This window comes from Eulemur rufifrons, chromosome 29 (assembly GCF_041146395.1).
Source record: "Eulemur rufifrons isolate Redbay chromosome 29, OSU_ERuf_1, whole genome shotgun sequence".
Lineage (NCBI taxonomy): Eukaryota > Metazoa > Chordata > Mammalia > Primates > Lemuridae > Eulemur > Eulemur rufifrons.
The window spans coordinates 90082755-90223682 of NC_091011.1; the positions used below are offsets into that span (position 1 = coordinate 90082755).

Sequence of the window (140928 nt, forward strand, 5' to 3'; positions counted from 1 at the left end):
GTGGCTCCCGGGATGTCGGGACCACATGCAGAAGATGCTCCACGTCCACAACCACTGAAGCCACCTTTGAAAATCAAGTTCTACGTCCTGCTTGCTTAGTATTCCAGACACATGGAGCAGCCGTGTTCTTTAGGTTTCTGCCTTTGAAATCTGCTTCAAAAGAAGCTGCAATGGTATGAACTGGTTGACAGCAATTTATTCCATATCCCAATACAGCTTCCTCTTGCCTTATTTGTATTCTTGCAATAGAGATACAGTCAAGATTCTTTTTCTATATTAAAAAAATACAAGGCTTAAAATTATCTGATCTGTTTAATGAGCTAGAACTGACCTAACTTCCTAGTCTGACTCAGCAACAATTGTTTTTTTTCCTGAAGAAACTTGTCTATAACCTTCAGTCTTCTGGATCTGAATCCCAAAGAGATCCTCATCAAACATTGAAAGTACACTCTGCGTACTTTAAGATCTTCAACCATTGCTTTTTAATGAATATCTTTTTCCTTAGTACAATTTCAAAAAAAAAAAAAAACCAGTAGTGACAATCCACAGGCTGCATCTCCATTTTATTCTTTTCTTTCTGCTGCTTCTCGAGGACAGAAGCTGAGTGGCTTTAACATGCACGTTTCATAATTGCTTTTGCTCTTTTCTGGGTCTCCTGGAGGGAGGCCAGCCTCATGTTTTCATTAAGATGCTTGCTAAGGCGATGCAAGCCGGCCCTATTGCAGCCACATGTGGCCGTGTGACTTGTGTTGTGGGTCATCAAAGCAAATGCCTTGCCATTCTTCATCTTCTAGAATGTTCCATAGTATCTGCAAGTGCCTCTTTTCTATCTTGTTTGGCTGTCTTTCAGAAAAAAAAAAAATTCATTGAGATGTTTCCAAAATATTTATTATTCCTTCTCCACGCTGATTTGTCTAGTTGTAAGCTTGAGAAGATACAGTGCTTATTGTTTCTTCTTTGTACAGATTACAGAATCCATCCATGTTCTGACTGAAAGAAAGAGATTATTTTAAAGAATAGCTTCTGGGCGAATGGTAAAATATCCTTTGTTGTTTAAAATTTTACTGCTGGCATTTTCTGTTCCTGGTAGCAGTATTCCTAGGGCCGCTGTGGCTCTGGGCAAAATCTGGTGTGTCAAGTCTGTCTGCGAAAATGAAGCCATTGAGAGTTTGGGGGATGCACCTACGACACGAATCACTTCAGGGTGTTTGTTAAACAGCCCTAGGTAATGGTGTCTGTGCTATAGAATTTAAGAGCTGTGCGTGCTTTTTATTTCATCATCTCTCTGTTCTCCTCTGAAGCATTTATTCCATTTGTGACTGATCCTAGTGGCATTTGAGACAGTGTTTGCAAAGAACCTCTGCTGAAGAGCAGTTTGCCATATGGAAACGCTTCTTACTTGTCTCCATAGGCTGTCGATTGAACTCTCTATTTCTCAAATAAGGATATAGAAGTACGAAAGGAAACTTTCAGGAGCTAGTTGGCAGAAGCCCGCTAGACCGCAGCCCATACGTTTGTAGAAATGGCATCTCTCTGTGATAAGTCCACGGATGGGGTTAACACTGAAGGCTACACCTTCCAGCACAGCCTGCATTACCAGAAAGAAAATATGATTTTTGTATTTATCACAGTTAAATATAGTTTCATTGTACGATTTCAGTTTCATTGTGGTTTTCTTTTTTTTTTTTTTTTTTTTTTTGAGACAGAGTCTCACTGTGTTGCTCGGGCTAGAGTGAGTGCCATGGCGTCAGCCTAGCTCACAGCAACCTCAAACTCCTGAGCTCAAGCGATCCTCCTGTCTCAGCCTCCCGAGTAGCTGGGACTACAGGCATGCACCACCATGCCCGGCTAATTTTTTCTATATATATCTTTAGCTGTCCATATAATTTCTTTCTATTTTTAGTAGAGATGGGGTCTCGCTCTTGCTCAGGCTGGTCTCGAACTCCTGAGCTCAAACGATCCGCCCACCTTGGCCTCCCAGAGTGCTAGGATTACAGGCGTGAGCCACCGCGCCCGGCCCATTGTGGTTTTCAATACCACTGTGGATCACAAGGCCACATGTATCCAGGAGAAAACAGGTTGCAACTTCTCTTCCTTCCAATTGGCTTTTTTTTTTTTTCTCTCTCTCTCTCTGTTCTATGTCTTTTGAGCAATCCAGGTAACATGCGTCTTATTTTTCTTCTCAACGGAAATAAAGGATTATACTGCTCTCGTCCACACAGTTCATGGACTTGTGAGACACAGGCATGAGGAGAGAGGGAGCGCCACCTGCCTCTAGGTCAACAGGCAAAGGAGACGCTGAGCTTGTTGGTCTTCACTGCGACACTGGAGGTGGCCGCTGCCCCAGTCCATTTGCTCGCGAGCGTGGTGCTGTGTCTTCTGAGGGCTCAGGAAGGTTTATACAAGAGGTAGCTTATTATGTGGTTACGAGAAATCATTTTGAAGGCACGAGCCCTCAACATTTTGGTTTATTTTACCACGCAGTCATTAAATACAGTTTTAAAGAAAATTTTAATTAGCGATTTAGTTGAAAAGATAATACATATGCAAGATTTCTAAAACTCGGAAATGATAGTGAAAGTGCATCTCCCTTACGCTGGGTTCCAGTCCTCTTGTTCTGCCTTTTTTCACAGGTTTTTGGATGTTCTTCCATAAATATCCTTCCATATATATGTATATGCAAATTCTTCTCAACAAATGGCAGCTTACTTTACACTGCTCTACACTCTACTACTTTCACTTGGAAATTATTTTCATATCAATACATAAACAGTTGCCCATATTCCTTTTTAAGGATGTGCCGTAACTTTTTAACCATCTTCCTGTTGGTGGACAGTTTGTAGCCTTTTCCCATGTAAACGATTCGCAGTTAATGCCCTTGTTCAAACATCTGTGCAAACTGATGCCAACAGACAGTACCTGGAGGACAAATTCTTAGACGTGAAGCTGCTGGATAGATACTGCCCAGTTGTCCTCCCGAGAAACTATGCCAGTTTGAATGCTAAGCACCGTGTCTATCAGAGGACCTATTCCCTGTGCCTTCTCCGAGGCAGTATGTTATCAGTGTAATAGGTAAAAACCGTGTCATCGTCAACTGGGGCTGCTGTACCAAAGTATAATTAGACCAGGTGGCTTATAAACAATAGAAGTTTACTTCTCGCAGTTGTGGAGGCTGGAAGTCTGAGCTCAGGGTGCCAACATGGTCATGTCCCGGGGAGTTTGAAACCCTCTTCTGGGTTTCAGACTGCTCTCTTCCCATTGTATCCTCACAGGGCAGAAAGAGGATGAAAAGCCCTTTGAGATCTCTTGTATGAGGGCACTAATCCCATTCGTGGGGCCTCTACCCTCATGACCTAATTAATTACCTCCCAAAGGCCCCGCCTCCTGGTACATCATCTTAGGGGTTAGGATTTCAACATATGAATCGAGGGGAGACACAAACATTCAGTCTGTAACAAATGGCTTGTCACTGTTGTCTTAATACGCCTTCCTTTAAATGTAAGCAAACGAGAAGCATTTTTTCCTGTGTTTAATCCACACGTTTATTCTTCTATAAGCCGTGGGAAAACACGTGCCCCTTGGGGGAGGAGAGTCTTTGTTCACAAAGTGTCTGCCAGACCTGTGTGTGTCTGTCCCCTCCGTACGCTGCCTCGTTTGTCACACAGAATCTCGTGCCCAGGTTCCTTTGCATGTATTCTCCTACCTTCCCTCCCGTCACACCCCACAACTATCTTTCTGTGCCCCTCTTTCTTCACTGCCTCTCTAAGGTTTCCAGAACGTCCAGGTCCAACCAGGGTCGGCTGTTGTTGGGGGGTAGAATCCGTGCGTCCATAAGGGTGGAGCAGCTTCTTACCTGCCTGCCTGTAATGGGACTTTCTAACTTCCAACACAGGTGGCTGCTGGAGGCAGGGAGGAGAGTAAATGAAGAGAAAGAACTGGAATAACTCCTTCCAGAGAGGGTAAGATTGACCTGGAACTACGGTGTGCCCCGCCTCTAGGCGGGAGAGCCGTGAGAAATGAACACACAGAGGTGGGGTCGCACAGGGAGCAGGGCAGAGCCGCCTGGCACGTGGCCCTCCAAGATGGTCAGATTTGCACAGACTCAGGAGGGGCCATAAGCCACCCGCTGGCTTCTGTCCCATGGTTGGTGTTGGGGCAGTTTGAGAGCTGTAGGAGGGGACAGGGGATCAGGTTTTGGGGCCTGGGCTGTATGTGAAGGAATGCACTTTCCTCCCACCTCCCTCTCCGGTCCTGTGTGTCTCCAGGAAGCACGCTAGGCTGTACACCCCCAGTCTTGCGCAAGCGGCAGCCCCACCCGGGAGCAGGGTGGAGGCTGGGGCCATGGTGGGTGCCCTGAAGATGCCCCATGGCTACTGAGGGGGCTGCCCGGCCAGGGAGCAGAGCGGCGGGCATGGTGTGCAGCCTGGGGGTCCTGCTCCTGGTGTCTTCAGTTCTAGCCCTGGAAGGTAAGAGAGAGGGGAGACAGGTGAACCCCTGCCTGCCAGTAGAGACCCAGCGCCGGCGGGAAGTGGGAAAGATTCAGAAAAGGAAGAAAAGAGTGAAGACATCAAAAGAGGGAAGGGCACAGGGAGGACAACCAGGCCCTGTGTCAGGTGTGTCAGAGGAGGGGTCCTGGCGGATGCTGTGCTGCTGCTGGCAGAGTGAGTGGACAGGGAGGGAAGTCCCTCTGTTCCCACTAGGACTGGAACGGGGGCCAGCACGCTGGCTGGAGGCTTGGCCACTGTGCGCCCCTCTTGTCTCTGGGCAGAGGTATTGCTGGACACCACGGGAGAGACATCTGAGATTGGCTGGCTCACCTACCCGCCAGGAGGGGTGAGTGTCACTCTCTAATTCTGAGCCCCCATTCCCTGGAGAGTGGAACTCAGGAAGGAAACCCTGGGCAGAGATGGGTGGGGTAAGACCCCCCCCCCCGCCAGCTCTAGAGGAGCAGGGTTTCAGGGTCTCCTCTCCCTGCTTTGCTTGTTATTAGTTTTAAGTCTCAGTAGAAGAGCTATGTCCCCATGTCCCCTCCCTGTCCCCTCTCCTCCCCTACTCCCCACCCAAGCCCTGAGCCCCCAGTGCTCCCCTGGCCCTCCCTGCAGTGGGACGAGGTGAGCGTTCTGGACGACCAGCGACGCCTGACTCGGACCTTCGAGGCTTGCCACGTGGCAGGGGCCCCTCCAGGCACCGGGCAGGACAATTGGCTGCAGACCCACTTCGTGGAGCGGCGAGGGGCCCAGAGGGTGCACATCCGACTGCACTTCTCCGTGCGGGCGTGCTCCAGCCTGGGCGTGAGCGGGGGCACCTGCCGGGAGACCTTCACCCTTTACTACCGCCAGGCTGAGGAGCCCGACAGCCCTGGCAGCGTGCCAGCCTGGCACCTCAAACGCTGGACCAAGGTGGACACAATTGCAGCTGATGAGAGCTTCCCCCCTTCATCCTCCTCCTCCTCCTCCTCCTTGGCGTGGGCTGTGGGACCCCACGGGGCTGGGCAGCGGGCCGGGCTGCAGCTGAACGTCAAAGAGAGGAGCTTCGGGCCTCTCACCCAGCGTGGTTTCTACGTGGCCTTCCAGGACACAGGGGCCTGCCTGGCCCTCGTCGCAGTGAGGCTCTTCTCCTACACCTGCCCCTCCGTGCTCCGGGCCTTTGCCTCCTTTCCAGAGACGCAGGCCAGCGGGGCCGGGGGGGCCTCCCTGGTGGCAGCCGTGGGCACCTGTGTGGCTCACGCAGAGCCAGAGGAGGATGGAGTGGGGGGCCAGGCGGGGGGCAGCCCCCCCAGGCTGCACTGCAATGGGGAGGGCAAGTGGATGGTGGCCGTCGGGGGCTGCCGCTGCCAGCCTGGACACCAGCCTGCGCGAGGGGACAAGGCCTGCCAAGGTGAGAGCCCACTGCCCTGCACTTGCCCACGACCCCACACTGCCCTCCTGCCCCCTACTTCTGGCTCCTCTCCTGAACACCCCAAAAGGTCTTGTCCCCAAAAGGTCAGGAATAAGCCATCATAGAAAAGGACCTCTGTTTTCCCCGATTTTATTTCCTAAAGTACTCAAATTTACTGTCACTCACTCATCTGAAATTTCAGGAACCATCTGGAGCCTCTCAGAGCAATTGCTGAGGGGCCCAGGGCTCTGGGTCTGAGAAATGATGGAGATCAAAGGTGTTAGACTCCCCAGTTGCCTGGGGCTGGGGTCTTTTGTCCTCATTCACGGGTCAGTGGGGGAGGGGACCACCAGCTGAGCAGAACGAGACTGCTAGGCCTCCCCCTCCCCCACAGAGGGAGGTTATGCAACAAGCCAGAGACACCCACCTCTGCCGCTGGGCCTGCCTTAGCCCCCCGCACCTCCCTTTCTCCTTCAGTAGAAATGCGGCTCTGGCCCAGCAAACGCAGAAGGAATCTCTGCGAGGGGAGAGTGAGTGGGGTGAGGTCTGGGAAAGAAGAGAGAACCAGCGCTGGTGGGGAGAAGGTGGTGAGGCCACCTGTGTGCAGGTGTTCTGGGCACTCAGGGCGGGTGGGTGGGCTGAGCGTGACACCCACTGTCCTCTCTGACTCCTCAGCCTGTCCCCGGGGGCTCTACAAGCCCCATCCTGGAGATGCCCCCTGCTCACCCTGCCCGGCCCGAAGCCACGCTGCCACCCCCGCGGCGCCCGTTTGCCCCTGCCTCCAGGGCTTCTACCGCGCCAGTTCCGACCCACCAGAGGCCCCCTGCACTGGTGAGTCCCTCACCCAGCCCGGTGAGGAGAAGAGACTGGGAGGGCGACCACAGTACGGAGCCTGTGGGCGACACTATGGGGACTTTGCATTTGGAGTGACTTCTCTTTCTCCTGTTTTCTTGGTGTCCTCCTCACCCTGCCCCCCACTCCCCTTCCTGGTCCTCCTCCTGTCTTTCTCCTCTCCCACCTGCCCCCACTGCTCCCGCTCTGCCCCCGTGCTCGTCTGTCTCCTCCCCTCTGGGCCACCCCCGCTCTCCTACCTCCTTCCTTCCTCAACCCCCACACACCATGACTCCCACCTTCTTGGCCTTTCTGTGGCCGCACCCCCCGGCCCCCCAAGGCCCTCCTTCGGCTCCCCGGGAGCTGTGGTTCGAGGTGCAAGGCTCAGCGCTCATGCTGCACTGGCGCCTGCCTCAGGAGCTGGGGGGTCGAGGGGACCTGCTCTTCAACGTCGTGTGCAAGGAGTGCGGAGGCCAGCAGGAGCCGGGCAGCAGCGGGAGCACGTGTCGCCGCTGCAGGGATGAGGTCCACTTTGACCCCCGCCAGAGGGGCCTTACTGAGAGCCGAGTGTTAGTGGGGGGGCTCCGAGCACATGTGCCCTACATCCTGGAGGTGCAGGCTGTCAACGGGGTGTCTGAGCTCAGCCCGGACCCTCCCCAGGCTGCAGCCATCAATGTCAGCACCAACCATGAAGGTGAGCCCTTCCTCAGCCTTCAGGGTGCCCTGCCTGGGCTCCCTAGCACCCCTGCCCCTCTCCCGCCGTGCAGCCCGCCTGCTGGAGCTCCATCCAGTCCACTCCACCCCCTGATGCTCCTGCTCCCAGGAATTCCCATCCCCCTAATGACCCTCCCCACTCCAGTCCCCTCCGCAGTGCCCGTGGTGCACCAGGTGAGCCGGGCATCCAACAGCATCACAGTGTCCTGGCCGCAGCCCGACCAGGCCAACGGCAACATCCTGGACTATCAGCTCCGCTACTATGACCAGGTGGGCAGCAGTGGGGCACCGCGACGGGGCTGGCGGCAGCTCCCAGTCCTCAGGGTGGGGGCTGGAGGTCAGCGGGGCCAAGGACAGGTGCAGGGGGCCTGCAGGGGGAGTGAGCCTGAGAGCCCAATGTCCAGGGAGGGTGGCTGGGCACGCGGGGGTCAGCAGGGGTGAAGGGGTGGGCAGGGAGTGAGTGGCTGTCACCCCCAGGCAGAAGACGAGTCCCACTCCTTCACCCTGACCAGTGAGACCAACACTGCCACCGTGACGCAGCTAAGCCCCGGCCACATCTATGGCTTCCAGGTGCGGGCAAGGACCGCTGCTGGCCACGGCCCCTACGGGGGCAAGGTCTACTTCCAGACGCTGCCTCAAGGTGAAGGAGCCTGGGTGGCCCAGTTTGCAGGGGGAGGCCCAACGGGGTAGGGAGGGCAGGCCTGGGGACTGTCCCAACCTTGCACCCTGACACAGTGTCCTCCAGACCGGAGGTTCTGTGGGAGAGGAAGGTGTTTGTGGCCAAGCTGACCTTAGGGGCTGCCTGTGTAGGGGTAGGGGGAATTGTGAGGTATGTGTAGGGTGGGGGATTGTGAGGTATGTGTGGGGTGGGAAGTTGTGAGGTGTGTGTGTGTAGGGTGGGAGGTTGGGGGTTGTGTAGGGTGGGGGTTGTGGGTGTATTGTGTGTTGTGTGTGTTGTGTGGGTGTGGAGGGTTGTGTGTATGTATGTGAGGGGCATTCAGGGTGTGTAGTGGGTGGCTGGGTGGGTGGTTGGGCACGTGGGCAGGTGCATGGGGAGGCCTAGCCCACCCGTGACCCCAGCGCTGGTCCCCCAGGTGAGCTGTCCTCCCAGCTTCCAGAGAGACTCTCCTTGGTGATCGGTTCCGTCCTGGGGGCCTTGGCCTTCCTCCTGCTGGCAGCCATCACCGTGCTGGCCGTGGTCTTCCAGCGGTGAGCCCCACCCTGCCCAGCGCGTTCACTCCTCCAGGCGCGACCCCAAGTCCTGCCAAGTCCTGGCAGCCCCGGCCACCAGCGCCCCTCCCACCACCCAGCCCTGCCCTGGGCCCCACGCAGGGGTGGGAAGGAGAGGCCCGGCATCCCCTCCCTCCACGGAAGGGTGGGGAGGGCAGGGGTGGAAATGGGAGTGTCATTCCAGGCCCCTGTTTGCCCCTCAGGAAGCGGCGTGGGACGGGCTACACGGAGCAACTGCAGCAGTACAGCAGCCCAGGTGGGGTCGGGGGAGCTCAGGGGGCACCGGGGGCTCGGGCTGGGTGCAGGCAGGGCTGGGTGTCCCAAGGTCAGGGGGAGCTACTTATGCCGTTTTCCAGAAGTGAGAGGGCATGTCTGGGGTATGGGGGCAGCACTCGTTGCACCACACCCCATAATATCCCCCACACCCCTACAGGGCTCGGGGTGAAGTATTACATCGACCCCTCCACTTACGAGGACCCCTGCCAGGCCATCCGGGAACTTGCCCGGGAGGTCGATCCTGCATATATCAAGATTGAGGAGGTCATTGGGACAGGTACTGCAGGGGCTGGGGGGTGAGGATGGGAGGGCTGGGCTCCCTCGTGGGCCCCCCTTGGCCAGAGTCCCGTCTAAATACGTCAGGGCACTGTGAGCCTGTGGTCCTTCCTCGGCCCCCAACCTGCACCTGTCCTCCCAGGCTCTTTTGGAGAAGTGCGCCGGGGCCGCCTGCAGCCCCGGGGACGGCGGGAGCAGGCTGTGGCCATCCAGGCCTTGTGGGCCGGGGGTGCCGAGAGCCTGCAGATGACCTTCCTGGGCCGGGCGGCGGTGCTGGGCCAGTTTCAGCACCCCAACGTCCTGCGGCTGGAGGGCGTGGTCACCAAGAGCCGACCCCTCATGGTGCTGACGGAGCTCATGGAGCTCGGCCCCCTGGACAGCTTCCTCAGGGTCAGTCCAGCTTGGGCAAAGGAGGAGGGTCCTTGGGTGCAGGAAACCTGGGGTTCTCTGCTCTTCCAGGAGATGGGGCCCTGTCTTTGTTCCTCCCACCCCACCTCCCATGGTGTCATCCTTCCTTCCCAGGCCATTTCTGATTCCTGCGTCTGCACCCCCTGCCCTCTCATGCCGATGTCTGCTGTGCAGGGTCAAGGTCCCATCCCCGCCCTCACTGACCTCTGCCCCTTGCCCCTCAGCAGCGGGAGGGCCATTTCAGCAGCCTGCAGCTGGTGGCCATGCAGCGGGGAGTGGCCGCCGCCATGCAGTACCTGTCCAGCTTTGCCTTCGTGCACCGTGCGCTCTCTGCCCACAGCGTGCTGGTGAACAGCCACCTAGTGTGCAAGGTGGCCCGTCTTGGCCACAGTCCTCAGGTGAGAGCACAGCCCTGGGGCTTGGCACCCTTCAGCAGGTGCAGGAGGGTGAGCCGGCATCTAGGGTGGGCACCTCAGGTGGGATATCACAGTGTCTTAAGGGAGGCTCCCTGCTGTGGTGGGGAGGTAGAAGCCTGGTGAGGTGGGTATTGAGGGATTTCAAGGACCAAGGCAATGGAAGGGGACTGGGGAGGGCAGGAGACCCGCAAGAATCTAGAACCATCTCCTGCCCTTCCCCCAGTATGGAGGTTGCACAGGCTCCAGAGTCAGCGCAGCCAGTGCAAATCCTGACCACTCCACTCTGAGTTCTGTGACCTTGGACAAGCTCTTGTTCTCTGAGACTCAGCCTCTGCATCTGGAGAACCGAGATAATATCATCCGCCCTACAGGGTTGTTACGAGGATTAAACGAGATGCGTGGCGTAGAGCCCTAGACACACATCTGAGCACATAGTAGTTGCTCAATCAATATGACTGTTGCTACGATTATTACTACTGTTGCTTTCGGCTTCACTCCTCAGGGCCCAGGTTGTTTGCTGCGCTGGGCGGCCCCGGAGGTCATCGCACACGGAAAGCATACAACAGCCAGTGACGTCTGGAGCTTTGGCATCGTCATGTGGGAAGTGATGAGTTATGGAGAACGGCCCTACTGGGACATGAGCGAGCAGGAGGTGAGCGCTGGCCTAGCCACTGCTGATTCCCCACCCCCGATCCCTCCCAGGCTGGAACATTCCAGGACTTCCATTCCTAATCCATTCAAGTTCTAAGATCTCATGTCTCTTGGACTCCATATCTTTAAGTTCCTTCCTGGCTCCAACCTCATGCTCTACTGGATTCCAGCCTATCCCCTTACCTCATCACATGCTCCCCTTCACTAGCCATAACTTTCCATTCTCACATTGTTCCTCTGACCCCCAGGTACTAAATGCAATAGAGCAGGAGTTCCGGTTGCCCCCACCTCCAGGCTGTCCTCCTGGACTACATCTGCTTATGTTGGACACTTGGCAAAAGGATCGTGCCCGGCGGCCTCACTTTGACCAGCTGGTGGCTGCATTTGACAAGATGATTCGCAAGCCAGACACCCTGCAGGCTGGCGGGGACCTTGGGGACAGGTCTGGAGCTTGGGGCTGGAGCCTGGGAAAGCCAGGGAGGGTAGATGCAAACCAAAAAGCAAACTGAGGAGAGGGGGCTGAGACGAAGAGGAGATCTTGACCCACTTGCCCCTCCCCCCTTAGGCCTTCCCAGGCCCTTCTGAACCCCGTGGCCCTGGACTTTCCCTGTCTGGACTCCCCCCAGGCCTGGCTTTCGGCCATTGGACTGGAATGCTACCAGGACAACTTCTCCAAGTTTGGCCTCTGTACCTTCAGTGACGTGGCTCAGCTCAGCCTGGAGTAAGCAGGGAGGGGGTGGGGCGAGTGCTCTGGGCCCCAGGCCAGGGGTCTTGTGGGGCATCGTGGAGACGCTGGCCCACGTTTGACCCCCTCCCTCCCCACCAGAGACCTGCCTGCCCTGGGAGTCACCCTGGCCGGCCACCAGAAGAAGCTGCTGCACAACATCCAGCTCCTTCAGCAGCACCTGCGGCAGCCGGGCTCAGTGGAGGTCTGAGGCCCGGGCAGGAAGCTGTGGACTGACACTGTCCCAACCCTGCCCTGGACACAGGCCGAGAAGGGACATGGCAGACGTGAGCCAGGCTCCCTCTCGGTCTCCGTGAGAGATGCCCACAGCAAACCCAGCTGTCCGACCAATGCTGCATCTCCAGCCCTCCGCCCCTCCACCCGCCTCCCCACATTAAAGGGAAAGAAGGGAATTGGCCGGTTTGGGTGTGGTGAGGCCTAAGTCTGCAGGGAAGGGCGGGGAGGCCTTGCAGAAGGAGCTGAGGGGCAGGGCGGGCAGGTGGCAGGCAGAGATGCAGAAGGGGAGCGGCAGGGAGCAGGAAACGACTTTATTATTGGAAGGTGGAAGGTGGAAGGTGGCAAGGTGGCAAGACTCTACCCTGCCGCACCCCACCCCGCCAGTCTCCCCGCGCTACACACCTTGCCACAAGCCCCGTGCCTGCCCTGCACCTGTCTGGAGCAACCTGGGAAGGGCCCTTTCCCTTCCCACTTATGACACTGGGTTGGACACGGGGTGCCCTGAGAGGGCCAGCCTGTCCTCAAGTGCTCTGACATGCAGTGGTGCTGTCAGAAGTGGGTGCTGAAGTGGGTGCTGAACGGGCAGTCACAGGCCCCTTGCACAGCGGGGTGTGGCGCACCCCTGGGCCGGCTCTGTCTGCCCTGGAGCTGGAGGGGTGGTGCGCACCTGGAGTAGCTGTTCCTGACAGGACACACATGCATCCCCTGGCGCTCTGGCGACTCTCCCTTCCCCCGTGGTTCCGGGAGAATAGACCTCTAGGTGGTTTTGGTTTGGTTTTGATGCTCCCAGAAAAATGAGAGCAACTTCCAGGAGGCCAAGCGGAGCCGGCCCTCAGATCTGGTATTCCCAGCCCTCCCAGTCCTCCAGGCCCCTGCTGATCAGCCCCCGCAGGTCCTTCCTCAGGGTCCCCTGCCGAAGCCTTTCCCAGTTGGCGCTGCTGCGGGAGGTACTTCGAGACACCGAGGGTGTAGGAAGGGACAGGTGGGAGCTGGAGGGGCAGCCCAGCTCTAGTTTTTCCACCGAGCCTTTGTCCAAGGCCTCGGAGTCCAGGTTGTGGAAGGCCTGGGCGTAGCGTAGGATCCGCTGCCGGTTCACGTCCTGCCTGTCTTCCACCCTGCAGAGTGCGGAGGACTTGAGAGGCAGCTGGGAATGCGAGAGCACCTCCAAGACTGAGGCTTGTCTATCTCCCGGCCCCACCACTGGTGGCCTTTTCCATTCTCTGTGGCCGGTGTGGGTGCTGGGGCCACCGACCCTTGGCAGCCAGGCCTCAGGAAGCAGCAGCTCTGGTCCTCCAGCTCCGGGGACACTGTGAGGGGTCCAAGCTCCTAACGGGGCCCTGTCCTCACCAGCTCGGTCAGCAGGCATGGGGCCCCTGGGAGCAGGAGGTGGTCCAAGCTGAGGGACACCATGCAGACAACACTGCTCAGGGGACACCCAGCCCCATGACACTCACCGCAGGAACCAGCGGTCCCCCAGGCCATACTCGCGCCCGCAGATCCCAGAGCGCGGCCACAGGCAGCGAGGCAGCTTCCGCTCCAGCATCACCGTGGTGGCCACGACCTGCGTGGGGGGGACAGAGGGGAAGTCAGATACGAGGCTGGACACAGACTGAGAGATGAGAGCTGTAGACTGAGAAGAAGGCGGGGGATGGAGGGGCGGCAGCTTAGCAACAGGAAACTCTGGAGCTCCTGGTTTCCCAGGGATGAGGAACAACCCCCTGATCTGGAAGGTGCTGTGAGCGTTGCCAATCTTCTCCTGTGGGAGAGAGTTGAAGGGACTTGTGCCCCACAATTCTTCACCCAGTGACCTGACATCCATGGCAAAGCCTGGCAGGTGCAGGAGGGTGTGCAGGTGGGAGGTGGGGGGATGCAGGAGGGTGTACAGGTGGGATGTGGGGGGATGCAGGCAGGATGCAGAAGGGATACAGGTGGGGTGCAGGAGGGTGTACAGGTGGGATGTGGGGGGATGCAGGCAGGATGCAGAAGGGATACAGGTGGGGTGCAGGAGGGTGTGCAGGTGGGAGGTGGGGGGATGCAGGCAGGATGCAGAAGGGATACAGGTGAGATGCAGGAGGCAGAGAGACCTGTTCCAAAGAGAACAGGGGCCAGAGCAAAGGAAATAAAAAGGAGTCTTAAGGGCTCCGGGATATTTTGTCCCTACAGACATAAAGTCCTCTTATAAACATCCCACTTAGCATGTTAATATATATTCATGGAGAAAATATTTTCCCATTTAGTTAGCTTGGGTTTTCCACTCCATTTTATACACAGCACAATTAAATGCCTTTCAGTTTGGGGGATTTCCATTTTTATTTTGCTGAAATTAATTTTTTGAGATAAATTCTTTTCTAAGTATACAATTTTTAATGAGGATTTGATTCATCTAATGGTTTTCTGTCTCCATCACAATGATCTGACTGAGGATACCCTTAGCTGCAATAGGAAGTTTTTTTGTGGCATTATTTTTAACATGTCCAATTTTTCTGGGTCAAATTTTGCCGACTTAAATATTGCCAAGAAGACTTGATACTGCTGTATATTAGGGAACAGAATTTACTGGATGTGGTTTTTAGCCACTGTTAGCTTTATTTCTTGTTGATTATTTCAGAGAAGACTGAGGTTTTAATTGTGGAGGAAACTGTGAGGAGTTCTTTCCAGCTATCCTAGTATCACTCGGTTGTATTGCTAATCCGATTCTTCTGTACACCTTGCGTGATTTTATATACTGTGCAACGACTGTGCAAACATACATCGGGTTCTAAATATCCTGCCTGTATCTGAGCCTGACCGCTCCTTGGCAGGAAGGGCCTGGCTTGCACTAACCCCCAGCCCCAGGGGCTCACCTGGGCCCTCCAGAGCTCGTCCCGCTCATGGGCCACCCGCCAGTGTGTGTCTCCCATCATGGCGATGAGGAGGTTGAGCATGAGCAGCGTGGCGATGATGGCGAAGGCAGCATAGGTGACACTGTACATGATGGGCAGATCCACGCTGTAGTTGGCAGGGCCATCGATGATGGTGAGGAACAGCTCAAAGGTGCTGAACAGAGCCATGGGGTAATCGTAGAAGTGGCCCAGCTCTTCGGGGTCCTGGGTCTGGAAGATGACATAGAAGGCTGCTCCACCCAAGGGGGTGAGGGTTACCTTGGCAACCATATGGGTGACTTGCCCACACCCAGCTCACTGCTGCCCATGTTGGTCCTGTGCCCTCATCTCTGGTATCACCACTGCAGCCGCCCAGTGCTCCACACTTTGGGTTTTATGGTTCACATTCCCGATCTCGAGAGCCACCGCTGCCTAATGCTCCCCATTTTCTCTCACCTCTGGGGCATGTCCCATCTGCAGACATCGTACGGCCTCCTCCAATCTCTGCCTCCTCTCCCTTCCCCAAGTTCGGCCAGAGGCATCTGTGCTCTCTAGGTCCCTCAACCTCTCCCTCCCGCGGCCCCCGTCCTGGACAGATGATTTACCTGAAGCAAAGCCCAGGATGACCACAGCCATCAGCCAGCAGAACCGCATCAGGTCACCAAAGATCATCTGGGGGGAGGAGGCAGAGAACATCTCCACATGTTCCCTGAGCAACTGCCCCCTCCGACCTCCAGTGAGTCTAACGTAGACAGGGGCGGCAAACTATGGCCCTCGGACCAACCCCACCTGGCCTGATTTGGTGTGGTCCTTGGACTAAGAATGGATTTGACATTTTCAAAGAATTGTTAAAAAAGAAGAAGATGATGAACAAGACCGTGTGCAGCTTGCAAAACCTAGAATGCCTACAATTTGGCCCTTTACAAAACTGTTTGCTGACCCCCTGCTCTGGGACCTTTGTCCAGGAAACTTGGGGGGAGGCACTGACCTTCTGGATCATGATGGTGAAGGGGCCCAGCATCTGGAATCCTCGGGCAAAGTACATGACATTGCACCAGCCCAGCACCAGGGCCAGGGACATGGGCACCACCTCCCCGTTGGTGTTGGTGAGCCGCATCACCATGGTCACCAGTACCATGAAGGCGTAGGTGATGCTGGGGGAGGGCAGAGGGGGTGATGAGAGAAGGTCTGGATGATCCGGGGGACCCGATGGCAAGAGTGGAACTGGATAGCACCCGCACACTCAGAGTCAGTCCTCACACGCTCAACACACAGGGTCACGCATGCACCGCTGGAGGGGCACCTCTGGAGCTGAGGTTCCTCAGAGGTCAGGGTTCCAGGAAGTGGAGCTGGAGCCCTGGTGAGGGAGGGGCTGGGGCTGGGAGAAGGAGACTCACATGAGGACATGAAATGGCCCCCCAAGGATGGTATGTCCAAAGAAGCGAGTGACCCCCATCCTGAGGATGTCTGGAATCTGGAGAGAAGTCAGGGAGACGCAAAGGGCGCTTGTAGACCAGAGCTTGAGCCGGATCCAGAGGCAGACAGTCTCACCCCGGGTCCCAGCCACACCTCACCTCCACCAGCAGGATGACCAGAGCCCCGATGACGGTCACCAGCTCCCCCACCAGCCGCATGTGATCCCTGGAGGTCACATAGGCTTCCTGAGGGAGGGGAAGGATGGTCAAAGCATGCAGGGCTCCCAGCATCCGCCCTGCACATGCCCGGTTCCTGTGGCCACAGCCCATCGGAGCCTTTGCAACCTGTTAGGTTCAGCTGTTCTCAAAGGCTCCTCTTAGAGTAGGAGCATATGTGTGTGCTGTGGGTACTCTGAGTCCATACCCAGGTATTTGACATCAGGGTGAGGGGAGAAACGTGGGTACGAGGACAGGGAAGCAATACCCGTCTGAGAAAGAGCAGAGAGCCGAGCCCTGCCCATCCGCTACTCCCAGGGTGTCACCTGAAGCAGCTTCTGCTCCAGCAGGGTGTTGTCCCGGGAGCTGGTGCGGTTGGTGGTCCGGGGCTTGAGCGGGCGGTAGGCGCAGCACATGGTGAAGCAGACGATGTAGAGCAGGTAGACAGCCCCCAGCATGCAGAAGTACGGCCGCCCGTACCGCCGCCACTTGAGGCTCACCAGCTCCTTCACCGGGGTCTGGTCCAGGATCTGGCGAGCCTGGGGGAGGAGGGAGAGCGGGAGGCTCAGAGGCCTCCAGGGCTCCACCCATGCGTGTGTGCGAGGCCACAACAACCCCTACCCTTACCTCCCGCTTCTTGGTGGTGACAATGAGTTCCAGCAGGGACTGATCGTCCCCTGAGGAGTCGATCTCTGTGAGGTCGTAGAGGGTGGAGGTCAGCGGCCCGTATGTCCACTGGATGTGCTTCCGCTTCTGCATCAGGTGCTGGAACATCTGACAAGGGGGGGAGGTCAGGAGCGGCCAGCAAAGCGGACAGTCCCAGAGCGAGGGAGGGAGGCAAGCCCAGAGGACAGCACCCCAGGAGGGGTTGGGTGCACTTCCCTTCTCCCGTTTGGGGCAGAAGAATCCATGGTCATGCTGACGCCCTGACTCCCTCCCCCAGGCCTCCCTCCAGAGCTTGGGGAAGGGAGGTGGGGTAGACCTGAGGGCTTGGGAAAGGGAGGTGACCGGCTGGAGGGCAGCTGCCCTGGGGCGGAGAGGGCAGGTGGGCCTGGGCATCACAGGCAATCCCAGCATGGGTCCTAGATCTATAAGCCCCCCACGCCTCAGGGGAGAAAGGGAACAGGGGACAAGGGAGATGGGGGTTGAGAAGGACATCCCAATCTGAGTAGGGAATGGGCCCTCACTGTCAGGGGTGCGTGTTCACGTCTGTTTGCTCCTGGGGCCAGCAGGGTAGGGTGAGGGTCACCAGAAAGACACCGCAGACATGGGGGCGTCCCTCACCACGGTGTTGCCCTCCACTCCGGCCAGCTTGAAGGGGGTGAGCCCCTGGTGGTTGGGCACAGCCTCCAGGGGCTGCAGGTGGTCTCCACGGCCATCGTAGGACAGCAGCAGGTTGTACATCTGGCAGGCAAAGGTTTTGTTGGGCTGGAGGATGAGGATGTGCAACACTGTGTTTCCTGGGGGAGGACGTGACAGGGTGTCACGGGGCCACTGGCCTAGAGTCCCTGATGTCCCCATCCACACCTGGGGTGGGCCTGGGGGCTGTCCCAGCCCCTCCTCTCACCCCCTGGCAGCAGCCAGCTCCCCTCCCCACCCCAGCTCTTACCCAGGGAGTCCTGGGCCCGGATGTCGGCTCCATGCTCAATGAGCAGCCGCACGATCTCCTCGCTGCCCACACAGGCGGCAAAGGACAAAGGGTGCTCCCCTGGGGACACAGAGGGATCCGTGGCAGGAGAGCACAGCACAGCAGTATGGGATGGGCTGTGTCCCCCAAGTGCCTGCCTCCTCCTCCCCCACACCTCAGCCCAGGTCTTGGGGACATGTGTCTGGCAGAACCAGAGGAAGGGCTGTGGGGAATTGGCCTCTGGCCTAATCGAGCCCTGGAAGGGCTGCCCTTCCCGGCTCCTGGGCAGACAGAGCCGAGGGCAGGGCCCCCATCTGTCCTTGCCCACCTCTCTGCCTCCTATCCTCCCAGCCCGCCCTGCTCTCACCGAAGTAGATGAGGTTCCGGGGACTGCGGTGGAAGGCGGCACCCGTAGCTCTGGCAGAGACGCTGGCCCCGTGGGCCAGCAGGGCTTGCACCAGGTTCACGTTCTGGTTCACGACAGCGATGTGCAGTGCAGTCTGACCTGGCCCAGAGGCAGTTGTCAGTCACGGGACTGTCCCCAGGATCCTGCAGCCGTCCCTCCCATGACCACCCATGGTCTTCCACTCTGGAGGGGCAGCCTGGAATTTAGGGCAGGAGCCCTGGGGTGCTCAGGGTTCCTAGGGGACTCAGTGGCTCCCTGTCTCATTCCCTGCTCCAGGCCCCTGACATTTCAGGGTCAGGCGTCCCTATGATGTGCCATCAGGATTGACGAGGAGGATGGGAGACAGGGAAGGGAATAAAGACCAGGGAGGTGCAGATCGCCTCTTTGGCTTCCCCAAAGTATCCAGCACAGAGGCTGATGAATTGTCTAGCGGGCCACTCCTGCTGTCCACGGCAGACCCCTGGGCCCCTCACCCTCATAGAGTTCTGACGTCATGGGCTCAAAGACCAGCTCGGGGGCAGCCTCCATCAGCAGGATGGCGGCCTCCAGGTTGTCATAGAGGGCTGCCACGTGCAGCGCCGTCTCCCCCATGGCTCCTGTCATTTACAGAGAGAAGGATCACACGGGATGGGGAATGGGGATCATGCAGAGTCAGGTGCTCACAGCACAAAGTCCCAGGCTCTCCTGGGCAGCCCTGGCATGGGGCTGGCCCAGGACGTTGGTGCCGGGGGCCCTGCTCCCTACCTCTCTGGTGCACCTCACAGGCCTTATATTTGAGCAGCTTGTTCAGAGCCTGAACGTCATTCTCTTTGGCAGCTAGAAGGAAAGGAGACTCCCAGATCCTACAAGGGAAAGGGGTAGAGAAGGCAGCAGTGGTGAGCATGCCCAGTTGTGGAGCGGGGGCCCTGGCTTGGCTGCATTCTACACGGATGTGTGTACCCGGCAGTGAATCCCAAGGTCCTCGATCAAGGCAGTCCGGCCCACAAAGTGCAAAGGCTGCCCGATGCCTTTTCTCCTGACGGTCAGTTAACACAAACCTACTTTTTGCCCATTTAGCTTGTGCGGGACTGTTTCCTATTCCCTGGGGTGCTGGGACCACAATGTATGGTGTGTGGATGAATTCTCTGTGCATTCCAGGCAAGGAGAAGAATTTTACTTAAACACATATTCACCTCCTGACAGATTGACCCCTGGAGTGGCCCTGTTTTAGCCCCACCAGGTGCCCTGAGATTGCCCTGTGGGATATGCCTTGTTTGGCGTAGACCAGGGGTGCAGGGAGGTCCTCTCTGCTATTTGTGGAGGAAGTTGACGTGCAGAGGCCAGGGGGTGTCCTCCCGCAGCCTGTGCTCTGCCAACCCAACCTCAGCAAAACTCTCAATCTTGGCACTTTTGTCTCTGCAGTAGCATCTCCAGGGCTCAACCCGACAGCAACAGTGGCCCATGAGAACAAGCCTGGCTCCAGGCTTCCCTTTTTCCCGGGCGCTCATTCAATCATTCATTCACTGATTCTCTCTCTCTCTCTCTCTCTCTTTCTCTCTCCCCCCTCTCACTTTTTCATCTCCTCAGTCTTCCTTCACAAAGTGGACCCCAGAGCATCAGCATCACATGGGCTCTTAGAAGAAATGTGTAAACTCCCAGGCCCACCCTTTGACCTACTAAACCAAAATCTGCATTTTAAGAAGATTCCCCAGCTGATTCTTGTGCGTGTTAATGTTTGAGAAGCACTGCTCGAGTATTTGAGTGTGGTCCCTGCATATGAAAACCTGTGGCCATACATCAGAGGTGGATCTCCATGTCAGACAGCCCGCGTTAAAGTTTGGGAAGCGATGTTCTCCATCATTCCCAGACCAGCTATCTATAGGGCCTCGGGTACCACTTCATTTTGCCTGTTAGCACCTATGGAGACATAAACTGTGGCCAATAATGATAGAGACAGAGAAACAAGAGGATTCACTTACTGAATTTCACATGGACCTGCATAAATATTCCCATTCTGCCCTCTGACCCTTCTCGGGTTTACCCCATTTTGGATTCATGGATCCTTTTTTTGGTTCTGGTCCCTAAGTTAGATTATTGTCTCTCCTGACTTATTTTCCACTTCTCACTTATTTTAGGCAAAATCATTCTCTGACTCTGCAGACCATGTCTCTAGTCTTATTCCTACAATGAACCAAAAACCTTTTTTAAACTCAAAACTTACCCCAACTAAGACACATGGGTCACCTTGGTTCCATTTTCTCTCTCGGCCTGGAGCCATTTGGCCTTTCTATGGGAGTGAATGAATTAACCCGATTTACCCATAGATGCCCAATTATGTGACCTACAAAAAGACACAGACAGGAGCTCACATCCTGAAGTTCCGGCAGTGACAAGAGGCGCCCACACATCTCCCAGCTCTCCCCTGCATGTCACACAGGCAGCCACCAGACCCTGTCAACTCAGCATCTAAAGCTCTCTCTCCATCCAGTCCCCACCTCCTTGCTCCTACTAACCTTCACCAATTCGTGTCCTCACTCTCCAGCCCAAGATTAGCAAAATCTCCTAACCAGTTTCCCGGCACCCTGTCTACCCCCAATCCATCCTTCTAGATGCTGCCGAGATAATCTTTCTAAGTGGCAAATGCAATCGCAGCTTACAAAAGTCTGATGGGGCCCTAAACGCCCAAGGAGAAGGAACACAGAGGCCCTTACAGTCTTTGTGCAATGACTTTTCCACCCTCTGCTCCTCCCGCCCACTCCTTACACCTGGCATTTTGGTCAGCACCGCGGAGCACACTCTTCTCCCTATGCCTGTACCCACAGGGTCCTCCCTCCGAGAAGCCAGCTCCCCCAGCCCATGCATTGTTCTTTGTACCCAGGGATACGCCTGGCTAGAGCAGGTGCTCACTGACACCATCTGTGGAAGGAAGGAATCGGCAGCAATGCCAAGGGGTGGTTTGGCATCACTGCCCTCCCTCCTATCTCCATCAGCCACCCCCAAAGCCAACCTGCAGCAAACACATAATCGAAGTGAAAAGCAGAGTGCTTGGTGTGCAAATACAGCTGCAAAACAAGCTTTCTACACCCCTTCGCCACCACCCCCCCAACAATTTGCCCACACTTCTCCGCAGATATCCTGGAGCCAGCACTGGAACGGGGGAAACAAAGACAGCTTCCCCCCCACACCACACACACACCCTCTCCAGGAAGTTCTTCGCTCTCCCCTCTGGCCTTACTTCTATTTTGGCATCTTTCACTGTGTGCGGTAATCAGTCCCTGTCTCTTCCTCCACACGGAGGGCAGAGGCCAGCCGCTTACTCACCTCTGTACGTCTTCCCTGCCCTCCTCCCATTAGCCTCCAGTTTTGTGCCCCATTTTGACCACCTGTATAGAAAGTTAATGGAAAATCTGGAAACAAATCCAAGGGGAGTGCCTTATCCGAGTCCAGAGTATTTGGAGCTCCCTGCCCTCTAAGAGATGAGTGGTGGTGTAGTCAATAGTAGGCCCAAAGAGTTCCCCTTAGTCCCTGTACAGCTCTGAAGCCCATAAATGTCCCCCATAAGTCCCCATTCTCTCTATATAGTCCTTTTCTAGCCTCTGCTGACACCTTAGTGGGCCTGGGGAGGATGAGAAGCTATCTTCAGATCTAGGGTTGACAGATTTACCAAATAAAAGTACAGATGCTCAGTTAAACTTGAATTGTAGACACAGAACTATTTTTTAGTGTAACTAAAGTATGTCCCATGCAATATTTGGACATCTTTATACTAACAACTTATTATTTATCCAAAATTCAGTTGAACTGGGTGTCCTGTATTTCATCTGGCAACCTGGTCAGACCACACCCTGGGTGAAGAATTAGCTTATGACCCAACCCAGCAAGGTTTGTAGAGAACTGGCCTCCTCTGGTTGCAAACTCCAGAATCCAGCACCAAGCAGGGCAGGTGGGTGTGTGGTTGGGTTCCCAGGATTTGAGGCAGAGCCATTACTTGCAGTAACATTGGACAGCCACAAGGGGACAGCAGAGAAAGCCCCAGCTCGCATTCTTGGCAGCGAGGCAGACTCCAAAACACCTGGCCATCCTTGGGCCCCACACAGCGGGTGTGCAGAGCAGACTTAGTCCAAGATTCTTGTGCTTGGGGCACAGGGACTTCCTGGACGGCCCACCATCAGAGTTTAGATCACAGCCAGGGAGAAACGGGCAGGGACTCTGCTAAACACCCTGCACAGGGCAGCCCCCACCCCCACCCCGCCACAAACAGTTATCCTCCCCAAAATGTCAATGGTGCCAAGGAGGAGAAACACTGATTCAGAGGCGCAATTATTCACAATCCATTTTAGAAACAATATTTTTCACGCTAAAAAGACTTAGAAATTCCTGATACATAAAAAATGCTTTCTTACGGATCATTAAGTACTCAAGTAAAGGAGAAACAAAAGGTGAAGCCTTTTAAACTCCCACTGATTAAGAAGCAAAAAGAAATTATAGAGCAAATCTGAAATTATAATAATATGAAAGGCATTTTCAGGTTCTTGTATGCTTTGTGTTACTGGGCAATTAATTATAAAATTGAACAGTAAGTTCAATATTAGACTGGTAGAAAACCAACTGTCGGGTTCCTATGATAGCACAAAAACTATCATACTTTTTTGTTGAGCAAACAAATCAATAATCTGCCCCTTAGAGCCACCTCTGGGCCATCAAGTGGGGATCCCCGCCTTCCTCTCTCCCTGTCGCCCTCTGCTCCACACCCCTGCTGCTCCCCGTCCTCCTGGACGTGAACACCATGTGTGGGTAAGTCAGGTTTTGTTTTTAGTTGCTGAGAAACAAGGCAGGATCAAGACAGTCTTGAGAAAAGTTCAGATCAGAATTTTAGAGCTAGGACGTCCTCCGAAATCAAGTCTCGTCTGTTCATATATCAGATGGAGAAAGAAGCCTGGAGTCCTGAAGTGACTTGTCCAAGCAAGTCACAGGCAGAGCCGGACGAGTGCCCATTTTGTCACTTCTCTGTCTCTATTCTCTGTGTTTGTTAGGGTTGGAGGAAGGAGAGGGCACAGGGGACTGTGGGACATGCATGGGGCTCACTGGTTTCTCCACAGACACCCTCTCAGACTGCGAGTGTACCCTCGGGGCAGGGCGGGGATGGCACAACCCCTGCTTGCAGACGCATCCTGGGTGGGTACATTTCTGTTGGGAGAGTGTTCACAGCTCTCTAACTCCTGACTTTTCCGTGTCAAAGCAGCATCTCACTTATTAGCACTTTTGCTCTTTACGACCTTTGAACGTGGGCTGAGTAGTGCTCCCACGTTTCAGAAAAGGAAACTGAGGCAGCATGAACAAATTATTGCCAGAAGATCACACAGAGTTAAAGGCAGACTACTTGGCCAAGAATCTAGCCCCAGGCTCTTACCACTAAATTATGTGGTTCTTCTAGTTTTATGGCTCCTCCTGCTGCTTCTTGGGGGGTGGGGGGCAGGTCCCAGCACCAGCCACAGATGGAGGAAAGAGCAGTCATGTGTGGGGAGGAGGCATACACCTGGCGCTTGTGAGCCACCTCCCTCCAGCGCAGGTTCCTGGCAGTGGGATAAAGAAGGCAAAGCCCTGGGGAAAGTGGCTATTTAGAGACTTGGGAGCCAGGTCGCCTTCCTAACCGCCGGGGCTCCTTTTATGCACGTAAGTAGACATGTGTGTATGTGTTTGCCGAGACAGGCGTGCGCAATATGCTGGAGAGTCCCTGGGCTAACTTTTCGCAGACGCTTCAGTTCACATACATTCACACGGGTCTCCATCTGACCACAGGAAACCCTGCGGCGTGCACTGCCCGCCCTCCACACCCTTGTGGGGAGACCAAGCCCCAGCCTGGCGGGAGGCAGCCTCTGTCACGCTGCCCAGCACACCCACAGCAGCCACTGGCACCCCGGCTTCCTCCTCTCTGCTCCCAGAACACGTGCTTAGACCCTCCGTGCGACATTCACCAAGCTCACCTTAACCCAAGCCTTTGCCGATTGGTAAATTTTGCTTATTGGAACATGAGCTTCTTGAGAGCAGGGAATGTGTCATATTTATTTTCTGCAAACCTGGTGCAGCCTTATGCTTAATAAATGTTTAATGCCTTTAATATCAGAAAATGAGAAAATCTAAGCCCACGGGAGAGAGATGATCTGGAGAAATGGGAGAAAGCTGAGAGCTCAGCTTAGATCCTGACAATGTGGATTTCAGGAGAGGCGGCTGCATGGTAAGACCCAAGAAAAGTCTACCAGAGACAGAGGCGTGTTGGGTTCCTAACCATCCTGGAGAAACCTTAAAGCCTTCCCTTCTCACTGGGCCATCCTCTTCCTCGGGGAAACCTGCCTGACTCCACTCCAAATCCCTGAGTCCCCCTTGCTTTGGGACTGCAGGAGATAAGGCAGGTGGTGGCAGCAGCTAGTACAGGCCGGTTCTCAGTCCCTCACCTGCTCCTCACTCCCATCGGCCCCCTCCTCTGTCCCTACTGTTCCTGCTTCCACGGCCATCCCGTGTTTAACTAGCTGCCTGCATGTCTCCGCTTTGTCTGGCTGACTGCACAGACTAGGGAACTCCTGGCCAGGCAGTTTCAGTGTCCTTCTGGGAAGTGCCAACCCAGTGGAGAGTCAATACACCCGATACTCCGGGCACCAGGTGTCCAAGAAGAAGAGGGCCAAGAAACTGTGGAAGCAGATGGGGAGATCAGGGAATGAGGGGAATCCCCGCAAATGGTGGCATCCGGCCCTCCTAGCCCAAGGCTACAGAGGAGGCTCCTCCCCAGATGGTCTTAAGAAGTTGCTGGGCAGACAAGATGCATGGAAGTAGCCCATCCTCACCCGGGCTGCACCTCCTGCCAGGGCCTCCGCTCTGTCCTCCCCTGACATCAGCACACAAGACACCCTCAGTATCGCTCCCATCCCCTGGGCCTGTCTGTGCTCTGTGCCTGGCTCCCCCAGCCCCGGGGTCCTAAGAGTGGGAGAAAGATGAGCGGAGCCAGTGACACTTGTTTTCTAACAACAATGCCGTTCTGTTGCCCCTAACGTCACCAGCCAAACATGTGCCCCAGTCCCCGCTCTCCCAGGTGGGTGGCTGGTGTGAGAGACAGGAAGCCACAGCTCACAGAAGGAGCACATCCCAGCCCCAGTCCTTGAACAAAAGAAAACACAAGGGCCCCAGGCAGCCTCCTGGTCAGCAGGAGGCAGGCCTCTGTTTTTGGAGATGGAGAAAAACTCTAAGACACAAAAACCTCAGGCTTTCCTCTAGGAAGAGACGTAGCATCTGCCTCCTCGGGGGCCCAGGGACAGCCCCTGCTCGCAGGACTTGCTTCTAGCATGCCACCAACTGGGCGGAAAAAGTCCAGTAGAGACCTTGAGGAAGAGACTACGCATAGGGTGGCACCAGGCTCTCCGGATTTCCCCTCCGCTCCTGCTCCTGACCCTAACGTGCCATGGTGGAGGAAGTGCCAACGAGTTTAGGGAAGTTTGGGGGTGCTGGGAGCAGCAAGTGAGATCTCCTTTGGGCTCGAACTCTAGGGCCTCTCAAGTCCCCCAACCTGAAGGAGAGAGTGGGTAACAGTGGCCCTAAGCACATCTGGTATTTTGGCAGGTCACCAGCGCCCCTGCCCCCCAGAGAGCTTTCCTGGTCTTTCTTCCTAGGCACCCCATGCCTGGCTACAGCAGGGCCTTCCCCGATGTCTGATAAGATAAATGCATAGAAATGGTAACTATTTTCCCCTTTTGTCTTATTTTGTGGTTACTAGTGTCTGCAGTTCTCTCTCCTTTCATTCATTCATTCCCACACGTATATACGGTGTGTTTCTGCCAGAGAGACTCTTCCAGAGGCCGGGAGTAGAGACAGAGACGTATGAGGCATTGTCCTGGCCTGCCTGCACCTCCTGGGTGCAGGGACCGCGATGCCAGACCCCTGCAAGGCCCAGCGAGGTGCTCACAAGAGGCTGGACTGAATTGGATGGGAGCGATAGTGAGCACCTGTGTCCATCCAGCCCCCTCCTCCCCAACCTGGCATCCTGGGCCCCTAGCACTCTTGAGACAAAACGCTGCCAAGGAGCCAGTCCAGGCCTGGGAGCAGGGTTTGTGCAGCCAAACAAAGAGGTGGTAAACAAAGACCACGGAGGTGCTAGGGGTGAGGGGTGGCACTGCGGCCTGGGGAAGGGGCAGACGGAGACAGGCTTACCTCTTCTGCTGCAGCAGGTTCTGCTCATCTCGGCTCTGAGCCCAGGACTCCTGTCTCTGGAACCATCTGCAGAACTTGCTCCACAGGCAGAGAATTAGCCCCTTCTCCTTGGGCAGTGGCAACCCCATGGGGTGTAGGGCCGGTTCCTTGGGGGGCTGAGGCTGAGGCCAGACCCTGACTGGACTTAGCCTCCAGGCCACGTTGGTCCCCCCAAGGGCCGGCCCGTCCTCTCTCTGCAGAGGTCCCGTTTCCTAGTTTCCTACCTCCGGGGTGAGCCCCCCGGGGAGTCTCCCTGTGGCCGTGGCCGTGGAGGCCCCAGCCAGTCTGGAGAGGACTCCGAGTTTGTTACACTTGGCAGAGCCAACCCGGACTGTGGAGCTGCAGCTGGGAGTGAGCAGGAGCTCAGACACTCCCTCCCTCCTCCCAAATTACCTGAGATTTAAAGAGACAGGCCTCAGACCTGCCTACCATGGGGGCTTGCGTCAACCCCAATTCTTTCTCCACCCAGGTCTTGCTTGCTGCCCCCAGGCCAAGTCACAGCAGGGCAGGGGAAGCCTTGGAAGAGACTGGCCGGGCCTGCCCTGGACTTTGGGTGACCTCTGGAAAGGCCTGGACAGGTCAGGCCAGCCTGAGAGACTCCAGGCATCCAGGGCGGAGGGGAGGAGTTGGGCCCGCCCATTCCCAGGACGGAGGGGCCCAGGAGTGTGCCCCAGTCCTCACATTGCCTTCTCCGCCACCTCCTTCCCCTCCAATGTCTGCGGTCCCCCTCCTTGTGTCCTGGAGACTTGGATTTTCTTGACTCTTCCAGGTTAATCCCTTGCCTGGCCCAGAAGAGGCATAGAGAGGAAGGATTCTTCATTCTCCCAAAGTCCCCTTGCAGCCCCTCACCCACTTTGAGTCAGCAAACTTTTTCTGCAAAGGGCCAGAAAGTGCATGTAAATATTTCAGGCCTTCCAAGTCACACAGTCCCTGATGTACACCTTTCTTTGTTACTGCTGTTTGTTTGTTTGTTTGTTTGTTTTTTTAACAACCCTTTAAAGATGTAAAATGCACTCTTAGCTCTCCAGCCAGGACACAAAATCTAGCTGTGTGCAGATCCCTTCCCTGAGCTCAGGAGACCCTCCACAATGCCACGTACGTGGGGTGGGTGCCAGAGAAAACACAGGACACCCAGTCACACTTGCATTTTGGGTAAACAGCAAAGAATTTTCTAGTATAAATATGTCCCAAATTGTGCCAGTATTTTATCTGTCAGCCTTCCAGTGGAGACAACGTTTATTCACCTGCCATGGTGTGCTGGACCATTGAACTCCGTTTCCCCATAAACACACAGCAAACCAGCGAGACGGGTACTGGCAGCAAAGTACATCTCCCAAAGTCATAGAAGTGGCAGAGGTGAGATTCAAGCCTGCCTCGCCTCCAAGCCCACCTTCTTTCTCCTACCACACTCTGTCACTCCTGCCTGCGCGGAGCTCCAGAGAGGCCAAGTGACTTGCACGTCATACCGTCACACGGAGGAGTGACGCCATACGGCACAAGCCCATCCTCGTCCCACAACATAGAAATTGTGGAAGCCATCCTAAAAGTCATGTAGCTCAACTTTCCCACTGGAAAGAAGCAGAGGCTGGGTTTATCCGTGTCCCACCGCCAGCCAGGGCTGAGCGGCCGGGGCGCGGTGCGGCGTGTGCAGTCCCAGGTGTGGGGTCACTTCTTAGCTTCGGAGTCAGTTTTCCCCTGTCTGTGAGTCAGAGCTGGGAGGTCCAAAGAGGGGAGTGTGTGAGTGAGTGTGGTGCGTGCACACAGCATGTGTGTGGTGTGTCGTGCGAGTGGTGAGTATAGTATGTAGGTGTTACGTGTGTGAGTGCATTTGTGGTGTTTGTGTAATGTGATGGTATGTGTCATATGGGCGTGTTACATATAAGTGTATGGTATGTGGTGTGTGTGTTGTACTGTGTTCTATATATGTATGTTGTGTGTGGTGTGTGATATGTTTGTGTGTTTATGGTGTGTGTAGGTGGTATGTATAATGTGTGTGTGCAGTATGGTATGTGTATATTTGGTGTACATGATGTATGTGTATGCATGTATGTTGTGTGGTGTGCCATATGTGTTGTGCGTATATATGACATATGTGGTATGTGTATGTTGTATACGGTGTGTGTATGGTATGTTATGTGGGCCTGTGATTGTATGTGTGATTTGGCATGTGTGTTGTACATGTGTTATGTGTATGTCTGTAGGGTGTGTGTGGCATGTGATGTGTGTTGTATGTTAGTGGTGCATATGTGTGGGGTGTGTGTGCTATGTGTTGTATGCGTGGTGTGGGGGGGTGTGCACATACCAGCGTGCGTGTAGGGAGGGGATGCCAGCTGAGGGGCAGGGGCGGAAGGGCCACCTTCAAAGGGAAAGCTGCCTGTGCTCCCGCTGCTGGGCCCAGGCCAGGCCGTGCAGCCCTGAGCAAACAGAGCCGTCTGATTAGCGCCGTCCCCACCCGCCAGGTCAGCGGGTTCGGACTGGGTGGGGGGATGGCGCTAAGATGCAAACCTTGAACCCAGGACCTTTGTGCCCATTAGCCAGTGCTTGTCTGCTGGCTGACCCACCCACCTGTGCTCTACCCAGCTCCAGGTAAGACCCCAGGTTAGTCCCTGGTGGGGGAGGGGACAACGCATAGCGTGTTTGTCCCGCTGGAGAGGGAGGCTGCAGAGGACAGGATGGGCGGACGAAGTCATTTTCCAAGTTTCTTAACCTCCTTCGGCTTCCTCCAGCTGGCGTTGCCTTTGCAGTCAGCCCACAGGTGGAAATTTGAGAACAGGCTCAAAGAAGTTGCAGGGATAGGAGGGGAGGGGAGTTTTGGGGATACAAGCTCTGGCAGCAATGCTCCCTCAGTCCCCACGCCCAGCCTCGTGTGCTTGGTCACCAGGGAGGGTGGGCCACGGGGTGGGCGGCCCCCCAGGGACTCATAACGGCACCCCCATTCACTCCCAGGCTCACACTGCAAACTACTAGTATTCCCTGTCCCTTCCCAGAGCGCTGGTTCCCCAGGGACAGGAAGGATGGTCTGGCCCTCCTCCTCCCTTGGAATGGCACATCCGCCTCCCCACTCCCAGGCCTGTGCCACCCCCCTGGTGGGTAACTCCTGACAGGACACGGGAGCAGTCGGTTCTGTGACCCCAAGTCAGGGAGAGTTGGGGATGAGGGGAGTGAGAGGAGATTAGAACTCATGGGAGGGAGGTCTCGGGGCCGGCTTCATCTTGTGAGACCTGCCATCACACCCTCTCCAGCCCGCCTGGCCAGGCTCCAAATTCAAGGAGGCTTTTGTGACGCTGAGCAAGTCACCGTTGTCCCTCTCAGTGGTCTCATCCATCATGATGAGTGAGTGGACTGACGTCTACTCTGCCCTGACCTCCTGGTGGTTCCAGCCGAGCCCCGGGGAGAAGAGAAGGGGTCCCGCCTCGTGAGAGGGAGGACAGATGCATATCGTGTCGAGCTGCTCAGGATGGGTGGTTCTAACCAGATCTTCATGCCTTGGGCTGAGCCTCAAACTCTAAGTAAAAATTAGGTCCTCAGGATGCACTGAGGGCCCCAGAGTAGGACTGGCCCCCTCCAGGCCCTGCACAGTGGGGGCTGGAGGCGGTTGGAAAGGTATGTGTGTACAGATGTCAGTCCCCGCAGCACAGGGTCACAGTCCTGCTTGGGGGCATAGCAGCTGTTGGACGCTGGTGTCAGCATTTGGGGCATGGTTTCTCGACCCGGGCACTACTGATGATATTTTGGAACAAATAATTCTTTTCTGTGGGGGCTGTCCTAGCAATTGCAGAATGTTTAGTAGCATCCAAGCCTCCACTCACTAGGTGACAGTAGCATGTCCCTCCCCTCAGTCGTGACAACCAAAAATGTCTTTAGACATTGCCCAATGTCCCTTGAGTGGCAAAATCATCCTTAATTGAGAACCACTGATTTAGACCAAAAAAGAGCACTCGTGTGCGTGTGTGTGTGTGTGTGCGTACATATACATTTTTTTCTAGTATTGTCTCTTTTTTTGTTTGTCCTATGTCTTTCTATGTTTCCCTCAGTTTTTCCTCTGTTACTGCCTCTGTCACTGTGCAATTGTATCTCTGCTCTCTGTCTCTGTGCTGTAGCATGTGTGTGTGCGCGCATGTGTTGTGTGTGTGGTATTTGATGTGTGTGTGCTATATATTCATATAGCGTATTGTATAGTATGTGTGCTGTGTGTGTGGCGGTATGTGTGAGTATGTTTGTGTGTGGCATGTGTGGAGTGCACGAGTGTGTTGTGTTTGTACGTGTGTGTGCCTGTGTCTATGACTGAGTGGTCTCTCTATGGCCCCCTGGACTCCCTCTGTCCTGTTCCTCTTGCTCTCTGCCTGCAGCCAGCCGGCTCTGCTCCCTGTCCTGGCGGACTGACGGTGTCTCCTCCGCCCTCTGTCATAAGCAGGGCTGGTGGGGCGGGCCCAGGTGCTCCGAGGATGGAGCCAGCACGGGGCGGTGAGGTCAGCACTGCTCACGCAGCTTGGACTTCGCTCCAGTCACTGGGTTCTTGAGCCCTGGGTGCCAACTCATACCGCCTGCAAAGGAGCCGGTGACAGCGCGGACACACCAAGGGCACCTCCCGGGCTGGGGAGGACGGACGGGGCACTGCTGAGAGGTCTGACTGGGAGCCCCCTGAATTGGGTGAATTGGGCCGGAATGCTGGCTCTGTCATTCCCCAGGTGGCCCTCAGTGCTGACACCCTGGGAGGTTCTTCTCAACTCAAACATCCCGTGATTCTGAAGAAATACGAGTCACCTTTCAAGTGTATGCAAAGTCACTTCAGCTTTCCTAGGTCAAGAGGTCTAATTTGTTGCAGAACTCTCACGTACTTTTCCCCAAAATGTGATTTTAGTCCCTAGCCCCCGTTCTCATCCCCGTTGGCAGTCGCAGAGCCATCCCTTTGCCCCAAGCCCTCATTTCCTATCACCTCGCAGTCACCAAGCCCCCGTAAGCCCCACCCCCTGGGTGCGTTGTACATGGAACTTCAGACTCCACGTGCTTCCTTGGCAAAGCCTGGGGAGGGGCCCCCAGGAAGGCAGTAGAAGGACTGAGTTGGTGACGGGGCACAGGGAGGCACCGCGCAGCCAGCTCACCTGCTCAGATGTGCATGTGCAGGTGAGTTGACATAAATTTACGCATGGTGTATTTTATGTCAACACGAATCAATACATTATAGCAATGTTTTGGAACAATTGTGTGTATGTGTCTGTTTTCTGGCATTCTCCCAGCAGTATGTAGATTTCAAAATCCACAGGCATTGAGTCCTCCTGGCCCCCCACCCCTGTGCAGAATGTGATGTAGGGCACATATGGACATGTGCAGGGGAGCACCCTCCCCTCCTCTTGTCCATTGCCATCCCCTGCCACCTGCCTCTGCAGGGGGAGGCTGGTCCCACCTGGAGAGGGCTCACGTAGTTTGTGGCCCTCCCTCACCCTCTCCATGAGTTTGAGCACCGTGTTTCCTGAGTCCCCCATCAGGAGATGCCAGGGGAGGGGCTGAGCGCTGGTCGTGGGAGAATGGCTGCTGTCCCTCCTGGGTTTGTGAGGGGGTGCCCCGCAGAGCTCTGACTTGCCCCACCCAGCCCCGGCGTGGGCCCCCTGGAGATCTGGCACATGTCAAAGTCCACAGCCTTCCCCTGCACCAAGCCTTGGGTCCTGCTGGCCATGTGCCCAGGCCTCTTTCTCTGCCCCTCTAGGTCTCTGTTCCTCACCAGACCCTGGGGTCTTCTCCCTCTCCAGGCTGCTGGCCAGTCCTCTCCACCCTGCTGCATCTGGCCCCATCTCTTCTCTTGCAGGCACCAAAGTTAACCAGAAAGAGAGCCTGCAGCCCCCCCCCCCAAGGAGCTTTACAAGTGAGCTGAAGGTGCCCTGAGGTGGGCTGGCTGTCTGGGGAGGTGAAACAGAGACGTAATCGATTTGTAGTTAGGACAGCTGCATTTTAACCCCAATTCCTCCAGAAATCACTTGGTTGACCTTGGCCACGTCACTGATGTTTTAGTTTCTTCATCTGCAAAAGTAAGGACTCTGCATCTTAAGTTCCCTGTTCCTTTCTCCACCCTCTGCTCCCCAGGCAGCCCCCTCAGCTTCCAGGTACAGGAGGGATGGTGCTCGAACCTCCATCACGGCAGGAAGGGCTCGTCGCTCTGCGGCTGCGTCTGGCTGGCTGAGTCTCTGACCCACCGTGGCAGGTGCTCCGCAGCGAGGAGCGAGAAGGCAGGCAGGGCAGGGGACACGGCCTCTGATCATCCTCTGGCCAAGTGGCCGGTTCTGTGGTCCAACGCCCTGGGCAAACCTCCCCAAAGATGGGGACTCCCAGAGCTCTGGAAAGCCACAGACTGGGGAGGGGACACAGCGTGTGGTCCCTCTGACAAGGTGGGACTGGGCTGGCTCCCCACTCCAGGGCACTGTCCCCAGACACCGGGTTCCATGGCACCGGCTGTCTTTACTCTGCAAAGACCTGTTTGCTGACTCTAAGCCAGGGGTGTGGAAGGGGGACGTGAGACCACCAAGCCCAGAGTACACAGCACTGGTTGGGGCTCAGGAGACAGGACCCAGCCATTAACCCAGATCCCATCACGGTTGTTAAAACTCCAAACCCAAAGCAAAACCCTTGTCCCAAAGCCCATATTCAGTCTGCTAACCAGGGCCTTCGAGCTGCAGCCCTGCAGGACAGCGTTTGATTCCAGTCTTCCCCCAGTTTGTCCCCACCCGCATTTCTTAGTCTTCTCTCCCCAGCCCAACAAACTCAGTGAGAGGGTAACAGGTGACAAGAACTCCTTTGAATTCTATTTATTTAAGGCAAGCACTCACCCAAACACCCCACCACCTCAATCAAAAAAACCAAGCAAATGGCCAGACTTGTTTAAGAGTAGGGATAACTGTTCGGTGTGTGCAGACGGGCCCAAGCCATGAGAAGGGGAGACGCTGGGAGCAAGCCAGCGTGCTTCTGCCTGGAGGTGCGGGGCTGAGTCCAGGGCTGAGAGACCCGGGAGGAAGGCAGGAGCAGAACAGAAGAGGAGGAAATGCCTGAGAGTCTAGGGGCTGAAAGGGAGCCCCAGTGAGTCAGGGTACAAACTTCCCCCAGCCCCAGCTGCGGCTCGTGGCCTCACCCTCTGATGCAGTCCGGGGAGGAGGTCACCCGGCCTCCCCCTGGACCGAGAGGCCGCGCCAAGCCAGGGCACGAGGGATTGAGCAGATCCTGCGGCAGATACCTGAGCAGGGTGCGGTGGGAGGCCGAGAGGAGGGCGGAGAGGCAGGAGCCCAGGGGGCCAGGAGGTGGTGTTCCCGCTGGGTACAAGGGAGGGACCGAAGCCAAACAGTACGTTCTCCACATGGCTGTTGGGCAATTCTGGACCTACCTAGGCACCAAGAGCATGAGGTCCCTAGTCAGCCACCACAAGAACAGGAATTAGGAAATTTTTAAAAAAGGATTTTAGCTATCGTACAATTTCCCCACCCCCCCTGCCCCCACCACACATGATTCCTGGAACACGGGGCATGGTTCCCTCCTGAGGGGCCCTGTGCACTCAGGACTGGGGTTGTTGGAATGTGCCACCTGGATTTGTTTGAGCCTGTGTGCACTGGAACCTGCACAGGGCGGTTGGGGGGGTTCATTTGCTGGAGTATGCAACGATCTCCTGATAGGGGTCTGTTCACCTAATCATCCCTGTTATCACAGAGCTGCATGCTGTGTCCTGGGGCAGTTTTCCTGCTGTGGCTCCCACTTGCCCTCCTTTACTCTGTCCTCCTCCTCCTCCTCCTCCTCCTCCTCCTCCTCATCTTCCTCCTCTTGGCTTTGCTGAGGTTCCCAACTCTAGCAGCTGACTCTGGAATGCCTGAGGGACCTGTGGGTCCCCCAGCTGGGAAGTCTGGAGCCATTTCACAGTCAGGGCTGCAACCCAACATTGTTGCATGCAGACCAGGTGCAGAAGGACACGTCACAGCACAGGGCTGCCTAGGAGCCAACACTGAGGGTGCCAGGGTGTGATTCTGTGGCCGAGCTTGTGTGCCCATCACTGAGAGTGGCTGATGGAACATGTTAAAACACACTTATCGTCAGAGCTATGCAAGTGCCAGTGAATTTAGAGTCTCAGAGGCGTCGCTTAGTTCCATTCCCGGTGTTCATTCTTGTTCCAGATCGTAGAGAGGGCAGCCTCACCTACCTATGTCTGGATCTGTCCGTTGTCCATACAGACGAGAGAGCCATCGTGGAGACAGGTCTCTCCAGGAGCCCAGAAGTCCTGAGTCATTGTCCTGCTCTGCACTGATGAGATCTGTGACCTCAATTAGACAATCTCTCTGAAAATCAGCTTCCTTGTCTGTAAAATGGGGACACCTCATACTTGTTTACTTTATGGGGTTGTTGGGATTTGAGGAGATAATGGATGTGAAAATATTTTACACACTATAAAGTATCACATGAATATAAGTCATTTTGTATCCTTTTGCTGGGGTGGGAGAATTGGAAATTGAACACATCTAGGAACTAGCTTTCTGGCAGCGGCATTAGCTCAGGGGCTCTGAATCTTACAGTGGAAGCGCAGGCCCTGGGGCCAGATAAACCTGGGTTCAAAGGTAGGCTCTGCTAATTACTGGTTGATTATCTTGGGCAAAGGAGTCCACCTCTCTGAGCCTCAGTTTCCTTGTCCACAAAGTGAGCACATCAATAGTCACTGGACCTTAGGCAAGGAACTCACCCTCTCTGGGCCCTGCTTGCCGTCTGCAAAACGAGGGTAAGGACAGCTAACTTGCAGGCTCCCGAGAATTAGATGCGACAGGTGTGCAAGGCACCTGGCTCATCGTAAATGTGCAGCACTAGCTGTTCTCATTGCTCGTTCTTCTCTCCTGTGGCTGTCTGTCTGTCTTGGAGCCCCTTCAGTGAGCAGCCTGCCCTCTGGTGAGCAAACCCTCCCCCGCCTGCCACCCATGGTACTGGAGCTGGTCCAATCTGAGACCGTGACCACCTGCACAGGGTACATTTCTGTTTCATCCACTCCGTGGACCTCACCCCATCCCTGCTGAAGAGATTGTTTACATTGAGCTCCCTCATACAATGTCAGCTTGTTGAACTGCTCCAGTTCGGGTTCCTGGACTCCAGCTCATCCGTCAAAGCCCAATCAAATGTCCTATGTGCTCTTTTCTCCCCTCTGCACCCCAGCCCACCCAGCCAGAGCTGGTCCCTGCTCCTCTGTTCCCCCACATGCCTCTCCTCATGCCCTGAGTGTAAAGAATTATGCTGCTTTACGTGTCCTGTTACTTACCTGTTTATCCCCACTTGGAGATCTCAAAGGAAGAGGCTAAATCACAGCACATTCTCCTTCCCCCGCTGGAGTACCTGGCGTAGAGTGTATGTTGAACAGCGCTTTGTGAGGAATGAGCCAGGCCAAGGGAATTGTGCACTATTTATTAGGTGTATTTCCTTACCTAGGCCCCAGGGGCAAAGGTGGGACAGTGCACAAGAGAGGGGCCCAGAAGGTGACGGGGAACAGGGAAGGTGGCAGGGAGGTATGTGTGTGCCCAGGGGCCGGGGATGTTTTTCAGTCCGCAGCCCACGCACAAAGAAAGAGCGCGTGAAAGACTAATTCACCTGAAGAAGGCGGGACGGGAGCAGCAGCTGGGATGGGGGGAGGGCGTGGTGTGCGTGGCAAAGGCTCCTGTGTCCCCAGCCGTTCCCCCCTGCCTTTCCTGAGCCCCCCATCCTGGCTGGCCTTGGACCCAGAGGGAGGGAGCGATCGCTGACCTGAGTCCTAGAGGGGCTGGCACGGAGACCATGGGGCCTGGGACCTGCCTCCTTCTTCCCCACCAGGTTCGCCAGGGTCACCCAGGGAGGAGGAGAGTGAGGAGGGGAAGAGACAGAGACTTCGCCTGGGTAAAGAAGGAACCATTGGTCCCACCCTCTCTTTGCTGCTGCCCTCTCTGGATGTGGTTCGTGTGGGGAGAGGAGAGGGAAAGTGAGGGCCTGTGGGATGAAGGGTGGGTGTCTGAGAGTCCCCGGAAGAAGGAACTAGCCACCCACTGGGGGGCTCACCCTCTCTGACTCAGGGGCACAAGGGAGGCTCTCAGGACTGGGCGAGGGTCACCTCCGTGGAGCCACGGCCTTGGATACACCTGTCTCTCTCCCCTTCTTTCTCATCCCTGAGCTAGAAGGCAGGACCCGGACAGGGCTGAGGAAAACCAGAGGGAGCAAGAATATCAGAGAAGGGAACGGGGACAGGCCAAGACAGTGCGATGACTCTTACGCCAGTAAAACTTCAGTAGCCCGAGTGCATCCACAGGCACGGCGCTGTTTCATTGTCACCACCGTGTCAGGTAGACAAGTCAGAATTTATCATCACTGCCACCTGATGTGCCAGTTTCCTCGCCAATACCACGGCAGAGCTGGGGCCTGAAAATGGGTTTTCACCTGCACACGTCAGCCCCAAGGGGCCTGGCTCTCCAGGGCTGTGCTCACGTGGATGAGAGGGGAGGCAGAGGCTGAGTTGGCCTCAGGTTAGCCCCGAGCCTAAGAGAGCCACGGGCCAAAGGAGGCCACAGTGGTGGTTGGGGTGGGTGCTAGAGAGGATGTGTCTTGGTGGCACATTGCGCCAGCCCCTCAGTCGGCACCATAGCTCTATCAGGACGGAGATGGGGGAGCAGCCCGTGCAGAAAGAGCGAGGAGAGAAAGCGCTGCTGCTAAGAGGTCAGTGTTTTAAGAGTCACTAAGGGGAACCCCTGTCACAAATACCTGCCCGGTACAGGCAAGTGCTGACTGCCAACGGACACACTCAGGCCCTCCAGCTGCAGCCGGCCTTGCACAAGACCCTGCTCCCTCAGGCCCAGCTGGCCGTAATTGCCACCACCTCCACCCTGGGGACAACAAAGAGGTACAAGCAAAACAAAGAAGGTGTGTCCAGCCCTTCCCCAGGTGGCTCCTGCCAGGCTGCCCTCCCGGGCAGAGAGAGGTGAGCCACACTTGCCCAACCTCTGCCCGCCGAGCGCGTGACCCCGCTCAGGTGACCTGGTTGAAGTGTCTCTCTTCTTGCATGTTTCTCATCTTTAAGAGACAAGCGAGCCTGGCTCGGAAGTGAACGATCCTTGACCCTCACATTGCGGTGTCTCCTCAGCTCTTCCCTGAGTGGTCTCAGGTGTGCCCAGGGGCCTCCTGGACGCCACAGTTGGCCCTTCTCTCTCCAGCCCCGCTCTGTGCTCTTGCGAGGCCTGTCCTGCCTGGGGGACGCGCTAAGGCAGCCCTTCCTTCACTCGCACTGTCCCTCCTTCTCTTCTCCGCCAGCGCCCGGACCCAGACGTTATCTGGCATTTCTTCAGGCAGCACAGCGGGAGGGACGCTGACCTCTGGCCCTCCTGCCGCTGGCAGGGCCGATCCTCAGGTGCAATTCCCCTGTTCTTCCCAGAACCCAGCACCCTGTCGGGAAAACACTATGCAAACATCTGGGGAGGGCACATGATTTTAAAGTCCTGCATGCCTGTGAGGACAAAATTTCCTCATCCCGTTCTTGCCTCCGGCCCCAGAGGCAAGCAGGGGCAGGAGTTTTTTGCATTCTCTGTTCTGAAGCAATCGTGGAGCCGGCGACAGGCGGGAAGGATGGGACGCCGCCACCGGCAGGTGCCTGAAGGACTGAGAGGCAGCGGGTGTTTCTCTCACCCCGTTCTCTGCCCTGTCCCTGGAGAGGAGCCGGGCAGCTGCCTGGCAGGAGAACAGCTGCCACCTAATGCTTCAGCACACGGTCACCTCCCACACCTGCCCTGCCGGCAGCGATGATGCCCCTGCCTGCTCCCTCTTCCCTTTCCCCTGGGCTGTGGAGGTGACACGGAATCTTGGAGCTTGCCTTATTTCTCTCACGGAGGGTACCACATGCCAGCGGGTTCAGTGGGCTGTGTCCCAGAGCTTTGCCGTGGAGGTTCTCTCCCCTTTCCTCTTCCTCCTCTCATCCCTTATCTTCCTCCTCTTCCTCCTCCTCCCTCCCTCCCTCCCTCTCTCTCTCTCTCACACACACACACATAGACACACAGAAGTATATTCAAGATGAACGATTTCCCAAAAATCACATTTGCGTTGGTTTTTATTCTTTCCAAAGTGTTTCCACTCACGTTATGTACTTATCTTTCATTACTACAACCTCACTCAAAAGGTGGGTATTTTTTTTTTTACCACCTTTCAGAGGTAGAAAAAAATTGAAGTATGTTTGGCCAGTAGGAGACCTTAAAATAAAAATGGGTCAATCATTCATAGATTCAGTTAGTGAGTATTTATTTCACAATACGTCGCACCAGGACTTCCGCCAGGTCCTGGGAATGCAGTGATGCATAAGAGGGATACCACCTTTTCGGGGCCCACAGCCAGTTAAACAGTCAGTGCAGTAAAGTGCAGGGCATGTGATGGAAAGAAACTGCAGGGGGGCTGGAAACGCAGAGCAAGTGGTCTCTGACCTGGCCTAGGGCTGCGGGATCCCCCCTCCCCTGGCGCACGCACACACGCACACCTGAAAATGTATGATTTTAAAGCTGAGACCAATAGAATGAATGACAAGTTACAAAGATGAAAGAAGAAATGGGTGCAGAGGAGTAGAAAGGTCCAGAAACTGTGAAGGCCAAGAGGATGGAGAATAGAGTACTATCCAGGAACTAAAAATAATTCATCTTGGTGAAATAGAGTGAAGAAGGAGAGAGGGGTGAGGGATGTCTGGAGAGGTCATGGGGTCAGCGAGGAGCGGGGGGAGGCTTCCCAAGGACCAGAGTTGGAGGCAGGAGCTGCATCTTACAAAGATCCTGTTGGCCACAGTGTGGACAGTGGGTTGTAGGAGACCAAGACTACGTGCAAAGGGCAGAGAGAACGTGTGGTCAGGGACCTACTCCTACAGTGCAGGAGGCGGGCGAGAGTGGCCCAGTTTAGAAGAATGGCAATAGGGTTTGCAGAGACAGTGACAAATGGAAGATTTTTAAAAAATGTTATATTGATATGGACAGTCTTTTAAATATGTTAAGTGACAAAAGCAAGAGCTGTTTCTCTAATCTACTATGTTATTACATGTGTTTTTAAGAGAAACATACATATGCTTGGATATGCCTAGAGTATTTCAAGAAGCGTCAATAATAAAGTTTGATTAATGAACGTCCCTGGGGAGGACACCCGAGGGGCTGGGGCAGAGGTAGGAAACTTTCTTGTATATCTTGTGTGCTCTTTGAATTTTATACCACGTGATGTGTTAGCTAATCAAAATTATTTCTTAAAGGAGACGTTTGGGGACTAGAAGATTCACAAGACTTGAGATTTGCTGGATGTGAGAACTGAGACAGAAGTGCTGAGCGTGACGCCCAGGCTCTTGGCTTAGGCAACTTTGCCAGTTGTGCTGCCACGTGTTTGTTTGGGGACACCAGTGGAGAAGCAGGTTTGGTGAGAAGAAAGGCTGTTCAGTTTGGGACATGTTGAGTTTGAGCTGTCTGCAAAATATCCAGGTAAAGCGGCCGACAGATATGCAGCCAAGCTGCTCCGGCCTGGAGCTCTGGAGACAGCTAAACTGGAGACAGGGAGGGGGGACGCGTGAGTCTGTAGTCTGTGTGTGGCAATCCACAGAAGCAGGAGGATGCGCGGGGGGGGAGGAAAACAGAGAGCCTGTGGGCCCAAACTTGTTAAGGCACTGGGAGAAGAGAAGCAACTAGAATGGCCAGGATGTACGACACTAGACACGTTGAGAAGTGGTGAATAGTCACCTGTAATCTGAGTGCCACCAAGAGCTCAAGCAAAACTAAGACTTTCAGTGGGTTAAACTGCAGGCAGATGACCTTGACTGGTGGTGTCAGTAGCACGGAGAAGACCAGGTCAAATCACAATGGGTCGAGGCATCAGTGGGAGACCAGGAGACAATGGAGTTTACTCTTCAGAAGTTTGGTCCTGAGCAGGGAGTAGAAAAGACAGAGCAGTAGCTGAAAGAAGAGGTGGGGTTGAAGGAGGCCCTTTGCAATTTCTTTGAAAATGGTAGAGCACAGAGCATGCATATTTGCTGTCGGAGCTAGTGGAGAGGAAAGGCTGAACGTACACGAGTGAGAAAAGTGAGAGGAGATGGTGATGGATGTGGTGCCTGGGAAGACAGCAAGAAGCGGATCTGGAGCACAGGTGGGCCTGGGGGCTTAGCTTTGCACAGGAGCGAAGAGCTTCCACTGTGAAAGAGAATAACGAAGAACCACGGCGACTGGGCACTTCTACACGCCAGTGCGGCCCTCGTGTCCCAGTGTGAGTGTGTGTGTGCACGTTTGTGTGATCCCTCCACGTTGGGCCCTCAGCTCTGCACCTGTCTGTGGTTTCACAAATCCCACTTAGTCCTTTGCTATTTCAGACCATAATCCTCTTAAAAGTTGTCATGGCTTTTTGGCCCGGGCTGAGATGAGAAATAAAGTGCAGGGACACAAGGCAGGCTGTACATGGGCCCCTGCCCTGGGTGCCCTGGACACGTGGTTCCCAACGTCCCTGCTGGAGAGAGGCGACCTTTGGTATAGTGTTGCTGGGCAGCTTCAGCAGGAGCCTGTTGCTTCCAGGCACAAGATGATTAGCTGCTAGGAGCTGCCTGAGGGACAGAGAAGGGAAGGATCCTAGAGAAGAAATAATTGGGCCATTCAGGTATCATTTACCAGACATACTTAAAAACACACCAGTTGCAAATGAGATGCAAACACTTCAGACTCTGTCTCACAAAGCAAGAATAAGGCAACTCAACAATGACAATAACAACAAACAACCCAATTCAAAAATGGACAAAGAACTTCAATAGACATTTCTCCACAGAAGATATGTAAATGTCCAATACATCACTGAATGCAAAGATTTTCAATATTGTTAGTCTTTAGGGAAAGGCAAATCAAATTTCAATAAGATACCACTTCACATTCATTACAAGGGAATGTAAAATAGTGAAGCCTGCGATAAAAAACAGTATGGTGGGTCTTCAAAACGTTAGACACAAAATTGACATACGATCCACCAATTCCTTTTCTAGGTATACATCCAAAATAATTGAAAACAGAGACTTGTGCACCCATGTTCATAGCAGCACTAGTCACAATATAGCCAAAAGAGAAAGAAAATCAAGTTTTCATCAATGGATAAATAAAATGTGGCATATACAGTCAATACAATATCATCTGGCTGTAAAAAGGAATGAAATTCTGATACCTGCTATGATATGGATGAACTTAGAGAACATTGCGCTAAGTGACATAAGCGAGACACAATAGGACTAAAATTGCAGGGTCCCACTTGTGTAAGGTGCCTAGAGTAGTCAGACACACAAACAGGAAGTAGAATATTGGTACTTAGGGTCGGGGAGGGAAGAGTAGGGGAGCTACCGTCTAATGAGTGTAAGCGCTTCAGTTTAGGATGATGAAAAAGTTCCGCAGATGAATAATGGTGATGGTTGCACAACAATGTGAATCCACTTAATGCCACTGAATTGTACATCCAAAAATGGTTTAAAGGGTAAACTTTATGTGACATGTATTTCGCCACAATAAAAATAAAAATTAAAAAAGGCAAGGGTAAGAAATCTTTTTTTATTGCAGTTTTTGTGGTTGGGGTTTGGTTGCTAAGTGGAGAGAGAGTCCTGCAGGGGGTTAGGAAAAAAGGAAGGGCCACAACTTCTGTGCCACGCCTGGCTCTTCCCACATTGAGGCAGGCCTCGCAGCAGACCACTTTCCAGTAGTACCTCCTCTTCCCAAGATGTGGGACTTCCAAGAACCCAGAAAATATGTGGGACAATGCATGCCCATCGCCCATCTCCAGAAATGCTGATGTGAAGGGCGAGACCTGGCCCTTTAGGAAGTATTCTGTCCACACCCCCCAACGATTGACAGGCATGAAAGTTAGACACTTGCACAGGCAGGTGTCTCCCTGTCTGCCCCCGCCCCGGGGCCCAGCTGGAGTCAGGTCAAGAGTGACGGGCATGCCAGTCATAGACGGTAGACCTCCTCTCCGTCCCCCTCAGCAACGTCCAGGCCGAGATTCACGTGTCCCAGGGTGTTTCGACGAAGGATCTCCCAGCCCCGGTGACTGCTGCTGCGGGATGTGGTCCGGGACAGGGAGGGAGTAGGCAGGGCCAGGGAGGCTCTAGCCAGGGTCCCACTCTCAGCTACGGAGGGCTGCTTCTCAGAAAACTGCTCCTGCCCATCCTCCTTGTCTGGGCCCTTGAAGGCCTCCACGTAGCGCAGCACGCGCAGGGCGTTCTGGGCGTGGTGGTTCTCCACCCTGGTGGGAACAGGGAAGGCTCAGTCGCCATGGGGCGACGTGGGACATGGGGAAAAGCGCAGGCGAACACTCAGAAAACACGACCGATCGCGAGGAAAGAGGAAAGAAGGGCCCGGAGCTGAGGCAGGAAGACATCTAAGACCAAGTGAAGGGAAGGGGTAATGGAGTGGCCACGAGCCTGGGATGGAGATGAAAGAGGTTTGGAGGGTCGCAGGACTGTCTGTGCGCGCGCCAGTATGTGGGCAAGCAAAAGAGAAAATAGAACCAGTTAAGAGTCACAAGGATAAGGAGATGCTCTTCCGGAAGTAGATGTGAGGGGAGAGGAGAGTCCCGTCAGGAGATGGGGGTGGAGTAAGAAGAGAAAGTTAGACCCAAGGCACAGCCTGCGAGAACGGGAGTCAGGTCAGGCAGGAACAAGACGCAAGCAAGCTGGGTGACCCGTGCTCACTTCTGCGCCTGGACACACGTGCATAACCTTCCACACTTCCCCGCCCTGAGGTGCACACAGCACCCTTGTTACGCCTCCACCTCAGCTCCAGCACCGTCCCCAAGACAGGCTCAGATATCTCTGGTCGCCCTGGCTCCCATGGCCGCGTACACATCTGCGGTTTCTCTCTCACACTCTCACGTACACGCACACACACACACACACACACACACACACATGCACACCGCCACTCACCGCAGGAACCAGCGGTCCCCCAGCCCATAGTGGAACCCGCAGATCCCAGAGCGCGGCCACAGGAAGCGCGGCATCTTCCTCTCCAGCATCACCGTGGTGGCCACCACCTAGAAGAAGAGAGGTGGAGGAAAAACTCAGAGCCACAAGGTTCAGAAAAACACGGAGGCCCCCGACAAAGGGAACCTGTGAGATGAGGACGCTAGAGGTCGCTGGTGAGGACAGCCATGTATCCACCCCTGGCCTGCAGGAGGCACCTGCTTCACTCTTCAAGAAAAGAGAGAGAGGTTTTTTTTTTTAGGAGTCTTTTGAATAAAATAGTGACCCTTACACCTTACATTCCTGTTCAGATTCACAGAAAGTGAGTCACTCCAAAATAATCTCAATTCCTTATTCATAGAAAAGCCATAAAACAATTATCTTGATTTAAATACAATGATTAAATAGAATCTCTGTGACCTTGGGGGTGATAATGCTGCTACTGTTCAGGGCATTTTCAGCAAATTAAATATCCATATCTTATGAAGGAGAAGGTTGATTAATAACTGCAAACCTGGCAGGGAAATTTCTAGTAGCATGTACGTCACATTTTTTGTCCTTTGCTCAGCCCTCATTAATTGCTTAGATGAAATACAGAAAACAAGCTTATCAAATATGCCTGTGACACAAAACTGGGAGGTAAATGTAATATGTGAAGTGGTGGAAGCAATATGAAATGATTTCACCAGGGTGGAATGCTGGTCTAAAACCAAGAACATGAAATTTGAGAAAACCAAGTCTAAGGTCACTCGTTTACAAATAAGAAGCTTAAGTAAGTGAGTCATGTAACAAAGATGCAGGGGTTCTAGTTGATCATAACCTTAATGAGGGCCGGCTGTCTATTTTCTAAAAGACCTGACTCAATTTTATGTGCTTTTAACAGTGTTGTGTGCAAAGCAAGGAAAGGCATGGCCCCTCCGTCTATTGCATTGCTCCATTCAGAGCGGGGCCATTCTAGTTTCGAAGGGACTGTGACCTATTAGAGCATGAACAAAAAAGTACAATCAGAATATGCTGGGACCAGCAAAATTTATTAATTGAAGGAGCTGGCACTCCTTACAATAGCAAATTCTCCACCCCATGTTTTCCCACTCCCTGTCTTTCTCATTCCTCCACACTTCTCTCCCTCTCTTAGTTGCACCAAGCTCCTTCCTGTCTCAGGATTTCCAGTCATTTTGTTCTCTTGCCCTGAATAGGTCTTCTTCTTTCCCTTGACAAGTATGTTTATTGTTCTTCCTGGGCCACCCATCAGCCCCCTCCTTCCTCTGGTGACAGAACATATCTTTCCTTTGGGGAACTGCTCCTTCCTCACTCTCAGCCCACGGGTCAGAGTAGACTGGGCTTCACACAATCCCAATGAATTAGTCTATTCTCCCCAAGCCTCATCTCCCCCACCTACACCACCACTCTCCAGCCCTTGGTCTTCCCTTAAGTTCAAGATGTACATATGACACAAACTCGTTCCAATGAGTTGGTGCTTAGAATGAATTTGCTGGGGAAAGATTTCTTTTTTTATTCTTTTAAGCCTGCAGCACTGACAGCATCAGAAGCCTCACAGAAGATAATGTGAACGGGGCCCTTGGAACTGTGCAATGCAATGCACATGCTCATTCCTTTTGGGGTTTGTAGCTTCTAGAAGCTACTTCCCAAACATGTTGAGAGAGCTTGCCTTAAAAGAGAGCAGAAGAGAGAAACACTGATGTAATGAGTGAATGGGGATCTGTGTTCTGGCCAGGCATCCCTAAAGCTAGTCTAATTCTCTAAACTTTCTACTTATGAGGACTAACACATCCTCCTCCCCCTACTTAAAAAACAACAACAAAAAAATCTGTTTCAGTTTAGTTGTCTTTGCTGTAGTCAAGAGTCCTAATTGGTATAAACCTCGACTTCCATCCTTTCTCCTCATTCCTCTTTTTTTTTTTTAATACACTAATAAAATTTTATTTGGCCACTAAAAAAAAAAAAAGACACTTGCTATAAAGCAGTTAAAGGCTGCTTGCCTTTTCTGGTAAGAGAGCATGTCTTTGAGGAGCAGTATGCCCAGGGATTAGGAGCCCAGACTCCGAGTCAAATTGCTCAGTAGGAAGTCTGGTTTCACCGGCTTCTTTTATTATTTTATTTTTTAATTGTTTTTTTATTTCAGCATATTATGGGGGTATAAAAGTTTAGGTTACGAATATTGTCCTTGCCTCCCCGCCCCCCCCCCCCGAATCAGAGCTTCAAGTGTGTCCATCCCCCAGATGGTGCACATCGCACTCATTATGTATGTATACACCCATCCCCTCCCACCCCAATCCTCATTCCTCTTAACCAGCTAACTATGACTCATCTTTAGGGTCTCATTTCAAACGTTACTCCCTCAGGAAAGCATTTTCTAACTTGCCAGCCAGAGTCCTCTGTTGCATCCTCTTCTTAACACCTTGTGCTTCTCTATGACACTTTTGTGGCTGTAATTTTACAGCTTTCTGTGAAGTCACTTGCTTAATGTCTGCCCTTCCAACTAAACCGTCAGTACCATGAGGGCACAGATCATATCTGTTGTGTTTATAGTTCTATCCCAAGCTTTTAGATATTTCCCAGTATATAACAGGCCCTAAATGATAATTGTTATGTGAATAAAATGTCTGAGGGGATAAATGATGGTTATATTCAAGTATTTGCATGGTGCTCATATGAAAGAATGTGTTCTATGTTATATGAGAGGAAAAAACTGGGGCCAAAGACTGGCATCATAGGAAGACAGGCTTCAACTCAAGGCAACATGGATGTTTCTAATAACAAAATCTTTAAAAATATGGAAAAACTCCCTCCTCCTAACCCTTACCCAATTCTACAAGATAATAAGGTCCTAATCAGCATTAAAGAAGATATTGAATGACCCTCTGACCAATAAATGATTATTATGTTGAATAGGAGGTCACCTTGATGGGCATTAGGGTCACATTCAATTCTAATATTTTATTAGTCTATGATGATACAAAGAAAGGATCATAGAGAAACAGGATGTATAGAAGCAAATAAAAGATAAGGTCCAAGTGAAAAACTAGAATATTCAAGAGTAAAGACAGTTTTTAGTTCCCACTGGACTCAAGGATGACTCCTGTATCTACTCTTCACCTGTGATCAATAGCCCCACCTCTCACCTCCATCCTCTATTTTATCCTCCGTCTGTCCCCTACATCCATCCACACATACTTCAGGTTCTCAGACTTATATAAACCTCTGTTGAGGTGACCGATCCCCTGGGCTGTTCTGCGATTCTCCTAAGCATGGTCCACCATAACAATTCCTGCTTTGGTATTTCTCTCCATCCTCTGCCGCTTAGCAAGACTAACACTGATGAACTCACCTGGGCTCTCCAGAGCTCGTCCCGCTCCTGGGCCACCCTCCAGTGTGTGTCACCCATCATGGCGATGAACAGGTTGAGCATAAGCAGTGTGGCGATGATGGCAAAAGCAAAGTTGACGATGCCAAACATGAAGGGCAAGTTCACTTCGTAGTTGGCGGGTGCATCAATGATGGTGAGGAAAAGCTCGAAGGTGCTGAACAACGCCATGGGGTAGTCATAGAATTCCCCCAGATTGGTTGGGTCCTCTGTCTGGAAAATGATATAGAACGCTGCTCCGCCCAGGAAGAGGGCATGGAGTTGGGAAATGGAGTTATCACAATAAGCATGGGCCTGGCTAGCCTTCATTCTACCTCTGAAATACACAGCTCCACAAACTCACATGCTTATGCAATCACACACCCATACATGTAGTTATCTGTGGAACTGGCTAACCCTAAGGTGTCCTATGACTAAGTTCATCATTCTGGGGAATGGTAATGGTAATACTCAGCCATTTAGCAAAAAAAAATTATGTCTGTGTATGTTTGTATGGATATTAATAAGTCACCTAACTGGTTTATACATTTCAGAAAACCAAATACTTAAAATGCAAGTTATTGCAAAAATGCATGGAATCTCCAACAATTTTAAAGAACAGAATACATGAAAAGGCTAAAAGAGGAGCTCATTTTTTATCCTGCTGGACTCTAGATAACCATCCCTCACCCTGAGATTCCCTTGGTGAACCTGGACCCTCATGGAGAAGTTATCCCTGCTCATTGCATAGCCTATTGGGTGCCAGTGGGCGTCCTGGAACCTGTGACAGTACAAGACATTTTACAAGGCTCCCATCTGTATGGAGAACTGAAACTCAAACAAGGCGACCCCAAGAGCAGAAATAGGGTCTGTGATTAAGCATTGCTTCCTTATTTATTTAAAAAGAAAGCAAGTACAATGCTTAAAAAGGGATAGTTTAGGGAATTCTAGGTATAGAACATCTACAGAAAACTGTTCCCAGTTACCTCATTTTGTAATCTGAGTTTGTGCGGGTGTGGACGGGGAGGGAGTGGAGAGAAAGAGCGGGTTGAGGACCCAGGGAAGTGCAGTGCTCCACACAGGCAGGCTGCCAGGGCTTCGCCTGTTCACATTTCAGATCTTGGTGGATTTTTCTCACCTACGGTTTTGTGGGAACCCCTATTGAATGGAAAATTCCTGAGGACAATAATAGGGTCCTCTGTACGGAGTCATGGCTTTTTAGAGTTTGGGCGTCCTCAAAGCTCACCGGCATCTTTCCTTGTCTGAGGGAGACCAGCTGCAGACATCCAGCATCCAGGATCGAACTGAGTTGCAGGCCTTCAGCTGGGACCTGGCTCCTCTTCCCGCCTCTCCTTAGGGACTCTTTTCTGTGCACTCACAGTCCCTCTCCCTTCCCTTGGCTGTCTCTGCCTGATCTCCCCAGGCACTCTTCCCCTCACTGCGCTTTGACGCCTTGACGGAGTCCCCGCTTGTCCCTGTTCTCCCAGCCTCTCTCACAACTCTTCTTTTCCCATCCCCTCTGTCACTCTTCAGGCCCTCCAAACTGTTTTTTGCCACCCCCTTTTTCTTTCCTTTTCTCTCAGCATTAACTGACAACATACAAAGAGCGTGTCCTGTGTTATTGATGCTTTGGTTCTATTGCACCGTCTCTGTCTGCCACAGAGTTTTCTGAGGGCCATGACTGGCCAGTCTTTCTTGTTTAATGTCTCTCTCTCCTAAGGTCCTTAATTCTCCTCTAAAGGTCTGGCAGGGCGGTTAATCAATGTGAGAGTTATTGGCCCTGAACACGCGGGTCTACATTCCAGGCCAACCCAAGTGGCCCTCATCTTATGAATATGAGTGTGCTTTTAAACTCACTTTCCAATAGAAAAAAAAAAAAAGCAAAATGGAGTGCAAATGAGAACTGAGGGCAAGAGTGAGCAGGAACTGTCCGGAGACGTGGATCTGATGATCTAGTGGAGGAGGGAAGAGTGACTTACCTGAGGCAAAGCCCAGTATAACCACAGCCATGAGCCAGCAGAAACGCATCAGGTCTCCAAAAATCATCTGCAGGAAACAGAAAAGGTGAGGCGGGTTGGGGTGATCCCTTCTCCACTGTCTCTGAGCAGCTATTGCTAGCAGATCAGAAGGTCCCCATAGTCCCTCTCTGTATCTGCCCCCATCCCTCTGTCGGGCAAGGACCCGGCGATGGGAGGCACTGACCTTCTGGATCATGATGGTGAAGGGGCCCAGCATCTGGAATCCTCGGGCAAAGTACATGACGCTGCACCAGCCCAGCACCAGGGCCAGGGACATGGGCACCACCTCCCCGTCGGTGTTGGTGAGCCGCATCACCATGGTCACCAGCACCATGAAGGCGTAGGTGATGCTGGGGGAGAGCAGGGAATGGGGCAGTGAGAGAGGGGCTGGGAGTATCCCAGGTCCCCCACAGCACAGCGGTGACTTGGGTGGTACCCACACACATAAGCTTTACACCTAAAACGCACATGCAGTCACACGTGCAAGCGCACCGGAGAGAAATCCCTGCAGTGAGAGTCACCTGAAGTCTAGATCCCAGAGAGTGAGCAAGAGCCCTGGAGCTGATGTGGTGAGAAAAGGTAGGGGCTGGAATGAGGGGACACTCACATGATGACATGGAAAGGCCCCCCGAGAATCGTCTGTCCAAAATAGCGAGAGGCACCGACCCTGAAGATGTCTGGGATCTGGGGAGAGGCCGGTAAAACGAAAAGACAATATGGACTGCAGCTCAGTCTGGGCCACAGGTGGGTGGCCTTGGCCTGGGTCCCCCCTGCATCTCACCTCTAGGAGCAGGATGATCAGGCCCCCAAGGACGCTCACCAGCTCCCCCACCAGCCGGATTATATCCTGATGCGTCACGTAGGCCTCCTATGGGAGGAAATTCGGAACAAGAAGTGCTTTCTGATGGGCGGAGAGTCCCATCCTTTTGGGCAAGTGGTCTAAAGCTGCCAAGGTCTATCCAACGTAAAGAAAAGCTCCCCTTACCACCAGCATCTCCCCTACCCCCACTGCGTATGCCGCTGTGGCTAACTCTGACCAGGACATGAGCATATACATCCGAGGTCTAATACATCTTGCATATGCTAATGACTTGAGCACCATCCAGCAAAATCAGCTTTTCTATACATGCTGTAAGCAGTCATTTATGATGTGTTTACTAAGCAGCTGAGAACACATTTCAGAGTGTTGAGTTAAGAAGGCTAAACCAACAGGAAAAGATTTTAGTGGCTTGGGACAGTTTCAGCTATGCAGAAAGTCCGGCTTTTCCAATCTCATCCTGGCTCCCCAAAGGGGTGAATACACTGTAAACATATCACAGAATTCAGGGTCCAGCATGGGCCCAGAACGTAGTACCTCCAGTGAGAACTTGAACCAGCCATTGACTATCTCTGAACTTGAGGTTTCACTTCTGTGAAAGGGAGACGACAATGCTCACCTTCCGCAGTTACTGTGACTATCAAATTAGTGATGCATTTGGATGGACTTTATAAATCACAGAGCACTATAGATATATTTACTGGTGTTTTGTTATGATTTGGCAATATAGAAAAGGACAGAAAAGGGGCTAGGAACACTGTATGGATTTTAGCTTTGAGGAAGGGTCCCTGCCTGTCCTGAGCAGTAGGTGTAGAAGGTATGGTCCCAGTGTCAAGGTGGAACAAAGACCATCGTACTTCATTGCACGTTACTTCTCAGTAAGACTCTGCAATGTTACGCAGAGGTAATGATAGAATTCTACATTCATGATCCTTAACTTTCTTGAAGTTATGAGCCCACCTAAGCATATAATAAAGACCATGAACCCTCTTTCTTGAAAATTGTGTTCATACATAGACAATTTCCACATGAAATTGTACAAATAATTTCAACACATTCAAGTAGCCTTTAGGCTTTGGGGAATTCTGTTTTCCAAGGTCACATCTCCAAATACCACACCCAAGAAAGGAGGTGAAAGTCCCTGGGGCCAGCCCCAAAGCTGATGATTTGCACTAGGGAGAATGTGAGCCCTCCTCAGGCCTGAGGAGCAGCAATCCCCCGGGCTCTGCTAACAAACCGGAACCTGACAGCCTCCCTCCACCAGCTACTGCGGCAGCACACTCACCAGTCCAGTGAGAGGCAGAGCTTGTAAAGTAGGAAGAGATCCCGTGTGGCGGGAGGTGGTCTACGGTGTGAGAAGGCCCTCACCATGGGCCCCGCGGCTGCCAGTGGGACTCAGCTCAGAAGAAGCCAAGGATATGGCCCGAACAGAAGAGTAGGATCAGGTGTGCCAACAGGTGGTACAAATGTTTCAGGTGTAAGTATACGGGACTAAGAGAGGGAGAGAGGCTAGGAAAGGAGCTGCTGTCTATGTGCCTGGAGAATTCTGTGATCTAACAACCTGTGACCAGACATCAGTCACCATTTTTTTTTTTTTTTTGGTTTAAAAAATTTTATGTTCTGTAAACTTTTGACGTCTGTCTCTCTTGAGAAATGGTAAATTGTATTTTACCATGTAATGGAAAATGTCCCTTTTTGCTTGCATCCAAGAAATTTCAGAGTTCTTTTTTTGGTCTTCAGTTCTAGCAACTATCTTTGACTTTCCTCTGCTCTCTCCTGAAATTCAGTTCATGGACTGTGTTCTTCTTCTTCTTTTTCTTTCCTTTTCTTTTGTTTCTTTTCTTTTCTTTTTTTTTTTTTTTTAGACAAGGTCTTGCTCTGTCGCCCTGGGTAGAGTACAGTGGCATTATCACAGCTCACTGCAACTTCAAACTCCTGGGCTCAAGCGATCCTCCTGCCTCAGCCTCCCAAGAAGCAGGGACACAGGCATGCACCACCACTCTGTTTTGGGTAGAGACAGGGTCTCTCTATGTTACTCAGGCTGGTCTCCAGCTCTTGGCCTCAAGTGACCCTCCCACAGTGCTAGGATTACAGGTGTGAGCCACCGCACCCACCCTCTTTTTTTTTATCTTAATGTTCCTATAGCATCTGTCTTTTATTGTCAAACATGCCAGGTCTTCTTCAGGTCAGGTAGTAAGTAGGAGGATAAATAACAAATGCAATACTTAAGAAAAAATATTAAATATAGAAATAAGATAACTGCATATGTGCCATATATGTGCCTGTACAACATTTCTTAATTCTTTTTAAAACTTTGTTTCTTAGTTGAGCATGTCTTCAAGAATCCTACCAACCTTTTTCCTGGCTCAAAAGGAAAAGGAATTGCACACACGTTGGCCAGGAGAGCTGTGAAGACCAGAGTGCCCCTAGAGGCCAGCGCAGGAGTGGCACCAGCTAGTCCCTCAGAAGATGGAAACATGAAACCTGAGGGAACCAGGAGTGTTGGGGCCAGTTTGGGTCCCCAAACTCCCCTGCTGGGGCTTCCCTTCACCAACTCTTCTTTTCTTGTTCAACAGATTGCTTTAGGAGAAGGTATTCCCCTGCACAAATTCACCAGTTAGTAACCAAGGCGTCCAGAAACCCCGAGCATTTGCTTCAGCTCTGCCTGGGATCTGACTGCCTTGGGTAGCTGCTTCTACCCTCCAACCCCCATGCCTGGGGGTCTTCTCCCTTAAACCTGGCTACTTTGTTACCTTTTGTAATAACCTGGATGGAACTGGAGACCATTCTTCTAAGTGAAGTCTCACAAGAATGGAAAAACAAACACCACATGTACTTACCATTAAATTGGGAACTAAACAATCAGCACTTAATGTGCACATTTGGAAATAACACTCATTGGAAATCAAGAAGAAGGGAGGAGGGAAGAGGGGAAGGGTAAATTCACACCCAACAGGCACAATGCACACTATGTGGGTGATGGACACACAACTTCGGCTCGAACTGTACAAAAGCAATTTATGTAACCAAAATGTTTGTACCCCCATAATATTGTGAAATTAAAAAAAGGAAGTGGGATTGGGGAGACCTATCTGGGGGAAAAGGAGGAAAGGATCACAACTAACAGGGCTTTTCTGAGATTTCCAGATTCTTAGCTCAAGGTCGGCTAAGCAGGCCTGGCTAATGATGCACTGAGAAAATACTACAACCCACCCCTTTAAAAATAAATATCTTGAACAATGACTGGAATTTTTTACATCACTACATGGCTTGGAATTTCAGGAGTCGTCAACAACCAAATCCCCTGCGCAAGTTGGCTATTTATACTTCATTGAGAATTGACCTAATGAGATTGCCCTCACTTCCCAGCTGGCTGAGTTCATTGTCTTGAAGAAAATGCCTAGAGCGGGTGGGCATGGCAGAGCCTGGGCACAATGGCCACTGTGCACCCTGTGTCAACCCTGACAGGAGTGGGAGGACCCCAGAACAAGTTGTGAACCAGTTGTCAGCCTGGCCCTAGACCTTCTTTTTCCTCCCCACAATCCCAGACTTGCAAAGGAGTGATGTTCCCAGAAAAAGCTCTGCTGGCTCTCATTGAAGAGTTACTCGGGTTCTCTGAACTGGGCCTGCATTCCTAACCAGGGCTGCCCATCAGAACCAACTGGGAAGACTCTGTCACAACACACATGTCCAGGCCAACCCTGGGTTAGTTTGGATCAGGGACCCGACATTTTCTAAAAAAGCTCTGTAGGTGTTTCTCATAAGCACACCAAGTTGAGAACCACTGGGCCACAAACAGAGGGACATCTTCTGGTTCCCATGCAAGTAAGGCTACTTTCCAACGGTCAATTTCGTGTCCTAATCTCTGCATTTCCTCAGGAGGACTGACTCGGGGAATTTTCACTCTCTTTGGAGGTGTCCTTACCCATTCCCACAGAATTATGACTTTCCCCGATTGCCAATAGATTAACCACATGAAAAAATAATAGTGCTAATTCTCAAAGCTAGACTAGCCAGCAGCTCAGTAGCCAGGGGCGGGAGTCCTTCCATATCTCGACCTCCCCCCCACCCCCCGTACTCAGTGCCCCTCATTTTGACTGGGAAGGGTTGTGTGTGGCAAAGGTGAGTGTGGCAGCCCGGGCTGGCTGAGGGAGAAGACTGGGATCCCACACATCACTCTGGAGGGAGAAAGGGCTCTGCGTGGTATTTAAAGGGGAAGATTCTGAAGGAAGCAGCCTGTACCCAATCCCAGTGCTGCCCTCGCTAGCCCAGTGTCTTTGCAAAGCACTCAACCTCTCTTAACCTCAGCTTCACCATTGTTAAAGTATGATAGTTGTTTTTACTTGCTAAACATGAGGATTAAATGCTATAGTGCTTTGCCGTCCAAAACGTGGTCCACAGAATCACAACATCAGCTTCCCCTGGCAGCTTGTTAGGAATGTGGAGTCTCAGGTCCCACCCCAGCCTTCCTGTCAGAATCTACATCTTTTTTTAATTTTTTTATTTTTAAATTTCAGAATATTATGAGGGTACAAATATTTAGGTTCCATATATTGCCTTTGCATTGCCTAAGCCAGAGCTACAAGCACACCCATCCCACAGACAGTGTGCACCGCACATATTAGTGTGAATATACCCATCCCCTCACCCCCTCCCACCTGCCCGACACCCGATGAATATTACTTCCATGTGTGCACATAAGTGTCGATCAGTTATGTCCAATATGATGGTGAGTACATGCAGTGTTTGTCTTTCCAGTCTTATGATACTTCACTTCAAAGAATGGGCTCCAGCTCCATCCAGGATAATACAAGAGGTACTAATTCACCATTGTTTTTCGTGGCTGAGTAGAACTCCATGGTATACATGTACCACATTTTATTAATTCACTCATGTATTGATGGGCACTTGGGTTGTTTTCACATCTTTGCAATTGTGAATTGTATGGCTATAAACATTTGAGTGCAGATGTCTTTATTATAGAATGACTTTTTGTCCTTTGGGTAGTTGCCCAGTAGTGGGATTGCTGGATCAAATGACATTTTAATAGGATCTCAAAGGTGTGGATAATATGCGCGTAAAGTGCACGTAGTAAGCACTCGGTGATGCTGTTCCTCATCTGTTTCCCTGTCTTTCATGTGCTGTGCTTGTTCCACGGGGGGTTGGTAGGACCCCTGAACAGAGTTGTGTAGAGTTGTAGGCCAGTTGCTTTTTCAAATTCCTGTGGTGCTTTGGCTTGTGCAGAACTTATAAGGAATGATGATATGTAGACAAATCGATAGCACTGATTGTGGCAGGTAAGAAGATGATTTAAAAAGGATGAAAACCGACCTGTCCTTCCTGAGACTGTCCCCTCCCTCCCTCTGCATCCAATCTACCACACAGCAGAGATGACTTTACTTTCATTAAGTCTCCTGATGCCAACCCCTTACCTGCATCTCCTCTTCACATTCCTGGGCCAACCCCCCAGTGCTCTCTTGCTTGCTAAACTGTAATACTCTCCTGACTGGTCTCCTCACATATGTTCTCCACCCTGCGAGCAAAGTCATTTTTCTAAAACAAAAACTTGGTCAAGTCCTTCCCTTGTCTAAAGTCCTTCTGCACTCCCATTATCTTGGGGATAAGGAGTAAAATCCTCAGCGAGGGCTGAAAAATCTCTGCACAATTTGGGAAGGATCTGCCTGTGCAACCTCACCTGGAGGCACCCACCCCAGCTCCCTGTCTCCCTGTGTGCTGGTGAACCTCCTCTCAGTCCCTAACCCTTGGCAAGGTTCTTCCTGCCTCAGAAGCTCTGAATCTGAACCCTCTCTGCCTAGAGCTCTCTTTCTTCCTTGAACTTTTTCCCAGATCTCAGCTCAGTTACCTTCTTCAGACACCTTCTCTGGCGTCCCAGAAGTACATGGACCTTGTTATAAGGTCTCTTAGCACTCTTTCCTTTTTATTAGCCTAAGAAAATATAATGTTAATGATAACAATCACAGGTTATAATGCAATATCTATTCATATGATCATTTGATTAACGTAAACCAGTTTGTAAACTCCAGAAAGGCAGAGATCACGTGAGTTTGGCACAGACGATGATTGTTGAATTTCCAACACTTAGAACAGCGTTCAGCCTTTACGAGGCTCTCAGTAACTATTGTTTAATGAAGAAATTAGTGACATGTTTCTGGGAAAGGAAAAAGCAAAGGACAGCTTGAAGGAATCCTTTTTGAGAGACAAGGAGGGGATGGGATGACGGAAGATTAGTGCCCTGTGACCAAACAACACACCAGGACTCCAAATGAGCAGAGGGCTGGGCCTGAGAGTGGGTGGGTGGGAATGAACGCAGCTCAGAGATGGAAGCCAGTGGTTCTCAATCCTGGCTGAACATGAGGAAGAGTTTCTTTAAAATACCAAGTCCAGGGCCTCAGCTTCAAACTCTCTGACCTATTAGGCCTGGGGTGTAGCCTAGGAGCCAGTTGTTTTACCAGCTTCCCAGGTTTCTAATGTGCAGGCTGGGTTAAAAACCACAGGTCTAGCAGGAGGTAGGATTTGCCCAAGGTCAAACCACTATTTAATTTCAGAGGTAGGGCTAAAACCCAAGCTGCTTAACTCTGGGACTTTGAACTTTTTACTCAGCTGGGCACCTGAAAGAACTAGTACTATAGTGCATGCTGCTCTGCCTAAACCAAGCAGGAATGAATGGAAATAGGAAATGACTTCGAATTAATACAGTTCTTGGGAAACCCTGGAAAAACAGAGCTTTTATGACTGAACAAGGAGGCACCTTAGAGTCTCTAAGATATCTCCCAAACTGGATAGAGATAAAGTAACTCCGTGTCTACCTATGTCAACGTTTGTGTAGGTTTTTCTACCTCATAGAAATAGAGGAGTTTTTTTTTTTTTTTCATTTCAACTGTCCTGAGATGGTGCTGTTAGGCTGCTCTCCTAAAATCCCAGATGTTCCACGATAAGACATCTTAGGGGTTGTGGAGCCCAGTGATTTCCACAGATCCCAAAAGATCCCCCGAGGAAGTCGTACAGTGACTAAGAGCCCTGTGTTTCCAGACTTATATAATATAATTGGATATTAATGTATTCATTCATCCAAGAAAAAGTTCCACAGGCTAACTACCATGTCAACAATTGCATTCATCAAGTCAAGACACTGTATTTGGGCATTTCCATTTTTCTAAAACTTTCAAGTAATAAAAAGTAGGACAGAAAGAGAATTTCCTATTAAAAGAAAAAAAAAAAAAAACCCCACCAAATCTGGTGCATGGTGATAACAGAATCATTCCAATGGTGGTGATAAGTTTGGGAGCCCCTGACCTAATCCAAACTGACTTACTACTGAATAAGAGGAACACAGACATTCCATCAACTCGGGACGGAGGCTTAAGGGTTTACTCCAAAGAATAGGGACATTTCATTAGTGTTTTTTGCTATCTAAATCCCTTATAGCAGCAGTCTTAACCCTCTTCCCCACCCCCTTCCCCACCAAGAAAAGAATACTTGAAAGTCCAGAGTCTTCTATTTGGGCCAACGTGGCTTTCACCTAAGCAGGAGGCAAAAGGGTAAAAACACTAACAAGGAGGAAGGAAGGACGAGGACAGGAGAAAAGAAGGCCGGACAGAGGCCACAGCTCTAATCTTGTTCCTCCTAGTCCTGAAGCAAAGGGAGGGGAACTTTTAAACATAATTTAGACAATATGGGTCAAAGAAATGTGTTTGTGCATAAGTAGTCCTGTCTCAAAGAGAAAGGGACACACAAGAAGGAGACTTCATGGTAACAATTGCTCAGCATCACCCAACTCTTGGGCTAGAACACCATCTGTGTTCTAAATGCGGAAAGTAGGCCGGGCGTGGTGGCTCACGCCTGTAATCCTAGCACTCTGGGAGGCCGAGGCGGGTGGATCGCTCGAGGTCAGGAGTTCAAGACCAGCCTGAGCAAGAGTGAGACCCCGTCTCTACTAAAAATAGAAAGAAATTATATGGACAACTAAAATATATATATACAAAAAATTAGCCAGGCATGGTGGCGCATGCCTGTAGTCCCAGCTACTCGGGAGGCTGAGGCAGGAGGATCGCTTGAGCCCAGGAGTTTGAGGTTGCTGTGAGCTAGGCTGATGCCACGGCACTCACTCTAGCCTGGGCAACAGAGCGAGACTCTGTCTCAAAAAAAAAAAAAAAAAAAAAAAAAATGCGGAAAGTAAGTTTGAGACAAAGGAAGCTTGGGAAAAACACATCTGAGCAAACAGGGCCAGGAGTGTTAGAAAAGTCCAGACACCCCCAACTCGTTCATGTTTGCACATATTCTCCACTTCTAGTCACTCTCCCATCCCACTTGGCCATCTCCTAAATGTCCTTACTCCCCTTATGTGGTCTCCACACCAGGGACAACCTTCACGCAGACTGAGATGCATGGAACACAACCTCCCCCAGGAGCCCCACGGCCACCCCATGACACACACAGGCTTGTCTTCCCAGGCAGCAAACCCTACTTTGTGAGGGAAGTGGATACATGAGCACATTGTAGATTGGTAGACAGATAGATGATAGATAGATAGATAGATAGACAGACAGGTAGATAGATGGATGATAGATGGATAGATAGGCAATTATAGAAACAGGAGAGATGGAGTGTTTTTGCTTAGCTTGGGGTCCACTGAGATCCTTTGTCATGTTCTTTCTCTGTGCATACCACTTTCTTTGGTCTAACCCAACCCAGGGTTTTTGTTTCTTGACTACAGGAAGTTTATGTTCTCTTTCTGACCCAAACTATCCCTTTTCCTAGTCCAGACTGAGCTACACTTATTAGGGCTGGTCTATCCTGCATAGATAGAGATCTCCAGTCACCCAGCTCTCACTTGCTTTGCAAAATTCTTCTTCCCCTATCGTATGCTTTCTACCCACATGCTCACACTGCCTTTTGGCTATTTTTAGCTGACCAGGAGAAAAATTTTAGTAATCCATGAAGAGTCAACCCCCCCAAAATGTAGGAATGTTTGTTGAATATATATGTTCAGAGTGCTCATTAGAGTCTACTCATTTTCTTGCACACACACAGCAGGGTGTGCTCCCTTCAACAATCTTTGCATTTACTCCACACCTCAAACCAGTCCTCCTCACTACCCCAGGTCTCCCTTGGCCACCACAACACAGATCAGCAGGCCTACAACAGTAAAAGAAACCTCAGAGGACATTGACTTCAACCTGCTACCCAATCCAGGTGTCCCTCTGCAGCATATCTGATAGGTGGTCAGACCACTCATGCATCATTCCCATGGGCTCACATTGACAGCACACAGGACAGGATGCCTGCCAGGATCTGTGCTGCCCTGATACCCAGAAACAGACTCAGAAATGGACAGGGAGCACCACTTTTCTCCTCTGGAACAACAGCATTTCCCTTGAACATCCCACCGCAAAAGGCTGGTTCTCTTTGTAAATTACAAGGAATTTCACTAAAGGACAGGGTTGTGAATACCAAGCACTTTTTCAAAGCTTGTGTGAGCAAATCCACAGCTCCCTGGGCAAATGCTCTTTTACACACTAAGCCCCCCTCTCTGGCCCCCTGATCTCACTCCTAATTTCTACCCAGAGTTTAAGAGCCTGCAACTGCTGGAGCCTAGGCAGTGACATCTTTCCTGGGTAGCATCACTCTGGTCTCCTGCACCATCACCGCATGCCACCACTCCCTGTCAGCCCCTGCAGAGAAAAATCACCTGTAGTAGTTTCTGTTGGAGGATGGTGTTATCTCGAGAATTAGTGCGGTTGATGCCACGGAACTTGAGAGGGCGGTAGACACAGCACGTGGTGAAGCAGACCATGTAGAGCAGGTACAAGGCCCCCAGCACGCAGAAGTACGGCCGCCCGTATTTGTTCCACTTGAGGCTCACCAGCTCCTTCACCGGGGTCTGTTCCAGGATCTGGCGAGCCTGCCATGGAAGAAGAGTGACACTTGGGGTGACCACGTAGTGAGGGGTGTTGAGTTTCCCACAGGGTCCCAGAAGGGGCAGGGCAGTAGCCATCACTGCCGGCATTCACTCAGTTACTCAGTCATTTCTTTGATAGACAACTACTAAATTTCTAGTGTATGCCGAGGCTTGAGCTAGTGCTACAGGTAGGTGATCACAGAAGTAAGCACAAGGCAGCGTAGCACCACTGAGGATCTAAAGGATGAGTCGTCACTAGCTGAGTGAAGGGAGAGGTGGGAAAGATCACACCGTAAAGTAGTAGCAGTTGCCAGGGCAGGAAGGTATGAGCAGCCACTACCCATCTGCAGATGAGGTGTGGTTGAACATGTGGAGAACCTGCTAGAAGTGGTGGGCAGAAGCTATGAGAGGTGAAGTAGATAAGGGCTGGATCTTTGTGCATTATGATAGGAAGTTTGTGCTTCAAGGTAGGAAGCTTGAATTTTTTTTTTTTCCTAAGTGTAACAGAAAGCAATTGTGGAGTTCAAGAAGAGAAGTAGTCAGATTTGCTCTAGAAGTATCGTTGGGCTGGAGAAAAGCAATAGAGGCTATAGGTGGTAGGATGTGGCAATCATCTAAGCCAGAGCGGATGGTGCTCTGACATAGGCAGGCGATGAGAGGTTAAACGTACAAATGAGAGGGGGTGATGGATGGGAGGAGGCATCTGAGAAATTAGGAAGAGGCAGACTCAAAGCACAGCAGAGGGATTAGCCATTAACAGAAAGAGTATCTTTTCCATTGAAGCTGGAGGGAAGGAGAGAGACAGTGGGCGGTTTTGAGACATGCTTGGCAGTTCAGGGGAGGAAGCTGAAGAAGCCCCAGCCAGAGAGCCCCTATTTTTGTCGTAATGTAGAAGTTTTCCAATGGAATGAAAGGTGCAGGTAGTCAGGCATATGAAAGGAGGCTATAAAAAAAAGTTTAAGGAAGAGAAAAGTAGATGACCCAAGACAAGTATAAAACCTACAAGAGAATATCGAGAATTGGCTGAAATCGAAGACCAAGGATCCGTGGTGGCAAAATCCACACAGAAGGATTAGAGTTTTAATCCCTAAGAAATCCTACCCAAAGCACACCTGTTTCCAGGAAACAGATCTTCTTCAAGGAAGATCACACAAACTAGCCACTCAACTATTCCTTAGTATCAATAGTCATTCGTGTTTTATTGCTCTACAAGGCTTCCCAGTAAATTGTCAGGTGGCAGATAAACAGCAGAAACGCTACCTTACCACTCTCGTGGCGGTTCCTGAGAGCCAGGATTTTCTCCTCTCTATCCGATTTCAACAAATTTTCCTTTCCCTGCTCTCACTCAATCCAGCACTGTGGAATGATCTGTGTTGCTCCTTCTCTAAAAAGCTCTCATTTTTCTCATCTTCCTGGTGACTCCCAACTCTTCATGAAGAAATGCTCAAGCATGCCCTCTGTAACAACTTCTCTGGTCCACCCAAGCCAAGTTAACCCTGCCTCAATTTTGCTGCCCCTGTACATAGTACACACCCTTATTGTGGTGCTAATGTATGTTGTTCGCTATTAAAATTATTGAGGACAGGGACCAAGACCTGAGGGAGTGGACTGAGAGGAACTGTTTCATTTATTTCTGTATTCCCAGTTCCCTGTGCAATGCCTGAGATACAGCAAGTGTTCGGCGTGCTGAATGAATGAATGAATAAAAGGAAGCAACTCTTATTTGGAGAGTTCCTCATCTGAAATGTCAGAATGAGAAAGGCAGGCAGAAGGGACTAGGGCTGAGCTGACAGGGCACTGACCCAAGAGGGAGTGTGTCTTGCACTTCTTCCCACAGGTCCCAGGACACTGTTCCCACCCCCATCTAGTATAAGGCTGGGAGTATCTGGCGCCCAGGATCCTAGCCAGTGGACACCAAGTTCCCTCCCATGACAGTCTGTGGTGCTCCTTGACATCCATACCTCCCGTTTACTGGAGGAGACCACGAGCTCCAGAAAGGACAGCTCCTCTCCCCAGGAGTCGATCTCCGTGAGGTCGTAGAGGGTGGAGGTTAGCGGCCCACACGTCCACTGGATGTGCTTCCGCTTCTGCATCAGGTGCTGGAACATCTGAGAGAGCACAGGGGTGAGTTGGGGGGTCACAGTGTGAGAAGCTGCTCTGGGGGAACGGCATGATTGGACGAGGCCAGTTTCCCACTCCTTGGGGTAGACACAAAGTGGGCGACTGGCAAACCTCTGCTTCGAGCCTCGCCTTTTATTGTCGTCTTTCCTTCCCACAAACCCCACAGAGCTCTGCAAGAAGAAACAGGTGAAGGGAGCAGAGCTTTGGGTTTCCATAGCAGACACTCTAGGGCAAGATTCTCAAATCCTCCCGAGCAAGGGAACTTGAGGCTGAAGGTTTGAGTGATGGGATAGGAAGTAAGGGGCCACCACCCTTTGGGAGATTTGGAGGAAAAGGGTTTCTTAGAAAGACCCTTCCTTCACATCTATTTGCGCCGTGGACAAGCAGGTTAGGGTGAGGGTCACTGGAAAGACATCTCAGGCATGGGGGCGTCCCTCACCACGGTGTTGCCCTCCACTCCGGCCAGCTTGAAGGGGGTGAGCCCCTGGTGGTTGGGCACAGCCTCCAGGGGCTGCAGGTGGTCTCCACGGCCATCGTAGGACAGCAGCAGGTTGTACATCTGGCAGGCAAAGGTTTTGTTGGGCTGGAGGATGAGGATGTGCAACACTGTGTTTCCTGGGGGAGGACGTGACAGGGTGTCACAGGGCCACTGGCCTAGAGTCCCTGATGTCCCCATCCACACCTGGGGTGGGCCTGGGGGCTGTCCCAGCCCCTCCTCTCACCCCCTGGCAGCAGCCAGCTCCCCTCCCCACCCCAGCTCTTACCCAGGGAGTCCTGGGCCCGGATGTCGGCTCCATGCTCAATGAGCAGCCGCACGATCTCCTCGCTGCCCACACAGGCGGCAAAGGACAAAGGGTGCTCCCCTGGGGACACAGAGGGATCCGTGGCAGGAGAGCACAGCACAGCAGTATGGGATGGGCTGTGTCCCCCAAGTGCCTGCCTCCTCCTCCCCACACCTCAGCCCGGGTCTTGGGGACACGTGTCTGGCAGAACCAGAGGAAGGGCTGTGGGGAATTGGCCTCTGGCCTAATCGAGCCCTGGAAGGGCTGCCCATCCCGGCTGCTGGGCAGACAGAGCCGAGGGCAGGGCCCCCGTCTGTCCTTGCCCACCTCTCTGCCTCCTGTCCTCCCAGCCCGCCCTGCTCTCACCGAAGTAGATGAGGTTCCGGGGACTGCGGTGGAAGGCGGCACCCGTAGCTCTGGCAGAGACGCTGGCCCCATGGGCCAGCAGGGCTCGCACGAGGTTCACGTTCTGGTTCACGACAGCGATGTGCAGTGCAGTCTGACCTGGCACAGAGGCAGTTGTCAGTCACGGGTCTGTCTCTGTCCCCAATTCTCTCAAGGACCCGACACCCTCCAGCCTCCAGGGCAGGAGGTTCCTGACAGGTCTTTTGCTAGACTTCTGCCCCCGGCTGGGCAGGGTCAGGGCAGTGAGTCCTTCAGGCTGGCCCTGGTCATCGCACCTGCCCCTCAGCTACTGGGGGGCCGGCAGGGGCGGGGGAGACACTGCTGTAAATGCAATCACCCTGTGTTGATCTGGGAGAAAGAAACACAGGCAGGTCCTTCAGCGACCACGGGAGGACTGAAAGGAAATACTGAATGGCCAAAGAAGCCACAGATGCTCAGAGCCAGGACCAGGACTTTTTTCCTCTGGTCAACTCCCTCACTCCGCCCCGCCCACCCTTCAGAGGCGCCTTTTAAGAGGTGACAGCACACCCTGCACCTCAGCGTTTGCACCTAGAATCGATGAGCATCTGCTTACCTACAAGAGGCTCATACAAGGTGGGCTCATGGACCAGATCTGGGGCGGCCTGCATCAGCACCGCGGCGGCCTCCAGGTTGTCATAGAGAGCGGCGATGTGCAGCGCCGTCTCCCCCAGCGCTCCTGGAGTGGAGTAAGACGGGACGTCAGATGCGTCCCAGCCTCCAGCAAGAAAGGTGTACCCTCTAAGGCCCCATTGTGAAAGTTCTTGCGACCTGGGGTGGGGGTGAGGGGAGCAGGTGCTTCTGCCCCCACCTCCATCCCCTTAAACCCAGATCCCACCTCTTTGTCGAAAGTCACAGGTTGGGTCCAGCATAAGTTGCCTAAGGACAAACAGGTCGTTTTCCTTGGCTGCCTGAAGCAATGGAGACTCTCGAATCCTGGGGGAAAGTGAACAGGAGTTTGGTAGAGACAGGGTCAGAATGAGGCCAGGAGCAGAGGGGATCAGAGACATTCTCCATCTAAGATGGACGTGGCCCACAGTGTGCAGTGACAGATTGGAGAGGGGCATCTAGTGGGCTCACGTGACCAAGGGCAGACTCGGGCAAGAGTCTCAGGGGCTTCCCCTGCAATGAGAACCACCTGCTGCCTCCCACGGGCCGGGCCGGGTAGCTCAGCGTGGGGCGCAGTTCATAGAAGAGCCTGGCTCCTAAGCGAAGGGGCCCTGGGATCTGGAAGGGGTGGTCTGAGAGTCCCTGAGAAGAGGTCCTAAGCCTCTCTGAGTTCGTCTGAGCTGCACAGATGGAGCAAGTGGGACAGAGGGCACCACCATCAGGCTCCTGCTCCCGGGACTGCAGCGGAACCTGCTCTCTTTAGCCAAGGGGAGTTTGAGAGACCAGAACAGAGGGAGGGAGGACTGTTAAATCTTTCCCAATCTGTGGAATTTGTGAGCTATTAAAGTTCTGACTACTCCTTCGGGCTGTTTAGATACACAACCCTGCTGAGGTAGGGAGCTCCAGGGTGTGGTAAGGGGAATCTGTTTATTTTGTATTATACCCTTAGGTGGGGGTGGGGTAGGGGGACTCTGTTTATTTTGTATTATACCCTTGGGTGCAAGGGTCTAAACACCATGTTTATTGGAGCTTCTCAGTGAGAGAGGTGGGTTGAGATATTCCCCCCACGGGGACCTCTCTCAGTTAACCGTAGTTTCTCCTGTGCCCAGACGGGAACTGACCGTGAGATAAAAGCCGGAGCCTGTCCTGCTAGGCACAGGGATGTGCTGGCTGCAAAGCCGGAACAGACAGGCTGACGGTGGTTGCTGTGGTGTCCCCAACCCAAGTTCTCTTCCGATAGCCCCAGCAGCCAGGGGTATAAAGTGTCTTATTTTAAAAAGAAGCATTTTATCTAAAGGTTAGCTAGATCTGTTTTTGGGAAGTGCCCAAAAGGGGAAGGATGGGGAACAAGCAGTCAGCCCCCTGCCCCATCTCACCCAGCGCCTCGGTCCCAGGGAGCCACGTATCCCTGACCAGCCCAGGGTAGCCACGGCTGGGATTCCAAGTTCACCCCTGTCCTGAGGCCCCTACACAAAGCCCCTGCCTCCCCAGCCCCCTGGTCCCACTGCTCCTCTGCTGGCCCTGTCGGACCACTGGGTCCCACTCTAAAGCGGGGGTGGGGAGGTCCAAAGTCCCATTGCAGGTCTGGTGGGGTGGGAGGTAAGCATGGGGCCTTGCCAGTGGGAGGGCTCGAGGCACTTGGGGCAGGCCCAGTGCAAACTGCACATGCAGGAACCCCTGCTCAAAATGCTCAAGAATTTCAAGACAAGGATAGCAGGGCGCTGCACCAAGCACGGGGCTCTTCCTTAGCACAGGGGTTGGGGGAGGGGGACTGTACTGCTGAGGTCTGCTCACCCCACCCCCAGGCTGAAGGATGTGTCCCTGCCCCACTGCTCTTCCTGGGGCTGCACCTCAAGGCTCAGCCAGGAAATGATCCATCCCCAGGTAAGCGAACCCCACAGGAACTGAGAGCTCCCCTGAGAGCTCCCCAGAGAGCTCCCCAGAGCAGACGCAAGCCTCATTCAACCTGCCTGCCCCCAGGACCCAGCACCCCACTGCACACAGTGGACTCGAGGCTCTGCAAAAGGTAGATGAATCGAACTCAGGAATCTCCAACGTCACCAGGGCTGCCCTCCTCAGCTGGTTGGCTCCAGGTGTCAGGAACAAACCTCCCCCTTTCCCACACAATCGCCTTCATTCAAACTTACGGTAATGCCTCTCTTTCTTCCACCACCCATAGGATGGGATCGCATCCTTCCCCAGCAGTCTGCCCTTGCCTGCCACCCCACCCCACACACCGGCTTCTTCATCTGGTCCCGTTTGGTCCCCTCGCTCCCCCTTCCACAATACAGGTGGGTGAGAGCCTTGGCTGTCATGCTGCCCTGTCACGCAGTGTGTGGCATGTGGTTGTGAAGCATGTCTACACTCAAGGTATCTCCATGCAACTCAAAGCCACCTGCCGCCACCACTAAGAGGGGCCGGCTGGGGTTTTGCAGTGGGTGGGCTGGCAGGGAAGGGTGCATCCAAGCGACTGGCACTGAACTCTAGGCTGCCTATTAGGAAAGCGACCCACAAGAGGGCTTGAGGACCAGGGCGATGGGGACACCAGTGCCCGTGGGCATCCTACCTCTTCTGTTGCAGCATGTAAGCCTGGTCCAGGTGCTGGTCCCAGTCTTGTTCTCTGAACAGCCAGGGGAGCAGAAGTCCCTGGGATTGGATCCAGGGTCCTTTTGCCTTGGGTGGACTAGCCCCCATATCTTCTCCTCGCCGGCACTGGCAGGTTACAGGAATGTGACGAAAGGAACAGGTCTCGGATGGCAGCGACTGAGGAGGAGGTGGGGTCTGTTTGGGGTTGGGACTCTGAATGAGTGTATCTCCCACGTGACCTGTGCATGCAGTGTGCAGTGTGTGGCTGCGGAGCGTGTGTGTGAGCACACACTGAGGGACTGGTGCCCTGCCTGGGGAGAGGTGCTCTTCTCGGAGGGAAAGGGGCACTTTATAGAGCTGGAGCCCAGGGGAAAGAGCCGCCTGAGAGAAGGAAGGGAAGGTGCCTTGCAGTGGGCTGGGGCGGCTGAGACTGGGAGAGGCCACGGGTGGGGCAGAGGAATTCAGAAAGGGATCAGAGAAGAGCCTGGAGGCTGGGTCCACAAACAAGGTACGTAGTCAGGTGCGGGAGAGCAGGACATGAAGGACTCCAGCTCTGGAATCAGGCAGTTCCTCATTTAAATCCTGGCTCTTACTCCTTACGAACGGTTAGGTGAGCTTTCCCAGCCTCAGTCTCCGAACCTGCAAACTTGGGGTGACAGTCACACTGTCTGATGGGAGCATCTGGAAAGCAGGTGTCATGGCGCTCACGCCCTGCCCATCCCCCCTCCACAGTGGCCTCACGAGGCTGCTTCTTAGAGCTTTCATGTACCCCGGTCTCCTGGTCATCTCTGTCCTCGAGCCTGCGGGGCTGAGCGGGCTCTCACACACCCCGGAGGCAGCTCAGAGAATCCCAGCTCAGAGAATCCCCCGGGGGCCGTGTTTCTGTGGAGGTTGAACAGCAGGAGCAGAACAAAGGCAGAGGACAAAGATATCAGGATTCGATGTTTGGGACTCTTTCCAGAAATGAGACAGCACTGAGGAGTGTGTAAAGATAAGACAGTGATATGTCATTTCATTAACTGGTCCCCCATCTCCACGGTTCCGCTTCCTGAGATTTCAGTTACCTGAGGTCAGCAGCAGTTCGAAAATAGGTGACTACGGTGCACTAAGATGCTTAGAGAGGAGACCGCATTCGCATAACTTACAGTATATTGTTATAATTTTCCATTTTGTTATTATTGTTAATCTCTTGCTATGCCTAATTTACAAATTAAACTTTATCACAGGTATATTTGAATAGGAAAAAACATAGTATCTACAGGGTTGGGTACTATCTCGGTTTCTGCCACTCTCTGGGTGTCTTGGAACGTATCCCCTGAGGATAAGAGGGGGCCTCCTGTATACCACAGCTTGCGCTTGTCTTCCTGATTGTTTTCACATCAATGCTATCGAATTGCAGTCACTCAATAGACCTATGGGTAAAACGGGAACAGGGAGGGGTTTTCTGTTTTCTGAATGAGAAGACTGCACAGCAGCGAGGGGGTGTTGGCCCCAAGCCCCACAGCTAGTATCGAGGCTGGAACTGGCTTTGTAGGGGGATCTCAGCTCCAAGTCACTCTCCAGACCTTGTGGCTTCCCGGGAACCTTTTGTCTAGCAAGAGGGAGAATAGGGTGAGGTACGCCGGCCCCTCCCCTTGCAGGTCCTCGTGGGCAGGGGACTGCCCCCTTCTTTTGTGGTAAGAGCTCTGCCCCAGAGATTGAGGGATGGAGTAAATAACCTTTCGAGAAGGACAAAACTTGAAAGGAAAATAAATAAGGAAAGAAAGAGGAGGTGCCCAAGGGAGAACCATGTTCTCACCCAGGAGAGGGAGGGCTCAACTTGTGGGGCATTTTTGTGCCTCGCCGGGGGTCAGGGCAGCGCAGAATGACTTCCAGTCTAAGGAGATGGAGGGAGCGATAAGGTTGAGGTGGGGGTTGTAGATGCACCGATAAGCGGGGCAGGCCCAGGAAGGGAGCACCTGCCAAGGAAACAGCAGCCCATAAAGCTGATCCTGGAGGGGGTGGGGTGGGAAGGGGCTGGCCCGGTCAGAGCCGCACAGAGCAGGTGTGCCGGGACTGGCCACCAAGGACATTGTCTGTGGGTCCAGGAGGGAGGAGGGGCCGGACGCCCAGGCCCCCATCCCCAGGCCTTCACCCTCTCGCCCTTCTCACCTCACCCCTCTCTCCAGAGGGAGGGGCACAGACCAAGCCGTCCCACCTGTCCCGGCCAGTAGACCAGAGATTTGGAGTCTCTCCTGGCCTGTCCCTTCCCGCACTCCTGCCTCTTTGTGACACTCAACATCACCACCCTAGTCTTCCTTTTCTGCTCTCTCTTTCCTCTCAGTCCTCTCCCAGCTTTCTGCAGAAAGGATACCTACAGAAACCTCTCTCCCGCCCTCCATGACGGGCGAGTCTGTGACACTTCCTGGGTGCCCGGGAGGAGAACTGGGCTGGGGCCACCTCACCTCACTGTCAGGTCCCAGAGACCCTTTGTGCCAAAGTGGGCCAACCTCTTATTCCCATGTGATAAGGAGGAGGAGAAAAAATAGTGCCTGGATTTCAATGTTTAAGAAATACACTCCCACCCCACGTGGCCACAGCCATCTAGGAAAAGGATTCAGATACTATACCTCAAAACCTTGACGGCGATTATCATTGGATGGTGGAATGATTAGCTTTTTTCGTTTTTTGTATTTTATACTTTTCTCTGTTTTATACTTTTGTAATAAGAAAAGAAGGGATTCCTGGTTTCCTGCAAGGACGCATCTGTTTTGACACTGGGAGCCGGGCGGGTGGTGGTGAGGAAATGGAAATAGTGGTGGTCAGTGCCACCCGGTTCTTTCCACTCCAGCCTGCCCCTCGGGTGACGCTCCACACCCCTGGCCACCCTCCCCACCCAAACCCACAGAGCTGCACATGGCTTCTCTTTTTGCCAGTGAACCAAGAGGCTCCTCCCCCAAAAGAGCCAGGAGGAGGTCAGCGATTTTTTTTTTCCATTCAAGCATTGTTGTCTGGATCTCAGGTCAGTGGGTGCGAGGTGGGGGCGGACAGGGTCACCTGAGGACTTGAATCTTTCTTCCTTCACCTTCAAGCAACCTCCCGTACAACTCCCCAGTCTCCCACCACATGGCTTGGATCGCCAGGAGCTGCGGAAGAGGCGTCTGCCCTATGTAGGAGAGTATCCAAGTGGGCACGTCTGCTAGCATGGGTAGCCTCCGTGGGAAGGAATCTCTTCACGTGTTGCCATTTCTGCAGTTTCCCTCTTGCAGAGAGGGTACATGTCTCCGCACATGTCCTCGTACGCGCACGTGCCTGTTTCATTCAGGCCTGGTGTGCACGGATGAGCAGGAGCGGTGTGACTGACTGGGAATGATGGTTCACATGTGCTCTACTCTCCTAGCAGCGTCCTCTAGCTTGTGGCCTGTGTGTCTGTTTCTGGTTTTCCAAAAAAGACTTCATTCTGCCTCCCCTAACCCACAGCCTTCCAACCAGCTCCGCTCCGAGGAGCAGACGGTGGTAATTAGTGATAGCCGGTGACCACCAGCAGGCCTGTGCTCGCCAGGCTCCTGGGCAGGAGGGGCATTGGGGCACTGAGGCAGGATTTTTCCAGACCCCTTATGTGGGATCTTTGACTCCCTGCCACGCTGTGTCTCCTCTGCAGACTCTAACTCCTTCCACCAGACAAGGAGCTTAGAGATGAGCCTCTAACAACTTTTTCTCTGTGTCTAAGAGGACAGGGAGCTGTAAAATGACAGAAGAGGGTGTTCCAACCTGGTGGTACAAGAGGACAAAGGCAGGAAGGGGGGAAGACTAGGGGAGGACAAGGAGTGATGAGAGAATGGTCTCCACTTCTCTGTCTCTCTATGCACTCTGTCACTCTGTCTCTTCCTGTCTCCATCTCTCTGTCTCTTTGTGTCTCTCTGTCTGTCTCTGTCCCTATCTGTCTCTCTGTCTCTCGCACACACACATACAGGTGCACACACGGACCACATGCCCTTTCAGACACCGCCCGCCCCCCCCCCCCCCCCGTGCCCCTCCCCGTCCTGGCTTCCTGGCAGACCCACGGTGCCTGGGGAGCAGCAGCTCATGCCTGGGACCTGAGGGTCCCGACTTCTGCTTCTGGTCTGGACCTTACCCTACACAAATCACCCTTCTTAGAGAAAAGCAGCATGGGACAGTGGGAAGACATCATGTTTAGAATTAAAAGAAATAATCAAGAGTCCTGCTCTGCCCCTTAGTGTCTGGGGGATCCGGAAAGTCATTTCTTCTGTGAACTTCAGTTTCCTCATCTACGTAATGGGTATGAGAGTGCTGTCACCTGGAGTCCTGGTTGCCATGTGGATCCAATGATGCAGTGGATGTGAATGTGCTTTGCAAACTCTTAAGTCATGTCTGTTGCTGGCTACAAAATGGCCCACTGCAGTCATTCCAGAAGCCTCTGCCACCCCTGCTTGCCCCACTCTTGCCTGGCAATGGAACATTGTGGTGAGCTGCAATGGTCAGGCCCATGGCTGTGATGTCACAGAGCACGTGAAGTCAGAGGTCCCATGGAAGGGAAGAGGAGAAGACAGTGCTGGGAAGGGGTAAGGGCTGGGCCGGGCGGGGCGGGAGGTGGGGGGAGCCTGCTGGGCACCGGGGTGTGGGGAGGGCCACAGGCAGAGGGGGGCAGGCCCATGCCTGCCTTGGGCTCCCAGCTCTGCAGGGCAGTGCTCCTGGCCACCATCCTGCTGCTGCTGCTGCGGACAAAGGGGGTGAAGCTTCAGAAGCGGGGGAGCCCAGGACCGGAGGAGATGAGCCAGAAAGAAGAAACACCTTCTCCAGGTGGGTAGAGAAGAGGGGGAGCCTGCAGGCTGAGGGCTGTGTCTGTCTGAAGTCAGGCCCCAGGTAACCAGGTAGGCTAGGTGGGATCTGAGCAGGGCTCGGGCTGTGGGAGGTCACGCCAGCCCGCTGTGGCTACGCGGCTTCTGTGCGCGTGAGCGCGGTGCGTGTGCTGGGCAGAGGGTCTTCAGTTTCCTTCACACTGCACGGTGGTGCCTGACTCCCTGAATGGGGGACACTTCGGAGGCGGCAGCGAGCCTTAGGAAGGGGGTGTGTGCCTTTGAGGTGGGGCTGCGGTTGGACACAGACCAGAAAAGACCTCTGGCAGGAGTGTCACCTTTCTGGTCAAGGCCAGGGATATGGGCAATTGGGCCAAGAACCCGAGGTCCCAACTTTTTTTCCTACTCAAATTTCTTCCCTCTCTGGTTCAGGCCAGGGTCAGAGCGGGGACAGGTCAGGGTCAGGCCGTCAGTCCCTGCCCTTCTCCCCTGTTCCAGACCAGAATCAAGAGCAGTTTGAAGAGCACTTTGTGGCCTCCTCGGTGGGCGAGATGTGGCAGGTGATGGACATGGCCCAGCAAGAGGAGGACAGGCCATCCAAGACGGCAGCTGTCCTCGACCACATCTTTCACCTAGCCTTCTGCTTTAATCTGGCCAGCATGGTGATTTTTTTATGAGGGACATTGAGGCCGAGGTGGTGGCCTGGTTCCTGGATGAGAGCCTGGATTCCTACCTTCGCTTCCTGATCACCTACTGACCCTCCCTCCCCTCACTGCCCCAAAGGACACGCACACGCTGCCTCCTGCTCATCTTCCAGCCCTGTCCCAGGCGTGTCCCAGGGAGCGGCAGCCGTATCAGCTGCTATCCCCACGCCTGCCTCCCGGACAGGAGACCTGCGTCATCCTCTCTCCCACACCTCTGCTGGCTTTGTTCAGGACAGCAGATTGGAGGGAGGAGGCAGAGATAACAAAACAGCAATAAAATCCTGAAAACAATTGGGAGCAGCTTTCTGAGACCCAAGCCCTCTGTCTCCAGCTGGGCTGTTTAACTGCCCAACCTTCAGACCCACCTGGTCACCAGTCCTTCGTTCTTCCTTTTTCTTTTGTCCATGGGATATTTTTGGCATTTCCCCTCTCTTATCTTTTCTGACTTTCTAGGCATTTTTCCCCATTACCATTTCTGACTTCTAGCCATAGAACCTAGCAGGAAAGAGTCATTAAGAGACTGGCAGAAGCCAAGTGTAGCTATTATTTTTGGAACGGAAGGGGAAAGGAGATGTGGCCCTGATTCCATGGATCAGGGCCAGGGAGACGCTGATGCATCTGTGTTGTGGTCTCTTTGGCAGCCAGGTTACCAGAGGTGGCAGCGGCTGGAAGGGTTCAGGAGGGTTCCACGTGGACAGCGGAAATATCTGGCAAAGGCTGGAGTGTTGCTGAGGGGGCCGTGGACTCGAAGGGGGCCAGGGCTGTGTGTGCGTTGGGGGTCCCGGGAGCTGTGCCCTCTGCACATGGCCTGGGTGGGAAGAGGGTCAAGGAGGGAGGAGGGCCGGCTGTGAGCAAGGTCTGCAGGACAGAGCTGACCTGGTAACGCGGGGTGACTGGGGAGGGCAGACAGAGCGGGGACAGGGAATAAAGTGCTTCAGGGGCCTGACCGGGAGGCGGGGCCTGATGGAGCAGCTCTGGGAGGAGGGCTCCAGGGTGCTGAGGAATTGGGGACTGGGTGGTCCAGGCAGCACAGGGTGCTTGAGGGAGGGGTCATGGCAAGTTGGCACTGCACTTGGGGGCAGGGTGTCTGAAGAGGAGCGTGTACACAGTCAGCCTGTGGCAGGCTCATGTTTAAGGCGTCTGTAGTTTGAGGGCATGAGAGAAGAAAAAAACTGGGCTCATCTCATGGAGAGACCTGGGAGAAGAGTTTTGTTTACATTTTGAGTGGGAGTCGGGGGCTGAATTTGGTGGAAGAACATGTAGTAATCTGAAGGATGATTCCGAGGGGGAGTGGGAAAGGATGACAGTGGGGACATCTGTGGCAGAGGGCGGGGCGTTTGGGAGGGAGTTTGGGGGCGGGAGGTGCTGTGAGCTTCAGCGTTAGGGTCTTAGGGTCGGTGTCTGCTATGAAGCAAGCTCTGGTGGGAGGCGGGCGCTGCCTACCTGGGCGTAGCTTCGGAAGAAGATCTGCTGGGGGCTGAGGTCCAGACTGGGCAGGGTGGTCTCCCCGTAGTGCCAAAACAGCCTCTGGTTGTATGCCTGGACAGGGGAGGGGTGGAGAGTGGCCTCAGCCTCCAGACCTGAGGCCACCTGAAACCCCACTGCCCTCCGCACGGGACCCAGAGCCAGTCCTCAGCCTTCTTCACTGGTTCAGCCTGACACGTTGGTCTGGGCCAGAGGCAAGGGTACGTGCCAGCAGACCCTTAGATGTCCTAGGAAACGGGGACTTACAGGGTGGGAGGGGGGTGCCAAGTTGCCATCTGTTTGGTGGGGACGTGAGGGCAGAAAGCTATGCCACTCTGTTTGTGTGAGGGATGGTGGAAGGAAACCTGTGGGCGGGGTTTCCAGCCTGCCAGTGGAAACAGACGGCAGCCCCTGGCGAGTGAGCTACCTGCAGTGCGACGGCCAGCCCGCCCACGTCCGCCGCGTTCTCCAGTAATGTTCCGGAACCACTGAAGGAGCTTCTGCCATGAGATGGGAAGGCAGCATAATGGCGCTCCAGGCACAGCAGCTCCCTCTCCAGGGCATGGGTGTCACAGGCCGGGCAGCCCCCAGGGAGCACTGTTGAAAACAGGGCAAGAGGATGCACAGGTGAGAGGTGGTGCATCTGGGGTGCGGATGGGGGGGTGCCACACACTGACCTGGCTCCCAGGAGCAACACAAAGTTTCCAGGACTGTCCCACCCAGAGGCCTCGAATGACCTCCCTCTCCACCCAGGCTTCCCTTGGGGCCTTCCCTTGAGTTGCCCATGCCCCACCCCCCAGTGGCCCTGTTACTCACAGAGCTTGTAGAGGACATGCAACAGCTCATGGGCCATGATGCTGCCAGCAGCCCCAAAGTTCACAGCCCTAGGAGACAGGGACTCGTCTTACCCCCAGAAGCCCTCAGCATTTTTTACCTCAATTCTCCAACCACAAGTCCATCACATTATCCATCATATTAAAATAACACCTGCCAACCCCTCTTGGGAGACTCTCTGCCCACCCTCATAGAATCGCCCGTACCTTGGGTAGCCAGGGTGGAAGAATGGGGGCTGGAGGAGTCCAGCCGGGAAGACCACCACATGGTCAGGTATTGAGTAGTAAGCGTTGACAGCCCAGGGGGACATTTTCCATCTGGGGAAAGAGCACATATATACAAGTGCCACCATTTATTGCCCTCCCACCCCCAGACACACACGTCCTTCCCAACTACTGCCCCTGTTCCTGCCCCGGCTTCTGTTCCTCCTAATCGTGGGTGGGATGGAGTGTCTGTGTCTCCCCTGCTCTCACACCTGTGATGGGGCAAAGGCTGCAAGAAGCTCCGGACAATTCTAGCTTGAAGGGATCGGACACAGCTCAGGACGGACTGCAGGAAGCTAGGTCCAAGCTGTATCTGGGGAGGAGGCAGGAGGTGACTTGAGTACACAGAGACAAATAGACATATGCTGACGGACACATTCGAACACAAACAGGCAAGCCCTGACACACGGGCATCCGCAGGTTAGCAGAGGCCAGCCCAGTGGCATCAGCATGTGTCGGGGCAGACGGGCTTTACATGTACCAGCACACAGATAGACACACTCAGGCAAATCACGGGATGCACGCAGGCATGGGTGCACACACATTGGAACCTGAAAAGGTTCCATTCTTTTGCCAGCCAGAAGTACAGTGTGGACATTCCCCCAGAAAGCCCAGCCGGCACCAGGGCAAAGAAGGGGTTGGTTAGAATCACCCAGGGGAAACCAACCATCTGGCAGACACTCAGGAGGGCCAGTGAAGTGAGGAGAAAGAAGGCAAGGACTGAGAAAAGACGGGAAGCTCAGGGACCCACATCGCTGTATTCTTGTCTGGCCAGCTCTGGCTGCAGGACCCATTCTGGGGCCCCCATCTCCACCTGCAGTTGGGCAACCTGGAGAGAGACATAAAAGGTAGTAGGAGCCCAGCTGTGCCCAGTCCTCTGGAGGCAAGTTCTCCTGCTGGCCGCCCTGCCCCGGCCTTCCTTGCTGTCTTCAGGCTGTGTGTGCAGCACACTGGCCTTTACGCTTGGCATGTGCCCTTGGCTTCTGGCGCTCTCCTCCCGTCCCCGCCTGGCTTGGTCCACTACTCTAACCACCCCCCACTGCTCCCACACTGGCCCTTCCACCCGGCCTGACCTTGTCCTGGGCCTCCTTCTGGGTCTCCTTACTCATCCAGGGAAGCCTTCTGAGGCGAGTGACGAGGGCGTCCCTGATGGCTGTGAATAATTCCATGGCCTGTGGGAGTGAGGTTGGGGACAGGGGAACAGGCTCAGGGCCTCAGCCTGCCCTGCCTGCACACCCGACCCTAGGAAGAGGCCTTGGCTCCAGGGAGCTGCCTGGGCTGCCTGTGAGAAAAAGGGGGAGAGCTCAGAAAGGCACCCTGGAAAGGACACCTCCCAGGTGACCACAGCCCGCCAGGGTGCGAGGATCTGCAGAGTGGGAAAAGGCAGTGCCAAGCACAGAGAGGGAAGGTGCGAGCCGGCCGCCCCTGAGGGTCGCCCAGGGGGACACTTCCTTTCCATGGGGAGATCTCAGCCTGACGGGGGAGGGAGACACCATCCTTATTCTTGGAGCCAGGCAAACCACTCAGAACGCAGAGGGAGGAAGAGGGCTGTCACTCCCTTCTCTGCTCTTGGGGGTCTTTACTTCACACCTTCTTAAGACATTCACTCTCGGCCGGGCGCGGTGGCTCACGCCTGTAATCCTAGCACTCTGGGAGGCCGAGGTGGGCGGATCGTTTGAGCTCAGGAGTTTGAGACCAGCCTGAGCAAGAGCGAGACCCCATCTCTACTAAAAATAGAAAGAAATTATATGGACAGCTAAAAATATATATAGAAAAAATTAGCCGGGCATGGTGGTGCATGCCTGTAGTCCCAGCTACTCGGGAGGCTGAGACAGGAGGATCGCTTGAGCTCAGGAGTTTGAGGTTGCTGTGAGCTAGGCTGACGCCACGGCACTCACTCTAGCCTGGGCAACAGAGTGAGACTCTGTCTCAAAAAAAAAAAAAAAAGACATTCACTCTCCCTCTTCCTGACCTCTCGAGCTTCCCCACCTGAGTATGTAGTCACTGCTTGTCCAGCTGCCTACCACTTGGCATATTTATACCCTTCCTTATACACATTGCTGAGGAAGATGAATGACAACATCAGGAGACTTGGCTCTGGTGTCAGACTGCCTGAGTTCAAATCCTAACTCTGCTATTAGGCAGCTGTGTGACCTTGAGCAAGTCACTCAACCTCTCTGTGCCTTGGTTCTCTCCTATAAAATTAGGATATTAGGAATTAAATGAAGTCATTCATGCAAAGTGCTTGCAAAAGTCCCAGGCAGGTGGTAGGCACTCAGAGTAGTCAGTAATTACTTATTTGCCCTTCTCAAGATTGTGTCATCACATTCTCATGCAGTTTAAGTGCTGTTAAAAAATCTTAGGTAAGCAGGGAGGAGGCTTAGAGGTCACAGAGTTTGATTTTCTCATTTTACAGTTGAAGAAGCATGAGATCAGGAGAGTTGGGTGACTCGTCCAGGCGAGTGCGTGCTGCGGGGACTCTGTGGCCCGTAGCTGAGTGGTGCTCACCCCGGGGCAGGAGCAGTCCTTTGGGCTCCCTTGCTCAGTGGACTCAATGCCCGAGTCCCCAAGCACACAGACCACTGAGAAGGGAAAAGTCCACAGAACGAGGAGGCTGGTTGGGTGGGATGGGGTGGAGGGACACGGGCTGGGAGAACCCTTACATACAGCACTTCGGGTCCTCCGGTCAAAGGCCTCCTGAACATATAAGGCCGCCAGGGTGGGCTCGAAGAAGGTGCCGGTCTCCTCCACGCACTGCATCCAGCGAGGGCGGGTAGACTACGGAGACAGAGCTGCAGTGAGTGGCTTCTGTCCAGGGCACTGTCTTCATCTGCCTGCCCAGGCCAATCTTCTCCAGGTCTTCATCCCCAGAGGTGCTCTCCCGACTGGATTTTCTGGGCTCTATCTTGGTTTATTATCCCTCTGGGTGACACCCAGTGCTGCTCAGCAAGAGGGGCTTCCGTGCTTCTCCAGGGCTAGTCTCGGGAGCCTGGCTGAGCAAACCCTCCATGCTTGTGCCTACCGAATGTGACAGCAAGGCCTTGGGGAGGCATCGTCCTGGAGGACGGAAAGGCTCTCGGCACGGAGAGGACCAGAAGCCAGACTTCTTACCCAGCAGGTGTGCAGCCCGCCCACGCGCCCCACCACCGCACGCTCGGCTCCCGGGTCCCAGCAGTGACGCCCATCCTCCCACGCTTCTTTGCCCAACATAGAAGATGGAGACGGTAACTCTGTCCCCTGCCATCAGCCTCACCCACACCCCAAGCGGGAGTCTAGGCATCCTACTGTAGGATCCCGTAAAGAAGGAAATCATCAGAGTAAAACTGGGTTTTAGATGCCACATTGTTTGCTAGGAGAGGGCAAAAGGCAAGACTAAGCGTGTGAATTTGGAGAACGGGAAAGAAGTCTTTCAGCCAAATCAGGGAGGGGACAGGACGAGAAGCTGGGGGCTTCCACTGCAGGGGCACGGAGGCGAACACTGGGTGGTGGTGGGCAGCGGCAACTGAGGTGTTTTCAGCAGCAGGACCCAGAGAAGAAGAAATATACGAGACAGATGTGGGGAAAGTCTTGAGTGGCTTTGAAGAGCTGGCCAAGGCGGAGGGCCAGAGATGACACGGGTGCACACAGGCTGAGCAGAGAAACAGGCTCGCGGAGCCAGGGGCGAGGAGTAGACAGCTGGCCTAAGGAAGCTGATGGAAACCAGATAATACGCTGATGTGGGCCAGGCAGAATGGAGCCACAGGACTTTATTCCTGTCATTTATTTACCACCCAAGATCTGCCGGCAGGGAGGTGGGAAGGCTGCCCCTGTCCCCTCAGCGCGAGCTGGGCGGGTCTAAGGTCGGCCAGAGGAACACAAACTAGAGGCCAGGATGGTGGTCGCCGAGGGAGAGACTCCTGGGCCCACCAGTTACAGAGTTTATCGTTTTGGAGGTTGCTCCAGACCTGGCCGTCCACATTTGTGTGTTCTAGTGCCCACCCGTGAGGTCTGTTAGCCTCTTCTCGCATGAGGAGAAGGGGCTCAGAGGCTTTCCGTGGTGTTAGCTGGAGCTCTGAAACACAAATGTGAATAGCAAACAGGAAGGGGGAGGAAATCCGGGTCTGATAGCAGCGACTGGGTCAAACAGGGGCTCTGCCAGCCACTGTCTCCCTCCCTCGGAGCTTGGCTCGCCTGGGGCAGCAGCAACAGCAGGGGGCAGGGGAGCCCACTGAGCTCCTAGTGTGGATGGATGGGCCTGCCCTTTACACACCCCCTGCTTCCTGAGTTCTTTCCTGTTCTCCTTCTCTGGGGCCACCATTCTCCCAGCATCCTCTGCCCTGGGACCTAACTACTGGAGAATACAGAGGCCACCTCAGACTACCGCTGCAGCTCTCTCTCAAGACATGGAATGATAGCGTCTACCACACTGATTGGAAAAAGAGCACTAAAAAGAGAGAGAAAGAAATAGAATTAGAGGCCAAAAAAATCTCCAAAATATGAAGGATGGAAGAAGTACTTCAAACCAAGATAATGAAGTTCAGTGGATTAATTTTAGGGCACCAAAACAAACAAACAAACAAACAAACAAAAAAATGTTGCAAATATAACCTCAGAACCAGGAATAAAAATATTTGAGAAATGACAAATACCAGGAAAATTCTAAAAGTCTGGAGGGAAGCAAGAATTCGACCAATTTTCCACAGGATGAAAGTCGATTTTCGAGATCTTTAATGTTAACTTCTAAACACAATTTCTAGAATGAATCATTAAATGGGAAGTTTTTGAACACTTGGAAAATAATGGGTAACTACTGAGGGCCATTCATGGTGGGATCACCAAGGACAAATAAAGCCAAAATAATAACAATTCCTCTGGCTAAAAGGCTCATCAAACTGGGGTATACAGCAGACCAGGAGCCACTAATTCAAATCCAGCCATTAGCCACTGAGCTGCAGCCAGTGGCTGCCATGGGAAAGGCCGGCCCTGCGCTTCCTCAGCTCCACACACACAGAGGCTGGAAATCTGAACACTGGCATGCCGCCTCCTAATTTTTGAATGTTGATGATTAATTCAAAGTTTGCAGAAGACTCTAAAGACTGACAAAACACATCTATAGACTAAATTCATCCTCAAGGGCCACCACCATACAACCACGGAACAGAGGACTCTACTTCTACTAAGCACTTAAACCCTTGTGCTTCAGCTATCAAAATGAAAATAGTATTATCAGTTCTACCTTCCTCCCAGATGACAGGATCAGGTGAAATAATACCTTGAAAGGACTCTGCGTGTTCTAAAGTACCACCTCATTCTGTTGGCATTCTCTTGATTTAAGCGAGGCATTTGGTATAGATTAAGTCCTAGTGAATTGGAAGGAGAAATCGATGTTGAATGATAGCATGATTTAAGTGGACTCTCATTTGGCTGCACCATCACTAAACATCACTGATGAATGACTCCAAGTTCATACGGCCTGCCCTGCCCTTCCTACTGGGAACTGTACCTACTCCTCACCTAGCATTCCTGTTCCTCATCTCCCACTGTGCTTTCCTTCATAACACTACCTAACATATTTTATTTAGTTTATTAACTTTCTTCCTTCACTAAAACATATGTCTGAGGCAGAGATATTTGTTCATTTTGCTCACTGCTGTATCCCAAGTGCCTACAGAAGTGTCTGGAACATAGAAGGTGCTGCAGAAATACTTGTTGCTAAATGAATGGATAAATTTATAGCTAAGTCTTCAATAACCTGATCCACTGCCCTTCCCCCTTCAGGATCTTAACAGTGGTCTGCACCGAAATACACTGAACAGAACTGCAAATGACCCAAGGATGGCCTAGCGAATGACTAAAAAAGAGGTTAAAGTGACTGGAATAAATTGGGATATTGGGCTGAATATAAATAGTTCACATTTAATCAGCACAGATATAAAGTTCTTCTTTTACTTCCGCAAATCCAGCTTCCCAAGTTTCCTAAGAGAAAGGCCTGGTTCGACAGCCCTTTCCAGTGACTGTAGCTATATTCAAAACCAACCAACCAAAGCTGGTCAGATAATGAGGCTGAGCAGTCCTTTTAAGCAAAGCATATAAATTAGAATTCATTCAGGAGAATATGGTCAGCGGTCTGTAGTCAGTGATCACTGGCTGGAACCAGAGTGTGATCAAATCAAGGTCAAAACCTCGGTGCTGTCGTTGACTCCACACCTCCCCCCACATCACACATCAGTCAGGAGACCCCACTGTTAGCCTTGTAACATGTTCTTTTAAAACATGTAATAGGTAAATCCCTCTGCACATCCCCATTTCCTGCGGAGAAGTGCACAAGTCCCTACAGTTACCTACGAGACCCTTCCTGCTCTGGTGTCCTCCCCACTATTATCCCATCCACTCTGCTCCCGGTGCCCTGGCCTCCTTGTCGATTGTCAAACACTCGGTGCGGGGGCACACTGCAGTGGCAGCAGCGGGCACGGCCTGCCCTGCAAGCCTGCTCGTCTCTCCTCAGCTAGAGCCTCCCGGAGGGTCCTCATACCACACCAAGTTTTAGCCAATCTGCCTCCTGCCCCATCCCAACGAGGTGTCAGAGACCTCCTTCCTCCCTGTATACATTGCCTCAGTTCTACCTCCTGCACAGAGATCCCACTGATCGTCCAGAACGCTCTCTGATCTCTCCCTCTGGGGAACCCCAGCGGTCTCTGTTGTGCAAACCTGAGTTCTCTAGGAACACGGCCATGCCCATTCATTGCTGCTTTTGTGCTACGAAGACCTACTTGAGTGGCTGTGGCACACACCACACAGACCACAAAGCCAAAAACATTTACTTCCTTGCCCTTTTCAGGAAGGTTTACTAATCCCTGGTTTGTAGCAGCCACTTATTTCTCAATCCTGGACAGGGTGTGGTTAAAAAACATGACTTCATTAGCCAAACAGATCTGTTTTCGAGTCTGTTCCTTTACTTCTGAGCCGTATGGTCTTGGGAAAGTACCTTGGCCTTTCTGAGCCTATGTTTGTACCTGTGAAATGGGGATTAGAAATCTTCAAGTGTTTCTGGAAGGTTAAATAAAATCATCTACACTAAGTGCTGACAGACCGTAACTGCTCAATGTATATCAGCTGTTATCATTATTGCTCTGTGTCATATTTTATACTGCTGTTCCAGAAAGGTAAAGTGGCTTCACAACAACGTAACTATCTGTTGACAGAGCTTGACTCAGCTTTTAAGCCCAAGGTCAATTATGTAGTTTAATGGAGAAGAAAAAGACTTCAGATGTGTAAGCCTTCTAGTATACACTCTTTAGGTAAGACCCGACATTTGCGGTCTTATGCCCTCCAATAAGTGCCATGGGGCCATGGTGCTGGGATTTACCGGATGCTGTTTGTCACCAGTGATTTCGTGGCAACCCAACCAAGAGAACTTGGGCTCTGTTCTGCCTCATCTGAAACAAGGGAAAAGTTGGGTAGAAGCTTCCTGGGACTTGAGGTGAGGGCTCTAAGGAGTAGTAGTGCTTTCGGTACAATGAACAGGCACACAGACCCTGCAGCCAGAGTTCAAATCCTCGATCTGCCAACTTACTAGCTATAGTATCTTGAGTAAGCTCCTTAATCTTTGTGCCTGGGTTTCCCCATCTTTAAAATGGGAACAAAATTGTATCCATGGTACCTCAAGGAATTGTGAGGATTAAACCAGCTAATAGATCTAAAGGACTTAAGAAATGTCTAGCACATTATAAGCTCTCAATAAACATTAACTACATTTTAGTCCCTGTGAATACCTCTTTCTTCTCTGAATTCCACAGACATTTCAGGTTGTCAAAGCAGACAGTTTCTCCAAGGCAGAGAATTGGTCCACAAACTACTAAGAAAACCCAGTGATTTTCAAGATTAAATTGAGGCCTTCACTGAGGTTGTATCCAATGTAATAGACACTTCTGCTTGTATTTGGAGATCTGACTTAGGATTTGAAGGTTCTCAGTGAAGAAGCATCTCTGCATCTTATGTTATAAGTAGACTCTGGGTAGTGAGGTGCATTTACTACCCAGCACCGTGCACAAATATATCAGAGTCTGCACCATGAAGCCCATGTAGGGCCCAACAGATCCCCCTGGATGTCAGGGATGAACTCTTTGTAAAGCACCTTTGAATATAAAACATGGAATCACCAAGACTGAGGGAAGGCCACTGCTTGCCACATGTGCCTCTCATCCCAGAAAATGCCAAGCTCTAGGTCGAGGTCCTCAAGTCATAGAGCTCAGGATAACAGAAAATAGTGTAAGGCTCATGGCAAAGGAAGAGCAGTCCTTGATAACTTCAGAGTTTTATAATTAAACTCTAATACTCAGCAAGAGGCCAGAGAGGTGGCCAGGCCAGGAGATGGGTTCTGGCACCTGGTACCTTGATTCTCAAGGGAAGCCTCTTCTGTCCAACCTGCCTGCTTCCACAGGGAGCATCTACCATCATGCCCCCTCCCTGATAGAGACACACCAGCATTCACTCCTCAAAGAGAAGATACTCTTCTAGCCTTCAACATGGAAAAATACACCCACTCCGCTCCTCACCAAAGGTGGTTGCTCTGTCAGCTCTCGAAGTTTCTGGCTCAGCTCTCTGCGTGCATCCTGGAATTTACTGTCCAGGGCTGGAGAAAGCGTCCTCACCAGCCCCAAGATCATGTGGCTCTGCAGAAAGTCCCTATGGAGACAAAAGAGACCTACATAAGGGTTCCGGGGATGCCCCAAGAAAAGCCTCGCCTTGTACAAGTCACCCTGATACTCCCCAAGGCAGGTCCTTCTCCTCTGTATTTATAAAGAATAACCATCTGGATGTGCAAGCAAGTCAAGAAGAGCTTTCCTTGCAGTGGGTTGGGGGAGGGGTTGGGGAACGACAGAAGAAGGAACTAGATAAAGAGGCAACCTTCAAGGCCACAGGGAAAGAAGGCTGGACGAAGGCTGGGCTCGGAGGTAATGAAACAGATCCATCTACCTCCACGACCAAGAAATCTCAGCTCATCTGCACACACATCTCTTAAGCACTGCACAGCTGGGCTCAGTGACTCCTCTGTGTCCCTCTGGCCATTCCCTTACCAGAGCTGCACCGGACCCTCATGTAAACCTGCTCACTGCCCATGAGTGATTGTTTGCCTCTCTCAAAAAGGATTTCCAGATGTTGCTGGCACTGAGTTACGATGAAGAAGGGCCTTGAGTCCAAGCCCCTGGGAGGAGCCGCTGCCTTTGGGTGGTGGCCACACAGTATCCCAGGAGGTGGGGAGCCCAGTGTAGAACCACAGGCTCGTGTGCCCCACCCTCGGTGACTTCCTGATCCCAGCGGAAATGATCTTAGATATTCTTTCCAGCAAGGGCTCCAGAATCCTCTCCCCACAGCTGAGAGATGCCCCCACCCCCAGCTTGCTTTCCTAGGAGCAGCCCCAGCCTTCACCACCTCCATCTCCTCCTGCCCGCAGCCCTCAGTTGCTGAGGAGATGCAAATGCCCTCAGATGCCCCATATCTGACTTTCCAGCATATCCTGTGGCTCAGAGGCTCCCTACAGGCTGCTGTGCCCAGCAGCCTCCGTGCCTTGGCTGACCCAGGACCCTCCACTTGGTGTGTGTGCTCTCAGGCCTCAGCATCCTTCTCGTCTCCCCCATCCCGTCTCCCCTCCCACCAACCCCTCCCTGCCCCACAGAGAGCAGGTCCCTCTCATCTCCCTGGGAGGCCCTTACCAGCCTGTGTTCCCCAAGGTCTCCCGGGTCCCTGAGTCCTACGGGTCCTCAGACTGTCCTTCCATTTCCATGGCCTCCCCAATCCCACCCGAGGCAAACCTCTGTGTCAGCACCAGCTCTTGCACCCGTTGCGACATGTCTTTCAAATACTCCAGGTCGTGGACCACGAGGGGCTGGGAGGGGCTCAGGGGCATCGGTGTGAATGTTGCTTGCAAGCAGGACAACCAGTCGATGGCAGGAGCCATTTCCTTAGAGGAGGGACACAAAGCTGAGGGGGAAAAGGAAAAGAGGAGAGAAGGAAGGGGAAAGGGCTTCCCTTTGGGCTTGAGAGAAAGAGGGGAAGGGGCTGGTTGGAGAAGGGGGCTGGGGCCCTAGAGAGTTGGGGGTGGAAAGGAGTTAGGAGTCAAGGCACTAGGAGGAGGAGAAAAGGAGGTAAGAGAAGCTTGGGCGAGAGACCCTTGTGCCCACAATCCTCCCGTCCCCCGTTCAAGGCACCTGGAGTTGGTCAATAGTGACCGTCTGGAAGAGTTTGCCCTCTGCCTGCCGCTGCTCCAGGGGCCTCAGAAACTGGAATAGCTGCGAGGTGATGGAGATGGACAAGGAGGCGTGTTCTTGCACCTTCTCTGGGTCTCCGCCCAGCAAGGTTCCCAGCTGGTTCAGGTAAGTCAGGTACTCCCGAAAGATCTGGGGAAGGGCAACCTGGGTCACGGGTTCTGGAGATTCCGCCCTTTCTCCTGGTCTAAGAGGGCAGGGCCTTCATCCACACACCACCTTACCTGGGCAGAGACCTTCTGTTCCTGCTTTTGCTTGAGGGGAATGTCAAACTCTGGCTGGTCTATCTGGACACAAGAGAGGCTGGAGAAAGGTGGGGAGCATGGGGGCAGAGAGGGCAGTGTGGGAGCCGGGGAGTGTTCCGTGGAAGACAGCCATGGGGCAGGGGCATGCAGAGCACACAGAGAAGGAGTGAGAGTCCAGACATGCAAATGTGGCGGGACAGTGAGTATTAACAAGGTTGGGGATGCTTAGCAAGAGAGAAGCATAGTAATTGGCGTCCTGAAGGGACTCACCCCTTGTACCAGGGCCAGGGCTAGGACAAGGGAAGAGAGGCACCCATCTCAGGTGCAAAATTTAAGAAGTACCCAAAATTCAGTAATCAAGATAAATATTTTAATTAATATTTAAAAAGCAAAAATTAATACAAAAGAATCTATGATAAATAAGATCTCAAAACCTGACTTATCATGGATTTTTTTCCTCAAAATATCAACCCATATTTCTGATCCATTTTGAAAAAATTATGGATGTGTTCGAGAAAGTCCTCAATGTATTGCTGATTCATTTTGAAAAAAATTGTAAGTGTTTAACAAAGGTCCACAATAGAGTTTTGTCACATTTTTGGGGAAAAAAAAGAGTATGACCTTTTTAAAAAAAAAAAATCCATGATGAACAAAAATTTGATATTATATATATCATAGATTTTTGGATTGCTTTTGATTTTTTTAGGGATATTCACTAAAATACTATTTCTCTTGACAATGGGTTTTGGGGACCTTCCTTAAGGTCCTTCTTGAGATGCTGCACATACCTCACCTGAGCTCTGGCTCTGCTCAGCCCATGATTCTGTTCTGAAGATCTTTGCTTCCACGCTCTCTTTTACCTTCACCAATTTCAATATTCCACTCCCACTTCAGCTATATACTTGTCCCCGATCTTCAAAACACTTTCACTTGACCCTTTTGTCACATTTTATGTCCAAAGTTTAGGGAACAAAAGGCATCCATGCCCACTGTTTCAGCTTCCTTATCTCATTCCATACTGTCTGTCCATTTCCACAACTGTTGGGAAACTATCTCATTCCTCACTCTCTGAGCTTGGAAATCTCTGGAGTCCGAGATGACCCCTCCCCTTCCTGGCACTCCTTCTCTTTCCTCTGTGGCCCCTCCTTGCGGGTCCAGCTCCTGCCTGGCTGCATGTTCCTACTCTCTCTGGCTCCCTTCTGCCCCCGGCCCCTCCTTGGGGTGCTCCTGCCTCATCCATCCTCTTCACCTGTTCTTCCCTCGAGAGTCTGTCCAGGCACAAGCTGGTAGAGGGTAACCACCCTCCTCCCACTCCCATCAAATCATTTTGTGATTCCTCCATTCCCTTTATTTATTGTCAGTCAGTCACAAAGTCCTCTAGAAACACCATCACCACCAGGGTGAAGCTGCCTAAATCCTATGCCTGTTCTTCCTTCCCACTTGTATTCCTACTGCAGGACCTCAGGGTGCACATTTAGATTCCTCAGTGCTCCAGGCTGACCTGCTAACTCACCATGAGCTCTATGCACAACTACCATAATATTTGAATGGCCTCAGTAGCTGGTTTTTTGTTGTTGTTTTTTTCCTATTAATGTCAAAAGTTATCATTTCTGTTTGGCTTCTTACGCCAGAAATAATCAGGCCCAACCTCATGTCATCAGCCTTACTTCACCCTCCTCCACCCCCAAGTCCTCAGTTAAACAGACCTGTCTCTTCACTGACCCCATGGAGGAGTCACACCATTCCAGGCCCATCCCTGAGCGCAGGAGTTCCCTACAGCCCCTTTAACGAGAGCAGCTCCACCTCCGCCTTCACCTGTGCGAGCCAACCGTGCTTCAAGGCTCAGCTCACACGCTCTCCTCGCTGAGCCTTTCCTCAGCTGCTTCAGATCTTAACTGACCCCTACAAGCCACATCAGTTAAACTCTTGAGCACACTTTTTAGAACTAAATTTTAGAATACCTCATACTGATTACCAGTTCTTCTTATATATTCATTCTCTTATAATTTTGTGGAATTTTTGAGAGTAGGGGCAAAATATATAGATAGCATTACGTTGCTTATCACGACAGTGATGGCACCAATGTTCTTATTTGTTAATAGTGGCTCACTCAATAAATATCTGGCATGGGCCTCTAGCTGCCTGGCCCTGTTCTAGGTCCTGAGGAACAAAGGTAAATAAGTATGGTCCTGGGCAGAGGAAGTTCACAGTCTTCAGTACAGAATGTTAAATGCGGAGAGCGGGAGGAAATGGAAGGGAGGAGAGAAGGTCTTCACCTAACTCATAGCTAAGATGTCAATGAAGACTTCCTAGAAGAGATAATAACCAAAGCCAACATCAGAAAAATATAGAAGAGTCTTCTAGGCTGAGTGCGGGGGATTGTTGCAGGCAAAGGGAGCAGCATATGTAAAGAACGGAGGAATATTCTTGGAGCTACCAGTGAGTCAGCACAGCTTATGGTGTCAGGGGAAGAGGGACATGCAGGAGATAAGGCTGGAGAAGTGTGAGGTCGGCACACAAAGTACTTGCAATGCTTTGCTAAGGATTAGGGACTAGATCCTGATGACCTGGAGGCATTTGGATATAAACAACACAGCACAGTTAGCTCTTGGTTTAGAAAGTTGGCAGAAATGAAGAGTAAATAAGAAAGAGATGCTGGAGATAGGAAGACTAGTTAAGAGGCTCTGGCATTAATTCAGATCAGCAGGAAGGAAGACCAGAATTACTTCCATCCTCCCAGAACTGGCCCTGCTGCTCCGTCTCCCACCCCCACCTAGTGTTCTTGACTCTCGTATTAATAATTTTCCCTTAAGATAAGGCTGGTCCCTACATTGCATGTTTGTCCTGTCTCCCCAACCTGCAGCCTTCCTCTAAGAGGTGATAGGCTAGAGTTGAAGTAGGACCAGGCCCACCTGTGCTTTTGCCAGTGCGCCCCTCACCTGGATGACTGGCATGTGTGGAGAGGAGGGATGAGGTCCCAAGTAGGTTCTGAAGAATGGGAAGTGGCCATACTGACTCATGAGAAGTGTCAGAGTTCGGTTAAAGTCTAAGGAAGTCCAATTACCGGAGATGGACCAGCCTCCAAGCTGGGAAGAAGAGGAGGGGAGGGCTGAGCATAGGATCCATGAACCCCCTCTCCCTCTGTCTTGATCTTCTCTTTTTCACAGAGCTGCCAGCCCCTGACCTCTGCCCTGAGTCTTTTGATCTCTCCAGGGCTCCACATCTATCCTTCCTTCTTTGCCTTCAACCAAGGTCCTGGTACTTCCACAGGGCATTGCCATTTCTAGCTCCATCTCCCTCCTAGAACTAGGAGATCCCTAGGAAGAAGACCCACCCTCTAGAAAAAAATGGCAGCCCCAAGCATGCGTTGGTCCTCTATGTTACGTAACCAGAAAAGTCAATATCCCAACTTTTCTCACCTCCTCAATAACTTGTCTGAGGGGACCAGCCCCCGCGGCTTCAATGGCATGTGTGTCCATGCAGGAATTGTAGAATTGGAAGGCTTTGTCCTCCCCTGAACCTGAGTGCCAGGAGCCCTGGGCCTCTAGAAAGGAAGCATGGGAGAATTAAAGGAGTGAAGACCAGTCTAGTGACAACATGGAGCGTGGGAGACAGGGAGTGCACAGGAAAGAAGAGACGACTCCACAGGATATGGAAGGAAGGGGAGGAACAGAGGTGAGATGAGGGAAATCAGAAAAATGAGAGGACTGCCCAATTCAGAATGGATCAACTTGATGGAAGGATAAAAGCAGGAAGAAGGAGAAGAAGACAATGAGGAAGATAAACGAAATGTGGAAAAGAAAACAAGAAGGAAAAGACTTGGAAGAAAGGGGAAGAAGAAGAACGTGTGGGATATGGGTAGAAAAGGGGTAGAAATGGAAGGCAGGAGAGAAATGAATGAAGAAATTAGACAAATTCAGGAAACTAGAGAACTTAGAGGGATGGGAGAGAAGGAAACTCATAAGGAAAGGTTTAGCAAGGGAAGAAACAGGGGAGGACTCCCTAGTCCAGACTCCTCATCCATCGATCCCAGAAAACGGAGACATTACCATAATCAGATGCACACCCCTCTGCATCACCCACCCTCTGATAGCTAACGCTTCTCCTCAGTTCCCCCAAATCTCTTTGTTCCACTGTGGACAATGAAATTTTTCCTGAGCATATTCTTCCTTTTCATCTCTGTACCTTAACCGAAAATATCCCTCCACCAAGAGGGAGTCAACCTCCCACTCTTTCCCCTTCAGAAAAGGAAAGCAGAGGGCTACATTCATCTCCCCCAGATTCCACATGATGCCATCGATACATCCTCTGGAGAACTGGAAGTTCGTGCCTGTCCCATGTATTCTTGTTCCCCAATTATCAGCACCATCCGCCAGCTTCCTGGGACCCACTTCCAACCTCCTACACAGCCTCAGTTCCTCCTCCTGGTCTTCCTCAGTCCTGGCGGTTGTTTTTTTCTCCTTCGCCGCCTCCATCTGCCTTCCAGATGTCTTCCACGTCTTCCAGCACACCCTTCCAGCACACCCGGTGTGCCCGGTGACATTTACTCCTTCAGGCCTTGGTGACATTTACTCCCTCAGGCCTTCACGCACCACTGGTGGTGCAGCCTCTCTGGCTTCTCACGCCCGCGCCCTGCCTCTCCCTTCCTTCACCATTTCCAGCCACCCCCCTCCCTCCCACCTGCTCTAGTTCAGCTTGCAGGCCGTGCTTCCAGTGAAAAGCAAGAGACCCTGTGGGAGCGGAGAGCTGGGGTGTGGCCCCATGTGGACAAAGAGGCGCTGGGAGACCAGAGGGTCTGAAGCTCTGGTCTCCCAGCACCGGGTAGGGGAAGAAAGAGCTGAAGGGCAGGGGTATGGAAGGGAGATACCATGCCTAAGGCAGAAATTGAAAACTTGGGGGAAACAACAAAGAAGATGGAGCTTGTTGAAAGGAGGAACTTGGAGAGAATGGAGTAATCATGGATAAACGGAAAGGAAGGAGGATGGGGATGAGAGAGAGAAGATGAAGAGAGGGGCCAAGAGAGATGAAAGCAGGGAGGGGCACCTGAGGTGACAGGGGACAGTGGGAGAGGCGAGGCCAGGCTGTCACCCCACGGCCGCGCAGGGCTCATTCTGGGCTCAGAGGCACCCTGTGCCCGGGAACGTCCACCCTGCTCTCCTCACCCAGTATCCTCCGAAGTCGTCTCTTGTTCTCCTCGGCAAGGGCCTGAATGGAATCGCTGGTCCCGTTGGCCTTTCCGCAGGCGAAGCTGAAGAAGTCGGTGCAGCGGTCCACCTTACTGTTCCCAGAGGCCAGGTAAAGAGCCTGGAGTTCCCAGCACTCGGGTGTCTCGCAGGGGCCTGCGGGGGAGATGCTGGCTGGGAAAGATGGGCAGAGGCCAGGGCGCCCCACCGGGCTGGGTAGGAGACGTGGGAGGATGGGACAGAGAGGCTGGCAGGAGGGAACCGCTGGGATTCAGGTGGGAAGTGGTCAGAGGCTCAGGGTGGGCGCAGGAGCCTGGGGAGCAGGGATGGTGACTAGGGTGAGGGTCCCGGGGTCTTACTCGGGCCACAGTTCCGGAAGGTGTATAACAGAAACACAGAAGCAGCAAAGAGCAGGCTTAGGAGCAGGACAGTCATCAGTGCCCGCCTGGCCATTGCCCACAGCCTGCTCCCCTCTGTGGGCAGCCTCTCTTCTGGAGAGTTCTGTGGAGGAGCCGAACCAGGAGGTGAAAAACACAAGGCAGACAGGGTGGAGAGAGCGGATAGAGAGAAGAGGGGAGGGGAGGGAAAATGCATCGGTTAATGCTAGGTTATCCCTTTATCCAGAGAGAATTCTCCCGATTCTTCCTAAACCAACCCTGTTTAGCCCCCTGGGAGATGAGGAAGCACAGAATGTCTCCGTGTTGGTTAAAGATGAAACAGCCCGTTGGGGGATGAGTGTTTGTGAGATGTTGGAGCCGGGGGTGACATCGGGTATTCCAGGTCACTCACCTCCTGGCTCTGGAGAGTCCTCATTCGGGGGGCCTGGCTGGGGCCCCTCGGCTCTTCCTCACTTTTGTCCTCACCCTCCTGAAGTGAGTGGAGGGGAAGGAGGAAGAGGATGATCAGGAAGAGCGTGCATCAAAGAGAGTTTCATCAGGCCAGTTGACAGCGCACCCTGCACTCACACGCTCATGTTTTATCTCAAGGCTGTGTTCCCAGATGGGCTTCAGAGCGATCTCTCTCCGGAGGTGGCATTTCTCCCCTCCCTCTTCCATCACGTCCACCTCCTCCTTCCCCCTGTCTGCCCCCTCCTGTCCAGTGGGGGCAGGGCTTTTGCCCACAGCCACCCCCAACCCCCAACCTGGGGGCCTCAGATTCCAAAAGGAGGTGATGTCCCCAGGGGACTTGCCATCTGTCCTTTTCTCTGGCTCCAGAATCCTTCCTTCCTGGTTCTGTTCTAGGTGCTGGCTCTGAAGATTGGGATCCAGGAAACAGCCTCTCTCCTGCCCCCAGCCCAGTTCCTTGGTCCTGGAGAAGGGGCACTTCTGCTGCTCTCCCCCTGTCCCCAAACAGCCTCTGGCCTCTGGGCGGAGCCTGTTTATCAGTCGGGGGACACCCAGGCCTCTCCCCTCCTTTATCTTGTCTTCTCAGGGGAGCGGAGGGTGGAGGGAGGGAGCTTCACCCTCCAGGCTATCCTGCCCTTGGCTGCTCCTGTTGTCCTGCTCTATGACTTTGCTCATGAAGTTCCTTTATTTCTGTACTATTCTTCCTTCTCTCTTTTCTTCAGTAAAAAAAAAAAAAAAAAAAAAAAATCTGAGGCACAATAAAATTTTAAAGACTTTATTTGAGTAAGGAGCAATTCATGGAAGGGGGAACACCAGACCGCCAGGGGTTTAGTGTTTTGATCACAAAATGTTAGAGGCAAGTATTTATTGAGAGAATGTGGAAGCAAAATAAGAAACTATTTGATTGATTTGCAGTTACCTAATTGCCTTTTTTTAGGTTCCTTGTTGGAAAGTCCTGAGTCACATAAATTATGTTAGTTGGCTGCTTATGATTGGCTGGGGTTAAGTTTTTTTTTTCTGTCTAACATAAGCGTTTATCAGAAATGACCCAAGTTAAGCTTCACTTATGTTTGTGGTTTAAGCAAGAGTAAGGCTATTTTTAAGGCCTTCAGTTTTGTTAGCTTGGAAAATTTTCAGGCCTGGTCTTCATTTTTTTTTTTTTTTTGCTTTAACACTTCTCTGATTGAAATCTCTTGGATTCTTTGATGCCCAGGTCAAATGCCGCCTTTCCCAGGGGGCCCCACAGCCATGCCCATTCACACTGTTCCCAAGCATGCTTAATTGTGTCTGTAGGTGTTTCACAGCCCTGCTGGTGGAGGGCAGAGTCATGCATTAAAAAGATCACCCAACTAGGAGACCCTAATCTGCTAATTATTAGCTCTGTGACAATAAACAAGCCACTTAAACTCGAAGGCATGTAAGCAAGTTTTGTCATCTGGAAAATGAAGGTAATATTTGCCTATGCTTGCCCCACAGGGTCTCATACCTTCTACAAAAGAGTGAGGCTTTCCTGAGCCCTCCGTCTTTCATCCTGCAATCTGTTACACTGGGGGCTTGCGCCTCCCTATTGATGGAAAGCTATTTTGTCCCTTTTTCCTTCACGCCCACCCAAGGTGGATTATAAACGTTAGTAGGTACGAACTGCATTCTGTAATGGGTTAAGGGAAAAAAGACACCCCTATAGGGTTAACTTGTTAAAAAACTCTAATGAATGCTATCTACTTCTGTACTAAGCTTGCTGGTCTGGGAACCAGGGAGGTGGGGAGGATGATTGCCCTGTCATGGGTTCAACATAGGCCTAAAAGATAATCAAAATAAATGTGGTATACTTGGTCAATAAAATAGATGACCTTTTACGTCAGTAATTACAACCTGTTTTATGGCGCCAAGGGGTCTATAAAATCACCAGACCTCCGGGCGGTATAACCTTAAATTATTAAAAATTGTCCTGTTTTTATTCTCTTTGTTCTTCTTGTACATATATATAGGCACGTAGCCCTCCTCAAAAAGGGTATAAAATCCCTGTACAACTTCAAGTCGGGGCCACTCTCTATTATTATTTAGTGGACAGAGGTGGTCGCCGACCGGCTAATAAAGACTCCTAATCTGACATTAAATTCTCTTGTGATCTGCTTGCACGCTTCCACATTATAACATTTGGAGGCCCCAGCGAGATTCGAAGGGACTAGAGTGTGGAAGCGCTGTTTGGGTCCTTCACCGGAGGGAGCTCCTGGGAATACGATCTCAGCTCCGGGAAGGCTCAGACCCTCTAAAATTCTTGCAAATTTGCTGTAGGAGTCTTCCGTTTGTTTGCACCGGTGAGTTGTTTTGTTCTGTTCTGTGGGCCCTTTTGATTACCTGAGGGAGGCTGGACGCAGCTGACTCCCCTGGTTTGAGGCTCTAAAGGCGAGACGTCGCTTGTGAGCCAGGTTTTCTGTTTCTGTTTCTGGTTTTGCTCTATATATGTGATGTTTGTCTATTATATGGTATATTTATTTGTTATTTTGAATGTGCGCTTGGGCAACCTTCCTATTGTAACAAGCTACAGCTGAGAGAGAGATAAAGTCTGTCTGTCTGATTAAGTGAGTGAAGCGTGACTGTATAAGGTTCCACGGCTGCGGCTACGGAATCTGAGTGGGTCCTAACCTGCGTTTCTGTGGCGACGTCGTACGGCATAACGGTGATTCACTCCCCGAAAAAGGAGTGACCGGGCCCGGGCTTTATACGGGTACACCTTAGCCAAGACGCGCCTAAGTTCCCGCGAGGGACGCAGCCAGGCGGACACCTGAGAGAAACTCCCTTCCCCGTTTCCTTTGTGAACATGGGACAGACTCAGACAAAGCCTCTATCTATTCTCTGAAAAAGCGAAACCAAGTAGATCCGTTTGACGAGGAATCCAAGCGGTAGCCGGCGGCGGTAGCCGGCTAAAATCTGTTGTTTGTTGCTTCTGTGTTTGTCTTTTGTTTTCCAACCAGCGGGAGGCACCCCAAGAGGGGATAAGTCCGGGACCGCTGGGCGGAAAACATTTTCCAACCAGCGGGAGGCACCCCAAGAGGGGATAAGTCCGGGGCCGCTGGGCGGAAGGCGTTTTCCAACCAGCGGGAGGCACCCCAAGAGGGGATAAGTCCAGGGCCGCTGGGCGGAAAGCATTTTCCAACGGGCGGGAGGCACCCCAAGGGGATAAGTCCGGGGCTGCCCGGTGAAAATTCTACTTCTATTTGTCTGAGTTTTAGATGGTTAGAACAGGACCGGTCTAGTATTGTCTATTTGTGCCTTTGTAGATTTCTCTTGAGTGATATTGGCCAATTTATGAAAAAAAGACCAAGAAATGGGTCCGGACTCTTAGGTCAAGTGTGTAATTAAAATTAAATGCCTACTGTGTAAGTGTCTCTAAGTGTGACTATTGGTAAATGAGGTTCATGAGTAAGTCTGCTGAACTAAGTTGCTGCTAAGTGGAGCAGCCCAACAGCTTCTCCTTTTTCTACGGCCCTCTCAGTCTCTGGATTTACAATCTCCTGGTTACAGATTGTTTAGGGGCTCCCTTCCCTGTTGGCACTACTGCTTGGTATTGACTTGTCCACCGTGACCCCTCAATCCTGGGGACCTCTAAAGAAGGCTGCCTTCACACTTCTTTGCTGGTTCTTGGTGGGCCTTGTGTAGTTGCAAACTGCCACCTCCCCCTCTGAAGTATATGCAACAACAATTTGAGCTTAAATTATACATACAAATATAATTTTGCTGTGTATTTCTTTACACAGATTGAAAAAGATGGGGCAGACGGCCTCACGACCAGCAGACTATATTAACTGCTCTCCTCTTGAGTGTTTTATAAAAAATTTCACAGATTTCCAACAGAGGGCACGGCCTTATGACTTTACTGTTAACTCTCTTGACTTACAGAAGTTTTGTGAACGAGAATGGCCAACTTTCGGGGTTGGATGGCCGCCGGAGGGTAACTATCAAAGATCCCTAGCCGCCCGAGTGCAGACAGTGGTTTATGAAAACCCAGGTCACCCTGATCAAATTCCTTATATTCAAATCTGGAATGATATATTGACAGATAATCCTCGGTGGTTACGTCATTGTAAAAAGGCGACTTCTCTGCCAAAGGCTGTCATAGTGTCAAAGATGGTAGGAGGGCAGAGGAAGGGACAAGCGGGGCGCAAGCTATATCCAGTATTGTCGAGGCAAGAGGGGGACCCCTTTTTGGAAGAGCCCCCTCCTTATGTTACAGCTCACTCTCGAGGGTCGGAGCACTCCGAAACAGGGTCTCAGAGCCCCCTTGATCCAGCTAGTCCCCCGCACACTCGTAGCGGTTCCCAATACCAACCAACGCCTGGTAGTCCCATATCTGAGGCCCCTATTCTTCCTTTACGACAGACACCCATGAGTCCCGGGACCGATCATCCTCCTTTTATGATATATGTTCCTTTTTCCACCAGCGACTTGTATAATTAGAAGAATCAAAACCCCTCTTTTTCTGAGAAACCTCAGAAATTAATATCTCTTTTGGAAACAATCTTTTTTACTCATCAGCCCACCTGAGATAATTGTCAACAGCTTTTGCAGGTACTTTTTACATCTGAGGAACGAGAAAAAATTCGGAGAGAGGCTGCTAGGGCAATTCCTGGCCCAGACGGGCAGCCAACAACTGACCCTGTCCAAATAAAACGTATATTCCCCTCCCTACGTCCTGACTGAAATCCAAATAAAAATAAAGGTAAGGGGGCTCTTGATCAGTATCGCCAGACTCTACTTAGGGGTATACGGGCCGCCGCCAAGAAGCCGACTAATTTGTCTAAGGTAAGCGAAACAGTGCAGGGACAAAATGAGACTCCGGCGGCATTCTTAGAACGCCTCTTTGAGGCTTATCGCCTTTATACCCCTATCGATCCTGAGGCACCTGAAAATAGACGGGCTATTAATATTGCCTTTGCCACACAGTCGGCCCCTGATATTAGGAAAAAATTACAAAGACTAGAAGGGTTTAAAGAAAAATTGCTGTCTGAACTGGTGGAAATTGCCCAGAAAATTTATAACAATCAAGAAGACCCTAATGTTGTGCAGTCTAAAAAGATGGCCAAGATCCTGGTAACTGCTATGGGAAATTCTCAGAGTCCGTGTACAAAAATAAACAAAACCAAGAAGGGGAAATACCCCAAGAAGGGTCGCAGTGATCTAGCACCAAACCAATGTGCCTATTATAAAGAAAATAGACATTGGAAGAGAGATTGTCCGCTCCTTTACCAAAAGAAGGGAGGCCAACCAACTCCAGTTTTGGTGAAAGAGACTGAGTGACGGGGCCCGGGCTCCATTTTGATAAGCCCCCAGGAGCCCAGGGTCACGTTGAATGTAGGGGGCACCCCAGTAAATTTTCTGGTAAATACTGGAGCCACACATTCTGTTTTACAGAAGACAATGGGACCTGTATCGGAGAAAAAAGTCTCCATACAGAGAGCTACAGAAAAGACTAAATCGTATCCGTGGACTAAGACGCGAATAACAAATTTAGGAAAAGGGACGATTACTCACTCTTTTCTAGTCATACCTGAATGCCCATACCCTCTTCTGGGCAGAGATCTACTACAGAAATTGAGGGCCACTATAACCTTCCAGGGGGACGTGACTAAACTTTCGTTTGGCCAAGGCCCCTCTGCTATGCTTCTCACCTGCCCCCTATCAGAAAAATATTTGCTAACCGAGGAGGTCCCTAAAAGAGTTAAGTTAAGTAAATACTTGCAGGAACTTCAATATAAAATACCTGGTGTTTGAGCAGAAACCAATCCACCCGGTCTGGCTTCTCACCGCCCTCCCATTATCGTACAATTGACCAGCACTGCCACGCCGATACGCGTGCGGCAATACCCCATTAGCTTGAAAGCAAAAAAGGAAATTGCCATTCACATAACAAGACTCAGACAGGCAGAAATTTTGGTGCCTTGTCAATCTGCCTGGAACACCCCTTTGCTCCCAGTTCAAAAGCCGGGAACGAATGATTATCGACCAGTACAGGACCTGCGGGAAGTAAACAAAAGGACTGAGACTATCCATCCCACGGTGCCTAACCCATATACTCTCTTAAATATATTACCTCCAAATCATCAAGTTTACACTGTGCTAAATCTAAAAGATGCCTTCTTTTCACTCCCATTGGCAACGGTAAGTCAGCCTATTTTTGCCTTTAAATAAATTGATCCAGAGGGGGAATATTCGGGACAGTTGACTTGGACTCGATTGCCACAAGAATTTAAAAATTCCCCTACCCTGTTTGATGAGGCACTAAGCCAGGATTTGGTCCAGTTCCGACAAAATCATCCACAGGTGACTCTTTTACAATATGTGGATGATCTCCTCTTGGCCGCACAAGACCAAGTAACATATAAAAAGACAACTAAAAATTTATTGCTTAAATTGGCCCAGTTAAGTTACAGAGTTCCTGCCAGGAAGGCTCAATTATGTACTCCAGTAGCTACATACTTGGGTTATAAACTAAAAGAGGAAAAGAAAACTCTCTCCACTGACAGAATCCAAACTATTTTAGAAATTCCACAACCCCAAACGAAGAAACAGGTGCGAGAATTCTTGGGGGCAGTAAGATATTATAGACTTTAGATTCCCAAGTTTGCTGAAATAGCAAAGCCATTATATGCTAGCACTAGAAGAAAGGGAAAAACCTTAGTGTAAACTAAAACTGAGACCAAAACTTTTGAAAGTTTAAAACGGGCACTTGTAAATGCCCCAGCACTAACTTTACCTGATGTGACTAAGCCTTTCAAGTTATATGTGACTGAAGCACGGGAAATAGCGAAGGAAGTATTGACGCAAGAATTGGGGCCTTAAAATAGGCCAGTAGCCTATTTATCAAAGAAACTAGACCCGGTGGCTTCAGGTTGGCCAAGATGTGTGCGTGCCGTTGCGACAACTGCCGTTTTAGTAAAAGAGGCCTTAAAGCTAACTTTGAGACAAGATTTATATGTAATTGCCCCACACTCAATAAAAACTTTGTTAAAGAGTCCACCTGATAAGTGACTTTCAAATGCTCGGATAACTCAATATCAAGTGTTACTATTAGATCCGCCCAGGATTCGGTTTTTAAAAACTACTTCCCTTAACCCTACTTCTCTACTTCCGGATACAAAATTGTCAAAACCTCTACATGACTGCTGTAAAATATTAAAATCTTTGACAAGTTTGCGACCTGATCTTACAGATCAACCTTGGCCGGACCCTAAAAAAGAATTATTTACGGATGGAAGCAACTATGTGGATGGAGGAATAAGGTATGCAGGGGCGGCAATAGTTACTAAGGACCGGGTTATATGGGCACAAGCCCTCAACCCAGAAACGTCAACTCAAAAAGCCGAACTTGTTGCCTTAACTCAAGCCCTCAGGTGGGGAAAAGACAAAGTTGTTAATATTTATACTGACAGCAGGTATACTTTTACTACTGCACATGTTCATGGGACACTCTACCAAGAACGGGGCCTTTTAACTTCAAGTGAAAAAAAAATAAAAAATAAATCTAAAATTTTAACTCTTTTAAAGACTATATGACTGCCGAAAAAAGTGGCCATTATTCATTGTCGGGGACATCAAAATGAGAGTACCCCTACAGCGAAGGAAAACATATTTACTGATGTCACTACTAAGAAAACTGCCCGAAAACCAGTGGGGCCTCTCCATATTTTGCCTGTTCTGCCTGAGCGACTCTTGCCGCCCTCACCGGTTTATTCAGAGAAAAAATTAAAACTGGGAAGGACTCTAAGAACAACCACCGATCCGGGAGATTAAAAAGTCCTTCCAAGTGGCAGGATCTTAGTCCCACAGCACCTGGGTCGCCAATTAATTAAACAAATACATCAAAGTACACACCTAGGAAACACGAAGGTGGCAAAACTACTTCAACGAGACTATTATATACCTAATTTACATCAGATGACCCAACAGATTACGGCCGGATGCCTGACATGTGCACAAGTTAATCCAGGTAAAAAATTGAACCCCCTCCCCGGAGTCCGGTTACAAGGACAAGCCCCTGGGGAACAATGGAAAACTGACTTCACGGAAATCAGGCCAGGTACAGCCCGGTGACCTTGTTTAAATAAAAAAACTCCAGCCCGCTACTTTAAAACCAAGATGGACTGGACCTTTACCGGTGATTCTCACCACCCCTACAGCTGTAAAGGTGACAGAAAAACGCCACTAGATTCACCATACCCAGATCAAGAAGGCGACTCCAGTCCAAGAAGAACGATGGACGGCTCGGCCCACCGAAGATCCACTAAAAATAAGACTTTTAAAACATTCCTCTGGAACATCTTAATAAAAATAATGGCGACGAGCCCCCACCAGCCTTTAAATTACACTTGGGTGCTCACGCACACAGTCGATGGGACAATAATAACTCAAAATATTACGGTCTTTTCTCCCTTACTATATTTTAATTTATGTCAACTTTTAAGTAACACTGAGCCTGTGATGAGATTATTACCTAAAGGGAGGTTCGGGGCCTATAAATGTGACAATATTAACATAAAAAAAAACATACAACACATTAAATATTATAGTTGCCCTACTACAGGCCCCTCACATTGTCATGCAAATAGACAATACTATATAAAGTGGGGCTATAAAACTATAGCTAGTTAAATAAACAATGACCCTAATATTATATTGACAAAAAAAACTTTTAAATATATTTCTTCAAATACCTATAACCCCATAACTATAAATATTAAACGGGGCCAAGATCAAACTTGGGCCACAGGGAAAACCTGGAAATTTCACCTGTACGGAAGAGGGGGAAAAAAAAAACCAAAAGTCTCATTCACTATTCAGAGATTTACCCCTGTTCGTCAATTTAATCCTATAGGCCCAAACCGTGAGACTTATTTAGAACCTAAATTACCGGCACAAGCAATCCTAGAGCCCACAACACCAAAAAAGGACTTGTTGCCAGAGCCACGCCGAAAGCCTGTATTAAATTTGTTAAATTCAGTATATAAATTTATTAACCAAACAAAGCCTAATATAACTCGAAATTATTGACTCTACCTTAATCCAAAACCTCCTTATTATATAGAGATTGGAACCATCCGACCCTTAGGTCAAAATAAAAATAATATAAAAAACTTGACTACTAAAAAAATATATAAACAACATTTATATAAATAAAGTCAAAGGCCCAAGCTGACTTTAAAAGACCTACAGGGACAAGAAACTTATATTTACCCTGTGGGGTTCACTTTATCCCAGTCTCCCTATATGACGTCATATAATATTACTATTCAATTAAATAATTTGACAGATCCCGAACCTAAAACACTCTTGGTGGCCCCAAATGACACGTGGTTTACATGTACTACAAATATCACCCCTTGTGTCAGACCCTCAATAATTATACAAAAACAAGATTTATATATTCTATCTCATATCGTGCCTCAAGTCTACTTTTATTCAAGAGAAGGCGGACGAAAACATCTTCAAACTTCCATCCCTTGGCGACTAAAACGAGCCATTCCAGTTTTAGTACCGTTATTAATTAGACTAGACATTGCAGGTTCGGCTGCTATAAGTACTACGGCCTTAATAACTAAAAATCAAAATTTTAAAATCCTGAGTCACCAGATAGATTTAAATTTAAGTGACTTGAAAAAATCCATTAATTATTTAAAACAATCAGTTAATTCACTGGCCGAAATAGTCTTACAAAACAGAAAAAAATTAAATTTATTATTCCTAAAACAAGGTAAATTATATATAACCCTGAGAAAAACTTACTACTTCTATGCCAATCATTCTGAAATTATTCAAAATAGTCTTTCCCAAGTAAAAAATAAAATACGGGAAAAAAAAAAACAAATTAATACTAAAAATAACTGATATCAAAACTTGTTCACCTGGTCCCCATGACTCACCACCTTGTTGTCAACTATAGCCGGACCATTACTGTTACTTTTATTAATAATACTAATTAGTCCATACATACTTAATTATTTAACAAATTATATACAAAGACACATACAAGATATAAAATTAATGGTGTTACGTACCCATTATCACCACATTTATAAAAATAAACTATAATAACTATCAAAGATTTAATATCTCACTGAAAACCAGTGGGGAATGTAATGGGTTAAGGGAAAAAAGACACCCCTATAGGGTTAACTTGTTAAAAAACTCTAATGAATGCTATCTACTTCTGTACTAAGCTTGCTGGTCTGGGAACCAGGGAGGTGGGGAGGATGATTGCCCTGTCATGGGTTCAACATAGGCCTAAAAGATAATCAAAATAAATATAATATACTTGGTCAATAAAATAAATAACCTTTTACGTCAATAATTACAACCTGTTTTATGGCGCCAAGGGGTCTATAAAATCACCAGACCTCCGGACAATATAACCTTAAATTATTAAAAATTATCCTGTTTTTATTCTCTTTGTTCTTCTTGTACATATATATAGACACGTAGCCCTCCTCAAAAAAAATATAAAATCCCTGTACAACTTCAAGTCGGGGCCACTCTCTATTATTATTTAGTAGACAGAGGTAGTCGCCGACCGGCTAATAAAAACTCCTAATCTAACATTAAATTCTCTTGTGATCTACTTACACACTTCCACATTATAACAATTCCAAGCCAGAAACGCACGTTCCCACATCGTATCGAGCCCTCAGCTGTAGTCTCAGTGAAGTGAAAACATTCCTGGAAGAAGGTGTTTCACCTCTGTCCCTTGTGTCCCCATCTCAGGGAAAATCGGATTCATTAGGGTACCCTGGCAATATTTCTGGATTACATCAGCACTGTGCTAGGGCCATGGTGTGCTTGCCGGGCTGGGCTGGGCATGGAAGGGGCAAAGCCACAGAAAAGTCGGAACTTCATGCGTTAGAAAATAAGGCATTGGGGAAAATAAGTCCTTTGAGGAAGGATGTGACAGGGCGCTACTAGGAGAAGCTGGTGTGGCACTGGGCAGCTCGATTGACTGGATAAAAGATGAGAGGCAGAGCAGTGAGCTTGGTGTTGTGGGAGTGAGGAGTAGGGGCTGGCCTACTCCTCCGGCCTCCAAGGGGGCTGGCAGAGGGGAGGGAAGAACATAGAAAGAAAAATTTATGGAAGAAAATAAAGTCATGGACACTGATCGAGTGGAGAGAGGGTTGTAGTAGAGTCACTGACGAGCTCCAAGTGGTACTGCCGGACGACTAGAACAGTGAAGCCAGGGATAGAAAAAAGTGGAATGTTGGTTAAAGGGGGGTGGGGGGTATCGGCTTAACAGTACAATAGCCACTGGGGATTTTAGAGGCATTTTGTCTGCCTGGGACATCCCCATCGTGCCTCCTCTATGGCCTTCCCTTTCCCAGAAAGTCCAATTTTCCTCAGACGTTCCCTTCCTCACTTTTTTCCTGCCAGTCAAATCCCCTGAGCTGATATTTCTCTAGGAAAATGACAATAGGGACAATTCAAATTAGATAAGAGCAAGTTGAGGAAGGAGGGTGCTATGTGACATTACCCTGTGGACAGCCACCGCCGCCGGGACTCAGGTTCTCTCCCCACTGGGGCGGCTGAGCCAACCAAGGAGATAGGTCGCACAGGGACCACGGCACCACCCCGACCCAGCTGCCCCCGCAGGCACAGCAGCCTCTGTTCCGGTGCGGCCAGGAGCACAGCTCCCTCTTATCTCCCCCACCGACTCCGCCACGAGTCATGGAGTCATCGCCACCACAGCCGTCCCCACCGCAGGACTGCGGCAGCCCACTCTGACCCAGCAGGGAGGGCGGAGTCAGCCATGGCTCAGGGAGCAGGCACCATGACGTTACCTCTGCGAACACTGCCCCCCCCCCCGCCTGAATTGTTCTGTCCCATCTATCCTAATTCCAGGATCTTTTGTTTGATGTCGTAATATCAAAATAATAATATTAGCAATAACAAGAATATCTACCTTTACCGAGCATTTCCTATGTGCCAAGAATGTGCTAAATTGTTTTGCTTGTATCTTTTTTTCCCTTCAGTCTTCACAGCAATTCTATGGGGGAGAGAAGAGCTATGATTTTCCCCAATTTACAGACGAGAAAGCTAGATACATGAGAGTACAGTGAACTTGCCCGAAGTTATAAAATCAATAATTGTCAGAACTGGGAATTGAACCAAGGCCTTAACCATTGAGCCTGTCAGTCATCAAGCTTCTGTTTGGGGAAATCTCTTTCATAGTCAAAATCTTCCCGTATCTAAACCCTTCTTTTTAAACTACCTCCCACTGCTTGGCCTTGGTGTGATGGTTTTGGGGGCTGCTATTCTTCAAACTCTCTAATATCCGGTTTCACCTTCTGAAGACTACAGCCCTTTTTGTCCACCCTTAATCAGCTACATCTACGGTGGTTACGATGTGAACAGCAAGTACAGGACTTATCTACATATCGTGGCACTCTGAGATGTGTAGTCAGCACCAATTCACTTCTAAGCTCACTCGATTGCAGTGATAACGACTAGGAAGCCACCTCCTATGGAGCCATAGACCAGTTCTGACGAGCCAGAGAGAGTTCCTATGTGGCCAGCAACGGTGAGGACTCGGACAAGAAGACAAAGGAGAAAGAGATCCCTGGGGACAGGTTTCCGCTACTTGCTCTTTCAAAGGAAGCCATACTTGAGAATTGGGTTCAGCTTTGGGAAAGAAGAAATTTTAAGTTCAGGAGTTCACAAAGTAGTTTTTGAAGCAATTTAAAAGGCCAGGCGCTGTGACCTATGCCTGTGATCCCAGCACTTCAGGAGGCCGAGGCAGGACGATCACTTGAAGCCAGGAGTTTGGGACCAGCCTGAGCAACATATTGAGACCCTCATCTCTACAAAAAATTAAAAACATTAGCCAGGCATGGTGGCATGTGCCTGTAGTCCCAGCTACTCAGGAAACTGAGGCAGGAGGATCGTTTGAGCACAGGAGTCCGAGGCTGCAATGAGCTATGATTGCACCACTCACTTCAGCCTGAGGGATATCCTGTCTCTCAAAGAAAAAAAAAAATGTAAGTAATAAGTAGATGGACCTCTTTTAATATTTTAATTTCTATATACTTCTATAAACATTTTCTTTTATAGGTATATGACTATAACAAGACTAGAATACATAATAGCTACTTAGTTAAATTATTAAATCAATTAAAATATCTCAAATATAGTAGTTGAATTGGTGCTTGAATATGGCAAAAACTTGGAGTAATACTCAGAAGGCTGAAGTTTGAATGTGTACAAGTAGATACGTCTCAAAGGGAAAAATCTTTGTCTTTTCTGTTATTTTTTCTTGGTATTTTCTCCATGTCACCACTTTCTTCTTCCTGATCCAACAGGTGTCCAAGGCCATGCTCTGGACACAGGAGACTCTAATGAGTTGTGTAAATTCAATCATGTTTCCTCAAAAAGAACTGAAGAATTTGTGTAAGATCTTGCTAAGACCAATGTCTTAGTCAACTACTGCCAAAATCATACTTTGTAAATGTTGGGGCTCAGAAAACAGTGCCCCAAAATGAAGGCCTCAGGAGCAAAAGGTTTTCTCTGACCTTCTCTCCTCCTGCCTGTCAGTCCCATTCTCCCCTAAAGCTGTCGGTGGAAACTAGAGTCCCTCTTCCCCAGAGCAGGTCGTAAAAACCAGAAACCCTTTTCCCAAAAGACAGCCATAAAACTTGAAATTATAAACTGGCCATAAAGAAACTATCTGACCTATCTTGTTTGACTGTAGGTCATAAGCCCCTGTCAGAGAGGTCAGGAAGAATCTAGACAGACAGGCCTTGTTGGGTTTCCCCCGCTCAGTCTGTTAGGATGAGATCACACACTTTTTGTTCAATCATGTTTCTGCACAGCTGCCCGTACTTTGTTGAACCTTAGCATAAAAATGGATAACTTCCCCTGTATCTTTGGGTCTTCATTCTGAAGGCTCCCATGCATACACCTGAAGTATTAATAAATTTGTATACCTTTTCTCTTTTTAACACATTGACTGCCACGCTAGAAGAAAAGATTTTTTTCCTTAGGGCCATGGTGTTTTATTACAAAAATAGAATTAAAACTTTGCAAGTGAAACAATCCTTTCTAATTTACTGAAAAATTTGTTATTTTTTATTGTTGTCTGTGTATCAGTTATATGCAACTTGAAAAATAGTTCTCGCGGCTCCCAAGATGAAGAGACGTGTGAGTTACATATGCTTCATGAGGCTCCGGGCTCAAAACTACATATTTATTATAAGGACAATAATTTCAGTGTTATTTATAATGATTTTTTAAATATAAGCTCCTAATTGTCCCACTGCAGGGAAATGGTTAAACAATGGTGTATTCAAACATTTCTACACAAAACTATATTAAAATATCAATTATAAGTGAAAGAAGCCAGTCACACTAAGACAAATATTGTATGATTCCACTTATATGAGGTACTCAGAGTAGTCAAATTCATGGAGACAGAAAGTAGAGTGGTGGTCGCCAGGGGCTGGGGGAGAAAGGAAGTTGCTGGAGAGTTGCTGTCCGGTGGGTAAAAAGTGTTAGCTTTACAAGACGAAAAGAGTTCTGAAGATTGGCTGCACAACAGTTTGAATGCACTTAACACTACTGAACTTAAAATGGTTAAATTTTATGTTGTATATATTTTACCACAATTAAAAATTAAAAAAAAATCTTTTAAAGAAACTGATAATTGAAGTCTTATTTCCAACTTTGGAAGCTATTCCCTTTACTCTTACTTTCTTTCCTTTTTCCTCCCCAAAATTCAGTTCTTTAATTTCCTTATCTCTAAACCTATGCACACGCATGCACACATGTACGCACACACAGCCTCGTCTAGAAAAGATTGCCTCCTGGCTTGTCACTATCTCCTTTATTTTCTCATTTTTGCCTGTTCTTGGAACTATAAGAGAGACTGTTCTAGATTTCATTCCCTCTTCCCTTCCCTACAGCAGGGCAAGTCAGAGGCCCCTTCACGTCTCCACGGGCCACATCTTCCCTGTGGTCTCACCTCCTGCAGTCCTCACTGTCAGTCTCGGCTCTCCCGTTCTTCACCTGACAGCGTCAGTAAATATAATTCATTGCATGCACTTTGCAAATATTAGTAATGTGGTCTAGTGTAAAGAGCAGGTATGTTAGGGCTAAATAGATCTGTAATCCCAATTCCCTCATCTGTAAGAGACAGTATTCATTCTTCTTTGGCCTGATTGTTGTAAGAACTAAATTAAGTAATGTGTGTTGTGTGCATTGCTTTGTGTATAATAGGCAAACATCACTTGTATATTGCAGCTATCATCACTTGTAAGCATTTATTTATGTTGTTTCAGAATTTCCAAGAGCAATACAATAGTACCAGCCCATTTATGCAAAGATAAGAGATTGTGAACCTGGTTTTTCTACTCTTGGCTTGTCTATTATCTCAATGGAATGTAAGATGAGACTCAGAATTCATTGAAAGATTGAAGACATTGGAAAACTTGGACCTCTTTATTTTTTTTTTAAAGAAATTTAGCCGTTTTTGTGCCCTTACTTTGGCTCTCCCTTCATGTGATAACGGGTTTGGTCGTCATCTGTGGTGTACATGTGTACATACCGTGCTCTGTAAACCTGTATCTGGCTCTTGCCCTATTATCTATCTTTCTTTCCTCAATAAACCTCATTTTAATGTCTGCCTTACAAAAAAAAAATAAGAAATTTAAAGTTAGTTTTATTCTCAGCCGAGTTTGAGGACTAATAGCCCAGGAATGTAGACTCAGTGAAAACCGAACATGCGTCCTCCAGTGGGCTACACAGACACAGGATTTATACAGTCTTTTACATAGAAATGGGAGAAGGGGGCAGGGAAGCAAAGGTGACATTCTCACAACTCTGATGGTTGCTGTCCCTTGGTGAGCAGGTCTATGGCAACCTGCCACCAAAGGTCGAGGAAGCTGACAGACTAAAGAAAAAGGCTGATATGCCCAATTTCTCAGAAAGAAACATTTAATAGGGACTTATGTACAGAAGCCATGTCCCGGGTGGTGCCAGATGAGATGGGAATCCCTGCACTGTTACCCCCAAGCCCGGGGCTTGTACCACAGGGGGAAAATGTGAAGGATTATTGAAGTTGACCCTCAGGGAAAGGCAAGAATGCTGTGTGAATCTGCCTAAGGGCAGGATTTGTGGCCACGATTGTTTTGCTCTAAGGGCAGAATTTAGGATAAATGTAGATAAAACAGAAATCTTAGAGGCATTCCCAAAACAGGGGTTAATAAGAAGTCAACATGGCAGATTAGCATCCAAGATGGAGTTGTTGAGCTTCCACACTCCACTCCCTCCTCTGGCTCTTACAATCTCATGAACCCTCCTCATCTGTGATGGTCCCTGAGCCACTGGGAGTGGGGTTGTGGGTGACATGTTGCATCAATTTGTTTTCTACTTGTAAGCAGAAACCACAGCAATAATACAGACAACAGCAGGCTTTGTTGAACCATCTCTGTTCTTTGGAATACCATGATTTTGATTTTCTCAAAAGAATTAAAATGATGAGAGATTGCTTAACATTAATAATTTGAATAGTATAAATGTAATATAATCCATACACGGATTACAATCAAAAGAGAATTTGTATACCAGAACAGCAGCAAAAACAACAACAACAACAACAAGCTATTCCATTAGGGAGTCAACTAAAAGGATCATGAAGAAGATTAAAACTGGTTCTTCTTTAGAGATTTGTTATAACCAAGAAAAAATTCAGGATTTAGTCCAAATTGTAGGCAAATAATAAAAACTCAAAAACAATGAATAAGGCTAGAATCTAATAATGGGTTTACTATAGTTGTGTTCTGAACATAATTTTTCTCTCTCCAGTTTTCTATTTCTACCAAAGAGATGTTATAGTAAGACTAATTCGCAAAATAAGTTTTACTCCTATTAAGTATTTAATATACTCCTGTTAAGTATTTACTTCTTGGCCTGGTTATTTGCATAAAGTACAGCAACAAGAATAGTGACTGGCCAATATGGGTATTTCTTAAGTTGGCTTTGCAAGAACTTTCTTAAGGAATTTCAGATTAGACTTTTAAAAGCCTCAAGGCCAGGAGGCCAAGCCAAAGATTTGCCATCAGACTGTGCTTGTAATTCCTGTATGAATTGGGCTAGTTCTCCTCTTCTCAAGGGCCCAAAATATGCTGAGGATCCTGGGCCTATCAGAAAGTGGACATTCTTTACTTACCATAGGTCAGGAACCTTAGAAAGGGAACCACATAGACAAGGGACCAGGCCAGTGTTTCCAAAGGACTTTTTATCAGCTCGATAAAGTCAACGTTGATTCCTCAAAGCAATCTAGTCATATCTGAAAGTATGCCATTCCACTCAAAGCCTTGGGGAAATAACCAGTATCTCCAATGTCTCCCAATTTCTCTAACTATAAATAGCTCAAAAGGAAAAATATTTCCTTTCCTCTTCTTCAATCAGAGTAGCAACCTTCCAAACAGAAAATTGTCTGTTCACTTTGGAACTGCCGTCCACAAACACAGCAGCTCTTCGCCAGTCAGGCGCGCGCTGTTCACCGCACGCTGTTTACCATGCACTGTGGAGTCCAGCAGCTCCTCACATAGTTGCAGAGTTACGCGGAGAGAAGTCATCTCTCAAGTGGCATGAGGCAGGGTGGTGAATCCCCACCTAGACTTCTTTAAAGAAAGTTTTTGGATACTATGGTTTTCTTATCCCTCTCCACAAATCATGTTTTCCTTTCACTATGAGCCAAATGAGGAGGCCCAGGAGAAAATTTGGAGAACTTGCTGTATCAGGAAGTGGCGCAGGACTCATGCCTGAAAACTGTAAAGACGAGAGTGTGGCTGGGTGCCCGCACTGAGATGGCACAGCAAGAACACTGCCCTGGAGACAGGACGCGTCTCCGTGGATAAGCGTTTTCTGTGCACTTTCTGTGCTCTGTGCGTCCAGTGACAGGGAGCTGGCCATGAGCTGAACTGAAATGTACATACCGGAGGGCGTCCTGCCAGGAAAAAGACTACCCAGCGGGAAGAGGCTGCACATGCACTGTTGGGTGAAAGAGTTAAGGCGAGATTATGAACACTAAACCTGGGAAGCATGATCCAATTCAGAGGACTTTAGTGAGATGTTTCTAGTGAGAATAACTCTGAAGAGCCCACAAAATGGTCCCATAAGAGAGAGAAAATTTTGCACATCAGTCTCAACCAGAGGGATCCAAAACCAGATTAAAAGTAAAACCTGTTCCATCCCTTACTTCTCCTTTCTCAAGCTCCAACTTGGAATGGACCAACAGTGCTACTTTAGCAAGTCAGAAAGGAGGTGGGTAGAGAGAGAAAGAAGATGTTGGCCAAGACCTGTGTTTCCCATTGCAGTCTCTAAGCCTGAGACAAGTGCAAACTGAGGAAGGGGAGAAATTTTGAAACAGTCAATCCAGAGTTTTGGTGGTAGATTGGACTGTACCTTTTATTACCTGTAAATGACTGGAGGACCTCTTATTACTTAAAGCATCTGAAAAAGCTACTGGACTTGGGCCAGGCATGGTGGCTCATGCCTGTAATCTGGGAGGCCAAGGCGGGTGGATTGTTTGAGCTCAGGAGTTCGAGACCAGCCTGAGCAACAGTGAGACCCATCTCTACTAAAAATAGAAAGAAATTATATGGACAGCTAAAAACATATATAGAAAAAAAATTAGCCAGGCATGGTGGAGCACGCCTGTAGTCCCAGCTACTCGGGAGGCTGAGACAGGAGGATCGCTTGAGCCCAGGAGTTTGAGGTTGCTGTGAGATAGGCTGACACCACGGCACTCACTCTAGCCCGGGCAACAGAGTGAGACTCTGTCTCAAAAAAAAAAAAAAAAAGCTACTGGACTTGCCCAAGAGTTCACCTAGAGGTGACAAGTTGACAGGAGGTTTTGCAGGAATAGTTGCAAGAAAGAATAAAGTCAATTCTGCTTGCACCCTGCTGAGTTTAGCTCTATTATTAAACTAGTCACATTCACTACCTGACTGACGATGAGACTTCGCTTCTTTGTTTCATCATGTGAAAAATGTGAGAATTATACTTATGCATTATATCAATTAAGTCTATTTTATTAACACAAATGTCATAAACATTTAGCACTGCCTGAATCTATTTAATGTTCAGTAAGTATTATGTGTTGTATAAAGGACTTATGACAAAAATTTTCCCGCTTAGAACAACAGGGAACAAAATAATGGGGTAAGTTGTGTGGTCTCCCTCTGTGAAGCCCTTAAAGAACACAAGAAATATGATTACGGAGTTAGGGAATATACTAGTTATTTACCGCTTCATATTAATAATAAACCCCAAATTTGGTGCCTTAAAAAAACCAATTTATTGGCTTTGCATTCTATAGGTTGTCAAATTGGGTACAGCTGGAATGTCATCTGTGCTCATATATGTGTTTGGTATCATGTGGCGGGCCAGCTCAGGACTGCCTAGTCCAGGATGGTCTCACTTATATTTGGTCATTGGCAGGGCTGCTGAAGATGCCTCAGTCGTCCTCCATGAGGCCCCTACTGCAGGCTGGCCTGGTCTAGTTCCCACGGCAACTGGATTCCAAGAGAGTAAGAGTGGATGCTGCAAGGTTATGGACACCTAGGCTTGGAAGTCATACCATATCACTTCTGCTATCTTCTACTGGTCAGTGCAAGTCCCAAGGCCAGCCAAGATCTAAAAAGCATAAAAATAAACTCTACCACTTGAGGGGAGGAACTGCAAAGAATTTGTAGTATGTTTCTTAAGCCACAGGGAGAAAGACAGCTTTCTTTGTGAAGTAAAATATCACAAAGAAATCACCAAACTAGGAGTCAGAGAACTTGGTTTTCAGTCCTACATTTCTAACAAACTAGCTGGGTGATTTTTACCTAATTTACCATCTCAATACAATCTAGCACTGAAAACCTACCTACTTGTCTGGGTTTCTGATCGAGCCTCTATTTCTTTTCTTTCTTATAGAGACCTTAGAAGTCTCTGTAAGTTTAAGGCCAGAGCATTAGCATCAATGTATGGGAAAGGATTCTCTCTCCCTTAAAGAAAACCATAGATCAGAAAAGGAATAGTCTAAGCCCACTAACCCCACTCCTGAAGGTTCTGACCAAAGGGATCTAAAGAGAGTGCCATGTAGTTGCTATTTGGAATTTTCCTGTGGCCTCTGCGTGGTTTCTGTTGTTGTTATTTTGCTTTGTTTTGTTTTGTTGGTTCCTTCCTCTATTCTGCTGCCTGGAAAGCAGATGTTTTCATGTATGATAAGATTGAGGCTCACACATGAGGGATAGCACACTGGTGAGCCAAGAGGAATCCAGTGTTTGGTGTTTGTGGACTTTGTGCAGAAGAGTGGCCATACCAGCGCTGGACCACATCTCTACAGGCTTTTACATGTGAGAAAATTTCTTGTTCATTTACATTACTATAGTTTCTCTCTGTCACTCGGAGTTAACTCTAGTACTACTAATAGACAGGTGTTACTACCTAAGAAAAATGTTTGGACAATGTCTACCTACCCAAGGTTGTTAGATACAAATGACCATGTGAACTACACAACTCTAAGGACTGCCAATTACATGGACGAGGATGGGCATGGTTTTCTATAGGGTTGAGCCAAACAGCAACCTTGTACCTAACAACTAGCATGATGTGAAAAGAGGAAGTTAATTTCATACTGCTATGTTGTTCCTTGCTGGTTCACTCAGAGACCTGGATGTTCTTGTTCAAGCTGTTCAATTTGGCATTATTTTTTAGAGTCTATAACAGTTGGAATCCTCTCAATAAAACAGAAACCACTCTAGGTATTTCAGATGAAATTTAATACATGTAATTAGATACACAAGTGATAGAAGAATTGAGAAGTCAAAGGAGTGGAGGGGCCAATGATCCAGCCCCAAAATTATCAACAGAAAAAAAGGTACCATAAACCTTAAGGCTACAGGAACAAAAAGAAGGGGATGTTACCAGAGCCCAGAAGCTGGGCCACCCAACAGAAGATGAAACCATACTGGACATGCTCAGCAAGCAGGGACCTTAGGAGAAAGAACTGCCCAGTGGGAGCTGGAGCCACTGAGGAGATACACCTGTCACTGAAAGTTCCACCTGAAGCAGAGAGAGAGGAGAAACATCCTGGTTTCTTCTCTACTTCCACCTCTTCCCCTTGGATGAATATTTATAGACGTCAAAGAGGAAGGAGCCTTGGGAAACATAGTTCCCTGTGATACAGAGCATGACAGAAGAGGTCAAGAAACTGATCTGCAAACAAGCAAATGATTGGCACAGGACATTTATAATAGTATTTGGCTCATTTGTAAGGCTCTGGGCACATGCAGTACTGCTTCATAGCCCAGGTGACCCAGGGTGACTCAAAGCTGAGCAGAAAACTCTCCCTTCTTTTGTGCAGAACTCCTCAGAATCTTGATGTTCTCATCATCTGGAAACAGAATTCTTGGAATGGACATGGCTATTCTCATGAGAGTCTGCAATAACAGTGACAATTGTAAGACTTCAAACACCTTTATGGGTAACAGACATTAACTCAGGAAAATAAGAGAAGAAGAGAAAGAAAACAGTAGATGCTGCATAGTAACCATGGCTAACTGGCTGCTTTATTTCTTGTGAATACCTCCCATTCAGGGAATTCAAAAAACATTTGAAGTGAACTTTTCAGAAGAGGTGAGAACAGGAAATTTGAGTCATTATTGTCCAGATAGCATCACATATATCCACAGGCTGGAATGGATAAAGCACCATTTGAGTTCTACAAATATTTATTGTAAGAGTAGTGTCTATGTTAATAAGCAAGAATAGTCTATGGCTTTTCTTTTTAAAATGTCATTTGTACGATTAAAACCCATGGAAATTATATATAAAACAAACATAAGAAGACTCTAAAAGGTGAAGAAAAGGCAGTGATCTTGGGACTTGAGGAATCAAATGGTAGATTTCTGGATATTCTTTTAGCTTCATATATCCTCAGACATGCAGCTGAAGAATTCAGCTGAAGCAACTCAGAAATGCAATGGATACAGACAATAAAAGCCCCAAGGAAAGCCTGCTCTCCCTAGCCAAAGAACCAGGAAAAGGGCAGCATAGCAAGACAGAAAACTTGCAATAGTCACTCTACTTAGGCCAACTACACAGAAAAAACCATGGCTCCACTCCCATCCATGCCAGCAAAGGCCAAGTGGAGAGTCTCAACTTCCACCTTTGAAAGGCATAATGAGGCATGTTCACTCCCTCTTCACATACATACAGGTAGTATCAGAGAATGTCAAGTAGGGAGCCAGGATTTTCATCCCCATGGGGTAGTAAAGAAGTTCCCACCCCTTCTGCCAGAGGAAGACCAGTGGAGAGTTAGAACTTTCACCCTCAATCAATGGTGACAAGTGCAAAGGCCCCCAGACATAATGTCCTTGATGGCCACAAGGCCCTCCTAGACAGAGAGGTATCAACAGAGGCCAAATATGGGGCTGGAAATCCTAATGTTGCCCAGTAATAATGAAGAGCCCTAAACTGGATTGTCAGCAGAGGCCAACTGAGAAACTTGAATTTCTGCCCTCCCATGGCAATAACAAGATGGGGCCTCCCCTGCCACTCTACTGGAGAATTATCTAAAAAACCCAACTAAAATAAGATCTAGATTTAAATAAGAGCTAGATCCTCATAACATAATACAAAGATGTCCAAGTTTCTATGAAAATCACTCATTATGCCAGCAACCTGAGAGATATGAAACTGAAAGAGAAAAAAAAAAGACTATCAGTAGATATCAACACAGAGATGACAGAAATATTAGCATTATCTGATAGATTTTAAAGCAGTCATGATAAAAATGCTTAAATGAACAATTATGAACATGCTGTAACAAATGAAAAAAACAGCATCTCAGCAAAGAAATAGAGGATATTAGGAAGAACCAGATGGAAATCTGAACTCAAAAATACAAAAATAGAACTTAAAAGTAAATATATAAATAAATAACCAAAATTAAAAACTCGATGGACTCAACAGGGGACAGAGGACAAAAGCAATTTACTAGAAGATAGAACCATAGAAATTACTCAATCTGAGCAACAGAGAGAATAAAATAGACTGGAAAAACATTGAACAGAGCTTCAGAGACCTGTGGGATTATAATATAAGATTTAACATTCATGTCATAAGAAATGGGCAGGGCTAAAAAGGTACTCAAAGAAATGATAAATGAAAACTTCCCAAATTTGGCAAGAGACATACACCTACAGATTCAAGAAGCTGAGCAAATCCCAAACAAGATAACTCAAAAAGACCCACACCCATCACATCATAGTCAAACTTCTGAAAATGAGACACAAAGAAAGATATTTAAAAGCTGCAAGAAAGAAATGACATCTATAAGGGAAAAATAATTCATATGACAGCAGATTTCTCATCAGAAACCATGGAGGCCAGAAAGAAGTGTCATAATATTTTCCAAGTGCTAAGAGAAAAGAACTGTCAACCCCAAATCCCATACTCAGAAAAAACATATTTCAGGAATGAAGAGGAAGTCAAAACATCCTCAGATGAAAGAAAACTAAGAGAATTTTTCATCAGTAGAACTACCCTAAAAGAATGGGTGAAGGAAGTTCTCTAAATAGAAAGGAAATGATAAAATAAGGAATGTCAAAAAGAAAAAAAAAAAAACAACAGAACATAGTAAGCAAAAATGTGGGTAAATACCATAAACTGCTTTGTGCGAGCTTTCGAAATTGTGTTTGATAGTTGAAGCAAAAAGTATAACATGTCTGATGTGGTTCTAAACATATGTAGAGAGAATATTTTAAGACCATTATATTATAAATATGGGAACAAATAGGATGACTGTGATTAATGAGGCATGTGTAATAGAGGAACCAATAAAAACTATATCAAAGATACACTCAAGAAAAATGTCAATAAATCAAAATAGAATTTTTAAATGTTCAAGTAACCCAGAGAAAGCCATTTTAAAAACCTGATAAATGAAAGAGAATAAACATAAAACAAGAAATACACTTTAATGCACCAATAGTTACATTGAATATAAGTAGTCTAATACACCAAGAGACAGATTAGCAGAGTGGATTAAGCACATCACCCAATTATATGCTGTCTACAAGAAATTTCCTTCAAATGTAATGATATAGATAGCTTAAAATTAAGGATTGGGAAAAGATATACCATGTAAACATTAATCAAAAGAAAATAGGAGTAGTTATATTGATACCAGAAGAAATAGGTAAGACAATTATCAGAGATTCAAAGAGGGACATTACATAATGTTATAAAGGGCAATCCACCAAAAAGACATAGCAATCCTAAAAGTGTGTGCACCAAAAAAACAGAGCTAAAAATATGTGAAGCAAAAACTGACAGAACTATAAGGAGAAGTAGGCAAATTCACAATTGTAGGTGGACACTTTAACACCTATTCTCAACAAACTATAGACTATTTATTCAGAAAGTAAGTAAGTATATAAAAGAACTCAACAAGGCCTAATTAACACTTATGGAACACTTCACCCAACATAGCAAAATAGATATTCTTTCCAAGTCCCCATAAAAGATACACCAAGATCTTGGGTCATTAAATTTAAAAAAACCTCAAAAATTTTAAAAGAATTGTAATCATATAGGATATGTTTTTCAATCTCAATAGAATAAAACTAGAAATCAATAACAGAAAGATAACAGGAAAATATCTAAATACATGTAAACTAAACAACAGACTTCTTAGTAATCTGTGGGTCAAAGAGGAAATCTTCAATGCACTGAATTGGATGAAAATGAAAATACAATATATCAGAATTTGTGGGACACAGCTAAAGTAGTATTGAGAGGGAAACTTATGGTGCCAAATGCATACATTACAAAAGAGGAAAAGTCTGAAATCAACAATTTGAGCTCCCACCTTGAGAACCTAGGTAAGAAGGAATGAATTAAATCTGAAGAAATTAAAAGGAAGAAGATAATAAACATAAGAACAGAAATCAATACAATTAAAACTGAAAACCAGGGAGAAGAATCAATGAAAAAAAGAGCTAGATTGTTGAAAAGATTATTAAAATTGGCAAACTTCTTGTAAGACTGACAAAGAAAAAAAGAGAAAAGACACAAATTATTGATATCAGGAATGAAGCAAGGGATATCAAACATCAAAACTCATTGAACAACTCTACACACGTAATTTGACAACTTAAATTAATCAATTTGTAAAAAAACTCAAACTTTTACAACATTTAATGTGAAATAATTTGGATAGCTATATAACTATTAAATTTAGTTCATCATTTAAGAACTCCCCAAAAAGAAATCCTGAGCCCCTAATGGTTTCTTGGGGAAACCAAGTGAAGCTATTTTATGTCAAAACCAGACAAAAAGAAAACTGCAGACCAATATCCCTCATGAATATATTAATAGATGAAAAATTTCTTAATAAAATATTATCTAATGGAATTTAGCAATATATAAAAATATTATTCTCTGTAAGTAGGATTTATTCTAGTAATGCAAGGCTGGTTCAATATTTGAAAATCAGGCCGGGCGCAGTGGCTCACGCCTGTAATCCTAGCACTCTGGGAGGCCGAGGTGGGCGGATCGTTTGAGCTCAGGAGTTCGAGACCAGCCTGAGCAAGAGCGAGACCCCATCTCTACTAAAAATAGAAAGAAATTATATGGACAGCTAAAAATATAGAAAAAATTAGCCGGGCATGGTGGTGCATGCCTGTAGTCCCAGCTACTCGGGAGGCTGAGACAGGAGGATTGCTGGAGCCCAGGAGTTTGAGGTTGCTGTGAGCTAGGCTAACGCCACGGCACTCACTCTAGCCTGGGCAACAGAGTGAGACTTTGTCTCAAAAAAAAAAAAAAAAGAAAATCAATCAAGGTAATCTACCATATTAATAAGGTAAAAAGGAAAAATTTTATAATCATATCAATTGATTCAGAAAAAGCATTTGACAAAATTCGACACCTATTCATAATAACAATTCTCAGAAAAATAGGTATAGAGGGGAACTTTCTTAGCTTAACAAAGTAGATCTACTTAAATCCTGTAGCTAACATGATGCTTGACTAGAAACTCAATGTTTTCCTCATAAGATGAGAAACAAAACAAACATGCCTTGTTCACTCTCACCACTCTTATTTAACATAGCGCTGGAAGTTCTGATCAGTGCAATGAAAATAAAAGAAAGACAGATCATAAAAAGAAGAATTAAAATAGTTTCTATTTTCAGATAACATGACTGTCTATGTAGAAAATCTCAAATATATAAAAAGCAATCCTAGAGCCAAAGACTGAGTTTATCGAGGTCATAGAATACAAAATAAATGAAAAAAAAAAAGTCAGTTGTATTCTCATATACTAGCCATGAACACAGAAACACTAAAATTAAAATTACAATGCCATTTACACTCACTCAAAAGAAAACAAACTTAGCAAATCTAACAAAACACGTGTAATAGTCAGGGCTCTTCAGAAAAACAGAACCAATAGGATGTGTATATACAATCATGTACATACTTAACAATTGGGATAGCTTCTGAGAAATGCATCATTAGGCAATTATGTCATTCATTGTGCAAACATCATAGAGTACACCTACACAAACTTAGATGGTGCAGCCTACCACACACTTAGGCTATATGAGATAGTCTGTTGATCCTAGGCTACAAAACCTGCACAGCATCTTACTGTACTGAACACTAGGCAACTGTAACAAAATGGTAAGGATTTGTGTATCTAAACATAGAAGAATTTTTCAGCTCCATTATAATCTTACGTGGTCCATTGTTGACCAAGACATGGTTATACAGCATATAACTGTATAGGCATATAAGATTTTTTGTTAATATAGACAAGGTTATTCTAAAATTGATATGAAAAGGCAAAGGAACAGGAATAGATAAAACAATTTTTAAAAAGAAGAATAAAGTGAGAAGAATTAGTTTACTTGATATTAGGAGTTATTCTGTAGCTGCAGTAATTAAGACTACGTGGTAGTGTTGGAGGGACATAGGGATCAAGGAAATAGAACAGATAAGAAAACCCAGAAATAGGCTCATATAAATATATCCAACTAATTTTTGACAAAGTGCAAAAGGAATTCATTGGAAGAAAAATAGCCTTTTCAACAAATGAGGCTAAAACAATTGCCCTTTCACAGGCAAATAAATAAACTTTGACCTAAATCTTACATCATATAGACAATAACTCCAAAGAGATCGTGGACTTAAATGTAAAACATAAAAATATAAAACATATAAGAGAAAAACATAGGAGAAAACCTATACAACATAGGGCTAGACAAAGATTTCTTAGACTTTACATCAAAAGCACAATCAATAAAAAGAAGAATTAATAAATTCTTTTTATCAAAATTAAAAAATATTTGCTCTGGAATCAACTGTGTTAAGAACATTAAAAGACAGACTACAGACTGAGAGAAAATATTTGCAGACTACATATCTGACAAAAGATTGATGTCTAGAATACATAAAAAAACTCTCAAACTCGATATTAAAATATCCTCATTATTTCTAATTTTTTCCTTTTCTTTTTTATTACAAAATACATGTTCATTATGGTAAACCTGAAAATCACAAAAACACACAGGAAAAAAAATCATTAGAAATCCAGGACCAAGTAATAACTATGATACCCCTCCGTTGTAAAACGGACATGCAGTTTAGGTGGGATTCACTCTATCGCCATATCTGGGATGGGCCCTATTTAGCATGAACCAACAAGAGTGATTTCATTCCCCTGCTCCATGTGATTAATTCAGGTAGAGTCACATCTAAACCAATCGGTGTCTGGCACCCTCCTTGCCACAGTGATTAGTTTAGAAGTGGGTTCAGAATTTCCCATATTATGACCTATGTTGGTCCAGTTTTAAAGAAGCCCAAGACTTACATCTATTAGGGTAAGAGAAGCTCTTCCTCTCTGCTGCCCTGCTACCATCCTGGCCGGGCGAGCATAAAGGAGAAAGCATTTAGTCCCAGAGCTGCGTAAAAACCTATCTGGAAGTGGAGCTAAATTCAGGAGATGAAGTAAAAAATAGAAACTGCCTTAGTCCATTTTGTGTGGCTGTAACAGAATACCTGTGACTGGGTAATTTATAAAAAAAGAAAAAAGAAGTTTATTTAGCTCAGAGTTCTGCAGGCTGGGAAGTTCAAGGGGCACGGCGCCAGCATCTGCTTGGCTTTTGGTGAGGGCTTCCGTGCTGGGTCAAAACCTGGTAGAAGGTCAAAGAGGAAGTAGACATGTGGGAAGAGGCAAAACCTGATGGGAGTTCTGTTTTTATAACAACCTTCTCTGGAGAACTAATCCAGTCTTGCCGGAGCGAGAATTCACTTGCTACCACAGGAACAGCACGAAGCTACTCGTAAGAGACACACCCTCATGACCCAAACATCTCCCACTGGGCCCTGTCTCCCAACACCACCACATTGGGGACCAAATTTCAACATAAGTTTTGGTGAGGACACAGAAGCCATATCCAAACCATAGCAAAAATTATATCCTCACCCCATCATTAGTATCTCTAACACCATGTTCTCAGAAGTCTAGTCCCAGCTTGTTGTTTTCACATCTTAATTAAACAAGCAAAGGTTTGCCCAGATTTATCATTTGACAACAGGAAAATGTGCATTTTGGGTCTAAACCTACTCTAGATCTATCCATTTGTGAGGCTGTCTTGTTAAGGGGTTTCCAGAATAATTCTCTTTTGCGGACCTGGAGTCTCCCAAGCAAATCTTATTTTGCAATAAAATTTTCTTACTTTGCTTTCCAGATTGTCCTCTAAATTTTTGAAAGCCTGTGGTCCATAAATATAGAACTGGCGGATGTAACTTGATTTTAGTACAGCCGTCTGGGTTTTGATGCCAATGCTATGTTGTAAGAGTGTTATTGGATTTGTACAATCTATATTTAAAAGACTGGTGGGTTACTTTATCCTGGAATGCCTAACCACTTTTGATAAGGGTCAGAGACACATTCTGTTAAAAAAAAAAAAAAAAAAGAGACAACCCAGAGGCTGTCTGTCTGTGGATGTCTGAAGCTCTAGGACATGCGCCCTGTCCGGGCTACCATCGTTGAGACTACTGAAACCCACTTAGAAGAGCTGTTCCTCCACTTACTGAACCTGAGTGCAGCCAGTTGCCCTAAGGGCCTGCTGGCTGTCATGATGCCCCCCCCAACTTCTCTTCCAACACTTCCACACACCCTCTGCCTGGAGCAGTGAGAAGCCATGCAATAACTCTTTAATACTTCCTTGGATTTGAGATCCTCCTCTGTGAACAGCAGTGAATTAAAGCCAGCATTCTTTGTTCATACCTTGAGACACACTTAGGGAAATAAAGAATCCATTCTAGTTCCACCTCAGAAGTAGAAAGATAGTCTACCTAAAGTGAGTTTCCACTCCCATGCTCATATTTACACATGGCAGGCCTTGTCTCCGTTCCTGGTAGGCATTCCTTAGTGCAGCTGTTCTCTCCTGGGATCTCAGTTCTCAGTTCTCAGTTCTGTGTGAAACTCTAATCTCTGGTGTGTGTTGAAGCCACTGCCCTTAATGTACCTGCCTCTGACCTTGACATAGGGGCCTCTCTAGCCTCAGACAATGCACTACCTTCTCCAGGTCTCCACTGCACCTTCTTGCCTAGGTAGTTTTGGAAGTTGCTGTTTTTGAATAAAGAAATGCAGTGGGGGTGCAGCAGGGAGAGGGAGAGAGAGGCAGACAATACATAAGTGCACAAAGAAATACTGTAATTCAGATCATGATAACTGCTGTAAAGAAAAATAAGGCCAAAAAAGCTAATAGAGAGAAATGGTGGGTATGGTTATGAGGTGTCATTTTTGATAAGGTGATCTGGCATTTGAGCCGAAGGAGTGAAGGTGTCAGCCAACTGATAATCTGAAGGAAGACTTTGAACTTTCCTTTATGTGTGGTGGGAAGACGTTGCACAGTTTTTAAAGGATTGCCCAGGCTCTTGGGAGAGGTGGCATTAAATGGAATCATTGCAAGATCCAGGCAAGAAATGATGAAGGTATGGATTAAAGTGATAGCAATGGAGATGGCAAGAAGCAGCTGAAATCTATCAATCAATCAATCTATCTATCTATTTATTACTGAAAGATAGTACCAATAGGGCTGGTTGGATTCCATGTGAGATGAGAAGTGGGTGAGTGGCGCTTAGACATAATGCTCAGGGTTGATGTTTGAATAGCTGGATGAACAGTGGTGCCATCTTCTGAGGTAAGAAAACCGAGGTAGGAACCAGTTGTGAGTAGGTACTGTGGAGAGCTTGGTCTTAGATGTTGAAATTAAGGGATACGTATTAGACATTGAAGTTGAGATGCTGGGTAGGAAATTAAATGAAATGTCTAGAGCTCAAGGGAGAAGTCAAGGCTAGAGATAACAACTAGGAAGTTTGAATTTAAGTAGGCTATTTTTGCACACAAGGGACCAGGGGAGATCAACAGGGATGAGGTCAGAGCATGGGCCACTTGAACACTGGACAGCCAGACGGAGAAGCAGAAAAGGAGATTAATTTGGGGAACGTCAGGGTTTTTATCTGCATGTTGTGTGTGGGTGCATGTGTACATTGACTTTTTTTTTTTTTTTTTTTTTTGAGACAGAGTCTCACTCTGTTGCCCAGGCTAGAGTGAGTGCCGTGGCATCAGCCTAGCTCACAGCAACCTCAAACTCCTGAGCTCAAGCGATCCTCCTGTCTCAGCCTCCCGAGTAGCTGGGACTACAGGCATGCGCCACCATGCCCGGCTAATTTTTTCTATATATATTTTTAGCTGTCCATATAATTTCTTTCTATTTTTAGTAGAGGTGGGGTCTCGCTCTTGCTCAGGCTGGTCTCGAACTCCTGAGCTCAAACGATCCGCCCACCTCGGCCTCCCAGAGTGCTAGTATTACAGGCGTGAGCCACCGCGCCCGGCCTATTGACTTTTTTTAATTGGAGATGTCACATTAGGGTAGCCATACAGATGTCTTTATGTCCTAGAATTACTTCATTTTTTACAAATATATTTAGTTCAGAGGTTCATCAATTTTTATCTTCTCATCAAATACCCAGCTCTTAATTTTGTGTTTAATTATGCCACTTATTCTCCAGGTTATTAATTTATGCTTTTATATTGTTTTCCTAGTTTGCTTTAGATTAATACTTTGTTCTGTTCTAGAACTTCATAGCATAATCATTTTTATTAATATCTCTTTTTTATTTCTTCTTATTAAAGACCTTTAAGTGAGTACATTTTTCTTCTAAATAGTGTTTTGGCCCACATCCCAACACATTCTGATAGGCAAAGAATTTTATTGCATTCTTAATTTCTTTCCTAAGCCAATTTTTACTTATAAAAAAGTATTTTTTTTAATATTCAGAAATTAAGCAATTTGCCTTGAATTCTGCCAAAAATAAATCCAAGTTTTCCACTGGGCTCTATCCACCTTAGGGGCTCATTATAGCACTAAGTCTAATTCTAACTTTTTTCTCCTGCCACACCTGAAATGTCGAGGTCTTCGCCTGCCAGCTACCTGAACATACTGGGATTGCACACATTCCAATATTGTGCAGCTCTGATCTCTCACCACAAATGTATTATTTTGTCACTCTCTCTGGGTCAGTCCAGGTCCTCAGAGAAGCAGATGTGAAAACCAGATGAACCATGCAAGTGTTCATTAGGGGAAATACCCGTGAAGGAATATGGAGAGGGAACCAGAGAGGGTTGGGAAGAGACATCAAATCACAGTGCAGGTCTGACCTGGAGTGAAGGACAGAGGGAGAGAAGGTGAGAGGGAGCTTTCCAGACAGCCTCACAGTCTGAGGAGGCTTGGGAAGATCAGTGGGGAGTCCAAAAGTTGCAGTCAGAGACAACCCTTGTCTCCAAGAATGGCTTGTGCCTTAGATCCTATGGAGCTGCACGTGGGATTTCACAGCAGAGATGGATTTCAAAGCCGGCAGCTGGAGCTCTCCTCAATTAGCTCCACGTACTGGAGGTCTGCAGGGAGAGTTCTGGTGGCTGCTGCCCCCCCTCCATTTTAAACAATTGTTCATTAATATGTGTTAATGTTACATAGATAGCTTGAATATAAAGTTCTGTTGTTTTATATTGTGCCTTTTCATTATATTGTGTAGTTACTGCTATGCTTAATAATTTATGTATTGACTTCTACTATTTTGAATATCATTTATACTTTCCCTATAATTTCATAGTGTATTAGCTCATCTTCTATTTTTTTAGATTTTATAAATTGGCTTTGCTTTTAAATATAGTATGAGACTGTTTTGAGAGGTGAATTTTATTTTTTTGATAAATGGTCATTATGGTTGAAATCCACTCTACTAAATTGTTTTTCCCCCTCCTATACTTGTTATTCTGTTTTGCTTTAACAATTATGCCTTTTTATACATAGACTACATGTACTTGTTCTTCTAAAATGGGTTATCCAATTCAATTCTATGAGGTTAGCTAATAAGAACATTCTTATTAATATTTCTATTTATATTAAACAGGAAATAGAAGTGTTGGATTCCTTTCTCCAGTGTGAAAGTTTACACTAATTGTTCCATGCCTAAGTATGTGTCCCCTTCATTCTTTTTTTTGATTCTACGTATGGTTTTGAATCCAGCATTACATTAATACTAATAAGGACATCAATTCATTTTCTGTCAGAGTTACCAGTAATAATCTTTTCAACATGATTTCCTCATGCAGTAAACTGCTAAAAAATAACTTTTAAGTGTTGTTTAGAGATGATAAATGTGGTCAGCAAATCTCTCTGTGGCCTTTCAAGCTGTAAATCTTTTTACTTTTTGTTTTCTTTACAAATGAGTGATCCTGAACAAAAAAAAAAAACTGTCTTTGGGGGAATAGGTTTTCTTCAAGAACTTAAAAATACTCCCTATTCTAGGATTTTATGATGTAGGTTCTAAAAGTTGTAGTCATCGTAATCTGTAGTCTTTTGAATATTATCAGTTCATTTTTAAATTCATGTGTCATCTTGATATTGCCCTTGAAATGAATGTGGAAGCAAATAAATGTGTTGGCTTACTCACCTTTTTTTTTTTTCCTGTTATTAGCCAGTTTCTGATTGTGAAAGACAGGTACTCAACCCAAACTACTTTAGTCAAGAAGAGAATTGTTTTCTCATGTGGCCACAGAAGGGCAGTGAGGCAGTGGAATAGCAGGACTATTTTGCCCTCCAACTTTCATCACAGCTTTTTTCTAATGTTGGCTCCATTGTCTTCTGCAACCTGGCTTCCTCCATGTGGGTGGTGACAACTCCAGGGATGTACCTTAGAGCCCCACTGTCAAAGAAGGAATGGCTCTCCTTCTCCTTCAAGTCCAGTTTGACAAATGCTGGAAAGAGCTGTAACTGGTCTTGTTTGGGTCGGGTGGACGTCAGCATTATCACTTATGCCTGAGGTGAGATGGAGTCTATAAAATGGGCCCAGCTTGGGTCAGGCACCCACTTGTGGTCAGGAGCATAGGCTCAGAAGGAAACTTGCATAATCCTTAAGCCAAACGTCTGCAGAGGGAAAAGAAGCATTTCCCAAGAGAAGGAGGTGCTAGTTGGACAAAATGATCCCTATTCATTATAATAATTTTTACTCATCTGACACCACCTACTCAGGAATTCTCTTTAAACCAAAGACAGATTATTACACACCATTCTCAAGTTTTGTCATTTATAATGCTTTATTTTAAACCGATTATAGTTAGACTTAGTTTGATTTCCTGATCTACTCCATCAATTAACTTATCAGGGTTAGCAAGAATATTCTTCTTTTTAAACATTTTTAATTTTATTTAAATCAAATAATACAGCTATGTATAAAGTACTGTGAACATTTCTGGCCTGTTGCCCATTTCCCCAAATCCTCAGCCAACTGATATAACAGTTTGGTATGTATCTTTCTAATGCTTTTTCTAATCATATCCTAACACACACACAAACACATAGAAATGTTTCTTAAAAAAATATATCCCATTATATTAAGTGAAGTATCCCAAGAATGGAAAAACAAGCATCACATGTACTCACCAGAAAATTGGTTCCCCTGATCATCACCTAAATACAAATCTGGGAATGACACCAATCGGATATCAGACTGAGGTGGGGGGTGGGGGAGGGGATGGAGGTATGCCTACACAATAAGTGCATTGCGCACCGTTTGGGGAATGGTAACCCTTGAAGGTGCTGACTCGGGAAGGGGGGGTGGGGAAGGGAGGGATATATACCTACATGATGGGTGCAACGTGCACTATCTGGGGAACAGACACGCCTGGAGCTCTGACTTGGGGGGAAAGGCGGTACATGGGCAACGTATGTAACCTGCAATTCTGTATCCCCCATAACAATAAGATGAAATAAAAAAAATATATATATGATGCTTTGCATGATATAGTGCAGCTTTCTTTTTTTATTTATTTTAAAGTAGTCAATTTTATATATCTCTATATAGCATTCCCTCTTTCTATTGAATAGGTACATAGTATTTCATGGTATGAATATAACAAAATTTGTTTATTCAGTTCCCTTTCATTGGACATTTAAATTGATTCCAGTTGCATTATTTCAAAGCAAAGGATGTGTATGTTTAAAACAAGGGCATGCAAAACCTTGTGCATATATCTCTGTACCCTTGTGTTAGTATACCTAGAAAAACAATTCCTAGAAATGGATAGCTGGGTCAAAGAGTATGCCAGCAATATTTTTTACTACTCTATTATGGTTAATCAGTATGTTACCATCTTTTCAAATCTAACCTGTCCTCGATTAATGACTGCTATATAATTCCTTTCATTTCTTTGCTAACACATATCCATTCTTTATATTTTGATTGTGATTTTTGGAGTCATTCCATTGTAGAGAAGCTAGAAGTTCTTCTGGGCTCTTAAGTATTATGAAATTGTTATGTTGCATTAGAATAGTTTTCTTCACTCAGTTTTTGCATAGCTACTGCAAATTTTTGATATCGATGCTTTCATTTGCTGAGTTATTTTGTTCATATTTTGTTGTGTTCAATAGAGAAAGAAATCTCTGACCAGTTAACTCTGGCACCATGGGTGATGTCATCAGTTAAGCATTTTAAAAATATACTCTAAAATACCACCAATCTAAAATGTATCGTTCTATTTTTCCAGAGAGCCTAAGTTTTAGACTTTGAATCATCAAAATGTTTTCTATTTTCATTTAAGAATTAGGCATGAAATTCGGTTTCAACCAATTCTATTGAGCATATCCAAGTGTCTTCTTGGTCCCTCAAGACCAACATCAGGACGTCACCATCACACAGAGATGATCTCAGAGAAGATTTGCCCCTGCACTAAATGAATGAAATGTCTTAAGTCTTTGAATTGGCTTTGTGGAGTTATTTCCCCCAACGTGCCACTTGATGGTGAACTAACACACTGCTCATTGCTTTCAGGAGGCCTTGCCCTTTCTTATCTACTTTCTATGAGTAAATCATTTTACCAAGCTTAATTGTCTCCAATAAATAAATAAATAAATAACTAGATTAAAGGAAGTCTAATAGACTTCCTTGAGTGAAGCACCTAAACTTTATTTAGTTCATGGACTTTGGAACATCTATTTTGTCTGCTTGCTGGTTTATTTTGCTATTTTCTGATTCTTAGCTATGTTCTAGAAAGACTGCATAGTTGAATTTTGGATAAGTAAGATTTATGTGTGTGTATGTGCGCGTGCTAATTAGCATACTGTTCTGTGGTGAGCAGGCCTATGCAAACCTACCCCCAAAGGCCAAGGAAGCTGGGAGGCCAAAGTAAGAGGCTGTTAAATCCAGTTACTCAGAAAGAATCGTTTCAAAGGGATTTACAGACAAAAGCTATGTCTTCAGCAGCAGCAAGAGGAGGTGGTGGATTCCCATTATGTTCTGGATCCAGGGCCTATATACCGTCAGGAAGGACAATTGAGGGAAAGGCAAAAATGCTGTGTGAATCTGCCAAAGTGCAGGATTTATGGTCAAGGTTTTTTTAACTTAAGGGCAGAATGTACAGTAACCGTAGAATGAGTACAATCTTAGAGGCATTCCCGGAACAGGGGTTAATGGGAAGTCAACACGACAGATTAGCATCCAAGATGGAGTTGCTTTATCTTCCACAGATACCTACAGAATTAGGATCACAGAGTATCCCAAATTCAGACTTTTTTTCTTCCCCAGAGACAATGTCTTGCTCTGCCACCCAGGCTAGAGTGCAGTGGCGTCATCATAGCTCACTGCAACCTCAAACTCCTGGGCTCAAGTGATCCTCCTGGCTCAACCTCCCAAGGAACTGGGACTACAGGTGCATGCCACCATACCAAGCTAATTTTTCTATTTTCTGTAGTGACAGGGTCTTGCTTTTCCTCAGGCTGGTCTCAAACTCCTGGCCTCAAGCAATCCTCCCACTTCTGCCTCTCAATGTGCTAGGATTATAGGTTTGAGCCACCGCACCTGGCCCCCAAGACATTTTTTAAAGTGTCAGAATATCAAAGGAAGATATAACCATACTTAATTATTAAAGCATCAAAGCATAATATATTCACATTTTTCAAAATTTAAAAAAAAACTTCGAAATATTTTTCTACCTGATTCTCCTCCCCCAAGGCAACCAATGTGGTCAATTTCTTATGTGTCTTTACAGAGGTATTTTAAGCATATACATCTGTATAAGCAAATGCAGGCAAACACATTTTTCCTTTTTGTACATATGGTAGCATATTAAACATATGTCCTACCCCTTGAAGATCATTGTTTATTTATACATAACACCTCTCTTTTTCCTTTTCCTTTTCTAATGACTGCAGATTATTCCACCATATGAATGTGCCATTATTTATTTTACTGTTTTCCCACTGATCAATATTTAAGTTGTTTTAATCTGTTGCTTTACAATCAATGATGCAATTAAGAATCAAACACATATATTATTTCCCTGTACCGGAATATCTGAACAACAATTCCTGGAAGAATTGCTAGGCCAAAGGGTATAAGCATTTGTAACTTGGATAGATATTATGAAATTTCCCTTCATGCAGGTTATTTCATTTTATACTACCTATTTTCCCATGGAGTATCATAAAACTTTTTGACATTTGCCAATTTAATAAGTGGAAATGGTACCTTAATGCATTTTTAATTTGCATTATTCTCCTTACAAGTGAAGATAAGGTTATTCACATACATTCTTATTTTTTGCCCATTTTTCTCTTGAGTTTTAATATTCTTTCTTATTGCTTTGTAGGATATCTTTATACATTAGGCAAATTAACCTTTTGTGATGTGGGTTACAAATATGTCTCCCAGGTCTCATTTATCTATTTGCTTCATTTGGGGTGGGATTAATCATAGTGACTTTTAAAAGAATTCTTAATAAGCGCAGATTTTTCAATCTTTTTGTTTATGACTTCCATGTTTTATGTCATACTTAGGTCTTATTTATTACTATATACATTCTTTTTATTTCTTATATTAAATTTATGGGGGTTTTTTACATTTAAATTTTTGACCAATTTGAAATTTATCCTGATGTTATATATATAGTAATAGAATTAACTTAATTTTTTTCTACATGGCCATGTAGTTTGTTTCACTATCTATTGAATAATCCATCTTTTCCCAGTGATAGTACTTGAGTGTTTTAACCATAGCTATATGATCTGTTTTACAGATATAATTCCTCCTCATTATGCTTCTTTTTCAGCATGTTTTTGGCTATTTTTTGCTTATTTATTTTCCCATATAAAAATTTAATCTATTTGTCTAGTTAAAAAAAATCTTGATTTTTTTGTTATGATTGTTTAATGTTTATGCATACACTTGGAAGGAATTGATATCTTTGTATTATTAAGTCTACTTTTCCGTTTGTTCAAGTCTTCTTTTGTGTCTCTCAGGAGCATTTTGTAGTTTTCTTTTCTTAATTTAATTTTATCTTTTTAATGGACAAATATTAATTGTACATATATTCATGGGGGTACATGGTGATGGTTCAATATATACAATGTTTCAATGTATACAATATAGACAATCAGATCAGGGTAATTAGCATATCCATTATTGTAGACATTTATCATTTCTTTGTGTTGGAAATATTCAATATCCTCCTTCTAGCTATTTGAAACTATATAATATAATTATAGTCATCCTACGGTGAATTAGAACACTAGAATTTATTCCTCCTATCTAGCTATAATTTTGTGTCCTTTCACAAATCTCTCCCAATCTCTCACTTCCCCCTACCCATCCCAGTTTCTAGTATCCTTTGTTCTAATTATACTTTTTATTTCTATAAGATCAACTTTTCTTAGTTTCCAAATATAAGTGAAAACACGTGGTGTTTACCTTTCTGTTCCTGGCTTATTTTACTTAACATAATGTCCTCCAGTTCCATCCATGAAGCATTAATGACAGAATTTCACTCTTTTATATGGCTAAATAGTATTCCACTCTGTATTTATACCATATTTTCCTTATACATTCATCCATTGTTGGACACCTAGGTTGATTCAACGTCTTGGCTGTCGTGAATAGTGCTGCAATAAACATGGGGGTGCAGACTGATTTTCTTTCCTTTGGATAAATGCCTAATAGGGGGATTGCTGGATCATATGGTAGTGCTATCTGTAGTTTTTTAAGGAACCTTCATACTATTCCCCATAATGACTATACTAATTTACATTCCTACCAACAGTGAATGAGAGTTCTTTTCTCCATATACTTGCCAGCATTTGTTATTTTTTGTCTTTTTGATGATAGTCATCCTAACTGGGATGAGATGATATCTCATTGTGGTTTTGATTTGCATTTTCATGATGATTAGTGATGTTGAACATTTTTCATATATTTGTTGGTCATTCATATGTCTTTTGGGAAATTTCTGTTCACATAATTTGCCCATTTTTTAATCATATCCTTTGGAGTTTTTGCTGTTGAGATGTTTGAGTTCCTTGTATATTCTTGATATTAATTCCCTGTCAGATGAGTAGTTTGCTAATATTTTCTCCCATTCTGTAGGTTGTCTTTTCACTCTGTTGATTGTTTCTTTTGCTGTACAGAGCTTTGCAGTTTGACATAATCCCATTGGTTTATTTTGGCTTTAGTAGCCTGTGCTTTTGAGGTCTCACTCACAAAATCTTTCCCAGACTAATGTTCTGAATTGTTTCCCCTATGTTTTCTTCTAGTAGTTTTATAGTTTTGGGTCTTATATTTAGATCTTTGATCCATTTTGGTTGATTTTTATATAGGGTGAGAGATGAGGGTCTAGTTTCTTTCTTCTGCATATGAATTTCCATTTTTTCCAGCACCATTTATTGAAGAGACTGTTTTTCTCCCCAGTGAGTGTTCTCAACACCTTTGTCAAAAATCAGTTGGCTATAGACAGATGGATTAATGTCTATGTTACCTATTCTGTTTCATTGGTCTATGTGTCTGTTTTTGTGCCAGTACTATGCTGCTATGGTTACTATAGCTTTGTAGCATATTTTGAAGTTTGATAGTATGATGCCTACAGCTTTGTTCTTTTTGCTCAGGATTGCTTTGGCTATTTGGGGTCTTTTGTGGTTCTATACACATTTTAGTATTTTTTTCTATTTCTGTGAAGAATGTCATTGCTATTTTGATAAGGATTGCACTGAATCTGTAGATTACTTTGGGTAGCATTGTCATTTTAACAATATTAATTCTTCTCCAGGAGCATGGTTTGTTTTCCATTGGTTGTATCTTCTTCAATTTCTTTCATCAGTGTTTTGTAGTTTCCCTTGAGAAGTCTTTCTCCTTCTTGGTTACATTTATTCCTAGATATTTTATAGGTTTTCTGTAGCTAGTGTAAATGAAATTGCCTTCTTGATTCCTTTTTCAGCTAGTTCATTGTTTGTATATAGAAACACTACTGATTTTTGTATAGTGATTTTGTATCCTACAACATGACCAAATTTGCTCATCAGTTTCAAGAATTTTTTGACAGAGTGTTTAGGTTTTTCTATACATAGGATCATGTCATCTGCAGACAGAAACAATTTGACTTCTTCCTTTCTAATTTGGATGCCCTTTATTTTTTTCTCTTGCCCAATTGCTCTGGCAAGGACTTATAGTACTACGTTGAATAAGAGTGGTGAGAGTGGGCATCCTGTCTTGTTCCAGTTCTTAGAAGGAAAGCTTTCAGCTTTTCCCCATTCAGTAATGTTAGCTGGGGGTTTGTTATATATGGCCTGTATTAGGTTGAGGTATTTTCCTTCTATACCTAATTTACTGCATCTATTCATATATGGTTTTGTCCTCCATTCTCTTTGATGTGATGCATGATATTTGTTTATTTGTATATGTTGAACATCCTTGCATTCCTGGGATAAGTCCCACTTAATCATGCTGTATTATCTTTTTGATGTGCTGTTGGATTTGGCTTGCTAATATTTTATGTAAATCTTTACTTGTTAAGTTTATTCCTAATAAAGTTATATTTCTGTGTTTTTGCTTTTGTAACTGAGGTCCTTTCTCTCCATTATATTTTTGACTTGGATTTGTTTTATGCGTGAAGTCTTTTGATTCTGAACATAGATTTTGTACCTAGCCACAATAATGAGTTACCTTACTGCTTGTTTGTTTGTTTGTTTGTTTGTTTTGGTTCATTTTCTTGAATTTTCCAGATATACAAATTATTTGAAAATGACATTAATTTTATCTTCTCTTTTCCCCTATCTTAAACCCACATGCTTGTCTCTTGCCTAATTACATTGGCCTACAGGCCAGAAATTTTAATTAATTTACTTGGACTTAGAGAGGAAGTACATAAATTTAAGTTGAAGACCTGTCATTTCATAAGACACATAACCTGTGATTATTTATTATAGATTGATCCGTCACCTCACCAGGAACACAGGCAGCTGCTAAACACTGGGAAGAAGGCCTGAGAGAGACAGAAGTCTGGATAAGGAAAGACCTGTATGAACTCCAAGGGGAGAGGCAGAAACTGATGCCTTGCCTAACCAATGCCTTGCTTCCAGGGAGAGCAAAGACTGATATTAATGTTGTTGCTGACTTCTTCTGGCAAATCTGAAGTCAGTCAGAAGACCACAGCTTTGATTGGTTATTTTTCCCTTTAAATCTACATGAAGCCAAGAAGTCCCTGGTTCTTCTGGACTACCTGTCTGAAAAGATTTTTCAGTATCCCAGAGGTTATTTTTAAAGTCCACACTTTTCTTCAGGCTCTCTGCCTTCTTCTTTCCTTCCTTCTCTTGTATAAAATATTCAAATCTTTATCTCCCTTTCCCTTCCTTAGATTTTTGGCTGTTCACACATCCCTGTATCCACAACTATCTTTCCCAATGAACTTTATTGCTAAGGTCCAGACTCATACAATTCTTAGTATTAGGGCAATTGGGAAGTCACTGATCATCTTGGCAGGAGCAGCTTCAGTAGTCAGTGGGGAGGAGAATCCATCTTGCTGTGGGGGAAGAAATGAATGGGAAGTATGGAAGTAATAACAGTGGATGTATATTTACATTTCAGGAAACTTGGCAAGGAAAGAAAGATAAGATTATATGGTAACTTACCAGTTAAACAAGTATAAGAAAAGGGTGTTCATTCATTCATTGTTTAGAGTGTGCAGAACCCTGCAAATGCAGGGAGCATTTCTGGTGGCCCCAGCTGCTGTGCTCTGGGGCCAAGTGGATACCATGGAAAGGATGAAACATCTTGAAGGTTCCTGGTCCAATAGGGCTACTTCCTCAGATGAGGAGATCCAAGAGCTGAGAGGCTGCAAGTTGAACAATCAGTGCAGGAATTGAAGGGGATCACAAAGCAATGTGAAATGCTGGTGTCCTTACAGGATTATCTATGGACTCCACAGATGCACCCAATGAGAAAGATACCATTTGGATACCTGCTCCACAAAGGGCATCAGCAGCTAAGGAAAGAACAAACAGCTCCAGACAAGTAAAAACACTGCAGCCTCTTTCCTCCTAACCTCCTCTTCCTTGTTCTAATACAAGAAAACCCAGGGCAGAGATGGGGGATTGGAGCAACCCAGTAAGGAGGAGTGAAAAGACCAAACCATTCCTACTCTCCACCTGCAGGTCTCTAAGTTGCTGGTCAGATACAACCAGGGGAGAAGAAACTCTTTAAATTAGATTCAATACTGATGTTCTTATACAGATTGGAATGCATGGTTTAACACCTGATAATGAGTCTTCACAATTAATATGAAGCAGTTTTTAAGCAAAGTGAGGAAAATGACAGGATCTACCCTAAATGTCCCAGGGGAAGGCTCAGACTAATAAAGTGAATAAAAGTGCTTTCAGGGCCCTTTAAGGGAACCCTATACCTTATTCCTAGTTCATGTCACACTTCTTTAGGGACAAGGGTCTTCCAGTACTTGGGACCTTTCCAATTTTGTGGACATCAAACTGTGTAATCCCCCCAGATTCCTGTATTTCCTAAGGCCACTGACTCTGACAGAGCTCATCCAGAGAATAGACAGATCTCTTCTCTTCTCAAAAAGTATTCCTTGTAATTTTTTTTCCTTTGGATACTGGAAGACTGCCATATTCATTCTGATCTGGCCAATGTTGTGTACATTTAGGGGCACAAAAGCATATTGTTATATTTAATCTTCACATATAATTTTAAAACTAGTTACAATAAATTAATGGTTGCTTGGCAACCAAAGAGCTGAGGTCTTCAAAGGAAGTAGTCTATTACCGTTCAAATCAGAACAGCAAGATTTGTTGAAATATTCTGAATTCTGTTGAATTCTTTATGATGGAACTAAACTATGATGGGAAAAACAAGGGAACACTCATATTTTACAGCTCAGTTAATTTTAGGAGAATAGAGAGGAAGTAAATTGCATCTCATCTCCTAGCTTGGGTTAGAACTGCCCAATTTAAGAACAAGTACTAATTAGCTGAAAGTAAAGCTCAGCTGTGACTTGGCTAAAAATGGGACCTCTTGCAAAAATGTACTTAAAACTGCACGCGATGGATCTGATTCACTTTGCATGTGAAAACTGGACTCATACTGACAAAACAACATGTGGGAATGGAGTTTGGGAAAATTTTTAAAACTTCAAGGGATTTCGTTAGAGAAATGACCATCTAGCTTGCCTATAATATAACCAGAAATAAAACCCAAACTGACATTTTGGCTCAGACTCTTGATGACAGTGTCTCTAGCCAACATTAACATGGTTGGCTAAGGGTCAGTCTAATAACCAAGAAAAAGGTCTGGGAATAAGAACAACATTTTTAACAAAAGAAAAGGAAGAAAAATAGATAATTTGGAGCTTTTCAACAGGGTTTTGGGAATGAATATAATCTCTGAAGGAAATTTAAGCAATCGTTTTAAAGCCTTCCATTAGCAATGAGTCAAAACTATTCAAATGACTGAATGGCCAATTAACACATTTCATCTTGAAAATCCTTTATGCTTAGCTTTTGACTGAATTTAACATTCTGTTGGAGCAAGCAAAGTTATTTTGATTTTGATGTTTTAAGGTAATTAACCTCTTGTTGTGACTTTCTGCCTTAGTTATAAACATAAAATTTCTTATAATATTGGAGACTCACTCATTTTGATGTTAACATTTCTTAACCCCGTGCATGGATGATATACACTGGGAAAGTAGACGAGATTCTGGAAACACAGGGCTGCCTCAGAAAGGAGACTGGATGGCCAGGAGGGAGATTGCTTTTCACCTGCTCTTTTTGTTTTCACTTGCTCTTACCCTTTTGTACTTTTTGAACTTTATGCCGTATGAATTTATTAATAATTCAACAAATATATACAACTTAAACTTCAGAATTAAATTTTAAATGCATGTGGTTCAAGGAAAAGCAGCGGTGATGTGGTAGAAAGAACAGGATCGGGATCACAGACCTGAATTCGAATCCCATCTTGGCCTTTGAGTACTTAGGAGAACTTGGGCAAGTTCTTTGACATCGCTGAATCCTGTTTTCCTATTCTTAACATGGGACAGAATATATAATATACTTGGTGAAGATGGGGCAGGTATAATAAAATTTCTATGACAGACAGACCTATTACGTGGTATGTAATCCACAGACTGTGGGCATATTATCAGCAGCACTCAATGTATTCAGTAAAAACAGTTTAATGTGTCGCGCCTAGAAGCCCCAGAGACAACACACGTGTTTATGATGTCCCAGTTAAACACTGGAGAACGCGGCTTTCCCAGACATAACCACCTGGTCGACGGTTCTAACCCCGGCTCCTCAGCTCTTCTGGAAGGAATCAAGATAGCGCCGAATCCCCTTGGGTTATTCTCCTTAAGACCATAGTTCAATCCAGCTGTTAAAAATTAGCTAAATGGTATTTTCCTATTACGGAAATAAACTCTGTTACTGTGCTCAGTAAGGCAGTCTCTGTTCGTGGATCTCCCTCAATCTTCTGAAAATTCAATTCTCAATTCGCTTCAGAAACGTCCCCTATTTTTGTTTCTAGTTTTCAAAAAAAAAAAAAAAAAAAAAAGTCCTCCAAATTTTCTAACTTTTTTTCTTTACTCCTCCCCGCCTTCCGCCCCCGACTCCGGGAAGGAGCATGCGCTTTGGATCGCTCTTTCCCTGCTGACGTCATCGCCGGAACGCGCTGCGCCGCGGGCTGCCCGCTGGCGCCCAGGTACCCGCGCTGCATTACTCTGAGCGGCCACTAGGTGGGGGTGGAAACACACCTCTGAGAAGGCTGCGTGTCGTGGCAACGTGGCCTCTGTAGGTTCTTGTTCTTTCTTTGCAGGGTAGGCGGTAACAATAATTGTCTATTAACGTCAATTAACTGGGAACAATGAGGTAAATATAATGATAGCAGAAACTATATCAAGCAAAAATCTTTTCATATTACCTCTGTCCACTATAGTTAGCCGCGTCTAAGGAAAAGGGAGGCTTCCTCTGGTGTAGACTCTAGTTTAACAGCAGAGGCTCATTTCTCCTTCACCTTTTTCCTTTCACAGTGTGTTCCTCTGTGCACCTCCTCTTCATACACCTGCATAAATTGCACAGTGCCTCTTTGCACACTGTGAAGGTCCTTGGGATGTGTATTTTGTGCATGCTTTTGGTCTGGGATTATTCACGACCTGGGCTAATATGATGCAGAACGTGGCAGGCTTGGAGAGACAACATGCAATGGCTATGACACTACTTCAGTTGCAGGACTCCCTTTTAAACCCTAACAAATTCAGAGAATCCTCTACTTGACAGTAAAAATTATAAAATGGATCCTTTTAATATCTTTTGTTGAAAAAGCTTATACAATACAAAACTGCAAAATCGGCAATAGTTTTCAGTGGGTATTTCATTTATCAAAGCATCAATTACATACATTTAAACATAGCCCATATTGTTTAGTTAGTGTGTTGGCAATGCTTGGTGTGCACACATTTGCAAGCACCTCGCCGTTAACAATGGCTGGGAAGCACTGGTGTGATGCTTTGACATTAGTCAAAATCAAGTTGAAATACAATTTCTGGCAATTTCAAGATGTGTCTTAACCTCTGTGAGCCTCACGCTCTTCACCTATAAAATGGAGATAATAATCTTCTTTTGCAAGGTGATTATAGGTATCAGAAATAACTTATGTGATGCTAGGGGTGTGTTGTCAGCAATGACGGTCATTATTGTTAAAAGCTAAGTTTCACTCCTAAGCAGCTTTGCTGTGTCTGGGATTTAAACACACTCACACCCTTTCCTAGTGGACTCCAGCCTTTCTGTCCTATTGTCAGCCAGCTGAACTAGTGTCCTGTGGATTCTGCGTGCATAATGCAACTCTCCCAGGCTCCAGCAGTCCCTGCCGGGTCCTGGTTCCCCAGTCTTGCCTCAGTGAATCCTCCCTTTGCTTCTTCAAGTCATCTCAGGTACTGTTCTAAATGGAATTGTCTTTTCTAGTATCAAGTCCTTTCTTCTTTACTCAGTCTCCACGTTTTCTTTCATCTGTCTCTTTCCCTGTACATGTTCCATGGTCTTAAGTTATACTGATAGCTGTTCACCATCCAATCTCTCCATCTTCCTCATCTCTCCAGTTTCCTGTTCAAATTTACAGCAGCACATCAGACATGTATTTTAACTCATGGGGAAGAATTATAAATAAAATCCACATATAAAGAAGAGACTGGCCAATTTATATCATTAGACACAATCTTCTCTAATTTTCTTTTTTTTTTAATCTCAACACTTCGAACACGTTAATCCTGCATGCCCGCTTCTTTCCATGTGTACAGGTGTATAATCCATCTCATAACACAGGGAGGTCTACCCAGGTAGCTTGCGCTCTGTCTCCCTTCTTCACACATGATATCCTTGAAGCATCACTCACCATCGACACCCCCTCCCTCTCTTGAGAGGCCCCCACATCACCGCCGTGAGCCCCACGTGGCTTGGGCCTCAAGCTTCCAGCTTATGAAGAAGCAGATCTGGGCACACGGAGAGAGGAGCAGAGCAACGTGGACAGGCTTGGTCAGGTAGGTGGGTGTCTCTGCACAGGCCCTGCCTGTCTCCAGCCTCATTTCCCCCGTGTCTGGCCTGCCTAGGACTGGGGAGGGGGTCATCTTACATTGAGTCCGCAGTCCTGTTTATAGATCAATCAACAGACTCCTTCATCTATGATCATTCATTTATTTGTTTTTTTCTTTTTCTTTCTTTTTTTTTTTTTCATTTTTTTAGCTACACGTCTGCTCTCTGGAAAATTCTTTTTAGGATTTGATCATGAATCTTTCCCGATTTCAATGGGTTCCCTGAGCAATCTGACCAATTTGCAGTGTTTGTCACGTAAACTCGCCCACTGAACATGTATTTTCTCCTTTTGCACCTTCCCCCCGCCCCACCTTCTGCTTCGTCATTCAGCGGATCCAGACTTAATTTCTAGCATGGCCACTAATTAACCATATGAATGTGGACAATGATTTATGTAAAGGAAAGTGTAAATGATCTGGGATGGCTGCTTAACCTCTGAAACTGATTGAGACCCTGATATGTACCTATGCCTTTAAATATTGTATTTTTAATTTTCCCCAACTCCTAAGTGGAGCCTATAATGCTGACAGGGGTTGGATACCTGACCTAGGGTCACACTGCTCAGAACTGGAATGGGACTTAAGCTTGAGTTCTTGTTCATGTGCTTCCACTAATCATTTTCCAATGACGAGATGAAATTCAGGGGAAAAAATTCCGGACCTCTGGGAAAGCTACTCTTCTGCACTTACAGCTTCTCTCACCAGAGTCGTTTTCTGCTCAAATGCTAAAGTGATCCGGGAGGCTTCAGGAAGTCAGCTCATCCGTGAGAGAGAAATAAAATACTCTGGCAGAAGCCAGTTACCTTCCACAATCCAAACTCCTGAGGGGAACGTTCCTGCTTGTAACGTAGCTTTACGGATGTTCTCATGGTTGATTTAACACCAGCTGGGTCTTCTAGGAAAGGTCTGTTTAACATGACTAGAAATACATGCCAAGAGATTAACCCTGAGGGAAGCCAAATCCCAGTTGAAAGTGGGCACAAGACCCAGGGGAGCCCCTATGTCTGCCTGACAACCCCTGCGTTCCCTCAAACAAGAATCAAACCATGATTCTGAGAAGCTGTCCTTCATCCCCTGCACCCCACTCCGTGCTGCCGTACCTCCCAGGGAGTGCCTCGGTGGGGCCCTCGTGACAACGTGCTGCTCACTGCCTTGTCCCTCTCCCCACTGGACAGGGCTCTTTGATGGGGGAGCCTAGGTTTCACCTCTGACTCCTCAGTGCCTGGCACGGGGCCTGGTGCAGGATGGGTGTGTGTTTAGTGTGCGCATGAGAGAGAGGAAAAGAGAGAGAACAGGAGAAGGAGAGGGAGAGGAGAGAGAAAGGGAAGGGGTGGAAGCCAAGGGGAAGAGGAAAAGAAAGGAAGAAAAAAGGGAAAGGGAGAAGAAAACAGAGGAGAAAATAGAAAGAAAGTGAAAACAGGGGATCCAGTGGAGCCACTATGGGATGGACCTAGATCAGCATTCCATAGCTACCTGACTCCTATAGGCTCCTCTAGTAAGGGGTCCATTGATGGCGCTTCATATCCCTGGGTATCAGGCATAGCTCACACACTGCTGTATCCCACAGCCCTCAAAATATCTGAATATCCACCTTCTCCAGTGATGGCTGCCCATGTGGATGGTTGTAGGCCTTTTGGAGAAAGACTGGGAGGACCACTACTAGATATACTTGTAATGGGGTCACAGGGTCCCACTTCTGGTGCCCCAGGTTCCTTTTCATCTGATAGATTCTAAGTCTGAGAACTGGCTCCAATCCCGAGGCTGGACAGAGGATCATGACTTTCCACTGTGATGACTCCCCTTAGCCATCTTCTCGTTCATTCTTGATCTCTTTTGATCACGTATGTTAAGCAGAACTCTTGTTGGTTGCCCGTAGACCTTGCCCCATGAACACCGTTTTCCGTTAGCCGTCTCCAAAGACACATGCAGTTCAGACTCCCCCTCACTGCCCTTTCTACCTTTCTGCCTAATAGGGCGAGTGTTCACACCTGGCGCCTGGCAGTTAAGTGCTGTCACCTGGCCTGTGCTGTTCTGGTTACCTGTGTCCCCTTGCTACTAGGGACCTCAGTTCTGTAACAGCAGAACTGACATGAGCCATCTCAGCTGATATTTCCTTTAACTGCACATTTCTTTTTTTAATCACTCTGCTAGCAGAGTGTCCTCCAGCCTTGCTTGGGAATGTGATCAGCTGGTAGGCTTTTCAGTCTGACATAGGAGACCCATTATAAGCATCTCCACTTTTCCAAGCCTTTGGTCCCTTCGTAGTCTTTCAAGGCAGGTTTTGGCATCTCTACTTAATTTAATGAAGTATGTTACTTTTTCCAGACTTCCATGAGTCAGCAAGTAGCATATATTTAGACTGATTTTCCAGGCTCCTTGCCAAAGCATTGAATAGTGCGTGGTGGAAAAGTGGCTCCACGTCAACAAGCTCTTCCTTACTCGGCTTTAATTCCAGCCACTCCCGGGACCCACAACCCTTGGCCTCCACTGCAGGCTTGCTCTCCCCCTGCTTGGGGGTGCATGTTGGCCTGTTCTTGATGGAGCTTTGATGTATAATATTTCCTCTCTGTTAGCAGCCTCACCCCTTCCCCAGTTTATGGTTGATATTTAACCCTATTTATGAATCTGGTATAAGGAGAAGAGATGGGGGCCGATCCTGAGAAAGGCAAGCATCGTCTTGTGAGGCACCTACCTTATCTGATCTCTCTGCATATTCCTAGAGTACAAGTGGGGGCTATGTCTTCCAGTAGGGGAGTGGGGCGTTTCTGTAGTCCAAAAGAATTCAGAGATATTGTTTTTTCTTTTTCTTTGTTTTTTTTTTTTTTTGAGACAGAGTCTCACTCTGTTGCCCGGGCTAGAGTGCCGTGGCGTCAGCCTAACACACAGCAACCTCAAACTCCTGGGCTCAAGGGATCCTTCTGCCTCAGCCTCACCAGTAGCTGGGACTACAGGCGTGCTCCACCATGCCCAGCTATTTTTTTCTGTATATTTTTAGCTGTCCAGATCATTTCTTTCTATTTTTAGTAGAGACAGGGTCTCGCTCTTGCTCAGGGTGGTCTCGATCTCCTGACCTCGAGCGATCCTCCCGCCTCGGCCTCCCAGAGTGCTAGGATTACAGATGTGAGTGACCCCTCGACCGGCCTATACAATTATAATTACACTATCTAATTATAGACAGCTACTATTTTATTATTTGGATGATACTATTTTATATCCCATCTGAAATGGTTAAGAACTCCTATTTTACAGAATTCATGTCAACATGTAGTATTTTCAGAGTTTTGCTTTTTTTCCAATCTGATGGATGTGATATATAGTTGACGGCTAAGCAAATTTTGGCAAGTTATTTATTAATAACTTCTGTGAGCCTCTATTTTCTCATCTGTTAAAGGCTCCCCCTGTGGGTTCATGAATTAGAAGAAAAGGCATTCTTTTTGGTTAGAACATACCCTTATGAACTGGGCTTGGAGACAAGACACACTTGTTTAAGCAAAAGGCTCTCCTTTCTCCAGCCAATGTAGTCCTTCCAGGGTTCATTGGTTGGCTTGCAGAGCATGGGCTGATTGGATTTAATTCCCCATTTACCAACTTGTTTTATGCCTTGATGCAATGCAAACTACCCAATCATACATGATGGTTTTGCCTCTCCTTACCAGACAACAAGGCATCCTCACAGAGTACTGTCTGGAACCCTAAGGAGCCCCATTGCCCACTACTGGGCAGCTCAATTTCCTCACCCACTTCAGGGCTGGCAGAATCTGCTGATTGTACACAGCAGATCATCATTTAGGTAAAATTCTCCCTTCTAAGAATTTCCTTGACCACTGTGTGAAATTCCCACAATTACATTGCCAAA

The 140928-nt window shown here is 48.3% G+C and overlaps 5 protein-coding genes across 6 annotated transcripts; 2 read left to right on the forward strand and 3 right to left on the reverse strand.

The window, feature by feature from the left end:
- The first annotated feature begins 3891 nt into the window (after window positions 1–3891).
- Window positions 3892–11821, forward strand: EPHB6 (EPH receptor B6). 2 transcript variants are annotated; one of them, XM_069461718.1, is made up of 17 exons: window positions 3903–3959; window positions 4266–4466; window positions 4769–4833; window positions 5103–5877; window positions 6553–6708; window positions 7049–7402; window positions 7568–7692; window positions 7900–8062; window positions 8517–8631; window positions 8856–8908; window positions 9086–9205; window positions 9347–9594; window positions 9837–10010; window positions 10531–10680; window positions 10928–11121; window positions 11245–11400; window positions 11506–11821. In XM_069461718.1, exons 2-17 carry the CDS (start codon window positions 4367–4369, stop codon window positions 11612–11614), a joined length of 3057 nt encoding a protein of 1018 aa, XP_069317819.1. In that variant the 5' UTR covers window positions 3903–3959; window positions 4266–4366; the 3' UTR covers window positions 11615–11821. The 2 variants fall into 2 exon arrangements, with proteins under 2 accessions (XP_069317820.1, XP_069317819.1); XM_069461719.1 differs by lacking the exon at window positions 4769–4833 and having other exon boundaries at window positions 3892–3959; window positions 4270–4466.
- Window positions 11822–11945: 124 nt separating this feature from the next.
- TRPV6 (transient receptor potential cation channel subfamily V member 6) lies at window positions 11946–26588 on the reverse strand. Its single transcript, XM_069461790.1, has 15 exons — window positions 26341–26588; window positions 18910–19007; window positions 18639–18761; window positions 18127–18264; window positions 17742–17840; window positions 17417–17592; window positions 16760–16906; window positions 16459–16671; window positions 16076–16162; window positions 15899–15975; window positions 15490–15655; window positions 15107–15173; window positions 14484–14752; window positions 13095–13201; window positions 11946–12755 (listed from the first exon to the last, which is right to left on the reverse strand). Exons 1-15 carry the CDS (start codon window positions 26466–26468, stop codon window positions 12473–12475), a joined length of 2178 nt encoding a protein of 725 aa, XP_069317891.1. The 5' UTR covers window positions 26469–26588; the 3' UTR covers window positions 11946–12472.
- A 15489-nt stretch (window positions 26589–42077) lies between these two features.
- On the reverse strand, window positions 42078–66262 carry TRPV5 (transient receptor potential cation channel subfamily V member 5). The gene is made up of 15 exons (XM_069461780.1): window positions 65956–66262; window positions 63619–63716; window positions 63337–63459; window positions 62724–62861; window positions 62340–62438; window positions 62015–62190; window positions 61416–61562; window positions 59245–59457; window positions 49500–49586; window positions 49326–49402; window positions 48903–49068; window positions 48680–48746; window positions 46686–46954; window positions 43301–43407; window positions 42078–42618 (listed from the first exon to the last, which is right to left on the reverse strand). The coding sequence occupies exons 1-15, from the start codon at window positions 66081–66083 to the stop codon at window positions 42324–42326; spliced, it is 2190 nt and encodes a 729-aa protein (XP_069317881.1). The 5' UTR covers window positions 66084–66262; the 3' UTR covers window positions 42078–42323.
- A 4365-nt stretch (window positions 66263–70627) lies between these two features.
- Window positions 70628–71448, forward strand: LLCFC1 (LLLL and CFNLAS motif containing 1). Its single transcript, XM_069461673.1, has 2 exons — window positions 70628–70775; window positions 71270–71448. Exons 1-2 carry the CDS (start codon window positions 70628–70630, stop codon window positions 71446–71448), a joined length of 327 nt encoding a protein of 108 aa, XP_069317774.1.
- A 673-nt stretch (window positions 71449–72121) lies between these two features.
- On the reverse strand, window positions 72122–93229 carry KEL (Kell metallo-endopeptidase (Kell blood group)). Its single transcript, XM_069461674.1, has 20 exons — window positions 93200–93229; window positions 90674–90799; window positions 90498–90575; window positions 90068–90209; window positions 89688–89864; window positions 87945–88069; window positions 87465–87611; window positions 84505–84567; window positions 84224–84412; window positions 83828–83976; window positions 82571–82700; window positions 76704–76814; window positions 75110–75208; window positions 74788–74865; window positions 74249–74349; window positions 73980–74090; window positions 73756–73823; window positions 73367–73536; window positions 72919–73014; window positions 72122–72283 (listed from the first exon to the last, which is right to left on the reverse strand). The coding sequence occupies exons 1-20, from the start codon at window positions 93227–93229 to the stop codon at window positions 72122–72124; spliced, it is 2352 nt and encodes a 783-aa protein (XP_069317775.1).
- Window positions 93230–140928: the final 47699 nt, after the last annotated feature.

Excerpts from the sequence above, each read along its gene's own strand:
- EPHB6 (XM_069461718.1), top strand. The coding sequence starts at position 4,367 with ATGGCTACTGAGGGGGCTGCCCGGCCAGGGAGCAGAGCGGCGGGCATG. Across the intron at positions 5,878-6,552 it reads AGGGGACAAGGCCTGCCAAG|CCTGTCCCCGGGGGCTCTAC; the intron begins GTGAGAGCCCAC and ends CTGACTCCTCAG. Across the intron at positions 9,206-9,346 it reads TGAGGAGGTCATTGGGACAG|GCTCTTTTGGAGAAGTGCGC; the intron begins GTACTGCAGGGG and ends CTGTCCTCCCAG.
- TRPV5 (XM_069461780.1), bottom strand. The coding sequence starts at position 66,083 with ATGGGGGCTAGTCCACCCAAGGCAAAAGGACCCTGGATCCAATCCCAG. Across the intron at positions 63,717-65,955 it reads TACATGCTGCAACAGAAGAG|GATTCGAGAGTCTCCATTGC; the intron begins GTAGGATGCCCA and ends ACTTTCCCCCAG. Across the intron at positions 48,747-48,902 it reads TCACCATCATGATCCAGAAG|ATGATTTTTGGAGACCTGAT; the intron begins GTCAGTGCCTCC and ends TGTTTCCTGCAG.
- LLCFC1 (XM_069461673.1), top strand. The coding sequence starts at position 70,628 with ATGCCTGCCTTGGGCTCCCAGCTCTGCAGGGCAGTGCTCCTGGCCACC. Across the intron at positions 70,776-71,269 it reads AGAAGAAACACCTTCTCCAG|ACCAGAATCAAGAGCAGTTT; the intron begins GTGGGTAGAGAA and ends CCCCTGTTCCAG.
- KEL (XM_069461674.1), bottom strand. The coding sequence starts at position 93,229 with ATGCCGTACGACGTCGCCACAGAAACGCAG. Across the intron at positions 74,350-74,787 it reads CCAGACAAGAATACAGCGAT|ATACAGCTTGGACCTAGCTT; the intron begins GTGGGTCCCTGA and ends CCTCCTCCCCAG. Across the intron at positions 72,284-72,918 it reads TCTTCCGAAGCTACGCCCAG|GCCATGTGCAGAGGGCACAG; the intron begins GTAGGCAGCGCC and ends CTTCCCACCCAG.
- TRPV6 (XM_069461790.1), bottom strand. The coding sequence starts at position 26,468 with ATGGGGTTGCCACTGCCCAAGGAGAAGGGGCTAATTCTCTGCCTGTGG. Across the intron at positions 15,174-15,489 it reads TCACCATCATGATCCAGAAG|ATGATCTTTGGTGACCTGAT; the intron begins GTCAGTGCCTCC and ends TCCTCCCCCCAG. Across the intron at positions 13,202-14,483 it reads ACGAGCTCTGGAGGGCCCAG|GTCGTGGCCACCACGGTGAT; the intron begins GTGAGCCCCTGG and ends CCCCCCACGCAG.